We start from the raw sequence: 144,179 nt of genomic DNA, 5'->3' as shown, positions 1-144,179 counted from the left end.
TTATCATTTTGTGTATAAAAATATTGCTTATACTGCTCTTTTCGGCTTGCCTGAAACATCACACTGTGAGAACTGTGCTAGAAATTGGACAGTGTAAGTAAATGAATGTAGTTTCTTTTGCTCCATCACACTGTTTGCCTGGTTTGGTTCGTGTAAGGTTGAACGAGCTGAAGCTTCATTCCCATCACTACAGGCAAGTATTATGTCTGTGTACAGTTTTCTCAAAGTGTGTATTCTTGGACTCCTGCCTGTGGGAACTATTTTCTGTTGGTAGGGGAAAGTGTTTTATTTTTGTAGCTTTGTTAGTTTTTCCTTTTGTGAATGTTTTGATTTATTTTGTAAATAAACTGCCGCCAACCCAGCTCTTGAAAACCTCTCTGTTGTTGCAATTACCAGTCCAACCCTTCACAAAAGGTATTGTTAAATGTTTGCTAATTATTTTTTATTCTGTTCTTCAAATAGTTGCAATTGTGAGGTGTGTGTCTCAAGTGATTTCCTGTTATAGGTTTGATATAAAACATTGCATAGGATACCCTGGCCAAGCCAGTATCAAATACATGTGCTGTTTGTTTCTGCATCTATGCAACTTTCTCTCTGTATGCTATTAGTTCCTGAAGAATTATTGTAAACTATGTTTTAAAAATAGTGCAATAAAACCAGAGCCATAATATTCACCTGCCCTTTGCTTTCCATGAATTGCTTCTCACAACTGCTTTGTTAATTGTATTTAACTGTTTTTAATCTCATGGTCATTTCTTATGTAGATTTTGTATTTTAAAAAATGGTGTCATTTATTCTGTTGTTGTGTAACGATCTTGACCTGTCTTGGACTGTGCCAATGTGTACCAAAATGTATTCTTGAATTTCTATGCATCTTGAACAGTTTATGTCTCATATGAGTGGGTCATGGAGTTTGTAAATTAAACCAGTTTGTATATATACAGTATGTGAAAATGATCGCATGCATTTGTGACTGCATATTTTTTAGTGAATATTTATATATCTGTTAGAAACTTTTGAAATATGCTATCTACTTTTTTTTTTAATTACATGGACATCTTTAGTTTACATTGTGAATACACAGTTCTTATATTTAACTGCATATTGATACAGTGTAATTTGTATAATATGTAATATTCAGGAAATTGGACACTAAGATTACATTGCACTTCAGTCAATGTGTGGAAAAGGTTCTGTATTTAATCCCTTGTTAGACCGTTTGACTATATTTAGGTCAGGTGGGGATAACCTTCCTATTAGATTAACCTGGTGCACACGCACACACGCGACAAACATTACAGGTTTCTAATGCATGCATTGACTAAAGCTTCTGATGAACTCTTTAGTGCTGTAGTTTCCTTAGGGGATGATCAAACCACCGAAGCACCAAAACACTAAATTGCATGACCACTATCTTTCGGATGAGATGGAAAGTGTCCAGTGTACTCTTTGAATGATAGAGATACCAGATCGCATGACACATATTGAAAAAATATACTGGTTGGATGCTAGCCCCTGCATCCTTGGTGGCTAAACTAAATCCCACTACAGATGAATAAGTGTATTCGCTTTTTTTTTACTGCTTGTGTTTCAATATCCTGTAATCTCCCCAAATAATAAGCTTTGATGGTCTGATGCTCTGTTATGACACAATACTAACAAAGTGTCTGTGTTCTTTGGCAGATAAGCAACATTATGTAACACTAATGGAATGTTCTTCCGATCTGGAAAGGAGCGCTGTACAGTAGCGTGAGATCCCTTGTTAAGACTGTGTCAGTCTTTATGACATTGTTTTCATCTAAGACAATTACATTAATTCAAGCTCCGGGGATTTATAAAACTCTTTGCGGTGTTGCCCTGCAAGGTTACGGTTTTCCAGTTTGTTTAAAGAATTTACTTGGGCTAGCTTTGGTACTTATTATCTCTGTTGAAATCCAGTTGTAATTCCATGTAATTGCAAAAGGATCTCCAGCTATATGATATCTACAAAATGGGGCTAGTTATAACAAATTGGGGCTAACTTAGTTAACTTAAAAAAAGGGGGGGGGGGTAAATTTAGCCCTATATTTTTGGTTTATGGAAATATTTGTGTTAAAAATCCTGAGGCTTCAACGCTTGCCTTTAATATAGATTAATAGCTGGTTTAAGTGCTTTAGACTGCTTGGCCATGCTGGCTGTTTTATCCAGTCTTGGCTTGATACCTCCCCAGTGGCAATGATTCAAACATTGCACTCCCTAGTTTAATGAAGATTCATCTGAATTTACTACATTTTGCTTCTTCAACAAGGAGAAAAAGATTTTTTTTTTTCCATCTGACTGCTTATTTCTCCTAATCTAGCAACAGTAAAACATTTTCTTGTTTTGCATGTGATGTTACAGTGTCTAGATTTGTACTATAACATAATTAAAATATCATTGAAACAACTGAAATAGTTGTGGCAATACTTTAGTTTGCCCAAGTCCAGTTTCTCAATATATCTGAACTTGGCGGGAGCATCAAATGTGACTCTTAAAGCAACTATGACTCTCATAATTTACAGTGTCACTCATTTCAATGTGATACACCCATCAGAAATATCCTGGTATTGTATCACAAGTCTGTATCACGCAGCTTGTATAAGACAAAAATGGTGTCACATCATACAGCTATGGCTTCAAGTTTTGCATCACCTAGAATTTTAGGATTGAGACATAATTTAAAAAAAAAAAAAATCAACATAATTTAGATATTTTTTTTAACAGCATGTAATCAAAGAAACTACTAAATGATAGTAGTACAGTATTTCATGTTAGATTTCTAAATGTCAAATTTTTTAATTTTTTGTCAGTTTTTCATTAAGTTTTTATGGAAAACTACAAAGCGGTATGTAATTAAACATGTTAATGTAACATTACTCAGCAGGCTTCATTCGACTTTATGAAGCAAAATTTGTTAATTCTGTATGGTGGTGCAAAACTTTTGGCCATAGCTGTAGATTTCACTGGTACCTGAAACTAAAAACAAAGGGGAAATATGCCACCAATGGTAAACCTGCAACTTAAATTAACATACTGCACTGTCATCCCTTAACAATATGAAATATCAGGTACATTTTAATGTGTGTTTTTTTTTTAATTAGTTCACAGTAGTGTCTTGTTAGCTCTTTGTTAATTTTTGTTTAAGATACTGAATTGAAATTAAAGCGGTTCTCTGCACATTCTATATTGTATACAAAACCTAAGGGCATTACAAAGCAGCCCTTAAATAAATATTTTCAAGACTGTTATGCAATTGTAAGTAATTGTTATTTTTTTAAAGACAAATCAAGCTTCTTTTAGCTCGAGATTTATCAAGGAAAGATGATTAAGGTGCGTAAAATCAACACAAAAGCTTACATTATTAGATCATGTAATATAATGTTACTTTTTTTTGTTCTTGTTTTACTTCAGAACTTCAAAATATATCTCTTGGTGCTTCATTTATTTTTGTAGTAGTACGAGTGCATTGTTTATTGCAACAGGATACATTTGGTTTTATATCTTTATGTTTTCTTTTTCTGGACCGCAGGGCAGGGTTGTAAACCAGTCTCGGTGTGAGTCATGCAAGTTGTATACTAACATGGTATTGTTCTGGTAATGACTTTGTGTAAATAAACATATTATAACAGAGCCACCAACACTCACGCATTTGGCCCAATTCTCACACTCACACATATTATTATTTGTTTATTTAGCAGACGCCTTTACCCAAGGCGACTTACCTTACAGAGACTAGGGTGTGTGAACTATGCATCTGCTGCATTGTCACTTACAACTATGTCTCACCCGAAAGACGGAGCACAAGGAGGTTCAGTGACTTGCTCAGGGTACACAATGAGTCAGTGGCTGAGGTAGGATTTGAACTGGGGACCTCCTGGTTACAAGCCCTTTTCTTTTACCACTGGACCTAATCTCACGCAATTTTTGAAATTCTAGGCAGTTTTTGGTCTGTTTCTGATCGATGTATAGTTTTGAATAAGCAGCTATCTAAAACACATTGTGATTGGTTGACTGGCTGGATACAACAAATCTTCGGCCAATCATAGTGCAGCTTTTTTTTTAGGCGCTCCATGCAGCTGCTGTCCGGGCAACACGAACTAACATTTGAAGCAAGCTGCGGTGGTGCGAGTTGGACCGTAGTAACTGAGGTAAGTTTTATGAATTTTCATTATCAAATGTGCATTATTTTGAATAAATCAAAATGACCAAGTCGAGGCATGATTTTAGGGAATGGCTAGAGACACTTTTATCGGATTCTGCTGAGTCAACGCCAGTGTTGTTTTTAAAATGTCTAATAACGAAAATAAATCATACTCGTTAATAATAACTATAATGAAACTGCAACGAAAAATAAATAACTAAAATGATTTAGTCATCTCTGATCTGTTTGGTAAAATTATATTCAGTATTGAATAGTCAGTTGAAAGTAAGCATGTACATTCATTACTTTACAGTAATTTGGTGTGTGTGGGAATCTGTTTATTGCAATCTCTGTAGAGGGCCTGCTTACTGTATGATTGTATTCGTTTCACGTACTGTTGCTCAGACACCACGTTGTTGCTAATGTGGTAATAATAATTTCAAAGAAAAATAAATTTTCCGGAAAGAGCTGTGGTAATTCATGCTGTGTGGATAGTTCATAATATTGTGCTGTCATATGATTTATTTATTTATTTGTTATTGTCATCACAGTGAAGTAAAATAGTAGAGAATACAAGCTAATTGATTTGTCTTCTTCAAAACGAGCCCGCCCTAAATAAGTGGATATTTAGATTTTCTTAATACATTTTGTAGGAAAAATGTAACTACAGTAAGATAAACAGCTCAACATAGCTGTTTTAAAACAGAACGCTTAGTTAAAAGTTATATAGTGCTGGCAAACATTAAGCAAATAGTATATTACCTTGTGCGTCATCTGGTAATCCATGCCCCATTTATGTTGTCTCTGTACTTGGTGATGATTGAGATGTGGGCTATGCAGGAAGAAAACTAATTATTTTAAGTAGTTGATTAGCAACCCCTGTGCTGATGTGTGTTCCAGCCTTTATAATCTCTGCAGATAGCAGTTTGAGGCAGGGAAGAGAGCGAGAGATTGACCGCGGAGGAGGTCTTTAAATAGCCATTTTAAAAATGTATTTAAAAAATGACATTATACCGTGGTATGACCATAGCTGCAGTATGTGATATATATATATATATATATATATATATATATATATATATATATATATATATATATATATACAGTATATATATTTAAAGTTTAGTAGTTGACAATTAAATTTTTTGTTATTTTCTCCCCAATTTAGTAGTGTCCAATTATTTTGTTTAGCTCAGCTCACCGCTACCACCCCTGTGCTGAGTCGGGAGGGGTGAAGACGAACACATGCTGTCCTCCGAAGTGTGTGCCGTTAGCCGCCCGCTTTTTTACACACTGCAGACTCACCATGCAGCCACCCAGAGCTACAGCGTCGGAGGACAACACAGCCCTGGGCAGCTTACAAGCAAGCCCGCAGGCACCCGTCCAGACCACAGGGGTCGCTGGTGTGCAGTGAGCCGAGGACACCCTGGCCGACCTAACCCTCCCTCCTCCCAGGCGGTGCTCGAACAATTGTGTGCCACCCCCTGGGAGCTCCCGTCCTCGGTCAGCAAAGGAATAGCCTGGACTCGAACCGGCAACGTCCAGACTATAGGGCGCATCCTGCACTCTTATGCAAGTGCTTTTACTAGATGCACCACTCGAGAGCTGCAGTATATGTTTAATAAGAGGTGAAAGGAACACATCATTTTTCCTTTTCAGAAAGCATTTGTAATGTTGTTTTTAATGCATTTACAATGTGCAATATAATGTTTTAATAAAAGTTTATATATTGTATTATTACAGCATTATATAGGGCAGGAGCTCTAAAAAAGGCTTGGTTCTGATTAGTTAATTTAGTTGCTGAAAACATGAGCTGGGAACAAACTGAAGAAAATAGAACTCTGATTTCTAGTTATTGCACAACAGTATTATGTACTAATTAGCACTGTATAATTCATAGTATAATACTATGGCTAGTTTTTGTTATTATTGCAAATATGTGTTCTCAATTTTCTGTTCCCATGGAAACAGCAGGTTTTAGAATGTGAGGAGATGCTGCCTTATCTGGCCATCAGCATGGGGTGATCATTGTGGCATGGTGGTCTGCAGGGTAACAACTGCAACAATGGGTCCCAGGATAGAGACTGCCGGGGCATCTATTGTAACAGCAAAGGTTAATTATTTTTGCATTTCAGCTCTAGGTAACCAGAAGGAAACACTATAAAAGGTAAATGGGCTGCAACTTGGTCTGGTGTAACATTATGAGCAGAAATGCCACCTGGTAGTGGAGGGTATTTTTGTCAATACAATAAAGATGATTTTTATAAAGAGTTACTGCACTTGTGTAGCTGCTGGTGCAGGTAACTTATCTGCACCTAATAGGGCCATTAAAAAAAAAAAAAAAAAAAAAAAATTCTTGTCTTCTTTGATTTTCAATATATTTATATTTATTTAAGCAAATTGCTATTACACAAGTTTTTCTAAGGACAGACCAGCTAAGCCGTTGCTTCTAATTTGTAGTTGTATACTGCTCATGCACAGTTCAGCTTCAGCTGAGTAAATCACATCATGGCGGAGTCAGGCTATCCCCATTGTCACACAGTGTGACCGTGGCTAATCAGAAATTTGGAAGCAGGATCTCTTGGATCCTAAATAATAGGGGGGCATATATCTCAATGATACTTTCCAATTTTATGATGCTTAATTTATATGAATTCAAGCTGCAGCAATCAAGTTTATTTTGTTGGTAAAATATTGTACCTTTTTTTTTTTTTTTACAATTTTACTGTATATATACAGTAGATTTATCACAGACTCCTTGCTAAAAACCATGGTGTTTTATTTGTCTTTGCCTTGAACTAGCTTCAAAATACGGGGGGGGGGGGGGGCAAAAATATGAATTATTACAAACAGTGATGTCATGTTATTTTAAACTGTGAACATTACATGATTTGGCAGGGGGAAGCCTTGTAGTGTTGGTCCAATTTTATAAATCCAGTTTCAGAGCTGTGTATGTACTTTTAGTTGTATAACTTAACACTTATGTACATATGTTGAAGTGCAAAGGTAATTGTTCACAGGAGACTAAGTTGTTTCTGGTTTTATACAGTTTCAATTGTTTTATTCCACTCAGAAAATACTCCCTTTCTTGCAATATTAACCAGCAGATTTTTCATTCACGTGGTTCCTACCGTTTTTACTAGGCTACAATACTAGTTCTAATGCATATGTGTAATGGTGGTGTGTAAAACCAGGTATAGATACAATGAAGCAAAATGTGTAACCAAATTAGTACCCAAATCCCCAAGGGAACAAAAACAGCTCAATTGCTTTCAAATTGTTCCTATGCCAAAATCTGCTTTATGAGACAAGCAGCTGCTCTCAAGAAAAGCTGAAGAAAAAAAGAAGCATTCTGTTCTGTTGCTTCTTTACATGTTCTGGTTTTTCATATTGAAATAGCTGCAGCAGCAGCAAATGCATATTAAACTGTTCACATTTACTGTGCATGGACTGTACAAACCACTTTTTATTTTTTTAAGCTGGTTTCTGGGTGAACTTTAGTGGGTAACATGTGGGAAGAAAGAATAGGAGAACTTTCCAAGTTGCAGAAACTACCAGGTTTAATAAGATAGTTACATAAGTGATGCAACAAATCACTGAGTCTAAGGTCCTAATCAAGCTAATTTGGGATCTCAGGACAAGGTCTGTTAGAGTGTGTTGTTTCTGTAATCTAAATGTGGTGATTGTTTATCTCAGTATTATGGATTTGCCAATTTTTGTCTGAATCTGCGACCCACTACTCAATCTGAACACTCAGTAACTACTCCAGAGGCAAGGGAGAGAGACAAGCAGAAGGTAAAAATGAAAGTAAATATACTAATATACAAAACATGTTGTCAACTCTGGTGTCTTTTTCAACCCTATTTGTATGTTCCAGAGAGGAGGTGAACCAAAGTCTTAGCTCTCCTTGGTCTAATCTTTGTCTCACCAGGGTCTATATGGAAACCACAAACCTAACCTCATTTACGCACATCAGAATCGCAGAAAAAAAAAAAGAAACTGTCACAAGGTGGAAACAAGAAATAAACCCTGCTGAGTTGCGAGACCAAAAAGAAAGCTAAATAAGAAGCTGTAAACAAAAATAGTATTTGTATACACTGTGAAAACTACAGTGTAAAAGGACTGACATCCATCCATATTTTGACTCCTGGCACACACCCTGTTTTAATTTAATAAGTGTGTTTCGATTATACTGGGACCTATTCACGAAACTTGAGGACTGTTTTTTAAAACTCATTTTGATTAATTAAATAATAATAATATTTAAAGTTTGTGTTTATTTTTTCATGATTTTATTCAATGAATACAAACGCTTTCTTCAATATTCCTTGAGGAATGCAGTGTGCTCAGAAAGCCATGTGTGGTCTGGTAGCCTTCAGGTTTCATTATCCCAGTTGAAATGGTCAATTCTGAGGTCTTCACCATATTAAAATTGAGTTCCTCTGTATTTTTTCTATATTTCTTAATCTCGGGGGATTTGCTGTATCTCTAATGTAATGCCGCATCATGGGTATTTCCAATAGTCTAAATAATAACCCAATACTAAAAAAATAAATCTTCTACTTATGTGGAGCTGTTCTTCAGTTAAGGTACCTGGTACACAAAAGCGATCATGGTTTCTGAACTGTTTATTTTGTATTTACCTGTTAAAGAAATGTACCGATAACTTTTTATTTTTTAATTGTGATTTGAGTGGAGGTTTGTGTATTTGTGCACATTTCAGTATTTAAGTTACCGTTAGGTCCTAAAATGTATCAGCAAAAGAAAAAAATAATTTGAGTAATTTAAAATATCTAGTAGCCTACATGCGGTGGCGTAACTACGGGCTGGTTTTAGGGGTTTGACTTTCATTATTCAATGAGAAAGAAATGTCAGCCCCTTGCAACACTGTAAACCACCGTCCCAAAGAGTGTAAGCTCCTCTGACCCATGAACTTTTTGCTTCACTGCCTGCCTAAGCACCAAAGAAAAAAAAAATCATTCAGACACATATCTAGTTGTGATCAGGCAGAGTCCTGTCATTTTGACACCAGATTCAGCCTTCAACTTGTTTGATTGGACAACGTGTGTGCACGTAATGTTAAAACTGACGTGCGATGAGACGTCCAAGTCAAAGATTAATATCAGTGTTGCCAGATCAGAGGTTTTACCTCCAGATGTAGAGGTTTCACGTTTCTGCTCATGGCAAGCTGGAGGTAAGAAATGGGCAGAGGTTTTTTTAAAGGTACATTTTTAATTTTAGATGATTTTCTAAAGGGTTTTTTTTGTTCTCCTAAGATGTATTCATAATGTATAAGTCCTTCCTTTACTAAGATGGCGGATGCACTGTGACATCATGCCAGTTGGCAGCTGCGACCACTGATTTCTATAGAATTTCTCCAGACGTTCAATTTACTTTGACTGCCTAGTATAAGATCACTTCATGTGCAGCAGGTATTAGGGCCACAAGGCACACGTGCTGCATAGAATTTGACTGTGAGGCACAGGTGGAGGCTTAATACTTGTTTCAGAGGAAATTAATTTAGTTGTAAGAGCAGTGTTTAAGTGTTGTGCCAGTCAGTGAATATATATTCTGGAAAATGAAGAACAAACTACATTTACAGATTTTATTTTTTACAATGTAGCCATGGTGTGCCAATATAATATTACTGTAGGCTTAAGGTTTAACAATTATACAAGTACAGTGCATTCCAGTGAATTGCATACATGATAATTGCATATTCCTGTTAACTTTAAAAAAGTGAAGCACATTTCCTATGAAAATGTTAGGGCTGGGACGATAGGGTTTTTTTTTACTGTCGATGCATCGTTTTCATAAAGACCTGATGCATTGTTTATTCATAACGCAAAAGAAACGTGTAAATAATAAGTACATATATTTTCATCAACTCTAATCACGAAAAGTAAACGTTTCTCCTATTGAACTTAAAACTACACATTTCTAATTATTTATGTCTAGTCACACTGTCGACGAGCTTTCCCACAAAAAGTTAATAAAACATTAAAAATATTAACCTTAAGATGTCTTGACAGCAACCGGATTAGAGGAAAAAAAAACTCCAACAGGGAACACAAGAATAACTATTTACAAGTCCAACGTAACAAAGTCTGTGCTCTCTCCAGAGCTTATTTTCTGTTTTTATTCCGAAATATTATGGCACCCACATTCTCCGGTTTCAAAGAAGAGCAGAGTTTGTTCACAAGCATCCCTGCTTTGCTGAACTCATGCTCGTTCGGGACCGATGTTGCAGGGATACTTAACATGCTCATTGCCAAGGCTGCTGGGTTGGGAAAGCGTGTCTGGTTATTTTTCCACCAAATCAGGGGATCTTCACTGATGTTTAATGGAGTTTCAGAAGCATAAATCACAGCATGGAGGCTGTGTGGTCCAGTGGTTAAAGTAAAGGGCTTGTAACCAGGAGGTCCCTGGTTCAAATCCCACCTCAGCCACTGACTCATTGTGTGATCCTGAGCAAGTCACTTAACCTCCTTGTGCTCCGTCTTTCGGGTGGGATGTAATTGTAAGTGACTCTGCAGCTGATGCATAGTTCACACACCCTAGTCTCTGTAAGTCGCCTTGGATAAAGGCGTCTGCTAAATAAACAAATAATAATAAATTGTCATCTCTTGTTGGATTAAGGTTTCCTTGGAAGTAGTGTGTGTTTGTTGCTGTCCACGAAGTAACAATTCCATTGCTTGTTCGGTCTTCGTTTTCTTTTTAACAGGTAAGTCCTCTGTGCTGCACTCACTTGTACAGGCACGATTTCCGTCATTTTTGAGGTTGTCCTCCACCAGCCTCACTAGTTTGGAAGACAGTGCTTCAGACATGTGGGCTTTGGCCTGTTCGGATAGGAAATCCAGATGGCGATATCGTGGGGTCAAGAAATGACACAAAAAGCAGTGGCATAACCTCATTACTTGGGTCATTCAGCTGATGTAAACAAAATTGCTGAGACAAATTACGCACTAGCTTATCTCTCAAACTCTGTGTAACTGGAATTAGCAAATCAGTTGACTTTGAAGAAGACGGTGTCTCCTCTTCATCAGGAACTTTAGTCAGTCTGTTATCCCTGTTGCAAGTGGGTACTAAGAACTAGCCGTAATGTTTTTCTCTGCACTCAAAAGTATTGTAGCCATTTCAAATGGCTGTAGTAGAGATAGTATCTCAGCCATTAGCTTCTACTGCTCAGTCGTGAGCTCTAAAGTAGCTGCGTCAGACTTTTTGGTCAAATCTGTGTTTGACAAAACAGTAATAACTGGCAATTTCAATTCATGAAGGCGTTCAAACATATAATAAACCGTGTTCCACCTTGTTTGTCCATCTTGTATTAACTTGAGTGGTGCTTTTTCTGTGTTCAGCATTTCTGCTTGTTTCCTATTTAAAGCGCTTGTTGCCATCTGTGACAGGCTAACTGCAGGGATGACTTCAGGCCAGAGAGAAATACATGGACACAGGCAGTAATGATGAAACTGAGTCGTGGCAGCGCTCAGTATTTTAATAAATGTTTAAAAGGTTTTAAACAGAAAAACAGGACACAGCATTTGAGGCCAAAATAAAGAGACAAACAAAACGGACTAACATTTAAACAAACGGTGGATGAACAGACAAACAAACACAGTGAGTTTCAACAGTTATTATTATTATTATTCTTTTTGTTTATTTTACCTCCTCTCCACACCTGTTCTCCACTCACCGAACACACAACCCCGAGTGAGTAAAAAGTGCATCTATATATACTGTTGTGCCGGGATTCAATTACTAATTAATTATTCACTTGAATCCCAGCACGTGAACTAATCTGTGAAAACCCTGTGCTTACATATTATTAACTACTTTAAATGCACATGAAGTGAAGTGCAATCCCTGTGCCTAAATACAATTATACATTCTAAACACTCGTGCTCATTACCCACATGATATCCTGTGTACCAACTACAATACACCAACATTAACACACGCAACATATAACACACAAATGCACACAGGGGCGGGGCACATTGCCACACCATCTCACTCTTTTTAAAATGTGCAACCAGTCTCCTTGCTGCTGCCACTAACATGTAGACTTGTACATACTCCAAGCTTTTCTGAATGCAGAGATTTATATTGTGCCCTGCACAGGTCACACGTGCCACGCTACCAAAAAGTAACACAGCACACTCGCTTGCAGAAAGCAAAGACATTGTTCTGCACACGTTGGCTGCGTTGTCATGAACACAAGCTATTACTTTTGTAGCCACTTCAATCTCTGTGTTTATCTGATTGATCGCTTCTGCTAAATTCACAGCTGTGTGTCGAGTAATTTTCGTGTCGCTAATACTTTTGACGCAATAGTTATTTTATCCATCGATGGTTATTCCAACGATTCAATGAATCGATGCATTGTCCCAGCCCTAGAAAATGCAGATTACTGTGAAATGCATATCCCGTGTCCCTAACAGTTTTATGCATTTAACCAGAATAAGGATCACACATTCTCATTTAACCAGAATAAGGAATATACATAAAAAAAGTACTTCACAATTGTATGCAATATTCAGGTTGGTCTTCTCGGTCCACATGTTGTTAGCCAGTGAGAAAACCCTCTCCACTGAGCATACCCATGAGCATTCGTGTTCGGGAGTGAAAGAGCATACTCAGTCAATGCGAGTAGATTCTTGAGTAGGATTTCCTTCAAGGAGAAGTGCTGGAAGATGTCCACCTGTCAATTATGTCTACATTATTAGTGGCCCAGTCCTGATCAGTGGCAAATGACTTGGCGTAGGTAATCTCAAAGAGCTCCCCTTTGTCAACTGCTATGCTAGCTTGCTTGGTTACAGTGTTTCTTCCACTGTTGCCCATGATAGTGGCTCCTTGAGTAGAATCCAGGGGAACTTCTGATACTCCTCTAGAGAATTCCACTTCTTCATGTACTGGGAGCAAGTCTAGTAGAAACTCTCCACATGCTTCACAGTTTCTTCTACATCTATTTCTTCGGCGAGGGACTGGAGCATTTCCTTCCCTTTCAGTCCTATGAATCTCTCATGTCTGCTTCTCCGGCTTTATGAGGCCATTGAAGAGGGAGAGCTGATTATCGATGAAGAGCATCTACAGCTCGGGCAAGGGGCTGGTGAAGAAAATCTTGATGATTGAGGACAATTCTGGAAGAAAAATTATGACTGCAAGGCAGGATTGAGCTTCAGGATTCATGACAGAAGGGAGAGCCAACGGGCTGCACAGTGACCAGGCAAGTCCTTGTAGGTGATTTCCACAGTCACAACTCCTTCAGCTGCTGTACTCTCACTGTGTAGATGTAAAAGTACTTGTAGATCTTGAGAGTGACGCAGTCCACATCCACAGGATGGATGTCTGCTGCAGTTTGAATCATGTTGTGCGCCGTGCATCCAATTCCAGCGACATCTCGTCCAGTGGCTGCTTTCAGATTTTTGAGAACATTGCAATTCCCAACCCTTGATGCACCTCAGACATTGGTGTTGTCTACACACAGTGCTATACACTTCAATCTTGAGTTTCTTCAGGGTGTGGATCAGGTATGCATCCAGTGTGTCTGCAGTTTCACCATGAAGCTCATTAAATTCCAGAAACTTCGTTTGAACCCCCTTGTCCAGATTGAAATAGCGCACGACAACTGGCAGTTTTGTGTGCCAGTCAATCGCGAGGAATCAATCGCGACAGAGCTCAGGTCTGACTCGAGTTCTTCTTCTGCCATGGGCGCTAACAAGCTGGTTACAAAGAGAGCTTAGTTTCGTTCATTTTCTTGATTAACTTGGACGTGCAGTCTGTAGACTTGACGCTCTGTCCATGATTCACAGTATGGTAGGCCCAAGTGCCCTTTTGGAAGGTCACTAGTGAGTTGGCTTGTGAAGCTTCTTTTTTTCTTGAAGAAGCTAGTGATTGCGGAGCTCGAACTGATTGCAGGGTAGCAGTGTGGAGTAGTGGTTAGGGCTCTGGACTCTTGACCGGAGGGTCGTGGGTTCAATCCCAGGTGGGGGACACTGCTGCTGTACCCTTGAGCTAGGTACTTTACCTAGATTGCTCAGGTACAAACCCAACTGTATAAATGGGTAATTGTATGTAAAAATAATGTGATATTTTGTAAAAATTGTAAGTCACCCTGGATAAGGGCGTCTGCTAAGAAAATAAATAAAAAATAATAATAATTGCAGTCAATGCCTTCTTGTGCTTGGTGCACTTCAAGTAGTTGCCAATGTCCTACCGATCGCCATGAGCAACCAAAAACAAGTTGGCCCACACTGTTTGCACTTCACAGCATACTTTGTCATTTCATTAGGAAGGGAAATTCCTCTTGCAGCTTGTCATTAAACACACACTTTAGACATTACAATTTTCATTGCTTTTTCCATGTGTACGTGTCTGCTGCTGTTTCAGTCAGCTAGTGTTAAACCACTGAAATATACTTACGCTGGTAGAAGCACGTGGTACACACAAGGCAGTCCACAGCAGTGGAAACAGAGAACTGGGACTGCCTTTGTGAAAGTGGGACTGTCCCAGCCAAACCAGGACGTTTGGTAGCTTTAAGTAAAATACATACATTAATCCTGCATGCATTTTCCAGCAGACTGACTTGAAACAAAGATTAAACAATGTAGTTTGAACTGTAACCTTGATAACATTCCAGGACCTTTACCAGAGATTAGGGACCTCATATGGACCAATCAAGTTAAAGGAAATCTCCAATTCATTTTCTCATTAGTAACAGAGCCCTCAGTGGCCCAAAGGCAAAGCCTCAGGGCAATTAACCCCTGAAAATGCTGTGTGCCTTGATCATTATTTTTATTATTTACCATACATTGATAAAACTGTATGAACTGTGTTTGTTTCATGAGCTCACAAACTAGTAGTGATGCGGCTTGTTGATCCACAAACAAATGAAAAAAAAGTAATAATAATTAATATAAGAAAAAGAATATTCCTTGTCATTCAGGATTACTATGGTGAGTAACTGAACTGAACAACGGGATTAAAGTGATTGTAGCAAATAATTCCATTAATATTACCTGACGTTTTGAACATTTTGAAAAACAAATCTCATGATACAGTAAACATATATATTTTTTATTTTTAAATTTAGAGTGCCCAATTATTTTATTCTCCCCAATTTAGAATACACAATTACGTTCCCTCATTACAGCAATAACCCGCACCAAGCCAATCCCACGACCAAACAAATTACTACTTTTCTCTGGAGGACAATACCAGCCCTGCAGGTGTCTACGTGAGCTCACCAGACGTCTCACCAGTAGGGTCCTCTCTGCCAAGACAAAGAGAAACAGTCCCTAACACTCCCCAACACCAGAAACATTTGTAATTGTTTACAGTCCTGTTAAAAAAAGTTGCTTATTTTAATGTGATCTCATTTCTACTTTTAGAAAACACAACATGCAGTTCAGGTCACACTGTTGCTATTGAATGTAAACAGTTAAACATACGCGTTTGTTCAGGAAGCAGCTCCCCTTGCTTGTTTGTCACCTTCTTTCATATCAGATAGCATTTGCGTCATTTGGGTTGCATTGTGGTCAATGTGTTAAAGAAGGACAACCGGCTGCATTTTACCCGCTTTGCAGCTGCTTTGCAAATTCAGATCAAGCTAGTGTACAGTCCCATTGTTTTAAATTTACTAACACACGTGTGCTTTACCCTGTATCGATTATTTGTTGTGTGTTAGGAATACTCACTGTCTATAAGGAAGTATTTACATTCAGAATACCTTCATGGGCATTCAAAGCATATTTATGTTTCATATTTCAATGGCAAGCTTGTAGCAGCGATGCCACATTAGTAGCTTCACCAAGCTTTAAGCTCCCCACAGCAACGTTTAATCGGCAAAACAAAAGTAAATTAATTTGTGAAAGCTTTGATCATAAGGAATATTTAATCATAGGCATGTGGGATAAACAGAAAACCCTTTGGTTCTTCATGGTTAAGTCATAATTAATCAATTTGTAAGTAACGATATAAACAACTTATTCCATTTTGTACTCTCTCTTTCTGGAACAAACAAATTACATTTTTTTATAATAGTATGTATTTAGGTTGTGCTCTCCAGGAAAAAGAAGAAAACTGTGAAAAACACCTTCTCCCTCAAGTGGAAATGATAAATAGGAGCCCTGAATTTTAAAAGAACGACTGAATGCCTGTGAAGATATTTATTGTAAACTAATTAGTATATACTGGACGGTTCTTACATGACGATTCTCTTACTGTATTTCCTTATGACCTGGTATGGCCAAGAACCTTTTTCCATAAACAATCATTTTTTGGCCGTTTGCCATTTCTCCATTTCCCTATTATATTTCAAAGAGGAAGGAAACCTTATTTATAAAGCACCCTAATGAATTCCTGTGAATGAGATCAAAGAACTACAAACAATCTTGTTATATTGAACTGGAAACGACTTTCTCAAGCAAGTTGCTTTATTGCAAACATTTTTGTCAAGGAGGAAACCAAAGATATTATTGTGAAATACTGATGACAGACTAGGGCAAATCCATCACCCTTGATTGAAGACAGATTTTTAAATAATAATATCCTTATGTTACATAGTTTATTAACTGTAACTGAAATGCAAGGATTACGTGTGCATTTCAGCTAAGAAAGGGAAATTAATTATAGAGATCCAGTAGTAGATGGTTATTTTAATCAAAACTCAGTAGCATACATATAATATATAAATGTATTCAAAGCAATATACTGCAGACACAACAACATACAGTAAGGGAATTATCTGAAATCCCAGTCCTCAGAGTACCTGAAAAACCTATAGGACTTTCATTTCAAATCAGTTGTTTGCTTTCAATTTACAATTTTCCTGTATTTGTAATTTGAATTACCTGAAATACTGGTAGTTCAAGAGTCTTAAAATTTGTATGAAAGATGTTATGCGTGCGTCATTTTATATTAAAATAATATGTATGTTGTTAATAAAATGTTGTTTTTATTAAGTGAAAATGTTATACACAATATTTTGTTTTAACAAGAATTAAAATGTTATCTGATTGAAGCAAAAACGTCTGTGTTTCCTTGTGCATGTGTGAGTGGTCCAGAAGCAGGTGGAGTCAACAAAGTTCAAAGGTCACAATATAACATGACTTCTCATTTCCAAGAAGCAAAACACAAACATGGGAAACAAACCATACAGACCTGCAAGCAAGATGGCAACCAGTTAGAGCAATAGAGTGGAAAACATGCAAAACACTCATTATTACAGTGTTTATTTTATTCAGAGCATCAGTATGGTTCCAGGAGGGAGCATTGATTTGGAGGTTCATTATTGTTCATTTTGTTCCCCCCCATCCCACCTCTTCTGAAAGTTCTGCTAAATGTGTAGGTTAGTTTAGATACAAATCACCATGTCGTTTTTTGCCAAGTTTTATTATGCAAAACCATGATTTACCTTGATTACCTATGCTTTACTACATTTTCATATGCTTTTTAACATTGTAAGCCAGTTTAATGGCAACTTTTATAAGGGACTTCCTGTGTGGTCGGTTAGTCTAACTCTAATGGTCTGCAACAAAACTATTACTTACAGGAAGTGATTGTGTAGCAGGAAACCACTGTTTAAACTTTTAATCTTTGAAAAATCAGCATACAGTCAGCACTCACATATCCGACCCTATAAAATTTTGACTTCAGTGAAGGTTAAACGCGTGCGACGCATATCTGATGATTTCATTTTGGCCCGTTCCAGTCTTTAACACAGTGGTTTTAAAAAACTGAGCATCAACAGGCTATGACATGCTCAAGATGCTGCCCTGACCACCACACTAATTCCACGCTTCTTTTTTTATTTGTAAAGCAGAACATGGCAAAGTCAGTGGTTGCTAAAGGAATGTTGCTCTGATGGCTTATGATATTGTAAATATGTGAATAGAAATATATAGAAGAAAGCAATAACATACAACAGTGTGTCCAATATTCACACTCATCGGGGTGTAGTAAAATGGCTTAGACCTGTGGATTTTGGACATTATTGCCCTTATAAAATGTTACCCCCACCCTACACCACTACCTAATTCAACTGGTTGTTAAGTGAATCAGGCAGAGTGATTCTAAAAGTTCCAAGTTATACTGGTATGGTTATATATTTATGTGTTAGACAATGAGATTGCTCAATTCATGCCATAAATATGAACATTTCTGAACTTCAAAATATATGTTTAAACAGTTTAAGACTTTTGAGCTCTCCAGAGCGCCTGTCCATCGGTTTGAAACCTACTGCTTTAACTGCACTTTCTGATAGGAAAATATATTTTTATTTACTTATTGTCTTCTTAGGGAAATAGAACTTAGACCAGTCTAACGTACTATGATTTCTGACTCCTAAATGCAAAAACGCAGCCAAATGAGAGAAGAATAATTTTTCATGTTTATGCTGCATGACTTATGCAGTACTTTAGGTAAAATGCATATCTAAAAAATGCTCACAAATGTCTATCCATATCCACATCGAAACAACACCATAGAGATACAAAATTCGAAAATAAGTTAAATTACTGTAACTTTTTTTTTCTAAAGTTTTGTTCTTGCACAATTTTTTTTCTGGATGGTTAATATTGTATATCATTCATAACATGCTCTTCACTGTATTTGTTTCTGATTGTTATGCATGTGAATAAAGCCATAACCCAATTCACAAGCCCTACTGAATAGCATGGCCCCCCTCAGCCAGACTGGCAGCACAGAATGTACAAACTATACCTAAAAAAATTAATAATAACTAAAGAAAAATGAGAGCACGGGCCCTGCTTATTTTCTTTTTCTTTTTTAAAGGTAATATTACCCAGAACAGACCATGAATATCTGGAACTCCAAACCCAAATTTTAGTGATAATTTCCCAAGATATAAATCTTGAGTCAGCATTTTGGGAGAGGTAAAAACAAGCTGTCATTCTTCTGTCACATTCTTTAGAAAATGTATTCAACCTTCAATAATTCTTTAAACATAAACATCAGCCAGAGCTTAATTTAATTTTAAAACAGGAAGTATGGTTTGGCAACAGTATGACGTTATTTGCTACAACAAGAGTAAAGATAATAAGAATCCCTTTATAACAGGATATCATTTTGTCAAAACTTTCTAAAGCATGTTGGACAACACAGACAACTTTCTGTCACGGTATCACCTGTTTATATAAACACCACTGCATTTGCCGCAACCGTAATATCATAATGCTTTAACTGTTTAAAATAAAGATTACAGACATTGACCCGTAGCAAGCAGAACCTCAGCCCACCAACTGATTCTTCACACACTAGTGATTTTATTCTTACAGGGCTTCCCGCTGTTCTCTTTATTATGGTTGAATGCTCAATACCAAGTGACATTACACAGGATAAAGTTTCCTGTGAATGCTACGGTCATCTGTGCTCCATTATGGTAAGCAGCCCTGTTGGTCCAGTGGTTAAAGAATGGGGCTCGTTACCCTAGGATGTTCCCGGTTCATAACCCAGCTCAGCCACTGACTCACTGTGTGTGACCCTGAGCAAGTCACTAAACCTCCTTGTGCTCCGTCCTTCAGATGAGATGTAAAACCAAGGTCCTATTGTAAGTGACTCTGCAGCAGCAGTTGTTGATGATGCATAGTTCACCCCCTGGCCTCTGGAAGTCGCTTTGATTAAAAGTCTCTGCTAAATTACTAATTAATAATAATAATAATAATATATACAGTGAAACCAGAAATAAACAAGAGGACTGGACATGTACAGACAGGTGACTATTCACTTGGGTTTTAAAAAAACAAAATATGTTCTGTATGTAATCATGTTTGTACAGTAGTACTGTATATAAGCGACATTAGGGGAAAAGCAAACAAAAACTCTACAAAGAAAACTGCCTTTAGTAACAAAAATCTTGGGAGCACATACCTAAAATATATTTATGTTTTAACATATAGGGTTCCCAATTGATGTATTAAATGTAAATATAATATAAACACTAGTTAGTTACCACTTTTATTTGAAACACTCACCATTATGACTTAAAAATAAAAACAGAAAGTTAATGACCAGATTGCATGCAACCTATGAGATACTAAGATGTGACACAAAGTGATATGTTAAATTCAGTGAGTGACCCAGGCAGGAAGGAAGGAGTCGGTCTGAGACTGTAGCCCCTGATTATAACTAACTAAGCACTATCCTACTAAGGTTCTTGAAAGGGTGTGGATAATTTAGTCTGCTGCCTATTAATAATCCACTGTCAAAGTGTATTTAAAGATAGAATCTTATTTTTCTGACATGGTTTAGTAATTATTCTGAGACGATGAAGCGCTAGTTCATAACAATTTTAGGTGCAGATCATGTTAAAAACGTGCAGCCTGTTTTCTTCATAACAATGTGTTTTTCTAAGTTGACTAGCTCTTCCTAAAGTGAAATATAACCAGTGAATAAGTTCTTACTAAAAAGGTGATCTAGAAACCACTGGATTTGTTTTTCACCTCTCTTACTTTTAAACAGCGGGTTCTCATAGTACACTGTGTTATAACTATACTTAAAATGAACTACAGTATGGTGATTTACAAGTTGCACATGATGGGAAGGGACCCAACTTCTACATGAAGCCAAAGGAACCTTATCTTAGCCATATGTAGAGTATATACAGTATGTATATGCTATGCATGGTATAATATTACACAGTGCCAGTTTGTTTTTTATTATCTTTAATCTATGGACATTTTGAACAGACTTGTCCGAGTATGTACGTCATAAACTTGAAATACAAAGTGTTGAATGCAATCAGACAACATAATGCAAAACTTCAAAGTTAGATAATATCTCCAGCACTAAACTCAAATACTGTTGTTTTATATGAGAAAACCTAATGTTATATATTCAAAGCATATTTAGTGTCAAAATAATCAAAATAATCCATTAGACAAGTTAGTTTAAATGTGAGCTGCTTTGTGGAAAACATTCACTGGAAAATAAACGTTTGTTGAAAAGAGGACTTTCTTTTGCTACGTTTCCCCTAGATTTAAACAATTGGGCTATATTTTCAAAGCGTTTCCTCCAGTGTTAAAATAACAAAAAAATAAATAAAAAATTGTAAATGTTACAAAAAGAAAAACACTGAGAGTGCTTAAGCGAGCGTGGATAAAATTACTTAGTTGTTTGGTTCACATTTTGTAAAATTAACAGAGATTTGACCTCTTTCCGGGGATGTGGGAAGTAGGGGTGCTGGGGGTGCAGCCGCACCCCACATGCCGAGGGAGGGGTGCGGTGGCGGTGCGTTAACTTTAGTTTATGAATGCGCATTTGCATTGCTTGCAAGAAAGTCATGAATCGACGTTTTAACCAATTAGAATTGCCGTGTGCGTGCTGTCATTTAGTGTTTCAACCAATTAGCACAAAGCATTGCTATGCGAGGGCGATGTTCATTGTTCCAACCTATCAGCACCAAGCACTGTCATGCGAGAGACCGCGTTTACAAATGTGTCCTGACCTAGCAGCTGGTTTCGCTATGATAACTGTGTTTAACAATATGGGATGGCAAAACATTAAAAACGAATCTCTAACTTCCAGAACCACATTTAAACAGTAGAGAATAAAGGATATTAACTGTTAACATGTGTCAATATATTTCTCAATAAACCAATCATAACCTTCCAGCGTTTCTTTTTACTAGTAGTAAGAACCAGTCCACGCTCTGTATGCCACTTATTTAAATTTAATTAAACCAAAGAAATCGTACTCTAAACTGTATTTTTAGTGGTGATGTCTTCTCTGTCGTGTTTTTTTTTAATTCACTATGCCCTTTTATAACTGTTACTGCAACAGCCCAGGCCAGTGAGGCACGATCATTTCCATTAGTAGGCTCATACTAGTACTGTATTTGGAATTTGAGATTTTTTTTAGTATAGATTCAAGTAGAAAGTGTCATTTTATGTTTTCGGTAAGAAGGTAGATTAACAAGTTAAGCTTACGTCTGACAATGTCAAACTGACATTTTCATTTTTAGCTTCCAGTAGAAAATAGTTTTTTCCATTGACCATTGTTGATTGTTACATTTTGAGTTGAATATTTTGTAATTAACCGCAATGTAATGGGGGAGTTCCAAAATGTAACAAATAAATGCAAGACATATTATAAGAGGAAGGCAGAGAGGGATGCAAGACGTTTATAAAGGAGGGAGTGGGTGAAACTACTAAGATAAAACAATTCAAATAAAAACAAAATCTAAACAGATCAATTTACAACGATATTGACAGCAATCTAAGAATCACTCACAGATAAAAAAAATAACGCGACTAGATCGATTGCTAACAGGTTTATTGCTCTGTATCCCAGATTGCAATTTAAATAGCGCCCCTTTTAATGCAAACACACAAGATAATTAATACTTCAAGTCGTTTCTTTGTTAATTCTACATGTTGCTATTTGCTGTTTAACAAGCCGTGTGTATCCAGACAGGATATCTGTATGTTACGAAATCAGCGGTGTGTAGTGTAGTGACTACATCCTCCTCATAGTGAGAGGAAAGCCGCCAGTTTTCATTAAAAAATGTACAGCTACAAAATATTTGAGCTCGATTTAATCCAGCACAGCTAGAGAGAACATACATACATGTAAAAATCTACCAGCCCTACATTATTAGTAAAAGTTGCTACCAAATGCCAAGCAGTGGTACAGTGCTTTTAAAATTGTAACATTGTTTCCTAATGCGTCTACACAAAAGAATAAACGAAAGACGAACTTTCCCGATTGGCATGGATGTCAACATGTTTTCAAGTCTGATCTGTGTTACGTTAGAGACCAGGACAATTTATAATGTGTGAGTAGATCTATTAAACGTGTCGAATAGAATGAAAGCATTTTAGTCCCGAAGATTAATGTATTTTATTTGTATTTTAAGAAGACATATAAGAACAGCACGTCTGATTTGCAACGTAGTTAATACGATGTCTTGTTGCTTTAAATCTTACATAAATATTTTTAGACTTTGTGCCGCTGTGTCTTATTCTTTATGAAACTCACTTGGTCTGTGCATATTTTGATGGTGAAATGCACACAAAGAGACGATTTTGTATATTTTTAAATATTGGCCAAAAGTGCCTCTCCCCCTTGTCTCATTTTCAGCACACCTGGTTTGAAATTTGTTCCCGCGTCACTTCCTCTTTCAGTTATTAATTAAAGAATGTCATAAATGCAAAATTGAGAGGAACTGTAGTTCCTCGCGCCAAGTTATACAACTTATCAGCGAGAACGCTATACAGCAAGGATAGTTTATGTGTTTTCAGGGTATTGGCGCAGCAAAAGTAAATCAGCCAAAAGCACCATTTCACTTTTAATTTATAGTTCCCAACACTCAGGTGAAATGTAGAAAAAAAAATTCAATACCTGTCATACAGTAAGAGAAATAAGTCGCCAAAGTAAGGTAAAAATGTCCTCCTTTTTTCCTCCCGTATTTTTGCAGACCCCAGGCACTTTTATCCATGTATATTACATGACATCTGAGTTTAATGACAATTGTTTTGTCAATATGGAAATATACTAGAGAACACATTTATTTTGCCGTATGTATCATTTACATTAAACGGTTTATCGATATTTTAAAATGGACTAATCGCACGCAAAAAAAAAAAAAAAAAAGTTTGCCCCAGTTGTTTCTTCTAACTTAGCTTGTGTTTCTGATACAAGTTAGAAGAAACAATTGGGGCAACCTTGGCCCCCATCGGTTTTACAGTTGTGCCTATTTGCTTTGTGCTGGGCAAGGTTGCCCCAATGGTTTCTTGAAACTTGGCTTGTGTTTTTGATAGCTCCACTTTAAATGGCTGGGCACTTTTGATAACTTGGGTTTTTTTCACATTTCCAGTGTGTTTTTGTTTCAGATATAAATACTCTTTATTAATAAAATCATACTGAAAAGAATCAATTTAGTCACATTATTACTTTCTTCAACATGTTTGGACCGATGGAAGTGATAACAACTACAGTGGTACTCAACTCTGGCCCTCGAGATCTAATCCAGTCCATGTTTTTACTCCAAGCATGTTATAATGTAGTTAACTGAAGCTGTTAAGAGGCAATTAACTAATTTAGGATCTGCTTGGAATAAAGGCCAACAGGACTGGAATTGATCTCAAGGGCCAGAGTTGAATGCCACTGAACTAGTACATCAGCCACACCATATCTAAAATAAAAATACAGCGAGATTTTCATCTTCAACTATGGGCACATTATTAGTGTATTTGATTAGTTTAACAGTGCAGTGTCTCTTTACTACCATCAAGTGGTTACAAGTAGAATTGCATTTATTTTTCATAAACACTTGCTAAACTCACTGTGGCAGCAGTGGTTCTCAATCATTTATCGATTAAACCTGTAATGAAACTGTCCCTACTGAAATTGTCCATCCCTGGTTTAACTCATTCATACAATGATTTTTGAAATCAGAACTTATTTTATCAGAGAATTGCCTACAAACGTCTAATTAAAGTTGTAATTTGACACAATTTGTTATTACCAATGTTTATCAATTATTTTTTTTAACCCCTTTCTGTTAGAAATACTAAGATACTTAATTATTTTATTCAAATGTATTCAGTTTATTTACTGCATTTCTAGATGTAGCACTATTGACTGTTTTATATTTATGGATGATTTTTTTTTCCTTTTTTTTTTTTTTTTTACTGATCTATTGTATAAAAACTTGGACCAGGCTGCAAGACACCCACAGGGCTTTGTAATAAGGAGTTACATTTGGATTTTATTAATCATTTGCTATTTTATATCTTATTGAGGTCAGATATGTTTAAACAGAAACATAAAGAAATAATTTTAATGATATAAGCAGGTATATTCAATTGATTGAAAAAGTAGATCACATATCTGAAAACTTAAAAAAAAATGTTATAGTATCAAAACGAACTATATTATAGATCCTTAAGAAACTTTTCTTTTAAAATGTCTTCCTAACAAAGACTATGTTTAAAATGTATGAACTAATTACAGAAGATACAATTCTTCTAAACTTATATGTGTCAAATATACGTCTGATTCTTTTAATCTACCTCCTGTGCTAGTTTTCACTCTACGGGGCTCATTTACGAAAGAGCACTAAATGTAGTTGTAAGCAGTAAGCTTAACATGCACCATAAATCTAAATTTGCCCCGTTTACTTAAAGAGACGTGCACACTATTTGGCTAATTTACATACCATAGCGTGCACACTACATGTATTGGGCACGATAATTTAATATGCGCGATAATGTCAGAGACTTACCCATGACCACTGTGATATAAAAGCCCCAGGAGTCCAGCCGTATCTTTTGGTCAGTGGCTTACTGTGAAAGGTGGAGGTGGCTTTCACTGACTGAAAATAAGCGATCAACAGACGCAGCCCTCTGCAGGGGACAGGTAGAGGCAAGGCAAACTAACATACTACACGCAGAGGCGTTAGAAGTTCTAATGGAGGAGGTTGTTTTATATTATAATACCTTGTTTGGTCCAGCCTCTTCCAAAACCAGAAAGCAGGCAATATGGGCAGCCATACAACACAAGGTCAATGCCCTGGGTCACAGTTAAAGAGCCATATACATGTTTAAAAAAAAAAATGGGACTGAGCTGAAAAGAAAAACTAAAAAGAAGATTGCTCAGAACCGGTCGGCGGCAAGACTCACATCCGAACAGGTAGAACTGACCAGCCTGGGGGGAAAAATAATTGAGACCATCTTCACCACAGAACAACTAGAAGGTGTGCAAGGCATCACTGACAGCATGAGACTTACAGATGATTCTCAACCAGGTAAGTTACAAACGGCTCGACCAATTTAATTACTTTTATAAAGTGTATTTCATAATTATGCAACAAACAATACAATTGGTTTTTATATAGCGCCTTTCATAACAGTTATCACAAAACACTACAATCGAGAATAACCCTAATTGAAAAGGAATGTTTAACTACTTTTAAGGATCAGAAGACATCTTCAGGTAAAACTGTAATCTGATTTAAGAATTACGTGTTTCATTTAACCATTTAAATGAAAGACAGATTTCAGCCCAGAAAAATAGGTTTAAATAGTGCGCCTATCACTGTTGTTAAAGCCTGGTTTCTAAACGAACTAATTATCGTTCCCTTTAATGTGTACACTACGGTTGTCGCCCTTTAGTAAATACAGTGTGAATAAAGCTCATGTCATTATTCAGAGCGGGGTGCCTCGTTTAAATACATTATGTGTTACCATCACATATTAATTCTGATTACCGTAGCTTGGCACAATAAAAATCAGTCTGCGCCATTACGTGCCCACTGTTTCGCACTATAATGAATACAATTGTAACAGTAAATACGGAAATCATGAACGTGCACAATAATTGTAATTATGGTCCACCATAATGTTTAATGCCCTTTAAATGAGGTCCTTTTAGTGTTAGAAACCACAGCACAGCAAATTCACTTTGTCAAGATGTCCAGTTTCTGACCATAGAGCTATCCTTTGCAGGGTTGAAACTGCGTCACTTGCTTGCCAGAGCTGAAAGCCACATTCTGATTGGCAAATCACAGACAGTATATAAATGACGTACATGGAGGCAGGGTCAACCCATGTTGTTGTTTGAGAAACCGTTGTAGCAGCTTGCCTCCATTGCTGTTGATTTCGTCACTGAAATTACATTTTAATTTACTGTAGTTTTAAAAGGATGCTATCAAAAACACTGGGACACGACATTCTACACAGGTATGTGCAGATAGAAAACAAAAAACATATTTTTGTTGCAATTGAACTGCAACTTGGTAGAACTTTTTGCTCTGCTGTTTCTGATCGCTACTGATTTCTCAAGCATGATGGCTCTGGGAGGAGAGTGGTGTTTCTAGCAAATGTTAGTATTTAGAAGGCATTGTCCGTTTGTCATAAATAAACTTCAGAGAGGATACCGAATAGGAGCACGAATATACAACATAATGCTATGCGATGTTGCCAGCAGCAGGACACATTAATCACTGCGTGACAACTAAAAAATAGAAAATAAAAATAAATGATTACACGCGTTGTATGCCATGAGCAGAGTAAGTGGCCAAATGACAAATGCGTAACCATTTTAAAAATGGCATTTAGTTTGTGTAATGCAACATTCACGTACTCATTAGCAAGTTAGCAACCGTACTGTTCTGTTTGTTGTTAAACAGCATCAGAGTCTTCGCTTGCGGAGGTGAGGATGCTGCGTATTGCCTGGTTCGCTGTGCAGACTGGAGCATTCATCACAGCCCCATGCCACACGACACACGCCACACAGAGGTTGGCATGTCGGCACTTTGCAATGTTGATAATTTTAAATATTGTAGAATTGTTTACAGATTTTGTCCAGAAACAGTTATGCAGGAAAGTCACCCAGAAATCTCAGAACAAGTTAAACATCCTGATTGAACTATTTTAGAACTGACCTCTATACATTACATTGCTAGTGCAGTAAAGGACAGTAACTGGCATATATGAGCAGTTAACAGTGCCTGTTCTTGGGTGTGTTTCTATTTATTTGTATTTAGTATTATTATTTTAAATTCTACCAATCGTACTTTGTATGGGGTTGTCGCTCGGTCCCTGTTACTAGTGCTCAAAGTTATCACTCAGGGTCCCTTTAGTGCTCAAAGATGTGTCGGCATGGAGCCAAGCCTTATGGAAGGAAAATATATTTTGTAAATATATTGACATACAATATATTGTCATCTTAGTTAAGGTTTTTAATATTCTTGAATATTTATTTGTTGTTTTTTTCGATTGTATAACTACTAGCTACTTTTATAATATTCACGTGTCAAAAAAAACTAATACTAGAATATGATATAGCACAATATAATAAAAATATATTGTCATATATTCTGTAATGCATTTTGTAATCTTCAGTATATTGAAATATATTAATCAATTCGACCTTTGCAAGGCCGGCCTTCGGCTGTGCGGGGCCTGAGGCGGTGATGATTCCAGAACATCAAATGAATACTACAGTAGTAACCGCATCTCAGTTAGTACCAGATAGGTGCATCATGTAATCATATGCATCTACATGTATTAACGTTAAGATATGTTTTTTTTTTTAAATGACCATGCCCTATTAGGCTTATTGAAAAATACTGTAATGTCTGACTATAAGTGGATTCTGCAGGTCGGCGGCGAGAATAACCAGGTAGAAATAAATAAATCAATCAATAATAACAGAAAAATCCCTCTTTGACACTTGACATTGTGTGCAATGACACTTTACATTTTTTTTTTAATCAAATTAACCCCTGGGCATTGTCAAATCCTTTTTTACGTTCTAAATTACGTAAGAACATAAAGACATTTTCCTAGCTTTAACGGCAGTAAAGGCCTTCATCAAATCTGAGTATCTTTTTTGAGTCATTGTTAAGCGCAAATATGTCTGGAAAAGCTGCCCCCCCCCCCCCCCCAAATTAGTTTTTAGTGTTATGTGTTGCAGTAACTATTGTTAACAATGTACCCCATATCTAATTACACCCATATTCGTAATAAAGGAAATTCTCTTATCCATGGCAAGACTCATATCAGCCTGTAATATTTATTTTCTCTCTTAAAAGAAAAAATAATTCTTAAACATAGGGTATTTTAGATGTGGGTAGATGTAGTTTAATTGTCATTATTATTATTTACAAAATGAACGGTATTAGAAACGTGAAAAAGTATTTGCCCCCTGTCTGATTTTCTGCATTTTTGCACATTTTTCACATTGTATTTGGTCAAATTTTTTTGTGGGTTGTAGTATATAGAGGGAGTCTGGTGTGCAAGTTAATCAAACATGCAATCTTCATGTCAACTCAACCCAATTAAAGGGATAACTAGGGTCAGCTGTTTGAGTACTTTGGTTAACAACCAGGCCTGATTTGGGCCAGCCCTGCCCAATATAAATCTGACTAACTTTGGCCCTTACCATCAGAGTGAAGTTGTCAGCACACAGGTTCTAGAGGCACATCATGCCACGAACAAAAGAAATTCCTGAAGACCTCCGGAAAAAAGTTCTTCATGCCTATCAGTCTGGAAAGGGTTACAAAGCCATTTCTAAGGCTCTGGGGCTCCACCGAACGACAGTCAGAGCCATATTGTCCAAATGGAGAACGTTTGGGACAGTAGTGAATCAGAAAGACACTGGGCAAAAATGGGATTCATGGCAGAGTAGCAAGGCGGAAACCATTGCTCACTAAGAAGAACATGAATGCTCGTCTCAAGTTTGCCAAAAAGCACCTGGATGATTCTCAAGAGTTTTGGAACAATGTTCTATGGACAGATGAGTCAAAAGTGGAACTTTTTGGCCGACATGGGCCCTGTTATGTCTGGCAAAGATCAAACACTGCATTCCACAATAAGAACCTCATACCAATGGTCAAGCATGGTGGTGGTAGTGTCATGGTTTGGAGATGCTTTGCTGCATCAGGACCTGGACGCCTTGCCATCATTGAAGGAACCATGAATTCTGCTTTGTATCAGAGAATTCTACAGGAGAATGTCAGGCCATCCGTCCGTGAGCTGAAGCTGAAGTGCAGCTGAGTCATGCAGCAAGACAATGATCGGAAATACACAAGCAAGTCAACATCAGAATGGTTGAAGAACAAGAAATGTAAAGTTTTGGAATGGCCTAGTCAAAGTCCACACCTAAACCCCATTGAGATGTTGTGGCAGGACCTGAAACGAGCAGTTCATGCTCAAAAACCCACAAATGTCACTGAGTTGAAGCAGTTCTGCATGGAGGAGTGGTCCAAAATTCCTCCACGGCGCTGTGAGAGACTAATCAATAACTACAGGAAGCGTTTGGTTGCAGTTATTGCTGCTAAAGGTGGCATAACCAGTTATTGAGTCTAAGGGGGCGATTACTTTTTCACACGGGGGAATTGGGTGTTGCATAACTTTTTCTATAAATAAATAAATAAATGAAATATGAATCAATTTTTTGTGTTATTTGTTCACTCGGGGTCCCTTTTATCTAATTAGGTTTTGGTTGAAGATCTGATAACATTCAGTGTCAAAAATATGCAAAAATGCAGAAAATCAGACGGGGCAAATACTTTCACGGCACTGTGTGTGTGTGTGTAATATATACATATATATATACAGTGCCTTGCGAAAGTATTCGGCCCCCTTGAACTTTGCGACCTTTTGCCACATTTCAGGCTTCAAACATAGATATGAAACTGTAATTTTTTGTGAAGAATCAACAACAAGTGGGACACAATCATGAAGTGGAACGAAATTTATTGGATATTTCAAACTTTTTTAACAAATAAAAAACTGAAAAATTGGGCGTGCAAAATTATTCAGCCCCCTTAAGTTAATACTTTGTAACGCCACCTTTTGCTGCGATTACAGCTGTAAGTCGCTTGGGGTATGTCTCTATCAGTTTTGCACATCGAGAGACTGAAATTTTTGCCCATTCCTCCTTGCAAAACAGCTCGAGCTCAGTGAGGTTGGATGGAGAGCATTTGTGAACAGCAGTTTTCAGTTCTTTCCACAGATTCTCGATTGGATTTGACTTGGCCATTCTAACACCTGGATATGTTTATTTGTGAACCATTCCATTGTAGATTTTGCTTTATGTTTTGGATCATTGTCTTGTTGGAAGACAAATCTCCGTCCCAGTCTCAGGTCTTTTGCAGACTCCATCAGGTTTTCTTCCAGAATGGTCCTGTATTTGGCTCCATCCATCTTCCCATCAATTTTAACCATCTTCCCTGTCCCTGCTGAAGAAAAGCAGGCCCAAACCATGATGCTGCCACCACCATGTTTGACAGTGGGGATGGTGTGTTCAGGGTGATGAGCTGTGTTGCTTTTACGCCAAACATAACGTTTTGCATTGTTGCCAAAAAGTTCGATTTTGGTTTCATCTGACCAGAGCACCTTCTTCCACATGTTTGGTGTGTCTCCCAGGTGGCTTGTGGCAAACTGTAAACGACACTTTTTATGGATATCTTTAAGAAATGGCTTTCTTCTTGCCACTCTTCCATAAAGGCCAGATTTGTGCAGTATACGACTGATTGTTGTCCTATGGACAGAGTCTCCCACCTCAGCTGTAGATCTCTGCAGTTCATCCAGAGTGATCATGGGCCTCTTGGCTGCATCTCTGATCAGTCTTCTCCTTGTATGAGCTGAAAGTTTAGAGGGACGGCCAGGTCTGATACTCCTTCTATTTCAATATTATCGCTTGCACAGTGCTCCTTGGGATGTTTAAAGCTTGGGAAATCTTTTTGTATCCAAATTCGGCTTTAAACTTCTCCACAACAGTATCTCGGACCTGCCTGGTGTGTTCCTTGTTCTTCATGATGCTCTCTGCGCTTTAAACGGACCTCTGAGACTATCACAGTGCAGGTGCATTTATACGGAGACTTGATTACACACAGGTGGATTCTATTTATCATCATTAGTCATTTAGGTCAACATTGGATCATTCAGAGATCCTCACTGAACTTCTGGAGAGAGTTTGCTGCACTGAAAGTAAAGGGGCTGAATAATTTTGCACGCCCAATTTTTCAGTTTTTTATTTTGAGTTTGAAATATCCAATAAATTTTGTTCCACTTCATGATTGTGTCCCACTTGTTGTTGATTCTTCACAAAAAATTACAGTTTCATATCTTTGTTTGAAGCCTGAAATGTGGCAAAAGGTCGCAAAGTTCAAGGGGGCCGAATACTTTCGCAAGGCACTGTATATCTATATATATATCTATCTATATATATATATATATATATATATATATATCTATATATCTATATATCTATCATCATCTTCAGCCTTTTTCAGTCCACTGTGGATGAAGGCCTTCCCAAGATTCTTCCACAAATGTTTGTCTGCTGCATCCGTCATCCATGTTGCTCCGGCTTGTTTTCTAATTTCATATGTGTGTGTGTGTGTGTATATGTGTGTATATATATATATATATATATATATATATATATATATATATATATATATATTCACAAGCTATTGTTTTGTTAATATGTCGAACGTTTGGGCTACTCAGGTCTGCTGTCTTAGGTTTCTTAATATAGCAATTTTGAGATATATATTATATATATATATATATATATATATATATATATATATATATATATAATATATATCTCAAAATTGCTATATTAAGAAACCTAAGACAGCAGACCTGAGTAGCCCAAACGTTCGACATATTAACAAAACAATAGCTTGTGAATTCAGCTACATTGAATTATTATTATTATTATTATTATTTATTTCTTAGCAGACGCCCTTATCCAGGGCGACTTACAATTGTTACAAGATAACACATTATACATTATTTCACATTATACAGATATCACATTATTTTACATACAATTACTCATTTATACAGTTGGGTTTTTACTGGAGCAATCTAGTTAAAGTACCTTGCTCAAGGGTACAACAGCAGTGTCCCCCACTGGGGATTGAACCCACAACCCTCCGGTCCAGAGTCCAGAGCCCTAACCACTACTCCACACTGCTGCCCTTGTATTCGTGGATTAGATTTACGTTAGCTGCAACAACTGATTTGGTTTTAATGATTATATGCATCTAACCAAAGCATGGGTATTTTGTAATCAACAAAATGTGTTTTTAAACCAGCTATGTTTAACATTTGTGGTAAATAGAGGCTTGCGAACATGATACATTATTTTACAGTGTATTGTTCCTGCTAAGTCTACTATTGCCCGTACTATTACTTCTACTATTCTACTATAGAAAAGTATATGCTGTATAGTTTGAGTTCTAACATTTATTTTAGTATTTTGTTTTCCAGTTTGTTTGATACCAGAAGAATGTAGCACTGTTGTACACTCGGCATGAACTTTTCATTAAGACTTGAAAATGCCAGCAGGTGAGGATGACAAAGAAACATTTGTTTTCCCAGAAAAAAAGCTGTACAAACACTATCTAGAACTAGTGCAAGAAAGCTATAGCACACAATACCTTGCTTTCATTGAAAATCTAATTTAGCAAAAATCTCTGTTTGCTGAACGTTTTTTGTTACGGTGAAAATACTTGCATAGGAAAGGTCCACTGAGATATTGATCTAGTTCATTTGGTGTTCCTCTTGGAAAGATTATTCCAAACTTTCTGCAGAGGGTATGATTAATAAAACTTGTGGTCTACAAGTCACAGAAAGTAGGATCACGAGAGACGTAAAAAATACATCTAAATCACTCGGAGCTCTTTGCTCCCACCACAAAGTACTTAATTTGTAGTCAACTTATACTAAACAATTAAAACTGTACTTTAGATTGACAGGTATAATTCTGCTTCTGGACTTTGGATGACTGAAAAACATTATGCTGGAGACAAATGCAGGAAACCCTTCATTTTGACTTTCTTGCTATCCCTATAAACAATGGCCAACTAATGATTTGTTGCTGTCTGGGACTGTGCATTGTAGTGGTCATGTACCTCCCACAATGCCTCTCTTTAATTGTGACGGTTTGTTTTTAAGAAGACAATATATTTCATCCATAACTGTAAAGCACCTGTTAGTGGTATACCATACGATTATTTTAGAAACATTTCGACTATAAGACATTGAGGAAAACTTCCAGTCGAAACTTTTTTTAAAAATTGTATACATTTTATATTAGTGTTACAAGAAAACAGAGGAGTTTGTGAGGAACATGAACTTCCACCCTTGCCTTGGCCCACAATGCAGTGTCAAATGTGTTGTGTGATGAATGAGATGGCATTGCATCACCAGCTGCTGTTCATTAGGACGAACCAGAGGAGAGTGAAGAAAAAGCAAAGACCAAGGCTCTGAAGAAGTTTTTAAGAGCTAGGCAGGTTCATCTACTGATAAAAAGAAATAAAAAATGAAAAGCACCCAGCCTCAGGAAAGTTTTGCAGTGAGTAAAGAGTAACTGTGAGTAATGGACAGAGGCTGGGGTTATCAGGTACAACTTTATTTGTGTCCTAAGCTTTAATAAAACTACCACTTCTGATTAATTTGAATGGACTCATGTTAAAACAGGAAGATGTTTTTGCTAAATAGATTTAAAAAAAGAAGTCATTTTTAATGTTGCCCAGTAGGTGGCACACATCTACATAATTAAGGTTGAGGATCATAATTAGGTTTAATGCTTGCTTGGTTTTGTTAATTTAGTTTTTTTGTTTCTGTTTCTTTCAGAAAACTTATTGAAATGCTCTCTGTTATGCCATAATCTATTTATTTCAAAGCTTCAATAAATATAAATTTTCAGTGTTCAGCTGTGTGATAAGTAAAACTATTTTAAAGTAGGCCTACATATTGAATACAGACATTTCATGATAAATGAGTTCCCTTGTTTCTTTCCATAAGGTGTAATTTTGTGTTCAAATGAGATTATTTTAATGTATTTAATAATTCCAGTCTTGGATTTGTAAAAATATATTGTAATAATAAATACCATTTTTTTTCTACACGTAGCTGCATTATGGTAATGTTACACCTGTGTTATCCTTCTCAGGCCCTTTTATTTTAGATATTCAGCAGTAAGGTGAGGCATGTTAACTGTTTTTTGTCCGATTATTACCTTTTAAAGTTCAATTTCAGATTACATTTTTGTATTCTGCAATTAGTTTTTAGAAACTACATACTTTTTAACTTTCACTGTTATTTGTTTCCAGTAAGTTTTCCATTGTGTGGGCTAAAGTAAATTGTTTCCACTTGTTTTATACATCTAATTTTCATTACGATGTCTCCTTCCACCCATTGCCTTATCTTCACATCTGTGCTTATCTTTTAAAGAAACCACATCCTGTTCGCCTGGAAACCTTTGTACGAAACGGATGTGCTTGGTCTACCCAGACAGGAAAGGGTTAAACACTGATGGTTGAATTTGTCTGTGTTTAATTCCTATTGTAATTACAGTCTTGCAGTGCTATATTTTTGGTAAATGTACAGTACATACTGCTGTACTATTTTTTACAGTTTAGATCACCAAAATAACATGCATTTACAATCAGGTGACAAATTAATGTATTATTATTTATTTCTTAGCAGACGCCCTTATCCAGGGCGACTTACAATTGTTACAAGATATTACATTATTTTTTACACATTATTTTTACATATACTTACCCATTTATACAGTTTGGTTTTTACTGGAGCAATCTAAGTAAAGTACCTTGCTCAAGGGTACAGCAGAAGTGTCCCCACCTGGGTTTGAACCCACAACCGTCTGGTCAAGAGTCCAGAGCGCTAACCACTACTCCACACTGCTGCTGTACAAAGTTGGTTCTCAATAAAGTTCCATTACATAAATTAACCTTTTCACTGCCACTGTTTTTAATCTCTGGACATGTCAATGGTATAGATTTTTTTCACATTTCCATAGTACTTCCATGGTTACACACCATTCAAATGCATTACTCTTTTCACAGCTTGAAACCATGAAAAACAGCCTCGACCTGAAAAAACGTGGAAGACAAGACCATCCTCAACAACACCTACAACCAAGAAGAGGGGCGCCCCCGGTTCACAAAGAACAAGTTGAGAGAAAACCTTAACGACAGAGAAAGTCAACAACAATGCCCTGATTGAGGAAGACAGACAACCAGCGAAGACCAAGAAGAAGGATGTAATTGAGGACCAAATCCAGTGTGAGAATCCCCAGTACATCATCAGCACTTCTGCGCATAGAGATGACACAAAAACAGCCAAGGTTGCAAAATCTAAAACTAATTTGGAGGCTGATGAAACCGAACAGAAGCCTGAAAGAAAGGCAAAAAATGCCTTTTATCAAAGGATGAGGACGAGGGCAAGCAACTCTTCCAGAAGTATTGCTGAAGAGGAAGCCAAGGAAATAAAAAATAAACTAAGAAAATATTGCTGAAACAATGTCAGATTCTACTGTGAGCATAACAGGTGACGTTTTAAATAATGAGGTGGGCAAGAAGAAAAAGAGAAACTGCCAATTACAGCTGAAGGAGAAACAAGGTAAAACAGGTATTTTAAAGGACAAGGTTCATCATCTAGTGCACCACCATAGTGGCAATCTCGTCTGCTGTAGTGTTACACTTCCTGTACATGTTTTACAGTCTGTCTCGCACAAGAAGTCAACGATATTTGTAGTGGGAATGATATAGCACAGTGCAAGATAAGAGCGATTATTTCGAGTAATAAGGATGTGCTTTCCTTTCAGTGCAATGGCCTTATCTGAGCTGCAGCAGCCAGACAGGTGAGAAAGAAAAAGAAGAAACACAGGATAACTGTCTGTGATACAGAAACAGAGTGAAGGAGGGTGGGGAGCAGATACTTGATGATGAAGAGGAGGAGGCAGCAGAAAACAGAAGGAAAGAAAACAAAAAAAGAAAAGAAAAAAGGTTCTATGAACTACTGTTACCGAATGTGGTGCAGTGGTTTTGTTATTTTCTTTTAAACTTTTGTTTTTATGTCTGTTTGTCAATTTGTCTTAAGCAGAAAGATGAGTTAATGATGAGCTGAATGACAATGCTAAAGTAATTGTATCTGTGGAAAGTTTGACTGTGTTAGTAGAATTAACCACACAGATTTATTTTTCACAGATGAAGTGATTATTAAAAGGTATTTCACCAATGATCCTGGGAAAGTTGTGGTATTTCCTGTGCTCAACAGTAAATTCTAATTTTAAATGCTGTAAGAGGTGTAATATTATCATGGAATAGACTGTTCATATTTAAAAGTATTTGTCCATGTCTTCAAACTAGGTTTGCAGCAATAATACCACAATACAGCATTTTTGCCTCGCTTGTCTCGTATGATTTGTCCTTATACATGCTTTGTGTGCTTTTTATTAGAGGTATATTTTTTGGGGCAGACTTGACTCTCCACCACACTTAAACACCAGTATAGTAAATGTAGCTAGTCTACCCGTGATCATGAGATTGCATCATATATTCATAAGTAATTAATGTGTCAAATCTCATGTCAAATTACATTGTAGTGTAATGCTTAGTCTGGGTACTTTTCATTAACAGTGGTCGTCCAGTTTCTTCAATTTATGAGCAAGAGACAGTGGATCACATTCTACCTATCATGACACAGCTTTATGATGTCAAGAAAAACAAGCTGACGGTTCCAGAATGGGACAAACAGGTTGTCTTCAATGAGAGATTTGGATATTTCATGCAGGAAACCAATGAAAGTCCAAAAGTAATGCTGTTTTTTGAGGTACAGACATTTTTGGATTTTTTGTGATACTGAGCATACAGCAGTGCATGGTTGCAGTATATCTTTGAAGTACTGATTAATAACCACATGGAATAATGTTACTGTAATTCTAATAGATTTCTGGTTTATAAACTGACCATGACTGCAACTGCAGTGCCGATTAAACCGGGACAACTGTTCAGTTTTAAATTGTGGCTACGAGAGGAGATGTTTTTTTGCCAGAGAGGTTATAAAGAAACCTAGACAGACACACACACACAAAACCTACATTGATCTTTGTCTTTCATAAATTCAGTTTTATGAAACAGCCTGGGCATTTTTAAAGGTATGTTAAGTCAATTTACACACATTTATATTTAGCTAGAACAGACCTTAGGTGGACAGAACCATACTTGTTAAATGGTAGACAAAAGTGGGAATTTTGCAGCTGATTTCTCAACAGGTTTTGTTGATTTAATATCTTTCCAGAACACTTTTAAGGGTACTGTATTTCACACCATGTTTTCCTTTTTCAGATTGTATGTATTAATGGAGTCCTACTTGTGGAAGGGAAATTCAGACTACAACTCTATTTCCCATCTCCCAGAGGAAGGATGCAGCCCAACACTGTTGGAGGTGTTTGAGCGGTGGAAAAAGTATCAAAGGAATCGATGCTCATCAACACTTTGTTACAGTCAAAGGCTTAAAATTGCCAGATCACGTAAGTTTAGTTTAATATGTAGTTTATGCTTAACGTATCAGTGATATCTAACCTGTAGCATTGATGAGTTAAACAATTTCATATTCGTGAGATTTAGACATCTGAATCAACATCTGAGGTCATAAATACTACCAAACACATGTTCTTTGCTTGTTCATAACAATTTGCTGAAAATCTCATTCATTGGTAAATCATGATTGTTAATTGTGTGCAGTCTTTCCTGGGGGATATCACTCCTGCTCAGAAAAGACATACACATCCGTATTGCCCTGTAAAACTAAGGGTCAGTGCACAGAGGTGTAATTATGTCAATGCTCCTGGTATTTTTTCAGGTTGATCCTTGTGTTCGCTCGATGATGGCTGTACAGCAGGAGAGGGGTAATACCTCATACAGTGAACTTCAGAATGAGGTCACAAGAAAGGATGATAACCTCCAGGAGGAAAAGAGGATTGAGTTTCTGAAGTGGAGCAAGCTGCCTGGACAGGTGGAGTTCCTAAATATTGTTCTTTTAATGTTTTGTAGAAGACAGCTTAGCTGTCTGAGAACGGAAAAGTTTGCACGTTGAAACTAGCTGTGTGGGAAAACCTGCTTGCAGTGATCAGAGGGAAATTATTTGCTTACATCTTGCATTATTTTATGACCATAACGACTCTGTAGTTTGTAAATGCATGCAAGCATCCGTTTTAAAGTGAAAACTGAAGTGTACCAAAACGTTGTAGAATCATTTTGTGTATTTTGCTGTTTATCATTGCATATTTTTATGTATACCTTCATTCAATTAACTTAAATCCCCATGCTGCTGTATTTAGCATTAAGAGCAATTAAAAAAACAAAAAAAACGATTTATGTTGAAATAAAAGCAGATATTGAAAAAGCAAGAAATTAAATATGAATGACCTCTACTGAGTAAAAATAATTCATTGAAACAGCATTAAATTATCCCTTAAGACAAGGGGATTATAAAACTAGCAAAACAAATAAACTACACTTCCTTACTAACTATCATATTTCAAGCAAGATCATTGAAATATTATTTGTATTTATTTTATAGAGGTTTGCTGTATTCCAAAGAAGCCTTTGCTGTCCTTTTGAGGGGGTCAGATGGGCTGTTTCTGTGTTCGTTTCTCCAATGATGGAAAAACATTGGCTTGTGCTGACAATGATGGTTATCCTGTTGTAGGTAGGTACGTACTTTCTTACACTTTATGGGACTCCTGTTGAAGTGAGTTATGTTTATCTTTATTGTTTTGTATACCATTTAAAAATCATCAGGAGATGCAAGGTGAAAAACTGGCCCACTAAAATGTTTGGCAAAATTGTTAGGCAACATAAATCTTTTGTTTTATGGCAGCGGTTCTCAACCATGTTTGAATAATACTGTAAGTATAGTAATATAATAATAATAATTATAATAAATTACAAAAATAATAATTTGGAAAACTAAATATGATTCTTACAAATTAACACTCATTAGTATTGTTGTTTTTTGTTTTTTTTTAACCGCTTTTTAAAGCAGAGAACCGATAGGGCGATTTAAACATTAGTTACCCACCGCTTTGCACACTGTTCTGTAAACATTGGATTGTTTTGTGGTGCGTGAAAAAAGGCAGTGATTGTGTAGCTTCATTGTGATCATCCAAAAAACAAAAAGTTAGAAAATATGAAGAAAGTTACTTTATATTTGGATTTACCTTTGCTGGAATTGAAGGAGTACCACGTCCTCAGTGTGTCATCTGTGATAAAGTACTTGCTAATGCCAGCTTGAAGCCTTTCAAACTAAGACGACATTTGGAGACTCAACATCATGGACTGAAGGATAAGCCGCTCGACTTTTTCAGAAGAAAACTTGATGCATAAAATCAGCAAAAGGGGGCAATAAGCAAGCATTCCACAGTGTCTGCCAAATGTCTTAAAGCTTATTATGCCGTGTCATACCGCATTGCTAAACTTTGCAAGCCGCACACCATAGCTGAGACACTGGTTTTGCCAGCTGTAAAGGACATTTGTTCCATTGTTTGGGGAAAGCTCTGCCGTGCAGGTTGGTGAAATTCTGTTGTGAAATGATACAGTGATTCGCCGAATTTCAGAACTTGCCAGTGATGTGGAAAATCAACTGCTTAACTACATCAAGACGAGTACATTTTATGCCATACAACTTGACGAGACAACGGATATCGCTGCTTGTTTACGTCAGATTTGTACATAGTCACTTCTGGAGGAATTTTTTTTTTTTCAGACCTCTTCCAACTCACACAACCGACTAAAAAATATTTGCAATGTTAGATCGTTTCATTCGTGAAGCAGGTATGCATTGGGATCAGTGCATTGGGATTTGCAGTAACGGAGCTCGATCCATGACGGGGGGTGTGGAGTGGTTTATTCACTAAGAGTTCAGCAAGTAGCCCCCCTGGCTAAATGGACACACTGCATGATACACAGAGAAGCCTTGGCCGTGAAGAAAATGTCTGAACCATTGAAGTCTGTTATGCAGCAAGCAGTGCAGATAATCAATTTTATAAAAGCATGGCCACTTCATGCTCGTTTATTTTCGGTTCTGTGCCAGGAAATGGGATCTGATCACCAACACCTACTATTTCACACTGAAGTAAGATGGCTATCAAGAGGGAGAGTACTTCTTCGCCTTTTTGAGCTATGTGAGGAGGTTAAAACCTTAATTGATGCCCGGTCTGATCTTGTTAACCACCTTCATGATTGCTCTTGGTTGGCTCTGCTTGCTTACTTTGTTACTACAGACGGTAACAGTTTTTGTTAAAAAACTGGACATTTGGGCCACTCGATTGTCGGAGGGAAATTTCGACATGTTAACTACGTTTTCAGATTTCCTCCAGGATTGTGGCGAAAGTGTGGATTGCAATGATCTTAAAGTCCTCATTGTTGAACATGTCACAGGACTGAAGCAACAGTTCAGGGACATCTTCCAGGAAGATGGCAGTTCACTTGTCTGGGTTCGTGATCCGTTCGTCACTTCAGTTAGTTCAACCAATCTTTCTGGGAGATGGAAGAACAGTTTATTGAGCTGACATGCGACAACAGACTGAAGCACATTTCTGGCGCTCAGTTGCACAGGAGTTCCCTCAGCTCTCTACTGCTGCAGTGAATGTGCTCCTACCTTTTGCTTCCACGTACCTCTACGAAGCTGGATTTTCCAAACTTGCAGCTTTGAAAACAAAATACAGAAATCGGCTACAGGTTGAAGATGACTTAAGTCTCTCCCTTTGGACCATTTGAGCCTTGCACTGACCTGCTTTGCAGTACCAGGCAAGCTCACATTTCCCACTGACTGACATCAGCAGCACTATTAAAAGTAAAGTGTATTTTATTTATTTTTAGTTTTTACTGTGCTGTACCTGAATGTCAAAAATCTGAAATAACGCATTAGCGACGCTAGGTGGCAGTATATGTACTTTACTTCGTTAGTAAGTCATGCGCATGAGAAGTTAATTTCAGAAATTTCAGACTTTTATCTGTCGCTATTTTTGTTTTGGGGTGGGGGGGTTGAGGGGGGCGGCAAGTAAAAATAAATAAATAAAATAAATAAATAAAAACTTACGGTGGGACGCGAGTTTAAAAAAAAAAGGTTGAGGACCCCTGTTTTATGGTAAATCGTTATTAATACCAGTAAATTTGGTAATTTTGCTCAAATTGATTTTCAGCATTTCAGCACGATGTGTTTCCCATAATGTCTGTTTACTGCAGCAAGAAATGATAATGAAAACTAAGCATTGATGTACTAGTAATTTCTACCATCAGATGGCAGTAGGCCATTGCTGTAATTCTAACACTTAATTTTTTTTTTTTTTTTTTTTTTTTTGCTGGGTAGTTTATGAAATTCCATCAGGCAAAGTTCTTGGAACATTTAATGGTCACCTTAGTATTGTGTATGACCTTTGCTGGTCCAGAGATGACAAGACCCCCCTTTCAGCATTCTCAGATGGGACAGTAAAGTACATATTTTCAATGCAGATTACACTTAAAAGTATTGTGTTGTATTAAGATTGTTTTTTTGTTTTGTCTGATTTTTGATTGTTGCTCCAGAGCAGTAGCAAATGTTTGAGCTTTGTTTTTTTTTTTTTTTTTTTAATCAATTACTGACTGCTTTCAGGTGAAGCAGTGAAATACAAATATTACATATAGATTTACCTATAATAACCAATCATCAATAGTTCTCAGTTTTTATCTATGATGCTAAACACATTTTATTAATTAAGCTGCAATAATATTACTGGTTTAGTCCTACACTGTCAAGTGTATATTAAAAGAAGTTTAAGGGTTCCAAACTGCCTACACATTTTACAAGCTCTAAAACAATCCCAATGTAATGTCATATATTGTTGTACTTATTACATTTTATTATATATGTGTTGTGTAGTGTTTTTTTTTTTTTTAAAGCATTGAAAATAACTGTTTTTAGAATCCACTAGAGGGCCTTAGTGTGTTACATAGTCACTCAAGTTATGCTTTGTTCCTCCTAAACAAAAACCCTTGGTGTTTTGATATTGTGGGGAATCCCAGTGTACTGTATGATACATCCAAATCTAGTTTTAAATGTTCCTGTGATATTGCCAAACTGTAAATCTTTACCAGTAAAATATGTGCTTTTGTTATATACAAACAAATGTGGTCATGTTACAGAAGTACTGAGAAACTAAAGTGTATTTAGGAGCTCTTAAATCTAAACTGTTTGATATTATTATATAGTATCTATAACTTTGTAACATTATCTTTTTAGTTTTCCTTTTAGAAAGTATCATAGCAAGCTAATCACTTAAGTAACTGCTTTGTATAAATCGTGTTCAGTAAGGAAACTTTTTACCAGGTTGAACAGGTCTGTGTTAAGGGGAACATTAAGAAAGGTAATGTGTGTGACTTGTTCCAGGGAACAAGTGTTTTGGTCACCGGTAAACGGCTTAGCCGTCCGGTTATAGTTCAGAATTTGTGCAAAGTTTAGCACTCCTTGATGGAGTTAGGCTTTTGTTTTGTTGGTTTACTTTTTGTTTGTAAATTAATAAATGTACAGGCACCATCCTTGTTGAATTCAGCTGTGGTCCAGTGTACTTCATTTTACACAAGAAGACAAGTGTGAAAGGTCCCGAAAGTGGCAAAACTTACCCTGCTGGCGAATGCGGGCAACCTTTGTGTAAAAGAAGAAAAATAGTGTGGAGTAGTGGTTAGGGCTCTGGACTCTTGACCGGAGGGTTATGGGTTCAATCCCCAGTGAGGGACACTGCTGCTGTACCCTTGAGCAAGATTTTACCTAGATTGCTCCAGTAAAAACCCAACTGTATAAATGGGTAATTGTATGTAAAAATAATGTGATATCTTGTAACAATTGTAAGCCGCCCTGGATAAGGGCGTCTGCTAAGAAATAAATAATAATAATAATAATAATAATAATAATAATAATAATAATAATAAAAAGGAAAGAAAATGAAGAGGGACTCAAGCCACAGCGGCTTGCCTACATCCTCGGAGCAGGGATGCTCTTGATCTTTTTTAGCCTGCCCTGCAATGAGCAAGCCAAGCTAAAGCAACATCGCCTCCGTGGGCTAAGTTTTGGAAGACTCACAGTGCTGGCTATACCAGCACTGTGAGCTCCTGCTGGAAACCGAGAGGAAGTTGCTGCTGCCGGAGCCAGAGTTGCTGCTACAGCCATTCACTGCCGTCAGAGCAAAATTCGCTGCCGACGGAACCAGAGTTGCTGCAGGAAGAGAAGCGCTATGGTCCATGTGGTTTAGTTTGTTAATACTTTTTTTCCCCTCCTTTTAGAATATGGAATATTGAAACATTTCAAGGCCTTGCTGAAAATATTCTCCCACGCCCTGCATTTATCTATGCTGCATAGTATCACCCCTTTGCACAGTATTTGGCAGTGACAGGAGGTTATGATTGTGTGATTCATGTGTGGAACGTGCAGGTGAAAGATGTTAATGGCCAGTTGCTCCAAGAATTTGATGGACACAAGATCTTCATAAAAAGTATGTTTTGATGCAGAAGGTGTGATTCCTCATGGATTTCTGCTCTTGCATATCAATCCATTATATTTACAAAGTATGCTTTTGTTTATCCTTTACACCCTGTAATCAAAGTCTAGATTCAGATGTTGAATAACAAGCTATCACACATACCACAGATGGGTGTCATAAAATATCACTGAAATATTGGTAAAATTAGAAAAGAAAAAAAAAGTTCAATCGGCCGTTTGGGTTACCAAATGCAACCTGAAATATCTATAATCTGTGTTAAGTTTGGAGACGATTTCATTTCAAGGCTATTACTATGTCACCAAATAGAATGTGAGAGACAGACTTGATCCGTGCACAAGGGTCCACATTTTGGTTGAGGATCCTACTTACGGGAATAATGGAAATATGTATCTCAGACTTGTAGGCTGTCCCTCACATGGGTGATTTTAATTTGTTATGCAAAAAGCATTGCTGGCTTTCATTTTGTAATATTGCTATTGTATTTCCCGGTTGACTGGTAAATTGAGACATTGTCTGGTGCTTCCGTATGGAAGGCTTCATAAATGTGTGACGTTTCAATGGGAAGTTTCAAAAGAGATGACTCTGTAGAACAGGCTTTGTAATAATTACCAGAACAATTTAAACACTGTGAAGACTCATTACATTGAATCTGTCCTGCCCTGGCTTCCCACAAGGCCCTGCATCCTCTTGACTTTTTTATTTATTTATTTTTTTTAATAAAATGCTTTGCTTACTTCCTGTGGAAATTTCTCATAGTTTCCAAATATTTTTTTTTTTAAGTAACAGTGCATGGCCTCAAAAACAACTAGCCAGCTATACTGAACCCACCTAAAGAAGTATGATCCAAGGTTAACGAGAGATCCAACAGCATTTTTAATTAATTCGGTGAACTGTGAAAAAGTGTGTTTTGATTTATTTTGTTGCTTTTTTTTAAACGTCCAATGAAAAAAAAAGTTCTAAAATGAGGCATTTTTACTTTTATGACCCAGATAAAGGGTTGCTTTTGCACAACCCATATGTTTGTATAGTACCTATTGTTATTGTAAACCTCTTCTATACTAAACTGAAATAAAATGTTTCAGGGCTGCAAATGTTTTCAGGGGACAGGTCAGGTGTGGAACACCTTTGTGAATGAAAGCTCATGGCACCACTCAGCTCAGCAGTGGTGTATTGAAAAGGTACTGGGAATAACACTGATTTTTTTAAAAAGGGTATTTCTTTGCAATTTGAAACTTGCTTGTCTAGCAGTTAGTGCCTCTGTGGTTGGAAATGCAAATTCCCCATTTGAGTATTGATCAGTTTCCAATAAGGCAAACCGCGGTAAGGTTGTAGTGTTAACTGTCGGTGAATCTATCTCTTGCACTGCAATTGTTTAGGAAATAAACTCAAGTTTCTATTCACCATTGGCATAAACAACTCTCAGTACATTGTTTCATCTCCAGATAGTGTTTAGTTTTCTTTTCATCTTACACAGTACAAAACAAATGTTGGACAATATAACAATCTGACCCTTTTAGGGTCTTTCACATGTAATGTTGTTTGTTTCCAAATTAACCCTGTGCAGTTAGTTTGAAAACGAACTGAAGAAAAACCTAAAAGATCATAGTTCCTTTTAAATTCACATCACAATTCAAGGCAAAAAAAACTGTTCACTTGAAAGTTTTTCTGGTTTGCTTCTTTTTTCTGAACTGATTTTGCTTTCACATTGCAGTAAAATAACCTGGTTCTGGATGCTGTATTGCACTACTTTTATATTTCAGAACATTTCAAGTAAGTAATTTAAACAGCAGCTTATTTCCATTAAACTATCCAACTGTATACTTTTATCCTCAAAGCGATATCAGGAGGGGTGAAAATGAGTTATTTGATACATTTTAGATACAATAATAAAATACATGTTGATATATACAGTATATGTATGTCGCTGCTATTGTGCATGTTTTTTTTAAGTGAGATTTTCACAAAGTTTTTAGTTTGGATCTTTAGAAAACATTAGCTGAGGCGGGGGATAATTTGTAAGCAAAAGGGTACTGTTTGTTTTTGTTTTTTCCCCCTAGACGTAATGTACTGGCCTTGATTTACATAGTAGCAAATATGCTTTAAATTCTCATCTGCTTGTGGGTTTCTTGCCTTGTTAATGGTTGCTGCATGCCTACCTTTGTCAAGCCATGTTTTAACATAATCTGCAGGATTGGACAATACTATTGATGGGCTAGCTAATCTGTTTTTTGGTGTTTCGCTGTTTGGGTTGTAAAAAAACTAGTAATTTCTTTTTTTTTTTTACTCGTGTTGCATTCTAAAATATATTGTCATAGTACACTTTTGTTATTTAATTCATGAAACAGGATTTTTTATTATTCTGTGTAGTTCTTTTTTGCAATTTTTTTTTTGCAAACTGTAGAATTGTCGCCTGTCAGACAAAAAGGTAGCGGATCTGGTGCGATCTGGAATAGATTAACCACTGGCTGAGGTTTAGATTGAATGTGAATTATTCAGCAAATGTCATGTTTATCATTTATCAAGTATTAATGTAAAACAAGAACATTTCGCGAGCAAGAAATGTTTGCTAATTTCATGTTTATTAAAAATCGACAAAATGAATGTGCCGTGAAATATATTATTCATACGTGTGCCGTACATTAAAAGAAAAAGAAGTGCAAACCTCTGTTGCAGCAAAAATTGACCTTGAAGACCATTAGCAAAATTAAGTTGCCGCAAAAATATCCTGTTTTACAGTGTTCTAGGGGCAGAACGGTAGGTATGACATTGTGTGATTCATTGTAAATACCCATTCCACTGAAGTGTTGTATTTTTGACCTGCAAGATTGGTATTGATATAGATTAAATAATTAAATAATGGTACATGTCTACAGTGAAATTGACAAGTGAGGAAGCCTGTTGCTATTTCAGGGTTAGTGGATGTTTCGATACAATGGGGTATAATAAAAATAATGAACAGTAAATGTAGTTTGAATTAAAAAAAAAAAAAAAAAAAAAAAAAAAAAAAAAAAAACATTGACAAGACTTGTGTGGTTCTACAGTATTGTACAACTGCTGGTTTTATTGCCTCTTCTAGACTATGAAGAAATACACAGGTGCTACTACCCACAGAGAGAAAATCCACAGTACTTTTACTCCATGTGGAAGCTTCCTATGATGGCCTATGTTTGGAATGCCAATACAGGTAAAACTCATTTTACTTGTTTAAGTGTTGCATATTTGCTGCCCTCATTATACTCCCTCCTCATATAATTTTCTTTATATAGACTTGTAAAATAAGTGGAGCAGCGCCATGAACCAATAAACAAAGGTTCAAGGCAGTCTTTCACTTTGAGTGTACTCAAAAACCAACAGTATCTTTCAAAGACCTCTTTCACAGTAACTAGTTCACGGGGAAAAAAAACAAACATTTCACTTTCAATTCCCATTTATTTAGGCATCAACTTGAAGTGGAATGGCATGGATACATTACAACAGACTAGAATATCATATGTTGGCTGGTTCTTTCTTATATATATATATATATAACCTGCTATTAGCTGCTGTGTTGCTGCTACTATTTCATGTATTATGCTTAGGGCTTCTGATTTTCGGTTTTAACCGATAGAAACTGATAAAACACCCCCGATACAAAAAAATTTAATCGGTGGATAGCCAATAAACACCGGAAAACATTAAAAAAAATAAAACCTACTACAAAAATAATAAATACATTTCCCAGTCTGCTGGGCAATGTCCCGCCTTCCTAACTTGTGTCTATCATTGATTAGTTCTGAATACTTTAAAACCTCTACTGAGTGACAGCACATTCCTACATTTCTATTGGAGACTCTGCTTGCGAGATTTAAAACGAGATTACAATCAGGAATGGAGGCTTGTTTGCGGGATTTAAAGCTGTATTACAGTTAAGATATGGAGGATTTAAAACAAAAATGCCTACACACAAAAACCCCAGAAGAATGTGCCCGTGACCATAGGGATTTCGTTGTGGAAGACCTCCTAGCCGGAACTACGATCGCCTGAAGTTAAGCCTCTCATGTGACAGCTTAGGTTTTGTTTTGAGGCTATTGCTCCGTCATTGTAGCAGCTAGACTGAAAGGGGCGATATCGGATTCGTTGGAAAGCTTAGAAGCTCAGCACCCCCCATGTACATTTCATATTGACATTTAATGGTGCAGTGTGTATTTTTTTTTTTTCTTCTCATCTCTACCACATAGTATGTCTGATCCTGTTGCAACTTGCATAATATGAAAGGAAATGTTGTGGCCTTTCATTTGATATGTTACATGCATGCAGTACAAACTATCCAGTAGTTAAACATACATAAATGAAAACAGTGAAAAACAGGCGGAAATGGCTGAGTGTAAAGAGTTAAAAAAAACAAATGGAGCACTTGTTAAAAAGAAAAGCACCTTTTTCTTCTGCTGCATGCAAAAACTTCATGTCAGGCAATGGCAAAAGTAATGGAGAGTGCTCTGTCTCGCAGGTATGAACAGCTGTTAGGTCGCCTGAAAGCAGCTTATTTTAAAGCAACACCAGTGAATGATGATGCAGTAATATATACAGTCAACTCCAAAATTATTGGCACCCTTGATAAAGATGAGCAAAAAAGACAGTATAAAATAAATAATACCAGTACTGAGCTATATTGTAATTTTCCAACATGTGGAATATATTTGACTTTATTAATGATTCAATGGAATCAACCAAAATTACACATTTCTCAAATTATAAATTTATTTCCAAAAAAAAAAATGAAGTGTCACAATTATTGGCACCCTTGTTTTCAGTACTTTGTGCACCCTTCCCTTGCAAGGATAACGGCACTGAGTCTATTTCTATAATGTTTAATGAGATTGGAGAACACATTGCCGGGGATCTTAGACCATTCCTCCATACAGAATCTTTCCAGATCCTTGATATCCTTTGGTCTGCGCTTATGGACTGCCCTCTTCAATTGAAACCACAGGTTTTCAATGGGGTTCAAGTCTGGATACTGAGATGGCCATTGCAAAATGTTGATTTTGTGGTCAATTAACCATTTCTTTGTGGATTTTGATGTGTGCTTGGGGTCATTGTCTTGCTGTAAGAACCACGTGCGGCCAAGTTTCATCCACCTAGCAGAGGCAACCAAGTTTTTTGGCTAAAATGTCCTGGTACTGGGTAGAGTTCATGATGCAGTTGACCTTAACAAGGGCCACAGGACCAGTGGAAACAAAACAGCCCCATAACTTCAAAGATCCACCACCATATTTTACAGTAGGTATGAGGTTCTTTTCTGCACATGCATCCTTCTTTCGACGCCAAACCCACCGCTGGTGTGCATGGCCAAAGAGCTCTATTTTCATCTCATCTGACCATAGCACCCGGTTCCAATCGAAGTGCCAATGCCGTTTAGCAAACTCCAGGTGCTTACATTTGTTGGTTGCTCTCAAAAAGGCTTTTTTCTGGCAACCCTTCCAAATAGCCTATTGGCATGGAGGTGGCGTCTAATTGTAGATTTGGAGACTTGGTGACCCCAAGATGCAACCAAGTTCTGTAATTCTCCAACTGTGGCCCTTGGATTTCCCTTTTGCCTCCTGAACCATCTGCCTCACTTAGATACAAGATACACTTGTGTCCTCTACCAGGCAAGTTTACCACTGTTCCAGTGGTTTTGAACTTATTAATTATTGCCCTAATAATGGTAAGTGGTATATTTTAGTTTTTTAGCTATTGTTTTGTACCCATTGCCTGATTTATGAAGGTCAACAACCATTTGTCTCTTCATTTGTGAGTTCTTTGCCTTTCCCCATGGTGATGGATGTCAAATGGATTTCATATGCATGTTACCTCATTTTTATACCCCAGTGAAACAGGAAGCCATGGAAGGCCACAATACAGTTCCTGAAGACTGAGATGAACTTAAAGAAGTAGAATGTTAATGCAGATTTAATTTTGTTTGATTTTATTTATAAGAATCTTTAGGGGTGCCAATAATTCTGACACCTATCTTTTTGAGAAAACATTAATAAAAAAACTTTTTTTCTGAGCAATTGTATTGGAATAAAAGAATTTGTTTTTCCCATATATTTTGAGCATAAAATATAGCTCATTACCTGTGTTTATTTTATACAGCCTTTTTTGCTAATCATAAAAGATGAATATGAGGCAAAAGTCAGATTGTTACCTTTTATTTCTGGCTGTTTCAACACATACATGTTTTACCAACTAAGAATAACAGTACTTTCAGAGTTCCATCCCCCCATTTTATGTGAGCATAAGTATTGGGACATTTGGCTCACAGGTGTCTCTAATTGATTAGGTGTTTCCTGTTGCATTGATTGTTCACACATAAAAGAGCTGTGAATGTGTAGTCTCAGTTCTATCCTTTGGTGTCAGTAGGCATAATCCAACATGAAGACTAGGGAGCTGTCTATGAAAGAAAAGCAAGTGATTTGGATGCTAAAAGAAAAGAGGAACTCAATTAGAACCATAGCACAAAAGTTGGGTATAGCCAAATCAACAGTTTGGAATGTCCTGAAAAAGAAAGACACCACTGGTGTCTTCAGCAATTGGCAACGACCAGGTCGGCCAAAGAAAACAGCAGCAGTTGATGACAGAAAAATGACCAGAGCTGTGAAAAACAACCCTAAAATAAGTGTCAGTGAAATCATCAACAACCTCCAGAATGCTGGGGTGAAAGTGTCACAATCTACTGTTTGCAGAACTTTGGAAGCAGAATTACAAAGGCTACACTACAAGATGCAAACCTCTGATCGGCACCAAAAATAGAAAGGCCAGATTAGAATTTGCTAAAAAGTACAGAGATGAGCCAGTAGAGTTTTGGAACAGAGTTTTATGGACAGATGAGACGAAGATTAACCTTTATCAAAGTGATGGGAAGGCAAAAGTGTGGAGAAAAAAAGGAACTGCAGATGATCCAAAGCATACCACCTCATCTGTGAAGCATGGTGGAGGTAGTGTCATGGCATGGGCATGCATAGCTGCCTCTGGAACGGGCTCAGTCATCTTTATTGATGATGTAACGAATGATGGCAGCAGCAGAATGACTTCAGAAGTGTACAGAAGCATCTTGACTACCAATGTACAAGAAAATGCCACCAGACTCATTGGGCGGCGCTTCACAGTGCAACAGGACAATGACCCAAAACACACTGCCAACGCAACCAAGGAGTTCATCAGGGGAAAGAAGTGGAAAGTTTTAGAATGGCCACGTCAATCTCCTGATTTAAATCCAATTGAACATGCATTTCACTTGCTGAAGAGGAGACTGAAGTCAGAAACTCCCCAAAACAAGCAACAGCTGAAAATGGCTGCAGTAAAGGCTTGGCCAAAGCATCTCAAAGGACGATACCAAGAGTTTGGTGATGTTAGTGGGTCGCAGGCTCACTTCTGTTATTGCATGCAAGGGATTTGCGACTAAATACTAGCTTTTATGCTTCTTATATTTGCTTTAAGTTGAATTGTCCCAATACTTATGCTCACATAAAATGGGGGGATGGAACTCTAAAAGTGCTGTTATTCTTAGTTGGTAAAACATGTATGTCTTGAAACCACCAGAAATAAAAGGTGACATTCTTTACTTTTGCCTCATATTAATCTTTTACTCGTATTTTCATATTGCTTGAGTGTACAGCAAAAATAGCAGTTTTGACTTCACTGTCCCAATACTTATGGAGGGCACTGTATATAGGTAGTGGACAAAAAAATGGAAACACCTGGGTAAATGAGGGACAACAAGTATATTGAAAGCAAGGGTTCCACACAGGTGTGGCTCATGCGTTAATTAAGCAAATAACATCCCAGCATGCTTATGGTCATGTATAAAAAATGCTAGACAGGCCTGGTTGCCTATAATTATGGCTAGCATGGCTGCAAGCGCAGACCTCAGTGACTTTGAAAGAGGGGTGATTGTTAGGGCGCACTTGGCAGGAGCTTCAGTGACCAAGACAGCTCAACTTGCTGATGTTTCACGAGCAACGGTGTCTAAGGTAATGCCGGCATGGAACTCTGAGAGAAAGACATCATCAGCAAAGGGCAACAGTGGGCGGAAGCGCATACTCCAGGATCGTGATATCCGTGCATTAATTCGAAGTGCAAGGCAAAACAGGCGAGCAACTGCAGATCAATTGACTGCAAATTTTAACCTGGGGCGCGAGCAGCCAGTTTCATCAAAAACGGTCCGCAGAGAACTCCACAGAGCGGGATACCATAGTGGCCCAACGCCCTATTAAGTGACTATATATTGGTGTTTCAATTTGTTTTGTCCACTACCTCTATATAATATATATATATATATATATATATATATATATATATATATATATATATATATATATATATATATATATATATATATATATATATCTATATCGTTTTTTATATGCAAAAGTGCCATTCCCTCCTAAAGTGTTGGAATCCCCCCATTGGCTGCAGCATAGGGGGGAAATCCCCCCGGCACACAAAAATGATGCACAGGGATGCATAAAACAAACAAAACGATACAGACAAAAGATAAAACCAAACCGAGAATGTAACCGATTTTTTTGTACAATGAAAAAGTATTGGCAGTCTCAACACTAAGCCGGCAACATTTTCTGGGCGCTCATCACACACTTTGCTACATGTAGCCTATTCATATTAACATCCCTTAATTGTGGTAACATAAATCAAGTGTTATGACAAGACTTACCGGATTTATTTTGACTGCCCAGCTTCATACTTAGTTTGGGTGTTCAGATGTCTAGGGCTGTTTTCTATTCAGGTTTCTAAAATGGTTTGTTGATGAAAGGTGCTGATGCTAGTACAAGCAGGCATATAAAAACCTCAGCTTGCGTACCCTAACTTAAACCTTTTGTTACAAAAAAAAATTCATCTTAAGAAGTGAAAAGCTGAAGCTGAAAGTTTGAGTTAGTATCAGGTATGACCTCCCTGAGCATTAACACAATCCTGGCAGCGTTGACGCATAGACTTGATCAGCCTCTGGATAGACTCCTGTGGGATGTTCTGCCACTCTTCTGTACAGCTGCAACCAGCTGGCGAAAGTTGGCTGGTCACGGTAGTCTCCTGTGGGTAGCACTGGCGATTTGGTCCCACAGATGTTCTATTGGACTCAGGTCAGGAGAAAAAGCTGGGTACGGCAAGACCTCGACATGTTTTCTTGAAGTCATGCAATTGTAATCCCAGCACTATTTGGTTTCGCATTGTCCTGCTGGAAAATCAACACTTCTGGATTGGCTTGCAGGAATGGAAAAACTGTTGCCTCAAGGACTTTGTCAATGTATCACTGAGCAGTAAGGTTGCCCTCAATCTGCACCAATGAACAATACTACTCAAACAATCAACAAACCTGTTCACTATTTAAAATGTAAATAAGTTATGTATGTGCCCAATGAGATATTGAAGGAAAACTTAGACTCTTGTGTTTTCATTGTGCATCAGTATATGTTAAGTCAGGTAGAGCCATACTTTCAAAGCACTTGCTCCTTTATTTTTTGGAAAAAAAAAAAAAAACTAAAACCAGACAGCTAAGTAATATAATCCAAGTTCTCTTAAGCTGCTATAATTGTGGGTAGGTCCCTTCATTAGTTGGAAATGAGAAAAACTCAGTCTTGGGTTTTCTTTTCCCCGCAACCTCTTACACAGCACAGATGTTTTTTTTTTTTTTTTTTTTAATTGAATGCAACATTAATCATAATACATCAAAATACAACATGCAAAAGAAACATGTACAGTGTGAAAGATGTATACTACACAAAACGAAAGCAGGTACAAGTTCCTTCCTTATGGAAAATTAGGCGGACCATGTTTGTCACACAGACTACGCAGAGGTAATGTAGCTTACACAATGCTTCATTGGGCATGTGCCAGTACATCTGACAGTACACGCGGAAGTCAAGTTTGGTTTCAAAAGAGATGCTCCAGAAGAATGATTTTGGACATTGGCAGTGCGGCATTATGCAGCATATTATTATACAATGACCAAATACATTCGGAACAGCAAGGTGGGATAGTTTGTTTTATTTTTCATGTAGTGCTGATGTACCCTTTAAGCATGCTTATATTAAATACATTTAAGTCCACAGAAGTGCTTGTGACATTATTTAAGTCACAACTCACTTTCACCAGTAGCGAAAGCGGAAATCCAGAAAGCTGGAACAACGTAGTGCTGCCGCACTGCTGCACGAGGCACAAACATTGAGCGCCTCGCTAAGCTACTTGTTACCATGGCAACTCACCACAATTTATTTATTTTTTTTTTCAGTAATGGCTTTAGTTTAATCTGATATTGTATCCGACCTGGGGAAAATACGTTTTACAGTAAGATCCCAAGAAGAGACATTCAATTGTTAAGGATGACAGAATAACACTAGCACTGGAGATTTTGAAGAAAGACGATACACGAACATGGGAATGAGTCAATAAAATGTCCATAAAGTGAACAAACTACTGTTGACCATGTTTCCTTCTTTCATCTAAATAAGTCAAGGTTACAGCTCTTTTAATGGATGTAAAACTTTCAGTTTCTTGCCATGGCCTGACAAGATGCCTTGTTCATAATAAATGATTTTGTGATGTTGTATTTGTGTCTTTTATAGTGAATGTTCTGATTTGCCAATTAGTTATAAATAGCTGCAATTTTGTAAGTTTGCGTGTTGTTTAAAGTGCTAATGTTGCTTTTTTTATTTGATGGGGGTATATTTTACACAGCGACTGCAGTCTATTATTTGAATGCATTAAAATGCTCTCAGCAGAGGCATATATGAAATCAGATGAAAATTTGTAGTAAATTTGCTTTTGGTACATTTCATTAGCCATTGGGTGGGGGGTGGTAACGATTTTGTGATTTGTGCCTCACCTGAACCGGTAGCGAAGAAGAGTTGCGACCGCTATGTGTTTTATGTTATGAGGTGTTGTTGAACGAAAGTTTGAAGCCAGCTAATCTTCAGCGCCACTTAGAAACTAAACACAGTGACCCCGACTCCAAAAAAGAGTGGATCAGAAACCCATTTGTGAACGCTGACAATGAAATGCACACAAACTTGACATCAAAGGAGGAAGACTAACCGAGCCTAACCAAGCTTTCATGTGACAGCTCTATTAAAACTAGTCTTCATGCAATGAAATCTGACTGGCTTCTGGTTACATGTTCAATCCGAGTACCCAGAACTGTCCCACAGGGCAGTGAATTACCTGATGCCGTTTGCCACCACATACTCTTTTGAAAGTGGATTTTCTGTGCTTGTTGGGTTGAAATCAAAGTACCGGAGTAGATAAAAGGATAAAACTCTCATGACCAACCTGACATTCAGGTTATCACATCTCTAAAACACCACCAGCCATCTCATTAGGTAAGTTAATCAATTTCTCTTATGGCATTGTTATCAATTGCCGCACTATAGTGGAAAGCAACATTTATAGAATTTCTTTACGGCTGTGTGCCACTATGAAAGTAGTACATGGTGGTCCGCGAAATGTTTGGAGGTTCAGAAGGGGGACGCGCACCCAAAAAGGTTGGGAACCACTGCTCTCAGGCACTCTCAAGTTGTTTGTTTGTCATTTTGTAACATTAAAGTGCTTTTTTGTCCCCCTCCTTTTAAAAAATAAATAAAATAAAATAATTAGATAGGCGGTAACGCTTTTAACTGTTTCTTTTAAATACCTCAATACCTCACCTTTTAAATATTACAAATGTAAGGGTTTAGTTCATGACTACATTTTGATAGTATCATCCTAATGGAACTTTAGCAGTCAATGCATGTATTTTAATAAATGTGGCACCTGGGACTAAGTGAAAGATGTAATGCAGATCACAAATGAAGTAAAAAATGAAGTATGAAGTAAAAAAAAAAAAAAAAAGAATGCTTGTGTTCTTAACCCATTTAGTGCCAGTGCATAAAGACCACACTATTTGCATTATGTATCAGTATATCCAACTTACTGATTTGGTAACTAAAAAACGAAGTTTTGCGGATATCTTAAACCGTACGCTATATATAATTTGCTATGATTGTGGTAATTTTGGCCAAGGCAGGACTTGTATTTTATGTCTTTTTGTTTAAAAACTAAGCTGTAGCTTTCAGTAGACAGTTAAGTTGTGTCTGGCTTCGAAAGGGTTAATCATACAGTACTTCTATATTTAGTCATGAGTAATACCACAATTAGGACCTTTGCTTTCTGGTTCTCATGCACACGTAGTTTTCACTGTGCTGAAATAGATGACATTGCATTAAATACATCTCGAATTCAATCAGTAATAATAATTTTAAAAAAAAATAGTGACTCATCACTGTCAAATGATAGCACATGGGATGGTGTGAAACGAAATATACCTTTTACTATTTTGTAAAACACTTACAGGAAATTGGTTAGGTACAGTGTCAGAACTTTATTATATTAATCCTTTGGTAAGTTGTTTTGTTCATTAAAAAAATCAACTGCACATTGAAGCTAGGTTTTACCTTGAATAGTTAAGGTTTTAATTTTGCATATTTATCTATATTAAATATCACTCTTCCTGTTGAATTTTGTAGTTGAGGATGGATACATTCCTGAAATGAGTCCATTAAATAAAAAATAAATAAATAAATAAAAGATGCTGGTTATATATTCTGTTCATCTGCCATTTCTTCTCTTCCCTGGGCTCAGACCTTTTTTGTTTTATCGTATTTTCAATGGGTTATTTTTTAAACAAAATAACACACCTGTGTTTAACTGTAACTACAAAAATGTAATTCAACCAAGGAGTCAAAATTTTGAATAAAATAAACTTTATTGCAGAAGGTGAAGGTGTCATCAAGAAAAAAAAAGATAAATATTACATTGAATTTTATTATTAAAAACAGACCATACATCTCTCATAATTTCTATCCACAATCTTTTATAATACAATATGTTTTAAAGTAAGCCAGAAGCTCAAATTATATTATGTGACAGGAAGGTAGGTCTGGGCTTGGTGGATCTTGATCAATAGAAGCCCTTTTCTGCATTCTTGAAAACTGATTTTATTGTTCAATCACTTTTTTTTTTTTACTGCGCCCTAGAATGAATGTGGAGCAAACTGTTATTTTGTCTGTCCCGTTTAAAAGAACAATGATATATGCATCAGTGCACAGTGATATATAGCAGTAGCAGCTTCTGCTGGTTAGTCCTCAGCCAGGTCTTGAAAGCATTTTCTCCATCTTGTGGCAGCAAAACTGCAAGACTGGTAGAATCAATATTAACAAAAAAGTTGACAAACACATTTTTAAATGTGTCGAATGTCATTTGTGCTGGGCGGCCCCGGGTGGAGAGAATTGTTTCTAGTGGGAAAAAAAAATCTCAGTTGAACTTCATAGTTTGATGAAACTTCTAAATCATAATGTGCTTTACTTACATACCCGGACTTATGGCTTTAAAAAATCTTATTAAAAATTCAGAGTAAGGCTAGATTTAATTTCAATGTGATGTCTCCTTCCCTTTGTCATGACTCGTCTCTCCCTGCACGTCTTTAGGTACCAGTAACATTAAGGGGTAGATGCAAGTGTAGGCGCAGTGAAAATAATTGCGGATGCAAAATTCAAATTGCATTGCGCCCTATGTAAGCTTAAGCAATGCAAATTACTCAACATGCACAAATAATGATCTAAGATTATGATAATGAGGGTCTTAATGAGCGCATCGGCCTATTTAGTGGCCGCACTTGCAGCCCAGAGGTGGTCTTGCCCTTCTCCGAACATGTTCCTGCCTCTCCTCAACGAGAGCCAAGTGTCGCTGCATCAGGAAATGTACCACAGCAGCCATCCTGAAGCCAATTACAGGTCTCTGCAGGTGTGTGCCTTTTATACAGCTCTTAATTTCTTGCTTCTATAATGGTTTGCACCTTGTAAGAAGAGGTGTAAAGTTTTTGGAGGGTCAGCAATTGCCTAAGTGCAAGGCACAATCCTTACATCACACTATATACATAGGAGGCTGTGTGGTCCAGTGGTTAAAGAAAAGGGCTTGTAACCAGGAGGTCCCCGGTTCAAATCCCACCTCAGCCACTGACTCATTGTGTGACCCTGAGCAAGTCATTTAACCTCCTTGTGCTCCATCTTTTGGGTGAGATGTAGTTGTAAGTGACTCTGCAGCTGATGCGTAGTTCACACATCCTAGTCTCTGTAAGTCGCCTTGGATAAAGGCGTCTGCTAAATAAACAAATAATAATTATAATATTTGTGCCTGCTTAGCGTCCAAATCCTGCTCAATTCCATGCTCTGTTCTTCATTTGAATGCATTTCAATATAATTAATGGATTAATGGTGGAAATTGTGCACATTTGAAAGCAGGTGCAGAATGCCATTCTTTACATAAGCCACATTTTTTACAGCTGCTAAACACGATTTATGGCTGCATTATATGGGGGTTTTGCTTCCAATATATATATATATATATATATATATATATATATATATAGATAGATAGATAGATAGATAATCAGTGTGGAGTAGTGGTTAGGGCTCAGGACTCTTGACCGGAGGGTCGTGGATTCAATCCCAGGTGGGGTACACTGCTGCTGTACCCTTGAGCAAGATACTTTACCTAGATTGCTCCAGTAAAAACCCAACTGTATAAATGGGTAATTGTATGTAAAAAATAATGTGATATCTGTATAAAGTGAAATAATGTATAATGTGATATCTTGTCACAATTGTAAGTCACCCTGGATATGGGCGTCTGCTAAGAAATAAATAATAATAAATAATCGATAGATATATTTATGTGTGTGTGTGTAGAGAGAGAGAGAGAGTCAACAGAAAATGACACATTAGTATTTCTAAATGCAAATTGGGTGTTAAAGGATGTTTAAGGATGTTTGATGGTTATCTTTTTTTAAAATACATATAAAACGCATTGCAGCTAAGGTTTTTTTCTCTCGGCGTGTAATGTAAGACATCGTAGTTGGTACACCGCTGTATTATATGATTCTCAGTTAAGTTCCAGTACCAATATTGTTTAGTGAAATATACTTTGCTTAACACTCATACCATTTTGAAGACGCAGACTCTGCAGCTACATTCTATAATCTGCTGTATTTAGGATCTTGTTTCAGTTGCACTGGTGGAAGTTGAATCTATGGATGAACTAACTGGGTCTCTGGTTACAACAGTTCCAAAAGGGCCTAGTATTCTAAACAGCACTTCAGATGCTCCCATGTTGCAAGATTCAACAATGTCTTCCATGGATTGTTTTGCAAGTGCTGTAAGGATTTCACTGAATCTGCAGCGAGTAAAACAGAAACTAGATTCTGTTCTGGTATGTATCATCATTTTTACAGATTTTTTTAAAACTCACATCTTCAAAGTGACATCTATACATTAAGCCAGTGTTTTTGTAGTTTTGACCCCTCATTATAGACAGTGGTTACTAAGAATTTTAGATTTTTGTATTGGGGTTCATAAAAAAAAAAAACGCTTCATTAATGGCATTCTAGGCAGAAGCACATTGTATATGTAAATGACCACAGGCTATATAATGGGAACCAAAGTCAGATCAAAGTGTTCAAACACATGGGAGTTCCCAGCCTCTCTAAAGAAGTGAAAAGAGAAGTGTTGTCATCCATCTAGACAGTCCAGGTTTCATATAGTTAATCTCCCAGAAGGCTTAAGACAGTCAATGGAGGGAAATGCAAAACTGTTTTCAGAAGCGTTAATTGAAATAGCATAAAACATTACAAACTTAACATTGCTAGCTACAATGTATTTTAATTTAGGCCATTTTCTAGTTTTGGCCTTGATTTGGTTAGGCTGTTGAAGTCATATTAAGAACTTTTAATTTTTGCAGGGATTTGTTTTAACAAAATGAGTTAACCTACAACACAAAGAAACTTTCCTTTCAAAATAAGCAAATGAATGGTTACATATGAAACACTAACATCAGGTTATTTCCCTGCTTCAAGTACAGTCTGTTATTCTGCATCAGAAAAGTGTTTTGAGTACTGTCTTCATGGTCAAGTTGAGATGTGAACATACACTGAGACATGAAGGGAGTATCCAGAGCATGACTGTACCCAGCTGGGGACTTACTTGCCTCAGTGAAGAAGTGAGCCATAACCTTAAAGAAGACTGCAGATCTGTCTCTGGGAGCCATGTGACTCCCTTCTAATCTGCTGTGTAAAATAACACTTGTGTGTATAGTGTGGCGTACCCAAAAAATATTAAAACCTTTTGCTTTATTAGGTTTCCATGAATAATATATATAATAGAATCATATATATGTGTTTATTATTAATCAAGCTGTTTCTGAAGAGCGGTGGTAGTCTAAAATGTGTCTTTTAGAAAGATACAAAGCTGTTGACATAAAGACAACAGTGTGTCATTGCCTTTACGTCATTTCATCAGAGGACCCAAAAATGTATTAAAGTAGTTGAGCTGTGATCAAATATAATTATGACCTAGAAATGATGTGTCACACTTTCTTCTTTAATAAAATAACACTAAAAATAGCGATTTGATAAAAAAAAAAAAAAAAAAAGAATCTATTTGACTGTCCAGTACTTTCTTGTGATCAGCTGGAAGTACTTCTGTAATTAGTGCTTCAGCTAATTATTTACTATTAACATGTATGTTCTAATAAAGAGAATGCCCCATTGTTTATTTATAAATAGTTTTTGTAAAGCAATAAAACAAGTGTTTTTGAACTGTGCAGTCTTTACACAGGTGCAGCCACAATGTGGTTGTAATCAAGGGAAGCCTGCCAAGTGAAGCCATTGGCATACAAATGAACAAACATTACAATACAAAGAATGCTTTGCAAGGCTACCAGGGTAACAACAGGAGTGGTTAGTAACACTTCACTACAAAAATTGCTGGAGTGCATAGATTAGCCTTTTGTCACCACAGTCCTGGACAAAATGGGCCGAAACAAGTTTTAAATTGTTGTACAACTTGGTACAGTATATTAAAGAAGATATCCTGAATAGTTTTATTATTCAAATATAATTTTTACTGACCAGATGGTATTCGTATAAATGTAGTTTTTCTTGCTGCTTGTCACTTATGCATTTTAAGTGCAGTGAAAACATCTCTACACCCATGGATGAGTCATTCTGGTTTTAAACGCACTTTGATCTAGTAAGACTTTTGTTGTTAGCAGGAGTGGTAAATGGTTTTTAGGGAGAGGTTGATAATAGGAAATAAGTGAGGCTTCTAAGCTCCAGTCCTACACAATAAGGTTACATTTGACATGTATAAAAAGTTTCTCTTGATAACACTTTATAATAAAGCAGACCTCGCTACAGTCCAGTTTGCTTGCATTGCCTAAAGGCAAATGAGTAGAGCAGTACCACACAGTACTGAATCCACTGCGGTACACCTGGCCGTAAATCTATTTATACTTGCAGACATAATATTTAAAGGTATGCCGTTCATGTGTGTCCACCAGAGGAGCTGTTTGGCACAGTGCGGAGCCACTGGGTATCGGTCTGCTCATGTGTGTTCAAGACTTAAATGTGTACAGTAAATCTGACATCAATTGGTAAAAGAAAATAGTGCTGGGTTATACAGTATGCTGGTTTACAGATCTAATTCTGTACCCAAAATAAAGGTATCCGTGTCAATTTACATACTGTAGAAGTTCTGTTTAGGTAGTGTCCTGTAACTCTGACATTGTATTAATTTGAATGTTACTTTCTCCATTATGTAAACCATGATTTTACTGTACCTGTGCAACATACTTTACATTGATTTTAGCCAACAAGACTTGCAAAGCATGCCAGATTAATTTGTAATAGGGATTTGGTTAAATTGTACAGAATGCCGGTTTGCAGAGGGGCTGGATTAAACAGGTTTTATTGTATAATACAATGTGGAACCTCTCCCCCTTGAAATAGGCTTTCCTTTTTGTGTCACTCACATAATCACGCATTCAGGCTATGGCGTAGCTGAGGATTTAAATATTAATAAACAATATGTATAATAAATATTATACTTTTAAATGGTGCTACATGTTTAACACAAGTCTGTGCTGTCAGATATTCAAGAGATAAACATCCTACTTTTTGAATGTATTACTGTGTTGTTGGTATAGTCATTCCAAATGTTGTATACAGGTATCTCCTGGAGAGAATCCATGTTTAGGTAGTGTAAACAAAACGAGTATGAGAAAGCAGTCTGGCAGCTGTGTTCTGAACAAGTTGAAGCCTTCTGAGTTTAGTGGCAGGTATTGCAATAATCAAGACGAGAAGTTATAAATGCATGTATCAACATTTCTGAATCCCTCACGTCCAGTACAGATTTTAATTTGGCAACATTTCTCAAATGATAAAAAGCTATTCTGATAACAGAATTAACATGGGAATCAAAAGAAAGCTGCTTCTTCTTCTTCTGCTTCTTCTTCTTCTTCTTCTTCTTCTTCTTCGCAGACGCCCTTATCCAAGGCGACTTACAATTGTTACAAGATATCACATTATACATTATGTTCTTCGCACTAATAGAAGGTAAAATGGAATTGCCATCAAAATTTAATATTAATATTGATTGGATTATATTCGTTAAAACCAATTAACAAAACCTTTATCTGGGTTTATTTTCAACCAGTTTGTAGCCATCCATGATTGGATCTCAGTTAAACACTTTGTAAAAGTATTTATTGCCATATCTGCCTGCGTAGGAAATGATGCATAGATTTGTGTATCATCAGCATAAGAATGAAAGTCAAGATTGTATTTTCTAATAATGTCCCCAAGAGGTAACATGTACACTGAACAAGTGCCCAAAACAGAGCCCTGAGGAACGCCAAACTGTACAGTACCTATATCAGAGGTACAGTTGCCCAGTGAGAGAAACTGACGACGATGAGATAGATAGGAAACAAACCAATCTAGAACTTTCCCAGAAAGAACATGAGACTTAAGGCGATTTAACAGAATCTCATGGTATCAATGGTATCAAATGCTGCACAGAGATCTAACAAAACAAGAATTGAAAGCAATCCAGAGTCTGTAGCCATATGAAGATCATTGCAAACTCTCAATAAAGCAGTCTCAGTACTGTGACCGGAACAAAAACCAGATTGAAATTTTTCCAGTAAATCATTACTGCTGAGATGGTCATAAAGTTGGTCAGCAACAACTTTTTCAATTACTTTTGCCAAAAAATGATATGTTGGAAATAGGACGATAGTTTCCTAACACCTCAGGGGAGAGATCTTGTTTCTTAAGAAGACATCTCATCTGCGCCAGTTTCAAATCTGGGGGAATTGTACCTAAAATGAAAGAGGAATTTACTATGTTAGTTAAAACCGGACCAAGGACTGGCATACACTCCTTAATGAGCCAGATAGGCCAAGGGTCTAAACTGCACGATGTAGAAAAGAGCTTCGAGACTGGTTTCTCAATTTCGTCATTAGAAACTGCTTTGAAAGTAACCGATAGTTGTCCAGATTTAATCTAGCCAGCAGTGGAAGTAAAATGGGGGGGAGGGGGGAGCCAAATTAGCAGATAATAACTGTGCTTGAATTGCCCTACTTTTATCACAGAAAAAATCCAGTAATTTGTTACACTGAATAGTGGTGTTTACATTTTGTATAGAACCTGTGATCATCCAAATTATTGAGAAAATGTCAAAATGTACTGAAAACAGATTTCCCTTTGTGAGCTAACGTATCTCCAGAACTATTCAAAAGGATATCTTGCTCATGGGTTTTCTCTGCATACACATTTTCTGTGATCTGTTACATGTGTTCCCTGACTGAACCCACATTAATTAGAATCCTTGTCATTGGGTTTCACAGCAGCTTAAGTCATGCAAAATGCTCTTCCAAGCTCAGTACACTGAAAATGTATTTGAGGTATGCAAGAGAGAGCCCAGTTTGTATATGAGTTAATATTCATTATTTGGAAAGATGTATAAAAAACATTTTACCAAGTAAGAAATAAAAAAAATACTATACAGGTGGTGTTTTTTTTTTTTAATTTTTTTTTTTTTTTTTTACTGGAATGTCATTTAAAAGGGGTCATTTGAATGGAGAATAATAACCTGATGCCAGATAGCCCAAGGCAGAAAATGAACCATGATGGACTGATAAGTAGTGGGAAATGGTGATCTTATTTGACTTGCAAATGTTTTATGCAAATGTCTGCTGTGCTATAGGATGCTGGAGACTTGGCTTAAGTATGATGAGTGAGGGTACTGTTGATCCCACCTTTTTAATAATTGTTTTTGATCCCAGACTTTAATAATTGTTTTGGTATGAAAATTTTGTATCTAAGAAATTGCTAAATATTTACATAATTTGCATAGGCTTGGCAGGAGATAAGAAAAGTAATATATTAGCTGAGTTCCCTTTTATTCAAGCTTTATTGTACTCTGTTGTTGCCTAACTCTGGAGCTGTAGTAAACCGGGAGAGTTGTGGTCTTTTTTTTTTTTTTCTTTCCTTTGAGTGCATGTGTTGAGAAACTGCAAGGCCCCATATTGCCTCTCTTGGTGCAATATTTTTCCACAACCTGTATTTTTGAAACCGAGATTGCTTCATTTTATTCATCACAGTGAATGAATCAAGGATATATTTTGAGGAAGTATTATTAGTTAAATGTGAGGGCTAGCATGCCCAGAGTAAAGTGCAATAACAATATTAGTCCTGTTTTAAATAATAATAATAATAATAATAATAATAATAATAATAATAATAATACAAAGTTATTATTTTTTTTTAATCTAATAAATATATTAAGAATGAAAGTAATAATGGACTATATCTTGATAAATGTAATGATGACTGAATTTTAAAGCATTACATTCAATGAATTTCTACAATAGGAACAAACATAGGCAGGCAGGGTAACCTTGAGACAATAAACTATAATATCTTGTAGAATTTACTTTTGTGTAAAGATACTATTCCCTTTTGTTCTGTCACCTAAAAACATGTTTTTTTGGTCTGCTACACAGAGTAGTAGTTTGTACAGGTCTGACTTTCTGCAGTATCTGAAAAACAATAGTCTCTTGTATTTCAATGTTTTTGCCTTCTGCTCTAGGACAACTGATTGGAAATAGCTTGCTTTTTAAAGAAGCCGTGGTGTCCATTGTTTTAGGAGAAGTTGTATATTTCAAGCTCTTCACTGTTTAAATACCGTTCCAGTCATACTTAAGAGGTTGATGGGGGGTGAGGAAATCTTCTGACCCAGAAGAATTTGTTTTTATTTATTTTCAATTTTTTGTATTTAAAATCTGTGTGTTAAAAAACAAGTTGGAGAAGAGTGATACAGCTATTAGGCTGACGTGTTTCATAAAGAGAAAAAAAAAACAGCACTTATTAATTTACAAAAGTGTAAACAATTGAATGTAGCTATAATCTTATGCCTGGTACAAGCATACAGTTAAAAATATCACAAACAAAAAATATATATATATATATATATATATATATATATATATATATATATATATATATTATTAATTCAGCTTTTTCTTCATTTAACTCCAAATAAAATAAACAAGAAGACTGAATTATCTACTTAGCCCAGTAGAGGGTGGTCCCTTTAGGACAAGGTTTAAATGTATGTGCTGTCAAAGCTATAATATCATATTACAGCATCATGTGCTGCATGAACCCTGTGAGGAAGCAGAAGGCCCTGCATGCTTATGAATGTAGGGCATAGTGACTTCACCTACCATGGTAAACATTTGTTAGTAAAATTTAGGAAAAACAAGTCTTAACTAGGGATGGGCATTTCTGTATATTTTAATAATTGAATACATGTAATTTACTAAACAATTGCAGTACTATACTTTACATCAACGTTCCCTGGCTACATAATACAAAAATTGAAAATACAAAAATTAATACAAAAATTAATACAAAAAGTTAATACAATGCTTCAATAAGTAGCTCTTTTTTATTAACAGGAAGTGTACTACAAGTACAGTATGCCCAATGTATGCATCATTTCCAAAGAGCACTTAAAGGCAACACAATAATGTAAAATTATAATGAATCAATAAATTGTCTTCACTGGACAACTATAAAATATAATATACATTTTTACATGAAGTAACATATCATATTAAATTCAGTACATACCTCCTAGTCCTTGTATACATTCTGCTACATGAAGCCCTATAAATAAACAGGATAGAAAGTCAAGTTAAAACTACAAAGCCCTTTTTTTTTTTTTTTTTTTTTTTTTAACCTGTCAGGAGCTTAAGCAATTTAGAGCCATAGAAAGAAATCATTATTTATTTAATATTTATTTATAGAAATTTATTTATTCAATTTATTTGAATAAACGATTACACGTGCCCATCCCTAGTCTTAAACCATCTTCAGCTAAAATTATTTCCACTTTTAAAAGTTCAGAAGTTGATGTACATTTGCCAACTGTTCTGATAAGTAATGGATCTCGACATTGGTTAAAATCCCTTCTGACTGAGTCCTCGTGGAGCTTGAAACATTATCTCACCTTCTGGTATCTCAACATTGTCCCTTGCACTTACCGGGTTATCTAACAATCTGAGTAGTAAATAATTATTAGCATTAGTTAACCATTGGTCATTTAGTCACTGTTTTAGCTGCCTTATAAGCCATCTCTTTTGATGGTACAATAAAGTGGTTCAGTAGCAGTCAACAACACAGCTACCCGTGCTGTTCATTTATGTGAACAATGGTTTCATTTGATTTCCGTTCTGCAGTGATCCAGTCCAACAGATAGTATCCAAATGGGATTATTAGATTGTACAGAATTGTTAATGTTAAGGTAACTGGTCAGTAGAAGTTTTGTGCTATACTGTTGAAAATGTATAAAGTCGATACTGAAGAGGTAGTTTTATTATCACATCAAGATTTAGACTCTTTCTACTCACAGCATTGTGCAGTGTAGTAATTGTCTCAATTTGTATTTCACTGATGTACTGTATGTACATAACATAAAAGGGATACTTTACATTTTTGTAATTTCTGCTGTAGAAAAGACCTGACTCACACTATGTAACACAATTTTTGTTCCTGGGTAGTAAGTGTTATTTCCTAATTGCTTATGCCTCAAAAGTATAGAAAATGGCTATTATTCCCCACAAACTTTGCTTTTGTGACCAGGACAGTGATATTTTGAAATTTACCTATTTCCAATGAGTGGCAGCAGTGTGGAGTAGTGGTTAGGGCTCTGGACTCTTGACCGGAGGGTTGTGGGTTCAATCCCCAGTAGGGGACACTGCTGTTGTATCCTTGAGCAAGGTACTTTACCTAGATTGCTCCAGTAAAAACCCAACTGTATAAATGGGTAATTGTATGTAAAAATAATGTGATATCTGTATAATGTGAAGTAATGTATAATGTGATATATTGTAACAATTGTAAGTCGCCCTGGATAAGGGCGTCTGCTAAGAAATGAATAATAATAATAATAAGAAGAAGAAAACAGGTGAATTTGTGTCTTTTCGTTCACATAAAGTCAGAAAAAAACAACATATGAATCCAGATTAACATGTATTTATACTAAAGTAATACAAAAATGACTACAAAAGATTTAGAAGTGAGTAGTTTTTCGAGATTTACGATTATACTGTAAATCACTTTCATGAATCAGCCTGCAAATGTAGTCTCCCATCATGTTCTCGTTATACTGTCCTTGGTAGCAGCGTTCAAAGTCCAGTATATCCTGGTGGAAGCGCTCGCCTTGCTCCTCCGAGTACGCTCCCATGTTCTCCTTGAATTTATCAAGATGAGCATCAAGGATATGGACTTTGAGGGACATCCTACAGCCCATTGTGCCGTAGTTCTTCACCAGAGTCTCAACCAGCTCCACATAGTTTTCGGCCTTGTGATTGCCCGGGAAGCTCCGAACCACTGCAACAAAGCTGTTCCAAGCCGCTTTCTCCTTACTAGTGAGCTTCTTAGGGAATTCATTGCACTCCAGGATCTTCTTTATCTGTGGTCCGACGAAGACACCGGCTTTGACCTTTGCCTCAGACAGCTTAGGGAAGAAGTCTTGAAGGTACTTGAAGGCTGCCGACTCCTTATCTAGAGCTCTGACAAATTGTTTCATAAGGCCCAATTTGATGTGCAGTGGTGGCATCAGCACCTTCCGGGGGTCCACCAGTGGCTCCCACTTGACGTTGTTCCCCCCCACAGAGAACTCGGTCCGCTGTGGCCAGTCCCACCTGTGGTAGTACGCCTTGGTGTCCCTGCTGTCCCAAAGGCAAAGATAGCAGGGAAACTTGGTAAAACCGCCTTGGAGACCCATCAGGAATGCCACCATTTTGAAGTCTCCTATGACCTTGATGCCATCTCAGAAAAATGCAGATATGTATCCACTTAGGCAGCTGGAACTAAACTGAACTGGTGGGCTTAAGGCCCCTGTATTTATACTACTATTTATATTACTGGAAAGTTCTAGAAAGTTCTAGAAGTTACTCCAAGTTTACTCAGTACTGAATCTATCTGGAATGTTCTGGAAAATAGGTAAATTTCAAAATATCAGTGTCCTGGTCACAAGAGCAAAGTTTGGGGAATAATAGCCATTTTCTATACTTTTGAGGCATAAGCAATTCGGAAATAACACTTACTACCCAGGAACAAAAAAAAATAATTGTTACACGGTGTAATATGATACAAAAGCTTGTATTGATTACATTGCTTAAAAAATGTTTCAGTTATGCTGAGTGTATAGAGTAATTTTAAACTAATCCGCAATAGCCCATGTACTGAAGAGGTAACACAAATCTCCAGTCCTGGGATTTTTAATTATGATCTTGGCATTTTAACTAGTGGATATATTATATATTATAATACTCGTAAAAAGTAGTAACTATGGAACTACATAGATGGGTGAGTACAGATGTCTTAAGCTTGTTTTGCTGCTTCATTGTGGAATTTAACTAGTCCATGCGAATAACACATATGCAAACAATCTCCTAGTAATGCAAACTGTTGCACCCTTATCTATGCATATATGAAAATTACTGAACATGCCTTTTGTGTCCTTGTAAGGGGAGGGGAGTAGAGGGGGGATTCAAAATATGTCTGCAGTTTTTCAGTGCATGATTCAGCTGCACCAGATTCTTAACCCTTTACTGGCTGAAATTTGTATTGTTTTCCACTATCAGGAAAGGGAAATGGAAGTGTATGTTGACTTGTTCCCATGCAATGTAGCTTATGATATTAAGATGTACTGTCTATCTGCTTTGGTACCTAAGTCACAAAGGCTTATACCAACTTCAGCCAAGCAGCCGTTTACTTCATCTGACAAGACACAACAAATGATTAGAGAGGAATACAATTATGTTTATGGTATAATACTACACTACACAGAACGATCATATGACCACTCTTTCCTTCAAATAAGTAGTTTCTTGCTGGTTTCTAATTGTATTCCACCGAGAAAATATGCCTTTCCTTTGCATTTTCATTAATCAGATATGGTTCACATGATTTAATTTATCATGATTTACTTGATCAAGCAGGGGTTTAATTTCACTGTCTTGAATTTAAACCTAGCATTCATGATTCGATAGAACCACAGGTTTCCGTCACATGACATACATGCATACATACACTTATGTTGCTAAACAAATATTTTGATGGGAACACAGTACAAGTTAAATACATTCCTGATAATTTAAAAGAAAAAACCTGAAAGCAAGGGCTTACTTCTGCTGATTTATAACAAACATGCAGTTGCATTTCTGTTAATGTGTTCCGAAACTTAACTGTATGCAGCTGTTACTTTTTTCCCAGTCTTGCATTAGTACGTAACCCAGGAAATTACACTTCGCTTTCTTATTTGCCTTCCCTATTGCAGGTCAGGTCAAATCTCTCGCTTCCTGCTCCATCATTGCTGTCACTACACTCCAAACTAAGGCTCCCCAGCACACTGGGTGCTCGGCTGATTCCACAGCAGTCCTCACACAACGGTAAGTACTTTTCCTCATTTGGTTACAGTCATGTTGCCATTAGCCTTGTCAGCTGAAGTCACAATATTGTGTCGTCGGATCATACTGAAATTCACAAACTGGTAAGATAATGACTTCCAGGTTACTATATTTTGTGTATGTGTGTGTAGACTTATATATTTGTATTAAATGCTGACTTAGGGCCCTATTTTGAAGTTATATTTTTCAAGAGTAATTTGGATTAAAAAGTGCTTTTATCTTAACACTCACAACAAAATAGTGCCCATTTTAGAGATAAATAAATTAGTTTTAAATTGTGGATTATTTGCATTGTAGATAAAATAGCATATGGCATAGGTAAAGGGGATATGAAAATACAAGATACGTTAACTAGTTAAAGGCATTTTCATAGCAGAGTAGGTAAAAGAGAACTAAGTATGAAGATTCTCTTTTAAGCTGACAGACACTAATTTATTTTTATTTTTTTCTACTTTGAAATTGATTTGCGGCACCACATCATTTATACGGCTAATGGTGGTCAATTTGTTAATGTAATATGGCAAAAAAAATATATATATATATATATATATATATATATATAATATATATATATATATATATATATATATATATATACGTATAATATATAAAATGGGCACATTTCTTACATTTTATTGTGGTGTTTATTTTAATTTTTTTCTAAAACATTTAAAACTGTCATTACGTAAATAACTGTAATTGGGTAGTTTTATTACTAGTGTTGCCAGTGTATAGGAAACCAGTGAGTTCCAGAGTTAAAACATGTATTGCATTTTTAAATGGTTAAGCAGAAGGAAGCGAGAGCTTAGTATCACCTGATGCAATGTGGCAAATGTATTTATGTATATCAATTGTGAGTAGAGGTTTAAGAAGATTGTATGAACTGAACAGATGAGTGCATATAGGTCTGCCTTGCAAAACATTTTTTGTATCAGTGGTAACTGGTGACCATTATAAATCACAAAAGCATGTACAATATATTTGTACGTATCTCAGAAGTTTTACACATAGCTAGAAAACTGCTATTCCAATTGTGATGAAACTTGCTATGGACACTACCAAGTCTGTGAGTATCTGCTGGTATATGGAAGCTCCCAGTCTGTCTGTTTAAATTATTATTCCCCACTGGTGGAGTCATTTTTCTAGCAACAGGGATATAGTGGAGACATCTGTACATAGGTCACACTTACATTTTTACATAATTACATCCCATGATGAAAACTACCTTGGAAATTTGGTAGCACATATTATTGAGATTTATCATAATATGGGCATGTATGGAAATAAGAAAAACATTTACAATCAGAGTACACTTCGAGGAATCATGATTTTCTTTGGCGTACCATTTTCAAAAGGGGGGTTGGGATGAAATATGGTAGAGATTCCAACTCCTCATGCAATACATTTGAATGTCTCCATTCTTTACATTCATGTACTGTCATGGCTATTGGGAAGTTTGACAGTAAAAATAAATAAATAAATAAATAAATCTCTTTCAGTACCAGCTGTAGGAAGTGAAACTGCTGTACCTTTAAAGTACAAACCATTGCAATTTTAAAATGATGTTGGGAGTATGTGTTATAGGCAGAATCACTTGGATCCTTTAAGACCCAACTTGACAAAGTTTTGAGATCAGTCAGCTACTAGGAACCTGACCAGCTTACGTGGGCCATGTGTTTATATGCAATACCTCCCATCGGAAATGGTATTGAAGGCAGTACATAGATAAATACTAATATCATATTACTATTCTGATAAAATTGTTTGTAATGCAGAAGTCAGATATTTGTTTTCTTGTATGTGAACAACAGTGCACTCACCTCTGTTTTTACATTTCATTTTTGAATACTGTTCTGAATTCCAAATTCAGTTAATTTATATGAAAGATCGTTGAGTAGATATTTATGCTGTAGTCCTTACTTTAAAGCCTTAGTAAGGAATTTCAATTGTGTAACATTTAAAAAAAAAAACTATTTTTTTGCTCTACTTTTGTTTCTTGTTAGTTTCATAATGTTGTGTTTCTTTTTCCTTTTGAAATTAAGTATGTCGTTACAAAACCAGATGGAGTTTTTTTATGTTTAGCTGAACTTCTTTGCAGTCACAGTGCAGAACTGACACCCAGAGTTTGTGTTTGTTTATAAATATATTAAACAGAAAATATATACCGGATTCTGCCGACTCAGGCAGGGGCAAAATTGCAGGCATTTTTAAGATTAGGTAGATAGAGTATGTTTACAGTTAGGCAAATTGTAAACATACAAAGCACAGCACACAGCACACGCTTAAGAATCAAGAAGTTAACATATTTATTGACTGGTGAAATACAATTCAAAGTTGTTGCAGTATGTCTTTTGTCATTTCAAATATTTTCACAAAACAAACATTAAACTTTAAAGCTACAATGCAGTGCAAACCACATCATGAAAAGCCACATTTGTGGTGAAAAACACTAGAATAAAAGTCGCTACATTTAAAAATATATAAACACATGAAATTTTCAGTACACTGAAATAAATGGCTTTACATAATCTCTGTAAGTAACAAATCGGAGTGTGAAAACACAACATGAAATAACAAATTTAATGTAGCATCCAAAGTAGCACTATAACATTAAAATGTTCAATAAAAAAGAATGCCTGAGTTTTATAAGCTCTTGCAGTGTCTAAAAAACATATATATATATATATATATATATATATATATATATATATATAAATGAAAAATATGAATTGTAGTGTAACAGGAATGCGTAGTCATTCAGACCGGAGTCTGTATCATCTGATCCGAAACCAACCAACTCCACGTCTTTGTCATCTGAACCGTCATCATTGATGATGCACCTTGCTTGGTTGCTATCCAGTCTTGGATGGCGCGCCAATAGCTCCTTATCAACCCTTAACAAAAACTGAAATCCTTTTCTTCCCCTCCCCCTCTTTCCCCCCCCCCCCTGCCTCACCATCTCATTCCCTCCCTTGTCCTTTATTCTATTCCTCTCTGCTTGTAACCTCTGCATCATCTTCGACTCTACCCTCTCCCTTTCTGACCATATCTCGGCCATAACATGCACCTGCCGTTTCCACCTATTCAACATCCGCAAAATATGTCTCTCCATTTCCTTTTCTGCTACTAAACTCCTGGTCTAATTTTCTCCCGCATCGACTACTGTAATTCCCTCCTCCTTGGCCTCCCCTCCTAGTCATTTACACCTTTACAACAAATTCAAAACGCCTCTGCCCGTATCATATTCAACCTCCCCTGCTCCTTCCATACCTCCCCTCTCCTCGTCCTGCTACACTGGCTCACTGTCTAACATCATTGCTTGTTCAAATTCCTTACACTTGTGTACAGATCTCTCCATGGTCTTGCTCCACCTTATCTGGCTGCACTGATCACCTACTATGTTCCTCCACATCCCTTACGCTCCCAATTCCTCTCGGTCCCACCCTCGCCCTGTGCACAATCCCGTTTCCGTTCCTTTTCCCTTCTTGCTCCCCTTCGTTGGAATAGAGTCCCACTTATCATAAAAGTCAGTCACCCACACTACATAGTTTCCGCTCCTCCCTCAAAACACATCTCTTCTCCCTAGCCCATCCTACTAATACTCCTGGCCCCTGACCTCCTGTTATGACCCTGCTTGCCTGACCCTGACCTAGCCTCTGGCCATCTGCTTTCATATTAGCAACTAATTTATATCTCTCCACCCTAGCCCAATAACTTAAATTCTTTCTTCACCCATTTTTCTTGATTTGTACCATTTTGTTAAAATTTGTAAAGTGCCTTGCTTAAAGGCGCTATAAAATTGTAAATAAATAAATAAATTGCCGGAATCAATAATGCACAGAGCAACTACTTCTAGGCAGTTTTTTTCTAGTTATTATTTGCAAATTAAAAGTTGTGGTGTGTGTGTGTGTGGGGGGGGGGGGGGGGGGGGTCATTCAAAAATGTAAAGGCAGGTATATACACTTAAAATACCACATTTTAAATGGAACACCAATTGTCTCTTTTATTCATCAAGTAGTAGGAGTTTGTGATAATACCGGTATATTGCGATATTTATCAGGCAATACAATAACTGGTATTTGAACAATAATACCGGTATTTTTGGTTAAACTGAAACGCCTGCTGGAAAATGTCAGCTATTATCTCGCGATATAATCGCTTCCCACGAGAACTTGTAATGTGAGCAGTGCTAACACAAAAGAAAATATGGCAGAAGCACACCGATTCTGAGCTGCTTAAATTCTGCAAAGCAGTGTTACATGTGTGGAATCGTTTCCTAATAAAAAAATCTAAAAAGGATGGCTGCATATGTTTATGCAAGGCTGAAGTAAAATATGCTGGCAGTACTACCAGCCTTGCATACAGTGGTGTAGTCCTACATCTTAAAGTACCGGAATGCCAATCAGAGACCTATGCAGGTCCGATTTTTATGACCCGCTTCTGACCCATACCCACTATTACAGGACCCAGCCCGGACCCGCTTTAATAAGACCTGCAACCCGACCTGAACCCGCAAGTGTATGTCCTTTACCTACTGCCTGTGTTGACTGGCTCTCTCACACTCTCACATTCACACACAGATATATGTACCTATGGAGCACCATTTGTGCCAAAACTATCCGGCCGTTAGTTTGTCAATTTGTTTGTCAATTTGTGAATTTGTGAATTTGTCCAGCAATTCGTACATAAATGTGTCAATTCATACAGTAATTCATAAACATATTTGTTAATTCATCTAATAATTCATTCATTAATTTGTCAATTTCATTAATACGAAAGGCTGTACGGACCTGCAAATTTCCAATCAACCAGACAAACTTCCAACTGTCAATCTCTCACTGTGCCGAAAACACTGCAACCTTTCTAGCCAATGGGAGCACACACTAATCTTTTAATCAATGAAAATCCAGCCTCACTCAAAACTGCTTCAGCCAATAATATTTAGAAGGGCATTTCAAAAGATATTCTATTTAACAAGATACTCGACTCCTCTGATTTTCAATGGAGACTTCCATCTCACTGCACACAAAGCATTGTGGTATATAGAGAGTTAGGCAAAAAAAATTATATGGAGAGTTAATGCAGGCGTACGAAATGTTGCTGGTTTTCGTCATGTTAAAAAAAAAAATGCCGGTAGTTTGTTTACTGTACTATATTGCTGTAGTAGTTTGTAGTAGTTTGTTTACTGTACTATATTGCTGTGTCTTGATAATATTTTATGTTATGTATTTCTAAAGTAACCGGTGTTACTGGACTGTTAAATGATTTAATCAATACGCTTCTTTAGAGTGCTGAAGAGAAGCATCCCCATAACATGATGCTGCCACCACCATGCTTGAAGTTGGGATGGTCTTGACTGGGTGATGTGCAGTGTTGGGCTTGCACCAGACGTAACGCTTGGAATTTAGACCGAAAAGTTAAATTTTTGTTTCGTCTGACCACAACCTTTTTCCACATGTCTGCAGTATCATCTACATGCTTTTTCACAAATTCCATACGTGCTTTAAGATGAGGCTTTTTGAGTAACGGCTTCTTTCTTGCCACCCGTCCATACAGGCTAGCTTTGTGTAGGGACCGGCTTATTGTTGATGTGTGAACATTGACTCCCATCTCAGACACAGAACTTTGCAGATCTCTCAAGGTCATTGTTGGCTTCACAGTGACATCCTGAACCAGTTTCCTGCTCTGTGCCTCTCTACCACTTTATCCCTGACTTGTTTCGAAAGCTCCTTGGTCTTCATGGTTGCTTTGTTGGATCACTAGGTGAGTTGCAGCTTGAAAGTCTTTGTATACCTGAAGGAGATTATCTACAAGTTAACCCACTTTGAGTACACACAGGCTGAAACCATTTCACTAATTTTGTGACCTTTCAAACAAATCATTTGCACCTGAGCTGATTTAGGGCTGCAGTAGCAAAGGGGTTGAATACTTATGCAACTGAGATTAATCTGTTTTTCTCTGTAAATCTTACTTATTTATATTCTATATACATTTTTTAACTTTATCAATGTTTGTATAGATTCTGCATGTAAAGTCTAATTTGAAAGCGTTGTGGAGTACGCTCAGGTGCCAACAAAATGTGAAAACTTTGCAGGGAGGTGAATACTTCTGCAAACCACTGTGTGTGTGTGTGTGTATATATATATATATATATATATATATATATATATATATATATATACACATATATACATTAAATCTTTAAAGCAAGGACAGTCATTTTCTCTGCACTGACTGATATATTGATATATAAAGCAGCTTTAAACCCATGTCAACAGTCGTAGGATGCACTTTTGAAAAACATGTTTTAATATAAAATGAAAATAAAGACATTATATATAAATAAAAAATTGTGTTTTAGAGAATTTTAAATAGCTTTCAAACCAGCACTGTTTTTCTATTTTTCAAATTGGAAGCACATGCACATACATCAGAGGATCCAACAAAAATTAGTTACTTTAGAGTTTAATTTGTCATATTACATTCTAATACTTTAAAGTCCATAAAAAAAAATGACAAAGCACAGTTTTATAGATTTATTTTGGTAGCAAAAAATCAACTTCGGCATTGAATTCCAATGTGTATTGCAATGCATATCGCAATATTGACTTCAGTATTGCAATACAGACCCTCAGTCCTAATACCCATCCCCATCAAATAGCATTGCTACATTTGCAGTAGGAGTTTTATATTTTAATCTGGGCTTCTGTTTGTTGACTGGAATACTATAGCAACCAGCGGTTCATTCGGTAGGCCTATTTCCTGTCAGCAGTGTGCTTAGCTACATATTAATTCTGTAACATGCTGCTACATAACATGACCTCTCAAATATGTTAATGTGTCAAAGTCCCAGTTCCTATTTCAGTTTGAACCTGAGTTTTTAATGTAGGTCCCCTAAATCTAGAATAATTGTTATTGGAAAAGGTTTATTTTTTTTGTTCATAAAAGAAAGCATCATTTTGATAACAGTACAGCCAGACTTCAGTTAAACACCATCAATGTATTAGGACTAGCTGTCTAAAGACCATCTCTATAATTGAACCACATGTCTATCGCCAAACACAATCCAATTGCTGAGGTATCTGTTTTTTCTTTGAATTCTGTATATTTAATAAAAAAAAAATTCTGTCCATAGATCCATTTCATCATTAGCTATACTGTGCCGTACTCTGGTTATCGGCTGATTGAACAGAGTAGATTGAACCAGTAGTGCTTAAATACTTCCAGGTAAGTTCAACCTTCAGAAAGCTTCAGTCTACTTAGATTTTTTTTTTTTTTGTTGTGTTTTTGTAAAGATAAAATACAGAAGACCAAAGTCGCTAGTCCTTAAGGATTCAATTGTTATAGACTATGTACCAAAGCACTGTGTGTGAATGTGTTTGAAAAGTCCTATATAAAGGCAGAGGAAGATGTGATGTCACTTTAAGTTAATGTTTTTTTACATGTTTAGCAATAAACAGATTAATTTTTTTTTTCATTTTTACACTGATTGCTAAAGTGGGCCACTGTGTATAATGGAGTTCAAAAAGTTGGTGTTGGGTTAAAAAAAGGTTTGGGAACTGCTGATATAAGTAAAGTCTAAACATGCCAGTTAACAAGGTAGGTTGCCCTGACAGTTCCCAGATGTATGGGATTCCAGACAGATTATAATACAAGGAGTTTATTCAGAACAAGTGGGCAACGATAGTACTAAGACGTATAGATCATGCCTGTCTCGGCATGCTGTTAGCTGTCTGCTCATTGTAAAAAAAAAGAAAACAGATAAAAGTTGAAGGATGTCATATCTCTCACTCACCAGTCCTGTCTGTACATTATCTGAAGTGCACATTCATGTTTTTCATGAGGACATAATGTGTGTTTCTCAATAATGGACAAGTTAAAACTTGTAATATGCAGAGCAATTTTATAGTATTACTTAAGGAATGTGAACAACCTGAAAGTCAAGATTCCTGAAAGAACCTTGCTGTGAAACCTTAGGGATACTTTCCCACGAGAAAACCTTTGGCAGAGTTCTAATGATTACATATTTGGAACTATGGATAGAAAAAAACCTGATTGCTGCAAGTCCATTTTTTTTATTTGCCTGTTTTGACAGCACTGCTAGTCTATGCTGGTAATGGTAATGATGATCTTCTTTCCCCCAAAAATGTTTACATGTGCAATATGAAGCCTTTTAAAGCTGATTAGGTTTTTTGTGGGGGAAATACTACATTTACAAAGTACTTTTTACCCTCATTTTTAGTTATACATTTAGAAAAACACATTGGGGAACATTTTGTTTTAAACAAAACTTTCACTAGGAAATAAAGTAAACGGCGATTGAATAGAGGAACTATTAACTTCCTGAATCTGTAAATGTAAGGAATAGGTAGTATATTGGTGGCAAATGTTGCAATGATTTAAAGCAAAGGGAACCACCATCTGTCAACCTACACAAGGGTGTGAATTAAATAATACATTACTATAATTCCACTTGGCAGTCATATCCCCAGTAAAAGTTGCTTAAGCAGAGTGTGATATAACTTTCTTGCTCACCTGCTACTGTTATTTGTGTGAAACCGGTCATGGCCCAGTTACGTTTTATATACATATAAAAACATCCCAACATTTTTAGTTATCTGGTTGCTACATACTTATTAAAACACTAATCTTGCCTGACGGCTCTGAAAGGAGCAATTTAAATATCAAGATACACAAATAAGGACTCTATCTAATGCTTACTCTTTCTGTTCCCTCGCTGTTTGGTGGCAGTGCATATTTCGATTTTGTATTGCATATGGGCAGGGTCGTCTTCTCCTGCAAGAACTACAGGTCTGACCATGAATCTTATGTATCTGTCAAAAAATTGGAAACCAGTCAGCTTTCTAAAGTACACGTTTCATTAAATAAAAATATAATGCAATATCCCCAATGTAATCAAGTGTACCTGGCCACAAGTGGTTCAACTGTCTGTCACTAGTTGTTTGTAGCTCTGCATATCAAGGCCTGGGGGGACCTTACAATGCATAATATTAGCAACATCTTCTTCCATAATCGCCACAATCCAAAATTTGTGTCCAAAATGTCAAGATATAGGCCTGCCACAGATGGCTTTGTGTGGCGTGTGGGTGGTGACAGGTTCAGGAACAGAAAAGAAAACACAGGCAGTACTGCAGGGCAAAAAGACGCAGCGCGCCGTTTAATTAAATACAAAAATAAAATAAAAAGTTTAAACACAAAAACACTGCTCACAGAGCAAAATAAATATTTAAACAAAACAAAATCACGAACACAAAAATCGAACAGCCAATACAGGTCAGGCTGGGCAAATGCCTTCACTGATCCTGTACTTTTTGTTTTTAATTTTCTCTTTCTCTCTCGCTCTCGTTCCTCCTCTGAACATCCAACCCCGTGCAGCCAATCTGCAGGGCTTTTATATTCTGGGCGAGGGGTTAACTAGCTAGTTATTATCTTATTACCCCTCGGCCAGAGTCTGCACGAGTTTAAAAATGATGTGCGACTGTCAGCTCATTAAATACTCAGTAGCTGATCAGTCACGCATCTTCACTAGGTTCTAAAAACACACAAAAACAATAACACATAATGGTGGCGGCTTTTGTCCGCGCCGCAACAATACTAATACAATAAATCATAATATAATAATAATAACACTATGTAACACAATTTTTGTTCCTGGGTAGTAAGTGTTATTTCCTAATTGCTTATGCCTCAAAAGTATAGAAAATGGCTATTATTCCCCACAAACTTTGCTTTTGTGACCAGGACAGTGATATTTTGAAATTTACCTATTTCCAATGAGAAAACGGGCGAATTTGTGTCTTTTCGTTCACATAAAGTCAGAAAAAAACAACATATGAATCCAAATTAACATGTATTTATACTAAAGTAATACAAAAATGACTACAAAAGATTTAGAAGTGAGTAGTTTTTCGAGATTTACGATTATACTGTAAATCACTTTCACGAATCAGCCCCCAAATGTAGTGTCCCATCATGTTCTCGTTATACTGTCCTTGGTAGCGGCGTTCAAGGTCCAGTATATCCTGGTGGAAGCGCTCGCCTTGCTCCTCCGAGTACGCTCCCATGTTCTCCTTTGAATTTATCAAGATGAGCATCAAGGATATGGACTTTAAGGGACATCCTACAGCCCATTGTGCCGTAGTTCTTCACCAGAGTCTCAACCAGCTCCACATAGTTTTCGGCCTTGTGATTGCCCGGGAAGCCCCGAACCACTGCGACAAAGCTGTTCCAAGCCGCTTTCTCCTTACTAATGAGCTTCTTGGGGAATTCATTGCACTCCAGGATCTTCTTTATCTGTGGTCCGACGAAGACACCGGCTTTGACCTTTGCCTCAGACAGCTTAGGGAAGAAGTCTTGAAGGTACTTGAAGGCTGCCGACTCCTTATCTAGAGCTCTGACAAATTGTTTCATAAGGCCCAATTTGATGTGCAGTGGTGGCATCAGCACCTTCCGGGGGTCCACCAGTGGCTCCCTCTTGACGTTGTTCCTCCCTACAGAGAACTCAGTCCGCTGTGGCCAGTCCCGCCTGTGGTAGTGCGCCTTGGTGTCCCTGCTGTCCCAAAGGCAAAGCTAGCAGGGAAACTTGGTAAAACCGCCTTGGAGACCCATCAGGAATGCCACCATTTTGAAGTCTCCTATGACCTTGATGCCATCTCAGAAAAATGCAGATATGTATCCACTTAGGCAGCTGGAACTAAACTGAACTGGTGGGCTTAAGGCCCCTGTATTTATACTACTATTTATATTACTGGAAAGTTCTAGAAAGTTCTAGAAGTTACTCCAAGTTTACTCAGCACTGAATCTATCTGGAATGTTCTGGAAAATAGGTACATTTCAAAATATCACTGTCCTGGTCACAATAGCAAAGTTTGTGGGGAATAATAGCCATTTTCTGTACTTTTGAGGCATAAGCAATTAGGAAATAACACTTATATACCCAGGATCCAAAAAAAAAAATAATTTGTTACATGGTGTAATAATACAAAACATACAAATATACCAATAATAATAATACAGGGGCGGGGTGAACCCCGTCACAAGGCCTTACTCATCTCATTCTCAATATGTGAAATCAGTAATTAGCTTTCTATTGCAACCATATGGCTTAACTTAACAGGGAAAAGTAAAAACAACCTGACCCCGCTTTAGACAAATAAATACAGGCAAAGTCATGGGGGTTAGAAGTGTTTGGTTTGAGGCTTGGAGCTCCTGCTGCATGTATTCATGAAAATCCCCTACCCATTTTTTAGGGATGGTAAGGCACCTAAGTTTTTTCTTTTAATGTCAGATGCAGTTTTCTCTGTGATACTGCACGTGCTACTGTTCTTTGGACCTCTCCCCTACAAGTTGTGTCTGGTAAAAGTTTCCAAGAAACTGCAGAACCAGTTTTATCTCCTGTCTTCTCATAATGTCATGCAATACAATGTAATTAAATAAATAATGTCATGGACAGGACTCAACATGCCCCACTTTTCCATGTGGTGTGGCAGTAAGGCTTCATAAGAAGTTTATTTTCACTTTCTTTCTTTGTGTGTGTTCACTGGCTTTGTCTTTTCTTTGACTCATGGTGATGTTAATTATCTTTAACCTTTTCATAGTTACCTGTTGAGAAAGGTTCCACCTCCACTACAAACAAATCCATTATCAAACCTTTTTTTTAGAGATACTAAAATACAACAGACACAGTGGTGAAACCAGGTGCAATCTGAAGCTTCATAAACAATGATACCAAACATAGGGAAGTACAGTAATGTGTGTTTTATGTAATGTTCCATTATCTCTGATAATTCCCAATTTTTTAAAGTATAATATTATTTATATTAAATATGTGTATATTTTATGTAGAAATACAATGCTGTTCAACCATTCTCCCTGGTATGTTTTTAAAAAAAGATTTAAAAAATATGATAATATCAAAGTTATACAGCATAACTGAGTAACCTGGCAGACTGGAGTTTGCAGTGGATTAAAATATTAGCTTTTTGGCCATAGCATCTCCACTGATCACCATTATGTCATCCACTTATTTTATAGTTGGGACTACTATTGCATTATAAAGTATCCCTTAAAGAGCAATTTTCTATGTTTCTGAAGTAAATTTGGATAATTTATTGCAAAGCTATCACTGTATAGAAGTAAAATAATAAGGTTGCTTGAAGGTAACTCTTGCTTTTAAAACACCAAGTGAGAGTGAGTAAAGTACGTAAAGGCTTTGACTGTGGTGTTTTAAAAGTTTGGGTTTTCAGTCAGCAAATCAATTTTCTATGGTTTCCGTTAGCAGATAATGTTACTGATCAGGATTGATGACAAATATTAGACATGAAAGGCATAGGCAATGAATAGCAATTTGCTTATCCTAGGTACATTTGCATTGCAAATTAAGCTGGCCTGCCAAAATGATGTGAAACTGCAGCTCTGGCTTGCAATGTGTCTTTTGTACTTTCTTCATCAAGCAATTGGTGTCGTTTTAAAGTTTACTATTTTAGTTTTAGGACAAGTTAAGTCTTGTGAAGAATACGCCTGGAGACAGTATTGCCACCTCTATCCACCATAGTTCTCCACATCTATTAGGGCCTATATAATGTCTGGGACAGCATGGAAAGACTTTGTCAGTATTGTAAATGTGCCAGCAAAATCATTCATGCTCTAGGGCAGAGCTGTCCAAACTACAGCCCGCAGGCCAAGCACGGCCCGCAAGCTGTCTTGCCATTAAAAGCTGAACTCTCCGATACATAAAACCAAATCATATTAAGTGATCGCAGGAGACAGTCTAATAGAGGAGGCATAATAGGAATTAACAGACAAAAAAACGCGAAGTAGTTCCCCTCAGACTCTTCCTTTCAACCATCCCTGCTGTCAGCTGCCACTCTCCCTCAAACCTCTGCCCCCCCACCCCCCAACCCCTCATTGGTTTATCCCACTCTTGTGAGCTTTCTTATTCCATACAATGGTACTGTTTTTTCTTATTCTAGTTTTTGTTAATCTCAAAATGTCAGATGTAAAAAAGAAGAAATAGTGAATGCCGTCGGTTCCAAGACCGATGGCTGGGTGAATATGTATTTACAGGACATAAAGGGAAGTTGTATTTGTTTAATTTGCCATGAAATTTAAACACTTCCACCTCTGTGTTCTGGGGAGGTGAAATGTCTTCACGCAAGGGGTGGTCAATATAATGTCATCGGGCACGCACTGAAGTTCAGGGGCTTTGCGTGCATACATTGCCAAACTGGTGACTGAAATGATATGAATCTTTTAATCTGATCAACCCTAAGCCAGCTCAGGTCTGAGTTGTAAGTGTAAGTGCACTATAAGTGACTATAAGTGATTTTTGCAATGGGGTTGGATTCCTGTGCATTCATGTCTGGGAAATGCATCTGATGTATTTCTAAGAAATATCTTGCCAATGTTACTGTACTGTATGCAGTAGTTCAGATAACAACAGGTTTGTATCTTATCTACACTGATTTGACCTACATTTTGAACACCTGTTTGTGGAAAAGTGTCATTAAACCTTTTTGACATTGCTTTATTAATTGATTACCATACCACCTGCTTCAGACTCTGAAGGACCCATGTGTGCTTTAAAGACTGAAAACTACTGTCCTATTATCAGAACTGACTTACTCGTGGTGGGGCTGTCCAGTGTGGGATGTGCACAGGCCACATCCGTTTGTGTCTTGCATAACAAGGTCCTGCAGCTGCATAGTAATTGTGAGATCAGCAGTCTCCTCTACACTTTCATGTTTGTAAAAAATAGATTGCTGTGTTTTTTCTAAGACAATGGTGATTCATACACTATATTTGACTGCACAGAGGTACATAATACATACCAAATAACCTCATAAATGTTATTTGGAAATCTCCATAAATTCCACAAGGGTGATCATTAAGGTCTGTGACATTTTAGACAATTGTTCTAACACATTTCAAGCCATTATAGGTTTTATAAGAAAGAAAAACAAAAGGGTGTCTAAGCAGTGCTTGATTGAATGGTAATATATAACATTTATTCAAATACATTTTTTGTTGGAACAAACAGAATGGTGGGATTGGTGTTAGATGTGTAGTAGTATAAGACAGATAGAACACTGTGGTGGCAAGGGGCTTGCAAAAAAACAGCTTATTTGTCTTTTTTTGCTTACTGAAAATATGCTCCTGTTATTAGGCGAATTCAAACGAATATTTTTCCTTAACTATCAAACCAGACTTTTTCTTAAGAATTGCATCTTAGCTGTGGGAAAGCTTCAATACAGCATTTACATGAAAACCTTTTTTTGTAACCTGACAAAACACTGCACTTTTATTGATCTTTGATTAAAAAATAATAATAAAAAAAAAGCTTTCAGTGTGAAGACATTTGAATTGTGGTTAGCACATTTTGTAACAAAAGTTACAGAAAAAAGGTATAAAATATGTTGTAATGCAAAAGGAGAATGGAAAGGCTATTCATCATTAAGTAAACAATGGCCGCCCAAAAACGTTATTAAACGTTATTACTTAAAACAAAAAAAATTCTACTTAAAAAAAAAAAAATATATATATATATATATATATATATATATATATATATATATATATATATATATATATATGTTGATCAGTTTTAACTGAGGATCTGTTCAACGATAATTAACTTGTAACTAAAGTAATGGAACACTAAGCCTTGATGTTTGTCAAGGATCATGTGGCCAAGATGTCAGAGAAAGCTAATTGAATTGTCTTGTAATGTGTTTTTGTTCCCCTTTTATTTGAGTCAATATTGATAAACAAGTTCTGTGCCTTCCATTCATCCTCATCCAAATACTGTGGAATCACAAAAGGAGAAACAGGAATCTGATCCTTGCATGCCAATCGCATAATGTTTACATTTAATAGTGGTTTTGAAATAAATGGATCACAAGCATTCTAGCTGGTTCTTGAATGAACATGTTGCCATTGTGTTCCTATAGTGAAGGGGCCTGACTTACCAAACATCATATAGCAGCTGTGATATTTACAAGGAGACAGATTGTAAAACTTTGATGTCAACTTTAATCTACTGTCACCAACCACTTCATCTACTTCTAGGTCATTCAAGAACAAGTCAAGTGGACCAAGGTCAATGTTCTTTATGTTCTTTAGGCTGTTACTGCTTTGTCAATGCAAGGTGCTGTGTTCAGTGAGTAGTGCCACAGATAGTAGTGCCAAAAACAGACCCAATCCCAGATAAGAAATGCCTTTCAGTGATGGACTAAGTGAAGATGCATGATAATCTTCTCCTTTGGACTTCAAATTATATAACCTCAAAAACGAAGCACTGGTGTATGATGTGCTCCAAAGTACAATTTAAATTAACAGATACACAGGTAAGGAACCATGCAAAGAAGTTAGAATATGCTGTCCTCCAAGCCAAAGATGTACTAAGTGCTACTTTTCTAAATGACAAGTGATCATCATGATATCAATACTGCTAATTTTGTCATTTCAAAGTCAAATATTTTCTGACTTGCTGAATGCATCCTGAAGTTATGTTCAGATTATAAAACATGTTAGAAGCTTGTAGGCAGCGCTCCATATAAGGTTGTGGGTCATTGTGTAATTTGCGCTCCAATTTAGATACTATGTAAGTAAAATGTACTTGGAGTGAGTAAAATGCAACATTACCTTGAAGTCATGAGTACTTTTAATAAATATTGTACATACTTGAGTGCAAACTTATGGGGTATGCATTAACTACAACCTTACATTTTAACTGTAATGTTAGTTTGAACTACTAAAAACAAAAACAATTATTCTTCTTTGCTGTATTGACCACAAATAACATAGCTGTGAAGCATTTTTAAGTCCAACACTGCAGATGGAATATACTTAACAAAACAGTTTTTTCTTTTTCTTTTCTCACTTTCCATGGATTGTCTAGCACTAACCAAATAATGCCAGCATCCAACGTTTGCAGCAGAATCCTTATGAGCAGTGATCTTTATCGCTTTCATGTCTTTTAAATTTGCACCAGAATTGAAAAACATACAAATGCTTTAGACCTGGGATGGGTAACTCTGGTCCTTCCAAACTAGATTGTTATTCATTTTTCAGCTGAACCAATTAAACCTCCATCCAGATGCTAAATAAATTACTTAATTATACCTCTTAAATCTGGCGTACGATGACCCTCCAGGGCTGAAGTTGACCACCCCTGCTTTAGATATTTATTTTATGTATTTTATCTTTCTTTCCACACTTGATATTTTTGTAAAAATATTAAATGGATACATTTAATTTATGTCCTCGGTACAAGCTATAAATGAAGTCAATACAATTGCCAGCACGCTTTTACACTTAGCAAGTTACCCAACACCTACAAGTTTGTCAGATATTTGCATTTTAATTTAGAAGAAAAGGTCACTTGCCTGATGCTGCACACAGCTTCCGGCAAGGACAAGAACAGGTATTTGGTTGCAGGTGCACAGACAATAAACTAGTCTTTTTTGGCACTGGGTGTTGAAAGAAGCTAGTTTAAAGGTTCTTAGTTGTCGCTTGTGTTTAAGGTGAACTAGAGTTCACATAACAAAAAATATTATGTCAGTAACATAACATTTGAGCTATCTATGGCATTAAAAAGTTAATCTCCATGACCTAATTGGGGTTTAAAGACAGTCTTACTGAAGCCTCCATGTTCCCCAAATCCTGATACTCTCAGTAACTTGCTGAAGAATGCCCTTAAAGGGTAATGAAACAAGTATTTGCCTATGTATGCTGATTGCACCACCTGGCTCAATCTTTAAGGCTTGGTCCATAGCAAACGACCACAGAGATAAATATCGGCTTGTTAAAAAGTTTTAATAAAGCAGATATTTTGCTATTTTTATTTTTGCACTGACGTGTAATTTGATCATTTATAAAGCCTTACTTACCGATATACGGTACCTTAATTTGCTGTGATATAGTTGTAATACTAAATGCTAACCCAATTCCAATAACTGAAAGGAAAGCCGTCGTTCTCACTGCCTTTAACCAATGATCCTCTTTAACAACAATTCAACATTTGGTTTCAGCATAACTATATTTTATAAAATATGTTATTACAGATCAGGTTTACGTAAATTTATTTAAATAGGTCTTGTTACTATTCACTCTCTTTAATAATAAATATACAAATACAAAATAAAAAAGTCACTGCAGTATTTCAGTATTATGGTAAATGTGCTGTAATATTGTAGTTTGACTTGCTTTTTTCATGTAGGCCTAAATACTGTCTGTCAATACTGATGTTTTACACTTTGTGTTCAGCAAAAATACATTTTTGCATTTGTATTATTTACTGTAGCATTGTTTTTCTGCTTCCGTAATTTTACATAGACTTTCATGTTTTCTCACTTTCTGGGATTTGTAATCTAATTTTGGTACTGTATACTGTCATATTATTTATTTATTTATAAACTCTGGACTGTTAGGTTGTTTCATTGCCCAATTAGGCATGTTTAAGAAAATAACTTGTGTTCCACACAAGGTATTTATTTTAAAAACTATTATCTGCAAGGTTTTTTTTGTTGTTCATTTTAGTTCTTTGCTGTATGTTTATTTGATTGCTTCTTTGTAATTCGTGGTAGTTTACTACAAAATTGATATAATGCATTTGATGCAGAGGTCACATGTTTTACATAGCCACTGTAGCCTATGTCTGTGAGTCACGGTGCCAACTGATAACTGCGTGACAAACATCAGTCAGAACAAGAGCGACGATAAAACAACAAATGCTGCAATAAAAAATGAAACTTTTTTTAAAAATGTTCTGTAACTGTAGAACTGTACTTTAATATGCATCAGTTTTGATTAATATTATTTTTATTCCGTTCTTCAGAGGCATAACAAAAAAAGTTTGAACAGCATTGCTGGTTTCAATGGGAGTAAGCGACAGAATCCAGTCATATTAGCTCGGGCTGAGGAAACTCAATGTTCATGAATATTGCACAGGAGTTTATAAATAGCATAATATCTACAGTGGTTTCAATGTAAGTGTAACCATACACTCTGTAGCCAACTGAAAACAATGTCCAAAGCAACTTTCTCAACATGATAAGCAGCTTTCTAACTATATGTAAAACTACTGTATAAAGCGCGACGTACGTACAGACAACGTCCCCAGCGAGGGATAATAAAGCACTTAAACGGCTTGGTTTGGGAAGGGAAGGACAAATAAGGTATTTTATCATAACCCAGATATTTTAAATACTTGGCGCCAAAAGATTTCCATCTACATTTGTAATGGTGTAATTAAAGACTTGAGCTACAGTATCTGAAACTGAAATTATCTAGAGATAACACCTTACCTCTCTTAAGAAAACATGAGACTGTATGGCTTCCTGTATGCAGTACTTCTAAAAGTGCAGCATTAAACCCATGAGTGTCCAACCTCATTTTGGTTATTCATAGTAAAAAAAAAAAAAAAAAAAAAAAAATCATTCGTGAAAAAGTGTTGATGCTCAATCTCTCAGTGCTATTCTTTAACAAAAAGAGACTCTGCCTTGGTAACTACCCTCAGAAGCAGCTCACAAGTCATATTTAACTTTTCCATAAATTAAAACTAGTCTTAACTGTCAGATTTAGGAGAACAGACAAAAGTAGCTTCATGTACTTACTAGATGGAAATGTTTTTAATAAGGATATTTGTCATAAGAACATAAGAAAAGTTTACAAACGAGAGGAGGCCATTCGGCCCATCTTGCTCGTTTGGTTGTTAGTAGCTTATTGATCCCAGAATCTCATCAAGGAGCTTCATGAAGGATCCCAGGGTGTCAGCTTCAGCAACATTACTGTGGAGTTGGTTCCAGACCCTCACAATTCTCTGTGTAAAAAAGTGCCTCCTATTTGCTGTTCTGAATGCCTCTTTATCTAATCTCCATTTGTGACCCCTGTCCATGGTTTCAGTACTAGGAAATGTCAAAACCTACACGCAATCAGAAAAAAAAGAAAACATATCTTGCCTTCAGGTGTAAAATTGTCATCCAGTAGAACATGTAGGCCTACTTTTTAAATATAGCTTTTAATTACTGACAGCAAGATATTTTGTGGTAGGAAGTCAGATGATCACACAGATATATCATTAACTGTTAATGTTTCCGACAAATAAATAAGGAAGTAATTGCTAATATGGGTATTTTATTTATTGTATTTCTGCTTGAGGAATAAAGCTGTTAATGTCAAATTGCCCAAGAATACACAATGCATTTTGCACCGGCTGACCTTCCTTAAAAGCAGGTGCCCACATTTAAACTTCAGATTGGAACATAGCTGCTCAGGTGATCACATCAGTTGTTGCTTTAGGAATCATGGCTTCTAGTGATGCCAGGTGGTGGCAGACATAGATTTTTGACTGAAGTCCAGATTGCCAGTGCTGTTCTAATGCTGAAATCTTTATATAAACAAAGATGTATAGCTGGTCAGTACAGCATGACACGTTATCAAACCATGTACACTAGACGTCCTGGACAAGATTGTGGGAGGGCAACCACGTCATTATGGCAGTGAGGAATTTAAGCGACTAAACTTTGAGAAACAGACTGCATGAGTATGGTTTGAGGTCAAGACCAGCACAGCTCCTCAACTGACCCCACAACACCGAAGAACTTGCTGATTACTGATTTGATCACCAGAGCTAGCAGCTCCATCATTGGGTACCTGTTTTGTTCACTGAGGAATCAAGATTGTATCTGTCCACTAATGATTGAGTATGGAGGAGAATGGTTTGCTCAATTCAACATCATTGAATATGACTGCTTTGGAGGGGACTCATTTATGGTGTAGGGAGGCTACATTGAATATGACTGCTTTGGAGGGGACTCATTTATGGTGTAGGGAGGCTTCATTGAATATGACTGCTTTGGAGGGGACTCATTTATGGTGTAGAGAGGCTACATTGAATATGACTGCTTTGGAGGGGACTCATTTATGGTGTAGGGAGGCTACATTGAATATGACTGCTTTGGAGGGGACTCATTTATGGTGTAGGGAGGCTACATTGAATATGACTGCTTTGGAGGGGACTCATTTATGGTGTAGGGAGGCTACATTGGAGGTTTCACTTATTATGCTTCCAAGTCACAGATTTACAGCTCTACAGTACATTGACACAGTCTTTAACCCTGTAGCAAGGCCATTTGCTGGTGCAGTTCGCCCAGAGTTTTGATGCAAGATGCTGCCTGATGTCTGGTAAATCTTAAGTTTTACTGGTAACTGTCAACATTTACCAATTGAGGTGGTTAATGTCTGGAATTATGAAGAAATAAATAGATTTTTGGACATTTACCGGTTAATCTTATGATTTACCAAAGCTTATTGGTAAAGGCACTTGGTTATTCTTGAGATTTACCGGTAAATGTCAGAAGTAACACGTTATCATGTTTATTTCGGACATTTACCGCATTACTTGGTAAATGTTGACATTTACCAGTAAATCTTGAGATTTGCCAATATTTTACATTTTACCGTAACATATGCATGCATAAACTGTAACATCCCATGTACAGTAAGCTGTGTATTTTACTGTATATATTCACTTTGTGTTTATTTTATCTTGTTTGATTTAATCTATGAAATTAATAGTAACAATTTGTTTTATGCCATGTCTTTTTTTCATTATGTTAGTTTGATAGTGAAGTTTTTTTTTTACTCTACTGTCTCAAATAATTTTTTTATAGCATGTTAAAGACAGTGTGGTAAATAAAATGCTTGGCTGTGGGGTGACATCCATGACAAAAATGCTTGGCTGTAAAGGGGTCCATTTTTGGGGTTGTGTATATACAAAACACTAAATGAAAAAAGGCCATTTCAGAAAAGTTTCTTAATTGCTATAGGGTCAGAAGCAGTTCAAGAAGTGTTACACATTAAATATAATTCATGTGGATGGACTTGGTTAGCAATAATTTCATATTCATCACATTGTTCTCTTCCTCTGAATAAAGCAGCTGTATTTACATGTAAGCCTATGGTTTTATTTTTTGTTTGTTTATTTTGTTGTTGATCTGACCAAAACAGGCCTGTTTTTTTCTTTAACGACTTACCCAATGAGATCACCTATTCTGTTTCCTCTTTTTATTTTAACCATTAAACAAATCACCAATTCCCTTATCCAAAGCAAATGCAATTTTACCAGATGTTACTGTAACATTAGTATACACCATTATATTAACACAACCATCTTAAATATTTATAAAATAGAGTTACAGTTTCAGTTGTGTACTGTTTTTATTTTTGAGTCCAGGCAATGCATAGCCAGCAGGATATTCATTTTGGAAACATATGAAAGGATGCCAATTGTTGGTTAGAAACAGGTGACAGTGCATTTAGAAGCACAGGTCCCCTCCTATAATTTGTACTGACAAGTGACTGACGTGTTAATTAAATCCTTGATGAGGGATATGTACTGCCTGATGCTGACATACAAGCTTGAATTATGGTTAATGATATGGCTGAAAATTTAAAAAGCTTTACCGTAATAAATATATTCGTGGAAAGAGGTTCTCTGGGAGTATTATTTTTTGTTGTTTTTAATTGTAGTTTTAGTCAAAGTTAAAATATTGTATTTTTCCTTTTTTTCCCTTTTTACAGGTCTCTTAAATTTTGATGATATTTACATTGAATTTGAGTGGTTCTGTTGCTGATGTAGCCTTTGTTAAATATGATGGAACTGAATATGATAGCTGGAGAAGCTGGAGAACTGCTCCTGAATTGAGGTCAATTGAATTGAATTGAGACTAATTAATCAAATATTGGGTTTATCTTCCTTTCATTGCAAAATGAGTGCAAGTGGACTGTCCACTTCAATTACCCACTGTCTCGGTGATGGCCTTTTGTTTAAACAGCCCAATTGTGTTTTCTTTTGTTTGAAACATTAACACCCCATTCACACTGGCGATTTAAGGCGGACCAGGACTGCCTTTTCTCATATGTGAATGCCCCAAAAAAGAAAAGGCAGCCTGCAATCCAGGACCAGGGCCGGCCTTTACATATATATGAACCCAAAGCAGACTTGGGCTACCTTTTCGTATCACATTACCAATTTGATTTTCTATGATAACACAGAAACACGCTGATTTTCTACGTCTGAGTTTTTTTTGTTTTTCATTTGGGGAGGGGTGAAAGATGCCGAAAACCAATAAGAATCACCCCTAAAGATCGGATCAATGAGTTTGGCAAGGACGAAGTTAACGTCGCTGGTAATGTGCTGTTTTGTAACAAGGCTGTAGATTAGACTCTGAGCCATAGAAAGGAAATGTAAACAACAGCAAACTTGGGATTCTTTTCTGTGCTCATCTTCAGCGTCTCACGACAATCTGGGAACTATTTATAATATTTGAAGTAAAAAAAAAAATTAAGTTGTTTTTATTTATTAATGGCACTGGGTAAGCTTGTAACTTGCTTAGAATTTGAAAGTGTAACTTTGTATTTTCACTGTAATATTTCAATGCCTGTTATTAGGCTTCCAAGCCCATGGCTGGGAAGCCTGTTGTTGTTGTTAAGATTTTTATTATTTTTCTTTCTGCCAACAAAACTTTAAAAATTGCATAAAATGAATACCGTTGCACGAAAACTCTTGAAATTTCGGAGTTGTAGACGCCAATGGGAACTAATGTAAACAGCTGAATGAACGCAATTGGTGACATGGTTTGGCAGCCATACTGGATTTTACGACAAATTTTGGACAATTTACAAACATCTTGTCGGAAACAATTTATTGCAGAGTTCTGAAACTTGGGGCACATAGTTAGGGATTGTCCAAGATGCACGGTGCTCGGTGAAGCTGATTGGTTCAGTGGTATGGTGGCCATGTTGGATAACCTAATTAACACACAAATGTCTTCTCCAAAACCGCTAATCTGATCAAAGCAAAACTTGGCATACATGATCCAAGTATGGTTTTCTTTAACATTTTCCCAAATGATGTTGCTACAGTAAAAAAACATGGCTGCCGTGGGCCAATCAAATTTCAGCATTGCTCTGGTTGCATATATTGTGCATAAAATGAACACCGTTGAACAAAAACTCTTGAAACTTCACATAGTGGAGGCCTATGGGAATTAATGTATGCACTATGCAAAAAATACCTTGTTATTGACCTTGACGTTTGACCTCTCCTTAAGGAAAAATGTAAAACTGGCTCATAACTCCTTACAGAGTGCAGATGGCCATGGTTACTATGGAATACATAGGAACCCATATGGGCGCTATTAAAAAAAATAAATAAAAAAAAAAAATAAAAAAAGGCCTATGGAAAGTGATGTCTACAACTGAATGGATGGCAACCAATCAACATGCTTAAATTTCACAATAACTCCTTGGAAGCAGTAAAGTTGCTTGCAACTTCAAGTTGTGATTTACAGGGCCAGATTAACCTATACGCTAATTACGCTATAGCGTAGGGCCCTCAGCAGAACAAAAAATACATGCATTTATGTATTTTAAATCTTTTTTTTTTATCTTCTTTGTTTTTATTGCTACCGTTCTCCTGTTCTAATGTGCATTACCTGATACGTCATGTGTTGTGGTTGCCATGGTAACAGCAGACAAGCCATTTCGCAAATCAGAGCTTCAGATTGTCTAGGCGTGGGTGGGGCATAGAGCGAGAGCTCAGTGTCATGTGATTGTTCTGCCGGCAGATTTGAAATTAAAGTGGTAAAAAATGTTTTCAGCACTAAATTAAAAACATACTGGTCAGAAGTGTGACACCATTAGAAACCAGAAGCAATATCTTTGATCAAGATATGTCTGCTGTGTTTACAACACTTGTCATAGCAAATATATAGGTAAGAGACATGTCCAAAAATCATCAAAAGTATGTCAGCGGTGCTGAAAAGAGGAAGTGCCAACGGCTGCGGGATGAAGCACACAATGTGATTCTAGACAAAACACCCAAGTTAGAGTCTTTCTTTGGGCATGTACCAGTGAGGACAGAAAACTTGTTAAGAATTATCATTAACAACCGTGAGCTTTCATTGTTTTCATTCACAAGTGAGCGCACAGCAATAAAGGTTTTAATAGTTTAACTTGAGTACCCTGGTTGTTGTGGAAGAGTGAGTATGTAGGGGGCCCCCATAATATGGCTTAGCATAGGGCCCCCACTTATTTTAATCCAGCCCTGGTGATTTATTATTGTTAATGTTATTCTACTGATGATAGAGCAGTAGTTTATTATGTATCGTGCATGTTGTTGTATTTAGATTAGGGCGCTTTCCTTAATGAAGGTTTTGTTATGATGAGGGTTTTGTATAGCCATATGTTCGGTAATCTTCCAAGAGAAGGGGTATTGCTAATGTTCAGTCTTTACTTGTAATGGTTAGCGACTAGAGAATAATAATAACAATGATAATAATAAGTAAACAATAGAATAGTGTTCTAAACAAAGACGGTATTCATGCAGGTTAAACAAATACGTATAAATAAACGTGTAATGTAAAATATATGAATGTTTATTGTTAATGGAATGAATGTTAAATAATAGAGTTTGTTTGTGTATAAAATTATTCCAGGTGTAACCGGTTATTGCATAATTAATTAATTATTATTTAATGCTGTGTCTTTCCTTAGGAGTGAGCAACAGGAATAGGTGGTCAGTCGTGAGCTTGTCTCAAAAGAGCTCAAAGAGCCAGATGGCCAATGTTTTGATATGTTGTACATATCTTTCTCAAGGGAGAAAGTGTTTGAATCAAAACATTGCAGGTATTTATATGTTTTTGACGGGATGACAACTACTTGTTATTGTTTACATTCAAATTCATGATTTATTCTTACATGATGTAATGGTGTTATGTATATTGTGACATCATTTTTACTTATATCTTTAAATCTGTATTAATTTGAATTAACATTATTTTATATAAACTTATATTTATATTATCATGCAATGCTGGCTGTGAGGATCAGCCTTGATTTGGCCTCCCCAGCGCATCAGCGTTCACAAATTTTGAATGAATTTTGTTTGTTTATTTATTTAAATGTTATATATTTATTGGCGTTAATTAGTCCCACTGGCATAATCGTTTTCAGTCTATTTATCCATTTACTTTCTTTTAAGAACATAAGAAAGTTTACAAACGAGAGGAGGCCATTCAGCCCATATTCTTCTATAAGTCACTACAAACTTTACATAATTTATGTCATGTCCTTGACTGGTGAAGTGCTGTACTATTGGTTCATTTATTTTTCTAATTAATGAAAGGTGGTTCTGAATTATTTTATTTAAAGTTGTTCCAGTCTCTCCAACATATTTTATTTCATCACATTTTTCACAGGCTATTTCATAAACAACATTGCTATTTTTACAGTATGTATTAGTTTTTAGTGGATATGTGTTGTTCTTATGTTTAATTATATTTTTACTTTTGTCCATGTATTTACACATGTATTTTTTTACACATGTATTCTGTCAATTATTCTTTTATGTTTACTATGAACTAAAATATCACCTAAATCAGCTTATCTTTTGAATGCTACAACTGGGGCCTTAAATACTTTTTTCAATTTTTCTGAATTATTATGTAGAATCTGCAAGTGTTTCCAAACTATCTTAGAAATATTAGGCAAAAGTTTAGAGTAAGTCACTAATGGGACTCTTTTGACTGTTGTATCTCTATTTTATAATCTAGTAGATCATCTCTTTTTAGTTTATCCACCTTTCTTAACTATGTCTCTATAATTATTTCTTTGTATCCTCTTTTTTTAAGATTTGTTTTTAATACATTTCTTTGTTTTACATAGTCACTTTCTTTTGAGCATATTCTTCGTATTCTTATTCCTAGACCCTTTGGGATTGCCCTTTTAGTGTGTATTGGATGTGCAGAGGACATGTGTAAATACTGGTGCATGTCAGTAGGTTTACAGAAGAGGTCATTCTCAACTGAACCTTCTTCAAGTTTTATCTAAAAATTATATTTATTTTCTTGTCCATCGAAGGTCCACCTGAATATTACTGTGTATTTCATTTGCCATTTTATAAAACTGGAAAAGAGATTCTTCTCCATGTGTCCAAACCCCCAAAATATCATCTGAAAACCAAATGTATTCAAAAGGTTCGATTTCCGATTTTCTAAGTAATTGTTCTTCCCATTTCCCCGTGTATGTACTGGCAAAATGCATTCCTAATTTAGATCCTATTGCTGTACCATCGTTTTGTTTGTAATTCTTATCAACAAATGTAAAATAACTGTTTTCTGAAACTACGTTGATCATGTTCAGCACCTCTGCTGTTGGTATTGATTTATCTAGTCTATTTAGTGCTTTTTGACAAGCTTCTAAAGTTTATTTATGAGGGACACTAGGGTACAAGGATTTTACAGCCATACAAAATAAATTATTTTGATATAATGCCTTTATTATATAGTCTCTCCGCAATTTCCTTAACCTCTTTTACCGATTTATTGATCTTATTGCTTTTAACTTCTTCATATGTATCCGTAATCTTTAATTCACATTCTACAAATTTCATTTAGTCATCTGTGTTTATTATAACTATTTCCAAACCTTTATCTGCTGGTCTTATACTTATATCATCATAACTTAACAGATCAGTCATAGCTTGTTCTTCAATATTGGTTAAATGTAAGTATACATGTTTTCTTTAGTCCTACTATAATTTATTGTTTAACTACTTCAATATACATATCTAACCATTTATCTCTTCTGTCCAGAGGAGTTCAAGTGCTTATACTATTAACCTTAATCCCATGCTCATAATTACCCTCTGAATCTGAGATATTTTCATTGAAAAAATATTCTGCTAACTGCATGCATCTCTCCCACTCTTTTAATTCCGTGGCCAGTTTATCTTTATCTATGTATTTTTTACTCAATACTGATTTTTGGGATGTGGTTAAAGTTTTACTTGATCAATTAAATATTATGTCTTCTGTCTTATCTTTAGTGTATTTGGTACCATTTCCATTTTTGGGTCTCCTATCTTTCTGTTTTGAATTCTCTGTCCTATTCATGTTTAATTCTCTATTTTGCACCATGTGATGGCTTTCTTTTTTTTAAAGCAGAGGTTTTGTATATCATTACACCCCTAACATCAGCTGCTTAAAATGTCATCTGATGATATTATCTGTGTTTATGTGGTATACGTACAAACACATATTCTCATGCGTCATTTTGAAAGGTTCCTTTTTTCTTAAGGGCATTGCTAATCCCTCAGCTTCGTTCCTTAGAGTAGAGGCTGACACCTTTACACCAGTCCAACAAACAGTAAGTACAAGCTCATACGATGACATATTTAAAGCTTTTCTATTTGAAACAGAGTTATTGTTACTTTTTCAACTAGAATTGATTTAAGAGAATTTAGCAGTTCCAATCTATTTTGTTTTTATTGTACTTTTCTATCTGAATATGTGGCAAAAGGCCAGACATGTACTAGGATTTGATACCAAAATGAGGACAGGTGTAAGAGGATTGTCAGATGAGCTGGGAAGTAACTGGAAAGTAAACTACAGTATTCACATGCTAACTTCAATCAGGTTTTAAAATATTTGTTTCTTTTCTTAAAACCATAAACTGTTTCACAGTTTTATTTAGTATTACTTATTTTCCTGTAAGTAGCCATAAGACAAAGTTTTAAATATTTTCAAACTTTTGTTTTTGTTGTTGTCACATGCTCTTTACAATCTAGCTCCTCTTGTTTGGATGTGAAACACAACGACTCAGATTTCCCAGCTTTGATTACAGGAGGCATTTAGACAACTGTCGACAACAAATAACTGAAACAAAAAAAACAAGAAAGACTTTTTAATAACAGTGTGCATACATTCAGAATTTATTTTAGCCTGTGTTATCCAGAAAAAGGATTACATTAAGTAATAATATTCAACTTGGAAAATCTCCATCAATTGGCAGTCTCAGAGGAAAGACTAGGGTTTTAATAGGATGGTGGTGAAACAGCTGTCTCACTGGGAAAGTGGCACATTGGCAGGGCAACGTGTGAAAGGATGCACAGCTTAATCCTGAAACAAAGTTTTGCAATGTGTCTGCTTTCACGATAGTTTTAGCATTCAGATTTTGTACAAATTGTAAACATTGTGCTGGAAAATAGAAACAAAACGTTCACTGTGCTCCAGAAAATGTCAGCATTGTGTGCCAGTAAAGGGTTAACTCCACTAGTATATTGAAAACAAAACAACAATTCTAAGAATGTGTGTGCGGAGATCTTTTTAATCTTGCTTTCACAAGTTTAATCACTTCTAGAATGCCTGGCAGCTGTCTGAATGCTAATCTTAGCATAGTGGAAGGTTTTTAACCATTTCTGCAATCCCGCAATCCTTTATCTCACTGATCCTGCTGTGTTCCCACCACCCAATCCCATTCGCACAACCCTAGACAGCCTCAGCTATTACCAGAAGAGCAGCTTTGGTTTCAGCTGCTTTACTGCAGGAGGAAGTGAGTGTTAGGGGTTTCTATCTGTGGCACTCTTCTGATAAAGCTGTGGTGCTCTTATCTCTCCCCTAGGTTGTGGCCCTCTATGACTACACAGCGAATCGATCAGATGAGCTAACCATACATCGCGGTGAAATTATCCAAGTGTTGTACAAAGATAATGATAACTGGTGGTTTGGTCGCCTGGCAAATGGACAGCAAGGCTATTTCCCGGCTAATTATGTGGCTGATGAAAGTAAGTCATTTTAAGTTTCTTATTAGCAAATGCGACCTCTGCAGACATGGTTTTGTGTCATTTGTAAAAAACATATTTGCATTGTTTTTTTTAGGAGGGTTTGAAGACGAGCTCTGTCACACACTAGAACCAAATCCTGGTCAGCCTGACCAGCAACACGAGGTCGAAGAGAGATCCCCAACCCCAACTAAGGTAAACCAAAAGAATCAAAGAAATTCTTCATATTAATGCACTAGTGTCCTGACTGCTGACCCTTTTGTAGTTGTAAGACTGGGATTTTCATCCATGTACAATTCAGTCCCCAGATGCTGTAAGTTACTAAAACTGGGTGGGGGGTGAACAGAAGGGTATTATTAAGCGTTAGCAGTCACTGTGTTGACACAGTAGACGATAAATGTGTTTTGGGCAAATTATAGGGCTACAACATGTTCCTTGTTGAGTTTTTGTTGGTTATTTAGTTATTTTTTACAATAACTGTTCTGAAAAACAAATACAAACACATTTGTGTAACCGTTATGGCAATTTTTCCAAGTAAGAATAATACTAGTAATTTTGCTATTGATGTTTGGGGAAAAAAATGTTAAAAAAAAAAAAAAAAAAAAAAAAAATGCACTGAATCAGACTTGTCAATCTCAAGTCTAGATATAAACAGCCAATTCAGGGGGGAGGAGGTGGGACCATCATTCCAGCAAAACATTATGCACCATTATTGTTTCAGAGCAGAGCTGCAGTCATCTAATTCTTACATACATCCCCTTTGAAAAAGGGATTTCTCAGTGATATACTTTCTAAAAACACACATTATTTAAAAAAAAAAAAAAAAAAAAAAAACATTTTTTAGTTCATATTAGGTTTATTTGGGGATTTTAGCCTAATATTTTTCCCCTGTCCTTATGTCCATTTGTACAAGTCCATGAAACTAATTTTGTTTACATTTTTCAAATACAAATAAAAAAATTATATATTTTAAAGGTGTTATTTGTTGGTATATCGTTATTGTATGTTATATTGTTATAGCTATCTTGCTGCTATTGCTTTCAATGCATTTTGTTGAAAAGGAAAGAAATAGTATCTTCTGTCCTGTAACAAGACAGCGTTTTTTATCTTATCAAATCAAATACATTCTTCGAGTTTCGTGCCAATTTAAAGAGATGTGTCTCTGATTTACTGGATACAGACAAAATCCATTTAGTCTTCCGTTTTTTATTTTTGCATTCTGTAGAAAAGGAAAGTAATAGTATATTGCCCTGTACGAGGCCAACAAAAGCAAGATATATTTAGTTTTTGTTTCGCAGTGGCTTTAAATTGTCTTCCTTTCCTTGTTGTAGTTTAAATCAAAATAATCTTTAGTATTAGAAATCTATAACCCTTTTCAAGGAGTGTTTTTCGTGTTGTTTTTTTTGTTTGTTTTCATTTTCCTTTTATTTTATTGAGATCAGGTGTACAATTTAATGTTGTACTTGTAGTAATGTGATACACACAGACAATCCTGAATAAGCTACTGTACGTGCCTGTAAAATAATACCTAATAACTCGGCTTTTAATTTACTTTGCATACACTTGCTGTTGTTTGTTTTGTTGAAAAACAGTAGCTTTCAAGAAGACTTTTTTTTTTTTTTTGGCAATGATTTTCAATGTGTTTTCTACAAGTCCTGTGGGCTTTTATAAACAATTAAGTAAACATTAAAGCACTGTAAGGTCACTGTATGAGTAAAAAATTGGTTTTATGATACTTCTGGTGTTATCCTGCCCTTTTCCAGTGATGTCACTTGAGTACAAGTATCTGTAGAAGTACTGGTTTCCGAGTACAAGTACAATTACAAGCTATGGGTTATCTGCACAATAAAGCAAGAAATAAAGCAAAACCTCTTTTAATGCAGTGTAGTAGACAAAGCCAAATAGAAGTGATATTTTTAATTTTATACCGGGACTCGATACTGTGGTACAAATGTGTGATTGTATGCAGTTACTATTTGATTTTGGTGATTTTCAAAGTGGCCTAACTAACCCCATATTTATTTTATCATAGGTACATTCTTTTCAATACATTCCTTCTGCTGTGTATTTTAATGGCATGTTAAACCTTACGTTCAGTCTTGATGTACATGTGATGTTCCTAAATTTGTGTAGTAACCTTGACAAGACAGGTACCCCTATGTAGCTTGGTATTGTTTTACAGGAATACAAGTGTTTAAAAGCCCCCATCAGCTGGAGATGGTCCTGCTCAGATGGTTACCTGTATATGTATTCCATTGCATTATCACAATTATTGGCATCAAATTGCAAACTTTGTGTAAATTGGGTTTTTGCAATAATAAAGTTTAAAATGGTGAGAGAGTAGAAACTGTAGAGAAATGATTTCTTACTAACCTTTAGTGGTTTCCTTTGCAACTGATATTATGGATGAATGGGGGTATTTTAGCATTTCAGTATAACAAGTATAAGACTAAATGGTCTTGAGGCTCCTTAGTGAATTGGGATACATATATATATATATATATATATATATATATATATATATATATATATATATACAGTATATAAGAGTTGTCCACATTAGATTTAAGATTGGTGTTTTCTACAGTAGGAGTATACATGGACTAAAGCCCTGCCTGTAGAGAATTTTTAAATAAAACTTCCTTGACCAAGCTTTGTTTAATGCTCGGAAGTGAGTTAACACTTATTTTAAAACAAGCGATGTGTAAGAGGTTTCTGCAAAGGTGTTGCACATGCTTTGCCAGAGCTTGTTATGTCATGAGAGCTGAATTGTTTTTTTTTTTGTTTTGTTTCAGACATAGGGACTCATGCAGTAAACAGCGGTGACGTGTTTTGCACGCTGAAAGCCCCTTACTGCGTGCTTTGTGCACCTGCTGCATTCATTAACCAGTGGCAGGCAACCTAGCGCATGGAAAAAGTGAGTGGAAAAAGTACAGCGTTGGAGTCATTTAAATATAATAAATAATGCTCATGTGTGGAAATGCATGCAGATCACGCCACAAAATACTGCGAGCGAGATATCTGATACGCAAACCATATTCACTTAAGGGTGCTAACTTTACTAGGTGCCTCAGCGTGTGTTAAAAGTACCGCATATTAAAACCAGGCGGTGTCACAGAAGCAGCAGAAGAGCTGCACAGGAGAGCAAGAAGGGGAGAGAGTATTTCGGACCAGGCAGGTGTTACTTGGGCTGCGTGAGGAGGAGGTAATAACTAGATACAGATCATACTTACTAGCCATATAATTAAGGCCCCCGGAAAATTCACGATATCACAAATTTCACAAAAAAATATGCCTACCATGAACAATATGCATTGTATTTTCCTGACAGTATTTTCCATAACTCTTCACCTCCACTGTTACAATACAAGCCATTCATACTTTTATCAAGTAGAAGCAGCGCTACAGTAGCTGTCCGGCATCAATGCCGTGCATTTGGTTACTACAGCAACGGGGTCAAACAAATTCCTCATACTGTACAATGGTGTAACATGCGAGTCAGAGGCAGGACATTTAAAATGGTTGTTTAGATAGTGTTGATTTATTAGCTTGCAGTGTATGATTAACATTAAAAATGCAGACAGCTGACAAATCAAAACAAGCTAAATTAATTTCAACAGATTGCGTTCAGAGCTACGAAAAGGGGACGTTGCATGCAGAAGGTGGGATTGTGTTTTGCTCAACTTGTAATGTGTTTTTGGGTCATCAAAGAAAAGGTACTATTGACAAGCATCTTGACAGCGCAGTACACAAAAACAAGAAAATCAAACTTTAAGTTCAGGCTAAACAATTACCGAACAAGCAGGTCACAATCACAGGACTGTTTAATAAGAGCACAGAAAGTGGAGAAACACATAATGCCAACGTGTTTGAATTAGTGGAAGACTTTGTGCAGCCTTTTTTAATGAAAGAAATCCCTAATTGTGGAGCCATGCCTAACAGTGACACACTCAGACGAGAATCTCCCTAAGTGACTTTTATGAAGAAAAACACAAAAGCTTTGGTTTTGTCATTTCAGGTTTGTAGTTAACATCGTTCCCGTGTTTAATATTTTGGGATTATTAAAGGCAGCAAAATAGACGATGGGAATTACACGGTCATTGTGATTAATGTTTCAACGTACGTTTTAAAGGTTTAGAAAACTCGAAAAAATGTTGCAGAATATGTCATTCAAGGTTGTTTTTAAAAAATCTATTTTGTCTGCATGTCAGCCTACTTTTTATTTTTTTTGCAGCCAACACAGATCATTTTAAACTACTGTTTTCAGCAAAAGTTTGTTTCATTTTTAAAGATTGTTTCAATAGCGACTCCAGTTCTGATGTTACAATGTACTGGTACAGCCTCAGAGGTCCGGGATATATGAAAATTACAAGGCAGGTGTATATGCAACACTTTTGGCTATGTTAATATATTCATATTATTTTTATTATTATTTATTAGCTGACACCCTTATCCAGGGCGACTTACAATTGTTACAAGATATCACATTATTTTTGACATGCAATTACCCATTTATACAGTTGGGTTTTTACTGGAGCAATCTCGGTAAAGTACCTTGCTCAAGGGTACAGCAGCAGTGTCCCCCCCACCAGGGATTGAACCCACGACCCTCCGGTCAAGAGTTCAGAGTCCTAACCACTACTCCACACTGTACTTGTGATAAGCTATTTAAGTAGGCTATGCTTAAAATAGCTTTAAAATACACAAAAGAAACTATAAATGTTCAACAAATGAATGTACACAGAGTGCGAGTTGAGGTGCAGTCATAAATACAAGCAATCAAATGGCATCTAATGTTAAAGTGGCGTTTCGCCAAACACCTTTTGAAATGTAAATAGTGAACTTTTAATTGACTGAGCAAGTGCTTTGCTGATTAATATTACAAAATAAATCAGAGTGAGATCAAGTTGAACAAACACATATTTATTTGATTTGCAGAGTTAAACATAACTGTTCCATTAACAATTGCTTTCTCTGCTTTGACTGTCTCGCAGGACGCTGTGATTTGGGACAAGACCCCCGCCCTCCTACGGAGCACATTTATTTTGTCCTTAATGTTTCATTGAAGTTATTGTTCTCGCTGATTCAGCACCAAAAAGCCTTTCATAATTCCCCAGCACTTCTTCTGCTAATACATTTAGCTCCTGGTCTGCAGACTTTAGATTCCTCACTCTGTCCTCCTTGGTCGCTGTCATTGTGACAGACTCAGAACCGTACTTACATTATATATATATATATTGTGAATAGGACCGCTGCCACACGGGTTCATTGCCCCTTTAAAAACTGACCCAGGACACCAGAATTGGATTTGACTACCTCACAGGACAGCTAAGCCGTTTACCTGTAACACAAACAACTTACACAAACCACACCGGTTTAAATTGCACACTCTTTTTCCTCTCGACTGCTCGGAAGCAGAGCACCTCATCTGCCTCCTCCTCAGCAGCCACGAGCAAACTGACTGCCTGTCCTTTATACCCTGCACCTGGTCCTATATCTCATAATACAGTGTGTGGAAACCTCATGCATAATTCCGTGTGTTGAATTCTGCTTGCTGAATTCCGCGCGTTTTGACAACTTGCAAATGAATCATTAGAGCACTTTATTTGTGCATATAATTAGCTTAGTGAATAGAGCGGCCACGTCTTCCTTTTTGCGCGCAGTATGGGTTTCCCTTGCCACGCAGTATTTCAGGTAACTTACCGCCGTTTAGTGGCCCATAAACTTTAATAATAAAATAATAAAATAATAATAATAATAATAATAATAATAATAATAATAATAATAATAATAATAATAACATAAAATATTGTATCTTTGGAAAAGTTTACTTTTAGTTAGAGACTACTAGCATAGAACATAATCATTTATTAAAAGACCTCACTGGGAAGATAGTCTTTAAGAGATAAAATAATGAATGTCCTTCCTTGTGCCTTTCAATGTTTATACTTACAAATTCCGACTTCTTTTTCATTTTTAAGCATCCCTGTCACTGCAATTGCTAAAATCTCCTGAATCTAACGGCACCCTTCACTTTGACCTGTGAGCTATAATGGCAATATGATTTTTTTTATTTTCCGGATGATAAAGACCTAACATTTTGAGATATTGGTTACATACTCAGTTCATTCTCTTTGTGAAGTTTGATCCTAGGTATCTTGCAAGAAAAATGAACCCTTTTGTGGCGGTTATTTTATAAAAAGACTCAAATCTTAGAAAACATTTGAGACTGACTTGTTGTTTGCAGGGTTATAGGATTTTTTAAGTGTCTGCCGTACAGAGACTAAACACTGAGTTATTGTATTAATGTTTATCAGACCATCATCTGTGTTGCCAATAATATCAATGATAAAGACCAATGTTGGCCATATACATGTCTTTATTGTTGGTACACTGCTGTATTCTGTTTTTCTCTTAATACATTTCCAATGCAGGTTGTATCCAATAGAAATTAAACATTTCACTAGACACTCTTTCACATATGCTTTTTACTTCATGTTTTACTTCATGTTTTCAGAACATCACTGCCTTGGCTATAAAAGCTATCAGGAAAGAAAAAGGATTACTGGAATTAATAGGCTTTCACTCAACTATGGAAAAATGTGACTTTGGACAGCAGTACAATACAAATCTTAAAGTAATCAGAATCAAATTTAGGCTAAAAAATGGGCTTCAATCAAGGGAGTTTTGGGCTGTTGCTGATAAATTATTACCGAATTACTTATTTCACTGCTGTTTGCAGTATGTTTTTTACAATGGAAAAGGTTTGTTTTTTATTTTTATTTTTAAACAGTTGATTATAACCACACCAGAACAGACACTTTATAGCCTATATTCACAGCTTTTTTAAAAGGGTGGGTGAACTCTTTATACAGGAAACCAGTGGGTTTTTACATACCTGAACACAGAGAAAGTGCTAGCCCCTTTGTCTTCCTTTTCACTGAATATTATACTGCCTTTGTTGTTCTGCAGATATCAGCAGTCATCAGCAAGTCAGGGAAATTCAAAATCATCTCGGAGAATGACACAGATACAGACTCACCTGTGACCCTGTAAGTAACAGTGAAAACTTCTATTCAAACTGATCCACTTTTAGAGTTTGTAGTTTAAGACTATGACACTATATGTTAATTATTATTGAGGTGAAATATACTTTTATAACCTTTTATTACCCAGACTATCCAGAAGGTATATAACATATTATAAGGGCTATTCGTCAAAGAGATAAGAATTCTTATCTCAGAAAATGCAGGTGTTTTGTTATCTATTCGTAGTAAAATTTATATCTACATATTTTTAGTTGTCCCAATAAGGATTATCTGTCCTGCAGGAATATGTATTTCTATAAAACTTGCATGCTGCTGAACACTTCCTTGGTGGTGACATTGAGCCACACCTGTAGAAAGCATGACTTGCAGGTTAGCCACCGGCAGCAACAATTGCTGGTCGTTTTCCCCCATCTCTTTATATAAAACAGAAAAGTACAATCCATGGCCAAGTCCCCACAGTTCATCCAGATGTAAGCCACATCAGACCTTACTCTTTATTGCCCCATATAATGTTTTTTTCTATGTTCATTTTGCCAGTTTTGTCGTTGTCAATTGCTAAATTTAAAAAAAACTGATTGTGATTTAAAGTCACATTCCAGGACACATTCAAGTTTTTAAATTGGCACATTGCTTATATCATAGATGTATCCCTTCAAATCCAGTAAAAGATAATGGGTGTAGTTTTATAGGATTGGTTACTGATTTTATTTTTTAAAAATTTCTTATGTTATTTGCTTTGTAAATCTTTGTAAGTCTGTTATCTGTAAAAAAAGTAAACACAAAACAAGCCAGTTTTCTGTAAATCAAGTGGCATTGTTTTTTTGTTTTTTTTTTGCGGTTTAAGTTATATAGCTGTTTCTAGTAAAGTATACATTACTTTAAAAAATAATAATAATAAAAAACAGTACTGTCTTTCCTTTGTCTTCATTAAATCTACATGTTTTAAATCAACACTGAAAAAGATTTGAAGTGCATCACATTTCTTTTGTAGCGTCAAGAAGAAGAAGAAGAAGAAGAAGGCAGCAGTGGGAAGTGGATCTGATGCTCCTGTCCTGGCTCCTGAACCCTTATAGCCTATAGTGGAACACAGATCTTTCACAGAAGTTGTGAGAAAGAAGAGACTTAAGGGACCTCTCAAACACTGATGCAAGCTGAGAAACCAATGTTGCCTTCAAACCTGATTTATAGATAAGAATAGACATTCGCCTCCAGTTTAAACAGCTTTTGGTTTTGCAATTGTTTGTATGGCAGTATCAGCGACACACTACACCTGCAGTATTTGAAGTGGGAATACTTTCACTGTAGCACGTCAAACCTGGTAAAGAAGTGTGCTAATGGATATCTGTAGAACCTGGCTTTTGTTTGTGTTATGGCAATCAAAGATTAGGTTGAACCTGTCTGAGAAACTCCTTAGAAAAACACTAGTTTATTTGTGTAGGGATGATTGTTTATTTGAAGACTGTTGACTTGCCAAAAGCCTACCTGCAGTTCCTTTGTTTATTAACATTTGCAGAGAAAAGTTCACAAAAAAAGCAGTTCACATTACCAAGCACATTTGTTTGGGGGACATTGTTTAAATTTCACTTAAAATCACTTTTTTAATGTGGATATTAATATATGTAAATTATACCTGCCTTTTTCTGTAGAGTGTTTATTTTGTTGGATATGTATTTCAAACTTAATTCAGTGTATTTTTATATATATTTTTTACTACATCTTTATTTACAAGGTTTATTGAAGGATACATTTGTACACTTGAGTGTTGTGTAAGTATTCATGAAGAAATTACATTTTAACCAAATTATTTGTACATTTGTTTTGACATTTGTGCATTTTAAAACATTCATTTTTTCATAGTATGTTACACATTTTTTGATAACATTGTAAAATATTACAAATATATTTTACAATATTTTAACTCTACAGGTTCAAATGGCCGAATACATTACGTTGCATTAGATGCCAGTTAACTACATGCCACATGCTTCTTTTTGGTATTTTGTGCGTAGGGAGTGCATTTTATGTTTTAACTATAGGCTTAAATAATCAGAGATAATAATTATTGTGGCCTGTGCTAATATTTCATGAAATAGCTTGCTTAACTGGAGCTAGTACATAAGTGAGAGAGCCCATGTTCATCAGGCGCATGTGAACATCTGAGACCTCAAGTGAGATGTGAAAGTGTTCTTTAATCTGTTCAAATTAATATAACATGTATAATAATGGATTACTACTTACTGATAGAAATCAGAAAAATGCTAATCTATCAATGAAAGACAGTAAGAAACCATAACCTTATAAGCTTGTGTTAAAGAAAATATATTGATTTACTATCATGTTGATAAAAAGGTAGAAAATCATCCTGTTGTAATTCTTCATGGATTTCACATTCCTTGGTTTACCTGCACTTCATGTTAAAATAAAATCTAATGCCCAGTACATGTTTTCCATAGCTATTAGACGTTGTTGTCATTTACATGTACTGTAAAATGAGGTAACATTGGACAATTTTGACACATTTTTTTTAAATAATCTTTTGGAACTAAGTGTTTGATATTTTTACAGATGTACATGGGGGCTACATGATAGTGTATAAACATAAATCATATCACGTGACAAAAGGTCCTTTTTTATTGAAAATCTGTCCAATGTACCAGGGCTTCCTGGAGACTTCGGACTTACTTCCAAAAACTTGAAATAAACACTTTTATCCTTAATATTTTCAACATTAGACAACTGAAGAAGTTTTATAAAAAACAACAACAACAAAACACTAAGAGGTTTAACCGCACACTTTTGTTGTGTGGGTGGAATTTTCAGCTCCTGCAATACTTTTAATCCTTCTAATTAACACTAGAACCACGCGGTTATACTCGTACATAAAACTGCTGCCGGCAGTCATTATGACGGTTATATTTTAAACAACATCAATATTAAAATGAAAGACAAACTATCGGATACAAGTTTTATTACGTCATATCAAACATTTGCACAGCTGAAACACCGTATTTAAATAAACAATCAAACATAAAAGGGTTTATATAAAGCACTTCTTCAAAAGATGAAAAAATAAAATATATTTTCTATTTAACTTATTTCTGTTTAACACCCAACTTATTTCTGAATTGAGATACCATTTTTCCAACAAAAAACATTTTTAGTGGAAAGAGCCAATACATGTTCAGATGTGATCCTTTATTGAGCTGGGTTGTCTGTGTATTTCGTATTATATCCCATTTACTTTTCCACGTTGTGGCAGGGTTGGATGAATGGTGACGTCAGGCCAGATGCAGGAAGAAAACTGACACCAGGTAGTACTGCAGTGCAAAAAGACGCTGAGGCGCCGTTTATTTAAATAATACAAAAATAAAATAAAAAGTTCAAACAGAAAACACTGCTCACAGAGCAAAATAATTATTTTAAATAAAACAAATCACGAACACAAAATAAAACCTTGGACAGGCTGGGCAATTGCCTTCACTGGTCCTAGTATAGTTTTAAATAAATTTCTCTCGCTCCTCGCTCACTCTCGTTCCTGCTTTGAACACCCACCCCAAACATGGAGAGCTGCAGGCTTTTTATACCGTGGCCGAGGGGTTTAACTAGCTGGCAATTATTCTATTACCCCTCGGCCACAATCTCCATGAGTTTTTTTTAATTACTGTGGATGGGGCTACCCATCTAATAATAATTAATAACTAATAAATAATGTGATGCTCGATTCAAAGAGGTGTTTTTTTTTATTATTTAAGCAAGTTATTATTATTATTATTATTATTTATTTCTTAGCAGACGCCCTTATCCAGGGCGACTTACAATTGTTACAAGATATCACATTATACATTATTTCACATTATACAGATATCACATTATTTTTACATACAATTACCCATTTATACAGTTGGGTTTTTACTGGAGCAATCTAGGTAAAGTACCTTGCTCAAGGGTACAACAGCAGTGTCCCCCACTGGGGATTGAACCCACAACCCTCCGGTCAGGAGTCCAGAGCCCTAACCACTACTCCACACTGCTGCCCCTATTTCTATTTGCAGCTATAACAATGAAGTGTATGTAATAAAACTCCTATTTCCAGCAAAATAATGGTCACTTGAGCTAAGACATCCCCTCTTCTTGCCAGCCAGTAAAAAACAGATTTTTTTTTTCAATACAAGTGGATGACAGATGCACTTTGCAGTAAAATGTCTTAAGCACAAAAGTGCGGTCCTATTGGTGACCAGTTAATTCAGGTTTCACGGTATATTGTTGGTTTTCCCCAGGTTTATTTGTATAGACTCTGGTATGTTGTTTGCTTTGGGAGGTGGAAGGTGGGTATATTTAATTAGAATTTACAGAATTTTTATTTGATTTCAGCAGGACTGGGTCTAGGTGGAGCCTCACCTATCACAGACATGTCAAGTCTCACGCATTCGCATATTATCTCACTCTCTCACGCATTCCTAACCTTAACGCACGCATTAGGAATATATATATATATATATATATATATATATATATATATATATATATATATATATATATATAATAAAGATTTAAAATCTTTTTGCTCAGACTCTGCAAAAGACAGCAAAACATCCGGGGCCTCATTGGAAAGAGCAGGCATAGGCCACTCTTTATTTTGTCTCATGAATATTCATGAGCCAATCCAGAACGAGGCTAGCAGGGTTCAAATCAAAACAATCATGGAAGCTAACGTTAGTTACAGCGATCACAATCTTTTGTGTCAGAATTAACATTTTCAACAGTGGAAACTTACATTAAAACCAAATCTAAGAACTCTGGACAAAAGCATGTTCCAAGGGTGTACAGTATTACAGAGAGGCCTATGTACATGCGCTCAGTGGTGAGTTTGCGATTTATAACAGGTCTGAGCGGCATACATTTCTTACACATGGTTGCGGTTTGTATAGAGACTACAATGTGAAAGTAATCATGTAAAAGTCACTATCTTCTCTAAGTGCCATTCTTTTGTACACATTATTAATATGCTATAAGGAGTGCTCAAATTGTAAACTTTGAACAAGGGGAACTGCACAAATATAATACATTTTGTGACCCCCTCCCCTCCCCCTGCATTGATATTTTTGTCAGGACATTCCCCCTTCTGTCATCACTCAAAAAAATTTTTTTAACACGGGGTAGTTTGATTAAATTGGTATTTTAACTACTGTATATTGGCAGGGAATAGTAAGTTTGAATCCAGTATACTGCTAGGGTTGCCATCTGGCTGGTTTATTTACTGTTTTGCCGGTTCCTGGTGAAAAGATTTAATGTGCCATATTTTAGCCAGCTGAGAATTCTCGGGACTTATTTTTTACATTTTGGAGATTTTTTTTCAAGTCATCGTATCATTCTGAGATTCTAATCTTCATCTCTGAAAAGATTTGGTTTGCTGTCCTTGTAACGCTCATTGTGGTCCCTATTGGCGCAAGGAAGTACGGTTCCTCTCGATACTGGTTGATGAGAGTAACGCTATTTGTGGTCCCCACTGGACAAAAAGGAATGTTCATTTCTGAAAATTAGCTATGCTGAAGGATAGCCTATATATTTGATGAAAGTAAACCATAAATAAAGAAATACATTAATAAATATTGAAATAAAATTAATCAGTAATATGAGAGAATTGGTCAGGGGTCTGAATACTTTTGCAAGGCACTAAAAGTATTCAGACCACTGACCCCTGACCAATTCTCTCATATTACTGAATTACAAATGGTACATTGAAATTTCGTTCTGTTTGATATTTTATTTTAAAACACTGAAACTCAAAATCAATTATTGTAAGGTGACATTGGTTTTATGTTGGGAAATATTTTTAAGAAAAATAAAAAACTGAAATATCTTGCTTGCATAAGTATTCAACCCCTGTGCTGTGGAAGCTCCCAGTTTACACCGATGAAAGAAATTGCCCTAACGAGGACACAATTACCTTACCATTGGCCTCCACCTGTGAACCATTAAAGTTGCTGTCACATTTTCTGGATAAAAACCCCACTGTTGAAGGATCATTGGTCAGGCTGTGAATCTGAAGGAAAATGAAGACCAAAGAGCATTCTACAGAAGTTAGAGATAAAGTAATACAAATGCATAGATTAGGGAAAGGGTACAAAATAATATCCAAGTGTTTGGATATCCCAGTGAGCACAGTTGGATCAATAATCAGGAAGTGGAAGCTGCATCACACCACCCAGGCACTGCCAAGAAAAGGCCGTTCCTCAAAACTCAGCGCTCAAACAAGAGGGAGACTTGTGAGAGAAGCCACAGAGAGGCCAACAATCACTTTGAAGGAGCTACAGAGTTCAGTGGCTGGGAGTGGAGTAATGGTGCACCAGTCAACCATATCAAGAGCTCTGCATAACACTGGCCTGTATGGGAGGGTGGCAAGAAAGAAGCCGTTACTCAAAAAGTACCATCTGAAAGCACGTCTGGAGTTTGCCAGAAAGCATGAGAGTGACCCAGCTGCGATGTGGGAAAAGGTTTTGTGGTCAGATGAGACCAAGACTATGTGTGGGCCAAACTTAACACTGCCCATGCCTCAAGACACACCATCCCTACAGTGAAGTATGGTGGTGGCAGCATCATGCTGTGGGGATGCTTCTCATCAGCAGGGACTGGGCATCTTGTTAAAATTAAAGGAAGAATGGATGGAGCAAAATACAGGGAAATACTGCAAGAGAACCTGCTTCAGTCCGCTAAAAAACTGAAGCTTGGGAGGAAATTCACCTTTCAGCAGGACAATGATCCCAAGCACAAGGCCAAAACAACATTGGAGTGGCTCAAGAACAAAAAGGTGAATGTCCTACAGTGGCCCAGTCAAAGTCCTGATCTCAATCCCATTGAGAATCTGTGGCACTATTTGAAAATTGCGGTCCACAAGCGTCGTCCAACCAACATGAACAACATGGAGCAAATCTGCCAATAAGAATGGGCCAAAATCACTCCGACACTGTGTGCAAAGCTGGTACATACTTACCCCAAAAGACTTAAAGCTGTTATTGCAGCGAAAGGTGGCTCTACCAAATATTAATGTGTGGGGGTTGAATACTTATGCAAGCAAGATATTTCAGTTTTTTATTTTTCTTAAAAATATTTCCCAACATAAAACCAATGTCACCTTACAATAATTGATTTTGAGTTTCAGTGTTTTAAAATAAAATATCAAACAGAACGAAATTTCAATGTACCATTTGTAATTCAGTAATATGAGAGAATTGGTCAGGGGTCTGAATGCTTTTGCAAGGCACTGTATATATATATATATATATATATATATATATATATATATATATATATACAGTACTGTGCAAAAGTTTTAGGCAGGTGTGAAAAAATGCTGTAAAGTAAGAATGCTTTCAAAAATAGACATGTTAATAGTTTATATTTATCAATTAACAAAATGCAAAGTGAGTGAACAGAAGAAAAATCTACATCAAATCAATATTTGGTGTGACCACCCTTTGCCTTCAAAATAGCATCAATTCTTCTAGGTACACTTGCACACAGTTTTTGAAGGAACTCGGCAGGTAGGTTGGCCCAAACATCTTGGACAACTAACCACAGTTCTTCTGTGGATTTAGGCAGCCTCAGTTGCTTCTCTCTCTTCATGTAATCCCAGACAGACTCAATGATGTTGAGATCAGGGCTCTGTGGGGGCCATACCATCACTTCCAGGACTCCTTGTTCTTCTTTACGCTGAAGATAGTTCTTAATGACTTTCGCTGTATGTTTGGGGTCGTTGTCATGCTGCAGAATAAATTTGGGGCCAATCAGATGCCTCCCTGATGGTATTGCATGATGGATAAGTATCTGCCTGTACTTCTCAGCATTGAGGAGTCCATTAATTCTGACCAAATCCCCAACTCCATTTGCAGAAATGCAGCCCCAAACTTGCAAGGAACCTCCACCATGCTTCACTGTTGCCTGCAGACACTCATTCGTGTACTGCTCTCCAGCCCTTCGGCGAACAAACTGCCTTCTGCTACAGCCAAATATTTCAAATTTTGACTCATCAGTCCAGAACACCTGCTGCCATTTTTCTGCACCCCAGTTCCTGTGTTTTCGTGCATAGTTGAGTCGCTTGGCCTTGTTTCCACGTCGGAGGTATGGCTTTTTGGCCGCAAGTCTTCCATGAAGGCCACTTCTGACCAGACTTCTCCGGACAGTAGATGGGTGTACCAGGGACCCACTGTTTTCTGCCAATTCTGAGCTGATGGCACTGCTGGACATCTTCCGATTGCGAAGGGAAGTAAGCATGATGTGTCTTTCATCTGCTGCAGTAAGTTTCCTTGGCCGACCACTGCGTCTACGGTCCTCAACGTTGCCCGTTTCTTTGTGCTTCTTCAAAAGAGCTTGGACAGCACCTCTGGAAACCCCTGTCTGCCTTGAAATTTCTGCCTGGGAGAGACCTTGCTGATGCAGTATAACTACCTTGTGTCTTGTTGCTGTGCTCAGTCTTGCCATGGTGTATGACTTTTGACAGTAAACTGTCTTCAGCAACCTCACCTTGTTAGCTGAGTTTGGTTGTTCCTCACCCAGTTTTATTCCTCCTACACAGCTGTTTCTGTTTCAGTTAATGACTGTGTTTCAACCTACATATTGAATTGATGATCATTAGCACCTGTTTGGTATAATTGTTTAATCATACACCTGACTATATGCCTACAAAATCCCTGACTTTGTGCAAGTGTACCTAGAAGAATTGATGCTGTTTTGAAGGCAAAGGGTGGTCACACCAAATATGGATTTGATTTAGATTTTTCTTCTGTTCACTCACTTTGCATTTAGTTAATTGATAAATATAATCTATTAACATGTCTATTTTTGAAAGCATTCTTACTTTACAGCATTTTTTCACACCTGCCTAAAACTTTTGCACAGTACTGTATATAAGGCAGGATTTGAACCTTAACTAGTCATACTTTCAGTCCAACTGCATAACCGCCACGCTACACAGATTCACGTCTTAACCCTTTCAACAGACTAGGCTACTATTTACATTTACCTTATCAAACGGCAATACATTGTACATTGCCTCAATATAGGTTGAACAATTGTGCTATTCCCGTAATGTGTGTGTGTGTGTGTGTGTGTGTGTTATTATCCATTAAGTGAAAAAAGAAGTGATATCTGAAACAAAAACATATTGGAAATGTGCTAAAACGCCAAGTTATCAAAGTGCCCAGCCATTTAAAGTGGAGATATCAAAAACACAAGCCAAGTTTCAAGAAACCATTGGAGCAACCTTGCCCAGCACAAAGCAAACAGGCACAACTAACTTGGCTTGTGTTTTTCAGGCGCAATAAAAGCGGATCGAACTTGCATCAAAAACACAAGCCAAGCTAGTAGATACAATTGGGGCAACCTTGACACTCACCGCTTTTACAGTTGTGCCTATTTGCTTTGTGCTGGGCAAAGTTGCCCCAATGGTTTCTTGAAACTTGGCTTGTGTTTTTTGATATCTCCACATTAAATGGCTGGGCACTTTTGATAACTTGCCGTTTTTTCACATTTCCAATGTTTTTTTTTGTTTTTTGGTTTCAGATACAGTACACTTGTTTGCATATAAACATCCTCTGATGAACTAAAAAATTAACAGGTAAGTATGGAATTTAAATGAAATTACCAGTATTTTAGAAAACAATAGTAATTTAAAGGCTTTCATATCCATTAATAGGTATATTTGGACTATTTTCAATTTGTAGTATTGCATGCTATGAAAAATATCTAACTTGAACAGCTGCACTTAAAGTATACCACTTTTGTGCAGCATAGGCTACTTTTCACAAGTGTGTGATTATTCTGGATGTTTTATAATTCCAGAAGTAAAACTGATCATAAAACATGACAGTGGAGTTATATGTTTGTGTATATATAGACATCTTGAATTACAACTGGAGTGGTCAGCAAGGTTTAGTCTGGGCTTTGTTTTCAAAGTGGTTAAAGAAAGAGTCTATGTACCCTTTGGATTAAACACTTTGAGGAATGGACACTATAAACAAGCCAAAAGGCAGGGTTTTGTAATATCTCTCGAAAAATTTGAAAAAGACAAATGTGGAGGGGCTGCTCTCAAGCTGGGAGTAACTAAAAAAACACAGGAGGACATAGCAATTGAAAGTTGCTGTTGACAAGTGGCCTAAATCTACTAGCTGGGCCCAATTGTCTTGTGAATTGAATGTCAGGATCACTTAGGGTTAACAATGGCCCAACGCAAGCAGTACTGGACGGCGATGAAAACAGAGCTGGCATGTTCTACATTCTGAAGAATCTGTGGTTGCAAAGTTAATAATGAGCTGCTTCATTCATCACTTGTTTCTGCTCTAATTCCCCAGGTGAATGGGCTGCACTTTGTCCAAGGCGGGAAGAGTTTGCAGCACAAATAGTTGTTTTATAAACACAAGCTGTGTTGTCAATGAGATCTTCAAGCTTTTAAATTATAAGCTTTGCTTTGCAATGGCAGGTGTTATATATATATATATATATATATATATATATATATATATATATATATATATATATATATATTATTTTGTGTGTGTGTGTTTTGGTTTTAAAAAGAATAAAGTTTTATTTTCATGTAATTCCACTGACAATCGTTTTTCTGGCAAAAAAAATGTTTTTAATCACACCTCCCACAGTAGAACACACTCATGAATCATTATCAACTGTGTAAGATACTGTGACACATTTCCCCCCTAAAAACTAAATTGAACTTAACACCCATCTTTCATGCATTCAGCGATTAGAAATTATCACTTTTTAATGTTTGATGTTGTTTTGCCTGTTTATGTTTGGTTTTTAATATTACAATTACATTTGTATCATAAAAGCAGAGGAAGTTAACAATTATTACTGGGTATAATCCACTAAAACTTCCTCTAAGCTTCAGCACACCAAGCTTGTATATTATAATAAGTGTAAGACTGTACCCATAAAATGTCAGCATGTTTCATTAATTTGTTTCATACGTATATATGTAACAAATTAATGCACTTACCCGTCACACACGATTTCCAACTAATTTTTTTAAAATCTGTGATCTTTAGTTGCTTTTGAGCATTTTAATTTGCAAGTGAACTGTGACATTAGGGCCTTATCGAGCACCATATTCTGCAATTTTGAATACTGATTTTGGATACGGTTTTAATTCTGGAAACTGGTGTTGTTGTTTTTTTTATCTTTTGCTAAATTGCAATGCCTTTTATGTTTTACGCAGTTCTGTGCATGGGTAACATTTTGATTTAATTTTGCTGTTGGGTCGTTAATGGGGAGTTTGACATACTGCTACAAAAATATGTACTGTATTACAGTCCACGTGTCCACAGTCGTTTCTTTTGGCAAGTGATATTTTCAGAATCATATCGTTCTGAATTAAAATACTTATTTTGCTGCAGTCCCTCTCCATGAACCACAGGCCCTCACCACAACAGCTGTATGAGCTGCGCCTGGTGAACAAAAACCTGCTACGTGTGTCCAAACTCAATGGACAGGCTGTAGGCACAAACCTGGCTGCGCTAGTAACCACTCACAGGCAGCTTTGGCTTTCCCAGGTACATGTGCCTGACGGGAACAAAGCGCTGTTGTTGGACACCCTGGGCATATGTTTGGACCCGCGGTGGATGAGATGCTGCAGTGTGGGAATCCACTAAGGAGCTGGTTTTCCTGTTTCCCAAGTGACCACCTCCAGTACAACAGCCGGCCCATCTACGCCTAGATGTAGGGCTGGGCAGTGGTATTAGAAGGGACGCGTCCAGCAAGGGCAGGGGCACTGAAGAATGGCCGGGGTGTGTAAGGTTTGTGGAACCCTCCATGGAGTGGTCTTCACATCAATGTTTTAGAGCTTCAGGCAGTTTTCCTGGCCTTGCTGAATTTTTTACACCAGGTTCAAAGGAAACATGTGCTTATACACACAGACAACACAACAGTTGTGGCCTACATGAACCACCAGGGTGGCCTGTGGTGGCCCAGTCTCCATCGTATGGCTCGCAAGCTTTTGCTGTAGGCACACGAGAACCTCCTCTCACTGCGGGCAGTTCATCTGCGCAGGGTGACGAAGTGGGCAGCAGACCTCCTCTCAAGGGGAGTCCCCAGCAGCTCAGAGTGGAGGCTTCACCCCGAGGTGGTAAGCCTCATTTGGAAGAAGTTCAAGAGAGCAGAGAAGCTCACTGCCCACTCCACCAGGAGCATCGTAACTTCATGGGCTATTCCAGGGTGTTTTTTGTTAAATAGATGTAAAACTACAAAGTGGTCTGTAATGCAATATGTTAATGTAACATTATTAAGCAAAATGTGTTAATTTTATAGGGTGATGCAAAACTTTGGTCATGGCTGTATATATACAGTTGTAGTCAAAAGTTTACATACCCCAATGGAAATGCATAATTTTTAGAATTTTTTTTTTTTTTTTTGTAGCAAAAGTTTTTCTTTTGTGGATGAGGAAAAAAAGTTACAAGAAATAGATGTCTACAATTATTTATTTTCAGCAATTTTTTTTTTGCAAAACTCCAAAAATAGTAATTCAGAAGTATTCATAACCTGACAAGGAAAATGAAATTAATAGCTAGTTGGGACACCTTTAACAATAATAACCTATTTTAAATGATTAGGATATTTGTCAATGAGCTTTTGACATGATTCTTTAGTGATTCTTCAATGCAAAATTGTTCCAATTCATTCAAATTCCGAGGACTTCTCTTGTGCACAGCCTTCTTCAATTCATACCAAAGATTCTCAATCGGATTTAGATCGGGACTTTGACTAGGCCATTCCAGAACCTTGATTTTAGTCTTCTTTAACCATTCTGAAGTAGATTTTGATGTGTGCTTTGGATCGTTGTCGTGTTGGAACGTCCAGTCGCGCTTTAAACCAAGTTTTGTAGCGGAGGGTTTCGGATGATTGGCCAATATCTTTTGGTATGCTAAGGGATCCATTTTACCATGTATTGGAACTAAATTTATTGTGCCATTAGAAGAAAAACAGCCCCATAAAAGGATATTACCACCTCCATGTGACAACGGTATGGTGTTCTTTTCTTTGTATGCCTCACCAGACTTTCTCCAAACATAACAACTATCAGCGTGACCAAATAGCTCGATTTTTGTTTCATCACTCCACAAAACCTTTGACCAGAAATCATATCCATCATTCAAATGCCATTTTGCAAACCTTAAGCGATTGTCCTTGTAATGTTTTCCTAAGCTTTTTCCTTGGCCTGCGACCACTGAGAACTTCACCATGCGATACTCGACCTATGGTTGAAATGGAAACCCCAGTCCCACTTGCAGCCAATTCACTTTGAATATCTTTGGCAGTCAATCTCGGATCGTTATTAACCTTCTTCACAATTCTTCTACTTGTTCTTGGTGAAAGAACCTTCTTTCTTCCAGACCGAGGGACCGTTGTGACAGTACCATGAGTCTTGCACTTCTTGATAATAGAAAACAATAGATTACAATGGGCTACTCATATGCTTCTACATCTTCTTGTATTATTTATTATTATTATTATTTATTTCTTAGCAGACGCCCTTATCCAGGGCAACTTACAATTATTACAAGATATCACATTATTTTTACATACAATTACATTATTGTTTTCTCATTATTTTTACATACAATTACCCATTTATACAGTTGGGTTTTTACTGGAGCAATCTAGGTAAAGTACCTTGCTCAAGGGTACAGCAGCAGTGTCCCCTACCAGGGATTGAACCCACAACCCTCCGGTCAAGAGTCCAGAGCCCTAACCACTACTCCACACTTCTCCAGCTTTTTATAGCTCTTTACTCTCCCATATTGATTTATTAGTAATAACAGCAATAATCATATGCCTCACCCTTTTGTACTGAGAATGTTCACCTACAATCCAGCATTTTGTAGACTTTTCTAGAATTAGGTTCTGCATTATCATATTGAAATTTGTAGCACCTTGTAGACAATACTATCATAGCATTAAAGGGTATGAATACTTGTGGAAAAAAAAGACCATGGTTGGCTAATTCAAAGATAACAGTCTCCCTCTGGGGGCAAGTGAAGTTCACTTCCCAACCTTAGAGGCCCAGCCATGCTGGCCTTGTCCTCCGCCTAACTCTCTTTTGTTTTCCCATTCTCTCACCTCTAGGTTCCCCTTGGGGAAAGTATCGGTTGCTTCAGCCATGAGGGCGGCTCTCATCCCTAAGTCACAAAGGCGCTTCTCTCCTATTATCAGTTCCTAAGGTTCTTCCTCCATGCAGCCTTTGCTCCTGTCCCATATGTTAGCATACAATAAGGCCACATACACACACACACACACACACACACACTTTAATAATTTGTTTTAAAATATCTGGGGAGATGGGACTGGTAAATGTTTGCAGAAGCCCCTGTAAAGCAGATGCACATTTCCACTTTGGTAGATCTCTATCAGAGAGCTCTTCACACTGCCAGCACTTATCGTTAAAATGATATCCAGTTCTCGTATTTAGCGCACCAAGTAGTTTACAGCAGCTGTAAATTTCTGAGGACATGTTTAACCACAAATATATAGAAATGGGGAAATTAAGCTATATTAATCTATGCAAGATGTATATGTTGGAACCATGCCACTTCTGCAACATCCTGTAATTAATTTATTGTGACAGGTCTAACAAACTGAATTTCTAACCCAATCTACTTGCGACAGAGAGATTGTGGTATACAGTACTATACGTATAAAAACAATAAAACCTTTGCTGTACTTAACATCATGGTAGTAGTGCTAATAAACTAGAGGAAAAAAACAAATAGCAGATTTTTAAAATTGTATTCATTTCATAGAACCATCAAATGTGTATTCTGTTGTGTTTTATTATACAGTATAGTTTGTTATGTCTCTACAATCACTTTTAGTGGAATCCAGATCAACAGTACAGTGTAGCAGAAAAAAAAAAAACATACGAAAGGCTCCCATTTACAGCACAGCCTGCCAGTGATTATGTTGAAGTTTTAGACGTCAAGTATAACTGACTTTTTATCTTACAAAAGGAAGATACAAAGCACTTGTCATATGCTGTAGTAGCTATAACCTGATGATGCACAAAGTGTACTCCAATAAGAATAAGAACCTTGAATCCATCTCAGATTGTATCCACTTGGAAGCCTAATTATTTACAAAGTGATTCTTAAACTATGAGAAAAGTGCTCATGGTTAAGCCTTCAGTGAAAAGCATCCAGGCAGGACAAAGTGTAGCTGCGAAGTTTCATGCAAATTATCAAGTGGCCAATGGCAGATGTCAATCAAAACATGTTCTATAATAATGTTTTTTTTTTCATATGGTGTGTTGCTTATGAAATAACCCTTTATATTCACTGCGTTGAGTAATAAAAATATACGCCAGTAATGGTAGTTATAAAGGGTCCAACAGCATACAGAGTGAGAAAAAGATGATTTCTAATGTAAAGGTAGGGTTGCCACCTTTTCCAGCGACAAAACCCGGACATATTTCTCAGTCAGCCTAGGTCTAACAAAACTCCAGTATACTACAATACAGTTTAACACAATACCACCAGATCTCAGTACAAATCAATAATCATGCAGTATACACAGTATTGTGCTGTTGATATTTCTAGCAATCGAACTTGCAAGCCATAGTGGTTACAGTAAAGTAATAAATGCCTGCGCAATTCACTAGTTCGTTATCATGTAAATTTAACATGTAACACTACAGAAAAATAGTAGCTATACCATACATTAGAGGCTAATCTTACCTGAGACAAGTAGCTGTGATGGTGAGTAACGGCATGGTAAGTCAAAACAATTTCTGTGGCGACGATGCTGTCTAGCTCTTTTTTTTCACAAATCATTTTTCCAAAGTCACTGGATTTCTGAGCCTGAAAAAACATGTTTGTGATGGTCACAATTATTTTAGGTGAGTTTTTACAGCCGTTATGCACTTTTTTTTAAAATTTAGTCGTTGCCAATTATTTTTTATCATTTTCTCCCAATTTAGAATGTCCAATTATTTTTTAGGCTCAGCTCACCACTACCACCCCTGCGCTGACTCGGGAGGGCGAAGACGAACACACCCTGTCCTCCGAAGCATGTGCCATCAGCCGACTGCTTTTTTTCACACTACAAACTCACCATGCAGCCATCCAAGAACTACAGCGTTGGTGGACAACGCAGCTCTCGAGCAGCTTACAGGCAAGCCCGCAGGCGCCCGGCTAGACTACAGGGGTCGCTGGTGCGCGGTGAGCCAAGGACACCCTGGCCGACCTAACCCTCCCTCCCCCTGGGCGACGCTCGGCCAATTGTCCGTCGCCCCCTAGGAGCTCCCGTCCACGGTCGGCTATGGAATAGCCTGGACTCGAACCGGCGATGTCCAGGCTATAGAGCGCATCCTGCACTCCACGTGGAGCGCCTTTACTGGATGCGCCACTCAGGAGCCGCTTCGTTATGCACATTTTTGTCTTTACTGTAAATGTTATGTATTTAATCACACGCAGATCAATGTAATGTAAAGCACCCAGAGATGATAACAAAAGCAATACAAGTATAAACATTACCATTAAATATCAATAAAAAAATGCACGTTACTTGTAATTGTCAAGTTACTCATTTACGACCACAGTTGGGGCCGAAATTTGGCAAGGAGGCAACGTTTGCCATGACACCGCCATATTCACTTGGATTTTCAAGTTCAGGGAGAAGACTCCTCAGACGTAAAATCCTGCGAGTCCTGAATCACACATCAGCTCAGTACTGTATTGGATTGTTTACATCACGTGTATATGTTCGTCGTCCCCACCATGGACAAAGTAGACTATACAGATCAGTGCTAAACAGTACTTCCCTTTCAATTCGAAGACAACCACCACTACATTAGGTATGGGATATTCCTGCCCTTCGGGTAGGTATTGCTGAGCTCCCTATACCAGAGCTGCCGAAAGGCCCCTTCCTGGGATGATGCACTCGGTCCCGCCTACCGAGGGAATAAAACCGTCACTCACAGGAAGATCCTCCTCTTTTTCCCTCTCAAGATGGTACGGTAAGACCTCTGTGTTGAGCTGATTGTGTTGATAGAAAAGAGCTTCTTGAGTTGATTCGAGTTAGTTGTATTTCCCTTGCATTCATGCTGAAAGCCGGCTTGCCGCTTTCCTGGAATCAACGACTTAAAAAAAGACAGAGTCCATTTTGCCTTTCTGTCTTTCAGCGGCCTCCCCGCTCTTTATATCTGTCTGTCGTATGTGAGAGACTGTCTGTGCAGTCATCCGCGAATGATTGTCTATTTGTGTCCTCCTCGGGGCTAGGCCTTGCCACATCCCCGCTGTCGAGTAGACCCTGCCGGCTGTGCAGGCCCGTCCACCTCGGTGAGTCGGGCCTTGTAAACAAACGGCGTACTCTCTCTCCATTTACTATCTTTCTACAGTGTTTTACTGTCTGCTTAAACTCGCCCACTGCGGCTTCGGCCCTGCGTCCCCCCCTGGTACACGTTACGCACTGACCAGGTGTGTGTGTTGACCATGCGGTTAGGGTAGGCACATTGCGTAGCGGCCTCCCTGGTGCTGCGGTACCGTGGCGCATGCATAGACCGTGATATATTTATCTCGGTGCACGGTGCCCAGCGCCTCAGCAGTAGTGCACAATAGCGCTGCACGGTACGCGGTGCACTTAGTGCCCTCAGTACTCGGTGTGCGCGGTGCTTGGTACATACAGTGCACATGGTGCACACGTGCTAATACCTCAACCACTCTAGTGTGGTAACGCACGGTGCTGCACGGTACGCAATGCACACAGTGTAGTGTACCCAGTGAAAAACAGGATACTCGTTGCACACGTAAATTGGTACTACACTAGTGCTCATACATTACTGCGCGGTACGCGGTGCACTAGGTGCCCACGTTACTCGCCGCATGGTGCGCAGTGTTAATACCCTTGCTGTAACGCTAGTGAGTGTACACACTACGTTAGCACTTACTAGTGTTCAACACAGTGCGAGCAGTGTCTCAGTGCTAATGCATAAAGTCAGGCCCATGTTGGAGTCCCATCCCTGTACAGCCTGCAACGCCAACATCCCGCAGGAGGACAAGCATACCCACATGCCACCATGGCCCTCGAGAGGGACAGGGCATGTAGTATCTGTGAGGCTTTTAGTGGAAATCCTTTAAGCAACTAATGTATGCCAAAGAAAATATTAAAGGAATGTTGGTGTTTCTTACGCGTTTCATTTAATTCCGGACATTAGGGCGTCCGGGCTTGTTAATTCCTGCCACCTGGACCCAGATGCCAATTCCTAGTGGCAACCCTATGCAGAGGCACATGTTGAATGTATCGTATATGAATATGTTAAACAAAAAGGTTAAACATGATGTACCAGTAGCTTCATTCATTTCTTCTTCCACGCTGTTCCCATTTTTAAGACTAAATTAGAGACTTAAAGACTAAACTAAAGTGCCTTGGGAGGACTTGGCTTTTATGCTATTCGAAAATGGCTGTGTTAAAAAACTTTTAACATTTAAACATTTTCTATTACTTTTTTTCATGGTTTTATGCAGCACTAGCTTTTGTTGCGAACGAATAACAAACATTTTCCTCAATATTCTATGAGTAATGTGGTTTGTTCAGAAGTACAGGTGTGGCCTGGTAGCCGTAAGACTTTATTATCCCAGTTGAAATGATTAATTCTGAGGCCTACAATATTACAATTGAGTTCCTCAGTATTTATATTGTTTTTGAGATTAGCAGAAGTAATAAAAAATCTAGCCTACATGTGTTCATACTGATCGTGCTGTTTGTTCAGTGACTTGTTCACAGTGTGTTCAGAAATTTTATTCAAAGCCTCCTGGCTTTGTTACAGAAGACAGCACAGTTCCTGTGTTGTTATTATGATATGCTGAAATAAAGTTGCTGAAAGTAATCAGTCTGCATGTAGTTGTTTCATTTCTACAACTTGACATTCAAACCAGCACAACTTTCGGATGAGACGTCAACCCGAGGTCCTATTGATGCATATAGTTCACCCCCGAGCTTTTATTTTGAATGCTACCTGTTTGTTAATTAAGGGGAAAGCTGACTGATGAGAGCTGGTCCAATGGTTTTGTAGACCTTAGTACAGATCACAAGCAACTAACCTTTTTTTTTTTTTTTTTTTCGGCTTCTCTGGCACTTTTTAGAAAAAAAATCTTTTCCCTGTAAAGCACCACAGGATAAGGAGCTATGTAAAGTAATCCCCAGACATACAATAACAGCTCCACAGATTTAACGATAACATGTCCAAGGGTCTGTCTTATGTAAAACCTCATTCAGTACAAAAACAACATGAGGACTAACACAAAAATATAATTTCACTATCAGGTCACTGTGCAACTTACACTGCTACACAAAACCAATTAGGATTCATATGATTGCAGCACTCTGTATCTAACAGCCTGAGTAGTGTGGATTTCATCACCCTTGCCTTTAATTTATGCCATGGACCACTCTTTCTTCACAATTAAGCGCAAGTGTTAATTTTGTGGTTTTCTACAGATTTTTTGTCTTATGGTAAGTGTTATTTTCACTAAAGTGTTCATACAAGTCTGAGAGTTTGGTCTCTGAATTATGCCAGAATGATTTATAGTACATAGCTAAACAATTGTCTCTATTCTTTATTTTCTGTTTGTGCATACTCATACTGTATGTTTCTTTCAGATTTAGTACTGTTTGGTTTTTTAGCTTTACTGTATAACAAAATCTAATTCTGATCCATGAATTTTCAGCCTCAGTAACCCAAATAAATGTTGTTAATTTCTTTATTGTAACAACCCTGGGTCTGCTGTAACTGTTCAGGGAAGGTTCTCTGACCCAGGGTCAACTGTTCAACGCAGCAGGTGTTAGGGGACATCAGAGATGGGCAAATCGCCACTAATCAGGTGCTTGGCTTGACCCACAAGTGGTACCAAGTTGCAACATTGTTGGCAAAACCATGGGAGGAGATGTTGCAACCATTAGGAGATCAAGAGCGGGAAGCCGTGTCTGCTTGGGATTGGTGGCTGGTGCAGCGGGGGCGTGGCCTGGACGCAGGGATATGTAGCGGGCTGCTGCTGGCAGTGTAACATTTTTATGCAAACAGACTTAAAAAAAATCTCGGTCTTCAGCACTTCAGGCAGTAAGATCAGTAGCACACTGTATTAACACGATTTACACGCATCATACACCAGGGAGGGGTCAAACGCAAAAAAACAAACAAACAACAACAACAAAAACTCTATTATCATATAATAATAGACGTATCCCCTGAAGTCAACACCGCAAGACCAGCATGACAGTAAACATAAACACAATGAAGCGTTCTTACCTTTGTATACCGGTAAATTAGTGATCAGCAGATGTGTCAGCCGCAAAAAGAGCACAGCGTGTGGTTTTCACTAACTCTACTGTGCAGAATCAATGAATTTTGTTCTATGTGTAAATATCGGGACGCATGAAATTTGCTAGGAAATCGGGACTATATAGGGACTGTTGGCATGTATGTGCTATACTAAAAAAAAAAATGAAGACAGGACACTAAAAACCACAGTGGCTTTTTTTAAACAGGCCCAGAGCCAAAGACTGGAACTTTTACCCGCGAGTCACCCATTGAGCAGAGTGGAAAAAAGGCCAAGATTAACAACAATTAACTCCTGCAGATTAAGCTGTTAAAATACGTAAACTGTATTTTGTTTGGGGCTTCTGTTGTTTTTCGGGTTTTATTAATTGTATTTTTCGGTGCTTATTTTTAGCCATTTTCGAGTTTTATGTAAATCGTTTTTTTCGTTTTTTTTTTTTATATACTGTATGAAATTAGTGTTTTCGGTTACTTTTCAAAATGCGCGAGCGTTTTTTTTTTTTTTTTTTTTTGGTCAAAATATGTATAGTAATAACTCGACAGTACTTGCACACTTAAACTGTCCCTTCTTTCCTTTGGTGTCTTCCACAACGAAATCCCTACGGTCACGAGGACATTCTTCTGGGGTTTTGTGTGTAGGCATTTTTGTACAATTCTATTTTAAGTCCTCCGTATTTTAAATCCTGCTACCAAACCTCCATCCTAAATAATTGTAATCTCGTTTTAAATCTCGCATGCGGAGTCTCCAATAGAACGTATGAATGTGCTGTAGTTGGGACGGGTGTAAAGTATTGAGAACGAATCAATGATAGATTATTATTATTATTATTTGTTTATTTAGCAGACTAGGTTGTGTGAACTATGCATCAGCGGCAGAGTCACTTACAATTACATCTCACCTGAAAGACGGAGCATAAGGAGGTTAAGTGACTTGCTCAGGGTCACACAATTCTCTTAACTGTTTAAATTGTGTGCTACAGATGTATCAAGGCTTGCCATCATGTTTTGTTGTTTGTCTATTTTATCCCCCCCCCACTGGAAATTTGACAAATCGCACCCTGGTTACAATGTTGTACCAAACACTACTAAATATGCTGTACCTGCCAAAATTGAAGCACAAGTTTACAGTGATGTTATACCGGATTAACCTGAGGGATTTATTTCTTAGAAAGTGTAGTAGTGACACCCAGGTGAATTGTGGAGGATGTGTACAGTACAGTACATTCACATGGGAAAAAAAAGAATGCTTCAGGTATTAATCTTAAAAAAAAAAAAAAGTCAAATGGAAGCCAAGAGGTCTGAAATATATACTTTTGTGTAACATATTTGAATACAAATGTTACATATAGGTCAGATATTGCAATGTGCTTAATTTTTTTTAATCTAAATTCTCTTGTTTTGTTTTGTTTCCTAATTTTAATTCTTTGTTTTTATGTTTAGAGGCTTCAGTTCAGTTTATGCTTTAAACAAGGAACGTGCCCAAGAATGACAAACCGTGTAACACCTGCATTCTATGTGTTTTTTGTTTTTGTTTTTAACAAGGCATCTCTTCTCAGTGCGCAGAAAGTGTGTATTAAGCCATCTGCTTCATTAACCTCTACATGCAGGTGTGCAAGCCATGGACTCTGATGAGTGTAACAATACCATTGTGAAAGTCTACTTCTGTTTCTTAATCCCCTGTCCACAGACAAACACACACATCCCAGGAGATTAAAATAAGGTTCCTGTCCCCAGGGATTAGAGAGACGGTGTGCAATACACCATGAAGTCATAATGCAGTCCACATGCATGACTGGTGGCTGATGAATAGAGTACACAACATACAAACAAAAACAAGGAGCAAGATCAAGTAAGCCAGATATGTATATTTTTAGGTGCCTCTTTTAAAGAAAGGTTTAATATATGGGATGTGCTTTCCAAAACTTGATTACATCTCAGCCAAACTATTCCTACTTCAGCTCACCCTGGCTAACTTCCAATGCCGGTTTTTAAAAAAATGGAAAAGACAAGAAAAGAGAAGTGGAAACTCAAACGCGTCTAATCTTCAATGGCAATGCAATGTCACTATAATGGCAATTACAGTATATTAGATTTAAGATTTTAGGGCATCAGTTTTTAGATTATTAAAACAGACCCTGTCATATGTGTTTTTTTCTGTATTTATTGTGCCATATTGTCCCAAGTATCTTTTCCAAGATTTTAAACATTTTAAACAAAATACACTCCAGAAATGTGTCGCCACACTTAATTGTCCATGACTTTTGCTCAACCTTTTAACGACATGTAAATTCAAATTTGACAGCTGCTATGCTACCAAATGGAGATCTACTTCAGCCATCGGTCATAAATGCGAATATTAATGTTGATTAGGATTTTTCATTGAAGTTATGGGTGGACCAACATTTAGTGAAAATGAGGACAATGCACCATGTAGTAATTCACTGGCAGGCAGGTGGCAAACAAGGATGTGAAAACAGGCATCGTTTAAATATAGACTGCGAGGCCTATCTTCTTCTTGTTGAAGGAAGTGATTGTCCCCAGGAGACCACCTTGGACCTCTTTTCGTGTAAATTAAAATTATATATATAGACTATTGTTACCGACGGGGCTATAATGCCTGAAGCCGCAGGCTGTACCGTGGCAGTAATTATCTTCCCGAATTTTTCACTTTGGCTGCAGTAAGTATTTAATATATGGATCAGCCAAGAAAATAAGTGAGGCATGGTTGGATAGTAAATACAACTTTATATATTTTGTTTAAATATAGCTGATATAGCATAAGTAAATAAATAAATAATAGAAATAAATAATAGAAAATGTTTTTGAAGTTTATACCGCATAGTTAGCAAAGTTTTTCTCTGTCTCCGTCTGGTTTGCTGACTGCTGCATAATCCAGTGTATATCACGGTTGTCATATTTGTTTTCATCGAGTTTAATTTCAGAAAGTCAGAAAACTGTGACAGTGACGCTTTAATCACCATTTTAGTGTTTGGAGCATCTTTCTTTTTTTAGTATGTTTTGTAATTCATTTTCTGTTGACTCACAGAATCGATGTTCAGCCATTTTCTCTTGTGAAGAGTGCACGAGAGAAAGGGGTTCCTTTGAAAAGGGGCGAGACTGACAGTGATATGAACCAATCACATGACAGACATAAACTTTTGACTGGTGGTGTAAGGATGTTCAGTCTATTTTATCCTCCTATGATGAGGTTTTAACCAATCACAGGCCAGGATTTCCAATCACTGATTCATATATATATATATATATATATATATATATATATATATATATATATATATATATATATATATATAGCCTATACTTTTTACAAATATTTGTATTACATTTTTAAATAACATACATGCAATCTTATAATACAAACATATTCTCAAATAAATTACTTTAACATTCATACATGCATAAATCGAAACCCACAACCCATACCCATACCTCCAGGCTTAAAGGTTCCAGTATATTGTCGGCCTGTAAAGACAAATCAATTGCTTTAAAGACAGATACCACAATAATGTCTTTACATTTGGTGTACAGCTGCTTTTAAGAACATAAGAACATAAGAACATAAGAAAGTTTACAAACGAGAGGAGGCCATTCGGCCCATCTTGCTCGTTTGGTTGTTAGTAGCTTATTGATCCCAGAATCTCATCAAGCAGCTTCTTGAAGGATCCCTGGGGATTTGGTTCCAGATCCTCACAATTCTCTGTGTAAAAAAGTGCCTCCAATTTTCTGTTCTGAACGCCCCTTTATCGAATCTCCATTTGTGACTCCTGGTCCTTGTTTCTTTTTTCAGGTCGAAAAAATCCCCTAGGTCGACATTGTCAATACCTTTTAGAATTTTGAATGCTTGAATCAGATCACTGTGTAGTCTTCTTTGTTCAAGACTGAATAGATTGAATTCTTTTAGCCTGTCTGCATACGGCATGCCTTTTAAACCCGGGATAATTCTGGTCGCTCTTCTTTTCTCATGATTAAGCTTTATAATAGTATTTTTTCAATAAAAAATGACCATTTTGATGTACACTCCAGTAATATCTCAGAAACCATTTGAGATTCAGACTTGAAATTTGTTACATTAAACAAATATATCAGGCAAAATGTGTCGGTGACCTTGAGCAATATGGCTGCCATATTTACTGTAATTTGACTTTCCTATTTCCAGAAGATAAACACCACACACTTTGATATAGTGCTGCTATAAATGGTTGATTTGATGATTCTGTCAAGTTTTATTATGGAAATCATGAAGCAAAATTAACCAATTGAACCTTTATATATAGTACCTATATATCCCTAATAGTCACCACTGACTTTCACATGTTGACCCCGGACCCCTATGTAAAAAGCTTTTTTCAAATCATTTTATAAAATAAAAATGTTCTAAATTGTTGTTGGCTTCTTTAACAACATTCTTAAACAGGTTACAAGTCGATTTGAAAAAATATAACTGTTCTTTAAATAACCCCTTTAGCCATATTTACAAAGCATTACAAAGCTTTAGATGGGCAAAGGAACTGCAATGGCTTATCTGAGGATGAATTTTCAGCTTTAGAAAATGTTGATGACAGCAAGTGTGACCCTTATAAATGTGAAAAAAATAGAAATCATGTGTCTTCCATTAGAATTTGTTGTATATTTTTTGTGAGGAATTGGAATATGACAGCGCTGTTTTTGAAACTGACGGTATGCACACTTTCAGAAGTTCTCTAGGTTTCTCATTTTGCGTCCCAAATCTGTATTATATCAGTTTTCAGACAGAACATGCATGCATTGCCACGAGTCAGGGAGAACCCCCTGTTGTGTTTACAGTTGTAGGGGCTTGGATGTCTGAAAGTTGTTTGCAGCTAAATGCTAAACTAAACAAAACTCCACTATTACTGACCCTAAGCAGTCTTGGGGCCCTATTTAGCAAATATGCACGCAGCCGCTTTCACAAGGGCAAAAATGACAGCGTTAGCGAACCGCCGTCATAGCGCACGAAAACGTGGTTTAGAAGTTGGGTCTCATGTGTGGGCTAACGCGTATCAAATAATCAAATAGTGAATCATGCACCCAGCCAATCAAACCACGGGGGGGGGGAGTAAGGTCACAACCAATAAGGATTCAACTTTCCCTTTAAGAGCACCTGTGCGTCTGCGATAGCGAACGCATGGCATTTTTAAACCCAAAAAAAGAAGAAAGGAGACAAGCTAAAAAAAAAAAATCAAAATGTCCAGCAACCAGCCTGGAGGTGGAGAATGAATACTTACGAAATAAAAAGTCATCCATAAGGCTTTGTATGCCTGGCACTTGCAGCACAACCTCCACCACTAGGGCTTCAAGTTCAGCATCTGCTTCCCTTAAGCCCTATAATCTTTCCTCTGTAAGTTCAACATCACGTCCATTACAGAGAGCTATGTTATGTAAAACACAACCAGCCAGGATGAAACTGCTAACCTTCTGAGGAGTGTACTGTAGTGTTCCCCCAGAGACATCCAAACATCGGAATCGCATTTTGAAGATTCTAAATGTTCACGCAATTACAGTACAAGCACATTTAAAGGTACAGTTATATCTCTGTTCGGCAGGGGTTGTGGGGTTGAGCAGCAGTCAGTAGCCATCGCTTCAGTGGATACCCGTTGTCCCCTATCAAACAGCCTCTCACTGTCATCACGCTGAAACGCAGCTGCCACCTGCGATTTAACGAGGATAAATGAGTCATGAGCGGAGCCAGGATGATTTGTATACACATTTGTGATGTAATTGGCATCACACACTCTTGGCACGTTGACAGAATAGGTTCCCTTATGATTTATGTAGAGATGCCTATTCTGTGTTGATGCGCATAGGTGCACATGTGTGCAATTGATGGCTCCCAGGATGCCAGGAAACACATACCTCCCAAGAAAACCCTGCTTTATATCTTGTTGCAGCTCGTGAGAAACAGGGAAATGGATGATTTCTCCTGCCAGCTTTACTAAAGCTGCAGGTACATCTCACAATGCACAGCTGACTGGCTCATGTTGTAACCCACAGTACTGTAGTGTTTCATAGGAGGCAAAAAAACAGAGAGATGCTGGTTCCTTTTTCAAATCCTTTCTCTTTATTTATTTCTCTGGATGCTCTCTCAGCACCCAGACCAGAGACCACAGCTCTGTCGGCAACATAGGATTCACACACAGGAACACAGCAACCATGGCAACCAGCACAACAACAACCCCTTGAATGGCGCTGCAGCGCCTTCTTATAGGCTTAGCCCGCCCCCTTATGCAAATAGGGTACCAGGCTTCAGACGCATCCCATTGGCCCTCAGCCACACACCAGGAACAATGGGCACAGACAGACAAACAACACGTCTCCTCCACCTCTCTCTTTGTCTGGCCACATAGAAATCCAGTTCACACTCCATATTTCTCTTTTTTTCACTCTTTCTTTTCTTTACCTGCTTCCCAGGTAGTTTCAGCAGAATTTATAGTCGACCATGTAATTTGTGCACAGTTTAGACCTGGTTTTCACATGTCATTTGAAATGCAAATGTTAACACTGTTGATGGTTTGCTAAATCACTACATTTGTATGTGAATGACGACACTCCCCTCAAGTTCAGCCCACGTCGAGCGCTAACGCAGACTTGCCGGGTGGGCACTAAAACACGGTTGCTAGAGGGCTCCCGAGTGGCGCATCCGGTAAAGGCGCTCCGCGTAGAGTGCAGGATGCTCTCTATAGTCTGGACATCGCCGGTTTGAGTCCAGGCTATTCCACAGCCGACCATGGACGGGAGCTCCCAGGGGGCGGCGCACAATTGGCCAAGCGTCACCCAGGGGGAGGGAGGGTTAGGTCGGCCAGGGTGTCCTCGGCTCACCATGCACCAGCGACCCCTGTAGTCTGGCCAGGCGCCTGCGGGCTTGCCTGTAAGCTGCTCGAGAGCTGCGTTGTCCTCCGACGCTGTAGTTCTTGGATGGCTGCATGGTGAGTCTGCAGTGTGAAAAAAAGCGGTCGGCTAACGGCACACGCTTCGGAGGACAGCGTGTGTTTTGTCTTCACCCTCCCAAGTCAGCGCAGGGGTGGTAGAAAAAATAAATATTAATTGGCAACGACTAAATTTATAAAATAAAAACAAAACACGGTTGCTAAATCATATTGGTGCTCAAGTCAGTTTGTATCTTGCTGAATCTGATGCTCAAATTTTAATTAATGCGTTTGTTTTGTCCCATTTGGACTATTGTATGCCCTCCTGGCTGGTCTGCCCTGTAAGCTTATCATTAGCTTACAGCATGTGCAGAATGCTGCAGCACATATTCTGACAGGAACAAAAAGATTTGAACACATTACACCAGTTCTTGCCCAGTTACATTGGCTTCCAATAAAATATAGAATCATCTTCAAAATATTGTTAATAATTAGGGCTGTGTCTGGACATATATTGATTTTTTTTTTTTTTTCTGTGGCGACAATTATTGATCTTTGTGCTCACATGGGTTAGGCAAGTAAATCTCTGATGACAATTGGCACAACAGTGAACCCTTGGGCATCTGTCCAATCTAGGTGGAGAATACCCAGGCTGGGACTCGCCTCCAGGGTTCATTAGCTTGGTAACATCTGCTTCTGGGTGACAACAGGAATGGAGGTTCTGCTAAATTGTTCATTTGGTTGTAGCAGTGGGGTGACATTTAAATTTGGCATTTCAAATATCTAGGGTACAATATTGATTGGATAGGTACAGGGTGCAAGTCTTAGGTGCACAAATACAGTGCTGGAGATTCAAAGTTGCAGGTTTTACCAACATCATTAAATAACTAACCAATTAAGACTTGGTTCAATTAAGTAATTTAGGATACAGGTGGAACAAAGTCCTGGAGGTCTGGAATGGTGCACCCCACAATTAAAGCTGAAAATTATCAGTGTTATACGTCCCCAGGTGTTGCTACAACTGTTTAAATAATATACCTGAGTTTTTTTTTCTTTTCATTGTTAACATCCTGACAACGTTGTACAATTATAACTTTCAAAATGCACTGTGGTTTGAGATCTGTCCTCTAGTCTAAATCACTGCAGAAAAAAACAAACAAAAAAAAAACGTAAGTGCTCTGGCTTGTTTTCCGTACCACATCATGGATTGTTATTGCTGTGTTACCTGTTTGACAACGTGGGCAATAATCCTTACACTATCAGTGCACTAGAGTGGCCATTTTGAAAAGAGCTTCGAAACAGAGTAAGTTATAAGTTGTCAGGACGTTAACAATGAAAAGAAAAAATTACAGGTACGTTATTTGAACAGTTGTAGCAACATGTGGGGACATGTAACGCTATATTTTTCGGAACCCCACTACTTACTCTAATATCTGTCACAGCTCTTAAACTATTAAAATTGGGATATAGTGGAGGCGGCCGTATGTACATACGCCCGTCCATATGTACAGTGTGTCACACTTCACAGATTTCTCCATATATCTGGAAGTTATCCCATTGTTATGAAACTTGATATTTACATGATTTAGCCTAAGTTAGTGAGAATGTTCTGGAGAATGGTGTCGGTCTGTCAGTCCATCTGTATGTCACACTTACATTTGTGCATATAACTGGAGAACCACTTGTAATTAAACATTTCATTGCTATATTCTATACTAGTCTGTACATACAGCACTGTTCTATTGATGCTTGAACTGTAAAATTGTGTTTTCCCATATTAACTTTCTCCATCACATATCACAGTTTTGCACCACTTCTTCAAATGTATTATCAATGGATAATGGCAGATGTTGTTATTATTATTGTAATTTAAGTTGAAATATTTTAACAGCTATTAGATCACATCAACCCTGACTCAATTAATGTGTCCATATGTAAATAAAACACAGGAAAAATCTAATAAAAAAAAAAACACACTTTATTTACAAGGCAGTTGATATACAAATTTGTATAAAAAAGTAAGTGCAGATGAGTTGCACCAAAAGCTATAAAAAGGCAGCAAAGTTTACTACATTGTTTCAAAGTGTTAGTTTGATGTTTGCTACGGCAGTCGAATGAAGGTGCGATATAAAAAAAAACAAACATAAAAGAGTAACTAAGAACATTTCAAAGCCTGTATTTTTTGTTTTTAAATACAGTGTTTCCCCAAAAGTGAAGGTGCAAGACCATTTTGTCATCTCCCAAGAACAGTGTTTCCAAATAACAAAAAAAAGAACTTCCCCCTCAATGGTAGTGCAGTAGGTTCTCCAATTTAGTAAAGCTCTACTGCCCATTTGACACTAGCAGTCTACATGCTAAACTATTTAGCAGCAAATAGATTCTCTTCCATTTGGCATTTACAAAAATTAAATTATAACATAAAAAATATAATACATTTGTTCAAATAAAACAATTTTCCATACAGTATTATCATCAGACAAGCTAAAAAAAAACAAAAAAAACACACGCACACACACAAATAGTGGTTTAAAACCAAACAAGTACTTAAACAGAATATTATTGAATATTCACACTCTTGATTATCTTAATTCGGTCTGTAATAATGCTTTAACACAATACTTCCCATCAGTGCATTTAGTTCAACCATGTATGACTGCTGATACTGTGATTTTGTACATGTGTTCCACCCACACCTCATGCAACAAGAGGAAAATAAGAATACTGGCATAAAACACTGCTTGTCTGCCAATTTTCGGACAACAATATTCAAACAAATAAATTATGCAGGTTGTTCTTTATATTATTATGCATAAATTATACATCTAAGTGATACAAAAAATATTATTACCTAGTAACTCAGGTAAACTTGTCATTACGTTTTCTTTGGTTGGTTGAAATCCAACAAGTGAATGCACAATGTCAAACTGTATTGTGCTGCTCCCAACTGTTGTACCACAACAAATAGGTTCCCCTCCTAATTGTATCTTCATGAAGAGGGAACGTTGATTTTTAAATCAACCTGAAGTGTTTTAAAATGTTATACATGTTATAATGCTTAGCTTGAAACCTTTACATGACTAGAGTCCTGGTTGAGAATGTGTTAATATATTTGCGGGCCTGCTCTGTTACAAGCATTTGATCTTCAGTCTTTCCACAAGCAACTGATTCCCCCCATATCTTGACCTGCTAAAATAAAAGAGACAAAAAACTAATTAGAAACAATTTTTATTTGCTTTACATCTATTTGATTTCAGCTCAGTTCTTCACCTTGGTTTTTTGGATCATAATACATTGAAACTTGAACAGTTGTGGGCAAGTGCATGAATAATATTTTCTGTTAACAGCTGTAATAAAATCTCACTTTGTATGATTACTGGCATCTGTCTAGAACACCCACTTGATTATGTATTTTTCTACTTGAATCAATACATAACTGTATCTACAGCATTAACATTGACAAACACTGATCAAACATTAATCTATTGACATACATTAATCTATTTAGCAGTCTAGGTGCATCCTAATACTTACTAAATGAAAACTACAAGATAAACCTATTTTAAATGGCCTTTGCCAATATCCTAACAATTACCTGTAATGGACTTCCAAGTGATCTTCGAGGCATATTAAAAGCTTTAATGAGGTTGTCTTCATTTTTGTCAGATACAGGCATCATTAACATCGAACTTGTAAGAAGATTCTGCAAACAAGCAAGCAAAAAAAAAAGAATATATATAATTGTTTTGTACTATTTAACTGTAAAAATGAATCAACTATGTATTGCACCAGTAAGCGCCATAAAGTATTTTTAAAAATACGTTCAATCTTGCTGGTGCGTCAATCATTTTTTCTATTTTTTTAATTGAGAACAAAATAAATAAATACATTTTTAAAAAAAGATAACTAAATAAATAAAACTGAAATGCTATCTACCCAAACACACATTAAAATGATTTATGACACAGCTCATAAGAAACAAACACTTCTTATCAATCTTAGCAAAATATTTAGATTAGTTCAATGTTTATGTTTAAACAACTCTGATAAAGTTACTATGTGAAACCTGACCAATTAAATTTTAAGGGCTTTATAAGTTTGTGCCCATTTTAGAAAACCATTACTCATTTCAGAAACTTACGACTTTTATGAGGGCAACTCAATAAAACAATTTTGGTAATTTGTTATATTTATTAGCAACTTGAAAATAAGCAAATAATACATTTGTAAACATTTAACACATTCCTAAAACACAAAATAACTTTTGAATAATGTGTTTACTTTCAACAGGTGTTTATGTAGACGTTTTATTTGTATCCATTAAAGCCTGCAAATCTAATATACGTACCGGTGCATCTTCCAAAGAATTGCCTTGTGTGAAGAGCTGAGTGTTGAGGTTTTCTTCTTCCCACTGAAGGGCATGCCTTATTCTCTCACATGGGGATTCCACCTGAAATAGATTTTTTAATGAAAATGGCTGTGTATTTAACATTTGGTAATAATTTACAGAACTTACATAAGTTGCTAGAAAATACCTCTTGTTTAATTTTCTTTAAGAGAGGCTGTTCATCTTCATGCAACCCAGTTGCAATCCCAGACTCAACAGCTTCTTGTTTGATGACATCTTCCAAGTCTTGTTCAAGATGGGGAGTTTGGGGCTGAAACAGATCAAAAACACTCCATGTTAAATGTAATAAATAGAAAGTTATAATGTGAAGTATTCCACATGCTGATACAGATTTCTAATTTACAATATGCATTATATATAGATTGGCTTACACAAGTCAAAATATATTTTAAGGTACGCTACATATATTTATGTATATGGACAAATGTTACAGAATTTTTGTCTTTTTACCAGCATCTTTAAAGGGCCATATTTGATTTCCTGTAGAGCCAGTGCAGTTTTGAAAGGAGTAGGAGTTCTTGGAGATGTCTCCATTATTGATCGACGGATATTTGGCGTTCTGAAACTGATGGTGAAAAAATGAAACCTGTCAATGAATTTCCCCTTAGAAGGCCTGAGAATGCTCATTTTGTTCATTTTTTTTATGAACACAAAGAATTGGGAAAAGTTATTCCTGTTACTGCAACAAAATATTTACCATATCACTGAATTAAATACACATATGAAACAGCGATATGTACAGCAAATAATATGTAACTGGTAATTGTTTTCATTTATGTTGCTTTGAAAGATTAAAGTAATACATTTTTTTCCGTAAATTTTTATTATAATTATTATTACTATTACCCCTCCATTCTGAAAAAACTTACACATCATTCTCTTTCTGAGGTTTAGGTATGTGGTCCCGGTGCAGTGGAGTTGTAATCATTGATTTCTGAATACAAACAGGAGTGGATGTTAATGATGGATTGCCAATCTCTAGATTTACTTGATTTCCTGAGGTGTTGAAAAACTGTAAATAAAGGTGAACAAAGTTATAGATTTAAATAAAAACACTAAAACCCCCAAAAGCAAAGAAGGAACTCCACCGCTATGTGATTTCTGCAAACAGCTGATTAAAATGCAGGCATTAATTTAAAAGCCATACATGCTGTGTTTCAGGTTGAAATTAAATATTTTCTAGTTTTATATAATTATTATTTTTTTTTGCACATTGTTCAACAAGTGATGTAACTTTTAAAATAAAACCAATTGATTTATGACTAGTAACGGCAGAATGTGCCGAACCATTTAGAGCTAGCATATTCTACCTGAAAAACAGCTTGCATTTAGCTTTTGCAAATGTGTTATAAAGAAAAGAAACAGATCTAAACTTCTTCCAGGAAATAAGGCAGAAAACAGGTGCTATGAAGAAGAATAAATCACAAGTTAGTTTTCTGCTGATGCAGAGAGAATGGTCAGAAAGTGACAGCAATAAGTAGGTTAAAATACCTAAGGAAATCAACAAGTGCAAAACTGATTAGTCATTTGTTCCAAATGATTAGTTTCTAAATTGTTAACCCATTTTTGATTGTTGCAAATTAGGAGCTGGGCTCTGCAGTTCAACTACCTGCGAGGGTGAGAAGGGCAGGCTTTTGACCGGGGAACGCTTGGGAGTAGAGCAGCTGAAGTCTGCTATTGTGAAGGTGCTACTGTCACCACTGGCCGAATGGTTGGCAATCCCTTTCAGTTTGCGAAGGCTGACTGCAGGAGAGGCAGCAAACTTTGAGGCAGAAAGTGACTTGAGCAAAGCAGGAGAGTCCTGACACAGCATGCTTTTGTTTAAGCGTGAGTTAGTGTGTTCAGAACTTTCGCACACAGTGCCCTCTTTTTGCTGAAGCTCTGTGCATTTGTTGGATGGTGTTTTGCAAGGCGAAGCATCTGCAACTTCAAGGAGTTCAAAACTGCTGAGATCTGCCCATGTGGAAGGATCCTGAAAAGATTGGGGGAGGCACGAAAGACAGAGTTTGGTGCCACTGTGTTCAATTAAATTCCTATGATGATCAAAATTTCTTAATTCCCAATACTTTCTGGGAATAAAGAGTGCGTCTTTGTTTTTGTTTTTTGTTTGTTAACAGTTTGACTTGAGGAGTCTACTGTACTTCCATTCCCAAATACATAAGTACATCTCAAATAATTAATTAGTAGCTAGTGAGTTTTAAATCTGTACCCCAGACATTTTTAATATTTGGAATAATTACCCCAACACAAATGTCACTAAGTTTTAAAGCATTAAAAAGTAGTAACAAAAAGAGTCAAGATGCATGCACCCATATGTTAAAAATGCCCAGCCAGGCTACCAACTGTATTACTATACACTTTCATTTTAAGAATACTTGAAAAGTTAAACCGTTTTGTGAGTGTTGTTGTGCAGTACTGACTTACCGAATCTATTAGCTGGAGTGTTTCTGTAAACTCAGGGAGAGGCGACATGCCATTATTTTGGTTGACTGCCATGCTGCGTGCTGGGGAGGCTCTGTCTTCAGGATGACAGCCGTGGTCCAGGGGAGCAGACCGCTGCTGCTGTTCTCCCAAACAGGAAATGTTAACATTGTCACCATGAGATCCTGAGTTGTCAGCCATCACTGTGGCATTCCATCCGGAGTAGTTTGGCACCTGGCTCTGTACGAAAGAGGGCAGAGAAAAGGAACTTAGCACTGAAGTTGCACAAGGTGGCAAACAGACACTGCTGAAGGCAAGATAAAAGAGATTGCATCACTTGAGCAGTTTGCATGTGAAATAGACACCCAGATGTTTCCTTGCATTAAATACCCAAGCAATATAGGAACTACAGGAGAATTGAGCCATTGGTTTAAAATCTTGACAGGATTAACCAAACTCTTCCGACCACTGTACCCCTGTACAGTGTTGGGTCTAGCACTGTATTACATTATTTAACAGTACATTTCCCCATTAACTTATTTTTATTACATGTTTTCTTAATGTAGAATGGATTTTGTCCCGAAAAATGATGAAACAAATTGTTAAGTTTGCAATCCACAAGTGACAACACAGTATACAGAATATCACACGAGTATTGCTAGCACATAGTCTAATTAAAATCTGAATGAAAGGTTTAATGCAGCTTTTCAAGTAAGATTCACATGCTTGGGGGGTGGGGCATTTTTTTCTGCAACATGTTCCTTGTTGGCTTTTTTGGTTTATGTATTTTTTCATCTTCTGTCTATAAACTTCCAAAAGCTGCAGCTCACACCAACGCAGCAAAGATGTGGGTAAATCATGTTTAAATCAAGAATACAGAAGAGCTAATTGATAGGCATAAGTTTGTACTATGGTGAAGAAAAAAATAAATAAATTAAAGCCATTAGTATTAAGAACATGCAAATGAATCAACAAAACAAACAAAGCACAGATTGTTTCTTTTTTTTTTTTTTATCCTGTAGTGGTAATGGATCGTTTACAGACAAGAGAATGCACTGACAGAGGTTATGACCATGACATTTTTTTTTTGTAAGGCAAGCAAAAAGGTAAAATTAAACAAAGAAAAATGAACTGAAAATAAAAGAATGGACTGCACACTGGTACAAATTAGAAGTTTCTGAAAAACAAAACCATGATTAAAAGTCTACAAGCATGCAAACCAAAACTGTGGGGAGGCTCTTTTTTATTTCTGTCTTAAAAATGAGTTTACAGTTTTAAAATGGAACTGGTGTAATCACTATCTGTATCTATGATTCATTCATATCTATGATACAAATGACAAATGTTACTTGTGTGGTTAAATTTCTTCAATATAATTTTGTGGAATATGTTAACTTTTAAAAGCATTTGGCTGAAAAATTATCAAGTGAATATCACTAGTGAGCCTCACCACAGTTGATTTAAAGAGGAAAGAAAAGCATTGGGGTGAAGCTGCTATCCCTTCATCCAAGCCACTCATTCTTACTGGTAATGCTTGCTGCCCTCTCAGTTCATTCTCAGTCGACATAAGTAGCAACTCTAATTCCTTTATTCTTTTCTCTTTCTCAGGATCTTCATCATTATACTGTCTCTGAAATTAAGAGTTAAGGGAAAAGAACAGATAAAGTGTATGCATGGCACTTGGGCTTTAATAAATCTCACAGTTGAGGCCAAGCCAACCGTAAAAGGAGAAAAAAAATGGTTTCTATTCTGCTGTGTAAACAATATACAACTGTAGAACTGTGTCTGCAAAACAGATAACTCCAGTTTCACTGCTTAATAATTTAACTGATCTGATCTTTCAGTTCAGAAGTGTCTCGCCTCCCCTTCCCCTTAAAAGAAGTGCAAAAACACTACTTCACAACAATACTTCACACCCACATTCTTTTTTCTAGGTATCCAAAAAGCCTACTTTTTAGTAATCCCTATTTTAAAAGACTTACCTGAACTGATACAGCAGCAGGTTGGGGAATGTTGAGTATATTCACATGCAGAGCTACAGGAAAGGGAACGGGACCAGGAATCTAAACAAGAGAAAGAAAAGATGATAGGGTCAGTCAATATAACTTACATATTAGATATTTCAATATTTCAAAATAAAGAAGTAAGTAAATAAAAAAATAGGGCAGAAATAGCATGTCCAGTCTTGTGGATATGTCAGATTGTTTTTATTTTTTAAAAGCCCCAACAAGTGTATTTATCATATTCAATCTATTTTGTCACAAGATCAAATTGAACAATGACATTAAAAACGTTTCCTTTGTTACTAAACTAGAGCAGTCAGAAAACACTAGCCCCAAAAATGCTGTCATTTACAAAGGGGAGTTAAAACAATGATATGCTCATGGCTGTACTAGAATTAGCAGTCTTTAAAAAGTACACTGTTAACCAGTAGGCTAGATCCTTTTTTTTTTTTATTCTTTGTATCTGAAAGCATTAATTGCAAACGTAGCTTACACTTTGTGTTTCTGGGATGTGGTAATATTGATAATCTCCATTCATTGTGGGCTGTGTTGTTGGTATCTGAGTGGGTGTGGACGAATGGGCGAAACCCATTATGTGGTTGCTCTTATTGTAATTTGCAGCCAATGGTGGCTGGCCTGTTTTGGGAGAAAGTTGGAGATAACCTTCCTGTTCAACCTTTCGTCGCATTGTGGAATTCCAGTGGTTCTTGATAGCATTATCAGTCCTGCACAAGAATAAAAAATAGATATATATGTTAATAAAAACAAGTCTTTTATCCTGTCTATCAAACATGTTAACATAGGATTAAGCTGTACTGAAAATGTGCTTATCATGTGAACTGGTTTACCATGGAGCTGTGTACACTCCTCTCCACTGTGGTATTAAAGTGAGCTAAAGTTGGCAAAACAAAGTGAACTCAGTATTCACTCAGAAAATCTATCATTCTGGGCCAAAAAAAGGGCATTTAAACCAGAAGCATGCAACACCTGGCACCTGGTTCAGCTGTGGAAGTTCACGAGTAGGAAGAAAATGGACAAAACATTATATGCATGATATGTTCATCTGAGTGAGATACAAGTGAGGTACTACCAAGTTATCCAATGTATTTCTTTAGTTAAATACAGACTAGAAAATTCACTACAAGTTAAATTACCTTCCAGGAAGGAGTTTAGCAATTTCTGCCCATCTATTTCCCAGTCTTTTATGTGCTTGGAATATAATTCTGTCTTCTTCCTCCGTCCAGGAAGTTTTCTTCACTTCTGGGTTCAAATGATTATGCCACCGTTCCCTGCACTGCTTGCCAATTCTCCCCTTTAAATGCTTTGCAATGACAGACCAGCGTTTGGGGCCATACTTTTGCACAAGTTCGATCACCTGCATGAAAACAGCAGGAACACATTAGTTTAACTTGCAATACTATTCTCACATTTTTTAATCAAATTCAGTAGCATTGTTCTGCAATCACAATCAATGTAAAGAAACTTTAGGACAATAGACAAACGTCTGTTTTATTAAGATTAAGAGTTTGACGCTAATGATGAATCTTCTATAAAACACTGACATCTATTTCGTATTCCTTTTATTTAAAAAATAAATCAATAAAATCTCATTACCCGCTGATCCTCTTCTTTTGTCCACGGCCCCTTGATGAGTTCAGGATTCAACACCTTTTGCCATCGGTGCTGGCACTGCACATCTGTTCGATTCTATTAAATGGAATAAAGTAACAAAATTGTTTAATTATTAATTTCTGTGAGTTCATGATGTCTGAGAACAATATAAACAGAGACAACACAGTACAATCCTCAGCAGTACTTTTCACATCCAGTAATGATCACCTTCATACTCATTTCAAGTTCTGTTGTTGCTGCTCTGGAGAATTATTCAAGACTATGAGGTGCTTTTTGCTGTTAGTGCTACTGAATACCAGGTGCCCACAGTATACATTAGAAATGAAACATTTTTAGTTTCCAATTCTGCATTTATAAATGTATTATAAGTTTTATTTGGAGAAATGAAATCTTTATTTCTACCAGCCATGCCAAGACACAGGTGCAGTGTGGTTTTGAAGATCAGAAAGACCAACTTGATGACTTTGTGTTTCAAAAGAGAAAGAAAGAAATTCTACACCCATTCTTCTTGTAGCCCCTCTTAAATGTATAGCCCAGAAAGGGTGTTGATAACACCAGAACTGGAGTTAGATATTATTGCATAATTTAATAAGGTCAACTAAAAAAAAAAAAAAAAAAAAAAAAAGTCTTGATCTAAATCCTTTCATGATTTTTGACAATGCATATTGACGTTCTTTTCTTGTTACCCAGGTTAGTATCAACACAAGTCCTTAAAGCCTTCAGTGGTTTAATTATACTCAACCACCACTTCTGTGTAGCGTAGTGGTTAGGGCTCTGGACTCTTGACTGGAGGGTTGTGGGTTCAATCCCTGGTAGGGGACACTGCTGCTGTACCCTTGAGCAAGGTACTTTACCTAAATTGCTCCAGTAAAAACCCAACTCTATAAATGGGTAATTGTATGTAAAAATA

General features: G+C 36.9%; 2 protein-coding genes and 1 pseudogene across 7 annotated transcripts in view; 2 read left to right on the top strand and 1 right to left on the bottom strand.

Annotated features, from left to right (window-relative positions):
* Positions 1-36,281: 36,281 nt before the first annotated feature.
* On the top strand, positions 36,282-94,492 carry LOC117962846 (jouberin-like; annotated as a pseudogene).
* Positions 40,805-108,023, top strand: LOC117411252 (jouberin-like). The gene is made up of 8 exons (XM_059025934.1): positions 40,805-40,975; positions 69,748-69,859; positions 77,088-77,104; positions 97,040-97,108; positions 98,363-98,525; positions 98,620-98,717; positions 105,495-105,574; positions 106,563-108,023. Exons 1-8 carry the CDS (start codon positions 40,805-40,807, stop codon positions 106,642-106,644), a joined length of 792 nt encoding a protein of 263 aa, XP_058881917.1. The 3' UTR covers positions 106,645-108,023.
* Positions 108,024-134,768: 26,745 nt separating this feature from the next.
* LOC117410635 (transcriptional activator Myb-like) overlaps positions 134,769-144,179 on the bottom strand; it is a 12,763-nt gene continuing 3,352 nt past the window's right edge. For 2 of the 6 annotated variants that reach the window (XM_034017325.3, XM_034017327.3), the window contains exons 4-16: positions 143,252-143,344; positions 142,792-143,012; positions 142,131-142,362; positions 141,617-141,697; positions 141,160-141,264; positions 139,638-139,874; positions 138,823-139,185; positions 138,083-138,225; positions 137,664-137,778; positions 137,341-137,463; positions 137,154-137,255; positions 136,401-136,508; positions 134,769-135,994 (exon numbers count right to left, since the gene is read on the bottom strand). In XM_034017325.3, the coding sequence (XP_033873216.1) occupies positions 135,878-135,994; positions 136,401-136,508; positions 137,154-137,255; positions 137,341-137,463; positions 137,664-137,778; positions 138,083-138,225; positions 138,823-139,185; positions 139,638-139,874; positions 141,160-141,264; positions 141,617-141,697; positions 142,131-142,362; positions 142,792-143,012; positions 143,252-143,344 (2,040 nt within the window). In that variant the 3' untranslated portion in view covers positions 134,769-135,877. The remainder of the gene's footprint in view (positions 135,995-136,400; positions 136,509-137,153; positions 137,256-137,340; positions 137,464-137,663; positions 137,779-138,082; positions 138,226-138,822; positions 139,186-139,637; positions 139,875-141,159; positions 141,265-141,616; positions 141,698-142,130; positions 142,363-142,791; positions 143,013-143,251; positions 143,345-144,179) is intronic. The other 4 variants (XM_059025209.1, XM_034017329.3, XM_034017330.3 and 1 more) reach the window with 4 other exon arrangements.

The sequence above is a fragment of the Acipenser ruthenus genome, chromosome 6, assembly GCF_902713425.1.
Source record: "Acipenser ruthenus chromosome 6, fAciRut3.2 maternal haplotype, whole genome shotgun sequence".
Lineage (NCBI taxonomy): Eukaryota > Metazoa > Chordata > Actinopteri > Acipenseriformes > Acipenseridae > Acipenser > Acipenser ruthenus.
The sequence above is the reverse complement of the archived record's forward strand: the minus strand, read 5'-3'. Positions and strand labels throughout refer to the sequence as shown.

What these genes read in the sequence shown, in the direction of transcription:
- LOC117411252 (XM_059025934.1), top strand. Translation starts at nt 40,805, where the DNA reads ATGTTAACTACGTTTTCAGATTTCCTCCAGGATTGTGGCGAAAGTGTG. An exon ending in TTACACCAGTCCAACAAACA is followed by an intron (nt 97,109 to 98,362) that starts GTAAGTACAAGC and finishes TCTCTCCCCTAG; the next exon opens with GTTGTGGCCCTCTATGACTA. An exon ending in TAATTATGTGGCTGATGAAA is followed by an intron (nt 98,526 to 98,619) that starts GTAAGTCATTTT and finishes TGTTTTTTTTAG; the next exon opens with GAGGGTTTGAAGACGAGCTC.